We start from the raw sequence: 107574 nt of genomic DNA, 5'->3' as shown, positions 1-107574 counted from the left end.
CTACTAAATACAAAAATACATATATAATCACCATTTAGCTATTGAATGATGATAATTCTCTTACTGTAATAAAATAAATTTCGAGCACAACAGACCTTGTGATATAATTGGTAGAGGCCAGGAGAAAGTGTACTTTGTGAAAATTTCTGGTGGCACATTTTTCAATTTCAGATAAATATGACAATACGAAATACTCTCAACCTTTTTTTAAATATTTTTGTTTATCTTAATATTTTGATATAATTATAATGCTGAAATAGTTGGTTTGACCATGAAAATATAAAGTGTTTTAAAATAAATCTACATTCAAAGTTCATACAAAACAAAAATGGGACCACCCCCTTTTTCGTTTTTTTTTTCGCGTGCGTAATATTTATTTTACTAGGTATTAATAGTTGTAGGGTTTAGATATAAACTAAACGTATTTTTCAACTCAAGATACCTAGAGAAATATGTGAATAAGTAATTAAAAGATGTGTCCTCAGTTTGCATCATTTGTAAAATGTGCTTTATTTTATACTGGTAATACGTATATTGAGAAAAAAATCATAACGTTTTATAACACAAATTGCGTTACGTAATATTTGAACGCCCCCTTATAAAAATATATATTTCATAATAATAATACATACAAATTTTATGAATAATTAGTCAGTCCATATCCGAAATTCTTGCTTACTTATAATATAAAAATAGTCGTAATAAATATACTTAATAAGACACATAAAATATTCATAGATATTTATAATTTCATGTTCTGATTTTTTTAACCAGTTGTTTTAATTATTTAATTCTTACACCAAATATTTGTTCTGTTAAAAACTGATCTTTACAACTCTTCCAGTGGATTAAAAGTTGTCAGTGTGTAATGTGTTCACATGTGTTTTGGTACACTTTTTGCCAGCCTCACCCAGTTGTAATATTTAACATAATATTGATTAATTTAAAAATAATAAAAGTATAATACCTACAGATAAAAAACACAAAGAAGTTCAATGCCATATTTAATTAGTACCTATTTTAATGTTGTAAATGTAATAATAAATATTTTTATTTTTTGAATCTGATTTATTTCATTTCTAAGATAGAGGCTCTCTGCCTCTCTCTCTCTGTCTTAGCCACGCCCCTGTTTAATCTATTTTAAAAATAATTACCTATTCGTAATAAAGAAGATCGTTAATAGTCCAAAACAACAAATCGAAGATATACCTATAGTGTGAAACACATGGTTAGTGAAGAAAAAATATGAGATTCTTAAAGGACGATTAAGATCTCGCGCAACAGATTATTTTTTAATATATAAAGGAGCCATACATTAATTATGTATTTTTGAAAATATTATCGTTAGAAGGCATTAATTACTTATGGAATATTTTGCCAGTTTTTGACAAAATTACCACAAATAGTTTTCGACCAATTATTGGAACTAAGTTCCTTACGGCAGGCTTGACATTTGGCTGGGCGACCGAACTGAAAAAAATGTGATCCTATAACCGTAAGAAAAATATATAACGGAAGTGACGTAATATCAGTCAAACGACTGTATAATATGACGTTTGTAAAACTAAAACATTACCAGTAAACTTTTTTTAAATTATTTATGTAATTTTATACTGTCGACAAAAATAAATAAAGCAATGTGTTTTTTTATTTTACTTAATAGTTTGAATTATTATTATTATTATTATTTTGTTTGATTTTTTTTTTTTATTTCACGGTATTTGTTATTTTCTAAAATACTAAATTTCCTAAATAATTTTATGTACATAATTAAAAACCAATCAACAAAATTAAAAAAAATCAAGAACTAGAAAATATATATAAAATCCATTTTTTTTTTCAAATTGTGTTGCTTCTATACTATCCGAAGGAACTTCGTTCCTACCTGGTGTCCCATGACACTACATAATTTTTTTTAATTATTTGAGTTTGGCATTGTGCGGCACTAATATGTTCTGTAATTAGAAAACTACCTATGTTAAGGGTTAATAATGGTTATTATTAATTACCATAAATATCTCCATAACCTGTAGCAAGCGTTCGTGCAGAAGCCTGTTACAGTGGTTACTTAGCAGTAAGCTTTACGCGTCGTCACATAAAAAAGTACGCGGACAAGATACTGAGTCTTTTCGATATCTTTTAGGCTGATCTTTAAAAATACCATCTTTTATTATTTCTTACACCATATACGTCAAATAAAACCAACTTCTCAGAATAAAGAAAATCAAACTGTTATAATGAAGTTCATTTTGTTTTTATTATACAAGTTTTTATAATAATATTAATAATAATGCATTCTTTATTTGAAACAAATACTATACAATTTCTTAGCCCGCCAAACTGCGTGACAGTTAATCGACCTAAGTTTACAGGACGTTGCTTTCTTAGAGTGAACTAAAATGATGCGTTTTTCAGTTTTTATATTTACAATATGTTTGCTAACCACGATTAAAATTACATAAAAATAACAGAGAAGCTTTTAGAACGATAACGTTTCAGCCTGTAATATCCCACTACTGGGCAAAGGCGTCTTTCCCCATATAGGAGAAGGATCAGAGCTTAATTCACCACGCTGCTCTAATGCGGGTTGGCGGATATATTCCCTACTACGAGTAATGATCGCTATCGGGTGTGCATGATAACATCTTTATGCGGCGTACACGGACGGCATCCCCACCCTCCGTAACCACTTGCGTGAGGGGGAAGAGGACGTACTGTTGGCCCTGTATGTAGATGACAGCGCGTTCTTTGTATCGTCGTATCACCAGATTGTCGCCATCAATAGAATACAGCGTCTGCTAGTCTTGCTCCCGGAGTGGCTGGACAAGTGGATGATGGCCGTCAACGTTGGGATGACACTACCCTACTGACCAGCGGCTCCAGGCCGTTGCGTCAGCGTCGGCAGTGAGGTATCTGGAGAGCCACTTTGACCGGAGGCTGCACATGGTTTCCGCCACGCAGTGGCGGCTCGGTCGAAGCTCCACTTCACTCCGCGCGGAATAGTTATTCTTTTTACCACGCTTTTATTAGCTTGTGTTGTATGTATGTATGTATGTATGTATTTATATATGTAATGGAATCTTCGAGCATAATTTTCACTAAAAAATAAAAAATAAATTATAGTTTAAAAAACTAAGAAAGCCACGCTTTTATAGCTAATAAGATGCATTTTACTATATTTTCATAACTTTTTACTATATTTTCATAACTTTTTACTATGTTTTTATAACTCTCCGCACATACATAGTTGCAAGTAGAATAATTTACATTTATATCAAGCAGCCCACGCTTTTTACTCTGAATTGAATTATTCTCTTAATAACTTAAATTTTATTATAATCTTATTTTGAAGTAATTAATTATGATTGGTTGTTCAATCTTCTACTACTTTGTAATATAAACTCTTTGTAGGTAATTAAATTCTACTTTTTAATTCGAAAGCGTGGCTTTTTTAGTTTTTTTAACTATAATTTATTTTTTTAGCTAACTGACACTTGAAAATAGTTGTTTAACGTAATTTATACTTAAAACATGAATTCCTAAGACGCCATTGGTTTTCTCTTTTCGCTTACGTCTTGGCCATGCGTGTACACCTGTTCATCTGGCCAAAATCAGAGTTCGTGACCACTCGTTGTGTGAATGTGGCCTTGACGAAGGCACGGTTTCCCACATCCTTTTTACCGTTCCCAAACTCCTCCGTCCTATATACGACATCCTTCCCTGTGACATTCCCCGCCCTATAAATTGACACCAGCAATTTATACTAAGCTAACTCATAAAAGTGAACTTTACAATTGAGGCTTATAAAAGGGAAAAACGTGATAACTTTTATATTCATTAAGGGGCTACACTACCTCAGCTCGAATTCAGATTTCAACCCGTACTAAATACACATGAGAATTGAGAGTGCTTGGTTGTTCATCGCGCGAATTATATGTATTTTCTCCCCACAAACATTATCAATAGTTATTTTCAAAAAAACGCAACATATAAAATGTTCTTCATACTTATTTCAATTACCATGCTTAATTTCAAGTTCATGCCTTCTATATTTATTTATTTATTTATTTATATATTTTATTTATATATTTTTTATATATTTACTGAGATATTAAGGTTTTAATACAAAAATAGAGGTAACTTTGCGATTTTTTTGTATCTAGAAAATTTTATGGAATCGTGTTTTCGAAACATATGAAAGATAGTTTATGTCCTGATCTTTACCATACATAAATTTCAAACCTAAATATTCAGTAGTTTGGAAGATATGGACATCCTGCCGAGTGGAAAATAAGCAATTTGAGGTAGCATACACTCTTAAGAAACTTATTTAAAATTTGGTATCTTTAATAGTTAATTTATTCAATGCAATTTCACAATTTTTATTATTACCAAAAAAAAAAAAACGCATTTATTCAAGTTGTATTAAGAAAACCAACTTATCGAAAATTCGAGTTGGTTTAGTATCAATTGTTATAAATAAATCATGTGTCTGTCCTAGTGTAATTAGTTTGTAATAGTTTAGTTACTAACAGCGGTAGTCTTAGTTTAACATTAATACGCACCAAAAAAAATCAGGTTAGGTGGGCGGGGGCCGTTTCGGATGAGTATACCCTTACGTGTGTTGTGAGACAGGGTGGACTTAGTTCTCCCACCCTTTTTAATCTCTACATTAATCAGCTGATTGAGGGTCTCAGCAGCGTTCATGTAGGATGTTATATCGATGGACAATGCGTCAATAATTTAAGCTACGCTGACGACATGGTGCTGCTGAGTCCATCAATCGGAGGGTTAAGAAAATTATTAGAGATTTGCGAGTCGTATGCGAGGGCTCACGGCTTAGTTTACAATGCTAAGAAAAGTAAGATCCTCGTGTTTAAGGCTGGTAACCGGTTACCAGGTCATGTACCGACAATTACCTTAAACGGGGCAGCATTCAGCAGAGTCAACAAATTTAAATATTTAGGCACTATAATCACTGCTGATTTGAACGATGATGACGATATTGAGAGAGAGCGTAGGGCGCTGGCGGTGAGAAGCAATATGCTCGCACGCAGGTTCGCACGTGGTACTACGGGTGTCAAGATTACCCTATTCCGGGCTTTTTGTCAGTCCTTTTACTCGGGTGGTCTGTGGGTGAGCTACACGCGTCGAGCCTACAACGCACTACGTGTTCAGTATAATAATGCCTTCAGAGTGCTGTTGCGGCTACCGCGGTTTTGCAGCGCCTCAGGAATGTTCGTGGATGCACGGGTCGATGGATTTCACGCGATTATGCGTAAAAAAGCATCGTCCCTGCTGCGGCGCATGAGGGCCAGCACAACAGCATCCTGAGGACAATCACGGCTCGCCCTGATTGTTCTATTCAAAAATACTGGATAGAAACAATGACGGGTCAACTAAAATGATTATTTTATTTTATTATCATCTTACTAACAATAACTAACATAGACTATAAGTAAATATTGTTAATAACACATTAATACACTATGGATGTACACGTCTGAAATAAACGCATATTATTATTATCATTAAATGTTTGTGTTGTTTTAGGCTAAGGTGTAACAATGAAAGTCTGACTATTTTGCCTGTTTTCAAAATTAAATTGAGACTGTTAACTCAATTGTACCGATCAATCAATCTTCTACGCGTGTTCTCCCCGAGATCAGTTGCAGCGTAACCAGATTTAGAAGATTTCTACTTTTTCGGTAGATTTCGAGGTACTGGTAACAGTATCTAGTAGGTAAAAAATATTTGGTATATTTTGGTAGAATTCACGCTTTTCCACTATTCTGGTAGTTTTTCTTCCTTCATAGGCAAACCTATCGAAAAAATGCGGGTTATTCCCCTTTTCATCGAATGGGAAATCTTATTTCTAATATTAATTATTTGAGAGGGAAAGGTGTTGGGGGAATACCACATGTATTGAAAAAAATTGATTAGGTAGGTATATCTTTAATTTTTATTCTTTTCGTAACCATTCGTGCTGTGAGTTAGTGATGTTAAAGTTATCGAATTATCAGTGCAACTCGCGATTTTTGGTGAATAAAAACCCATAAAATGATTTTAGGGTATATTTTCCCGATTTACTCTATTTTGGCACATGAAACTTAAATTATACGAGTTTTGAGGTTTGTTACACTGTTCGTACTTAAATTTCACTTTACATAAATGGTACTTTAATTTTGGGCTTAATCGGACGTTGTTAGGTGCGCACTCTTTGTACAATTCTAAAAATGTACTAGTACACCTTATTAGTACTATTAGTGACAAAATGATAATAAATAGTACGTGGCTACAAAACAGTGTACAGGTCAAAATACTTTTTTTTTATCATTTTCATTTTTTTGTCTTCTAGCACTAAAATATATATGAAATAACAAACCTCATTATACTCATTATTTGATTTCCATAAATATAACGTAAAAAAATTCTTTTTACGTAAAAGTGTATTTAAAAGGTTTTTTCAATCACTAAAGCTCTCAATTTTTACTTAACCACGCTAAACAAAAACTATGACAAAAAAATTACTTTTACGTAAAAGGAATTAGTTTACGTTATGTTGATAAAACTTTGATTAAAAAGGGGACATTAAAACGCGAAATGAATAGAATGTGCAACGCGATGTAACTCGTTCGTTCGTACCGTTCTGCTGTATAGCTCAGTTTCAGTTTAGAGCTAACGGTGCTAATTATTTTTTAAATGAGATAACACCTCGCGTTATTGCCTCCACTGGTGACAAGAGGGCTGGTGCATTTTTTGCCTAGAGAATCGGCATAGCGATTCAACGGGGAAATGCTGCCAGCATTCTTGGCACAATTTCACGCGGACATGATTTATACCAAAACTATTTGTAAATATTTAGTTCTTAAGTTGTGAATCGTAAATATGTATAATATTTTGTATAAATAAAATTTTAAATATTTTAGTAACATAGATTATACAGTTGATAGTACTGTTACGGTGTACGATTAGTCAGATTAAGTCTGAATAACGATTGACGTTTGGTACTATTACATTTCGTACCTTACTAAGTAACGCTACTTTTTAGTACATCGTACATGTGCTACCCAAGACTATGGTATTTCCTAGAGGTATTTATATGAGCCTCTTATTAAACAATCCAATTTAAGCTAATTTAATAGGTACAAAAGAATTAAATATTATTGTTCTTGGAATGTAGGGGCTTCCCACAGTTATTAATTCCGAGTGAAACACAAAATTTCAATAAAAAGTAGAATAGGTTACAGATGCTAAGAAATAGGGCTCTCAAAGCAAATTAATGGACTCAAAACAGCTTTATGACAAAGTTACCCAACATAATGAACAGACTATAACTCGATCACAATTTAAAAATACCTATATTTCTGTAGATTTTAATTTTAAGTAATAAACATTGATTTATCTAATTTACGATGTTTTTTTGTTCATGTTATTGTTTTATCATTATAATTAAGAGAGCAATATTATACTTTTTCGTTGTAACACAACAGCGAAAACTTGTAATGGATTTTTAGTATTTTCTCGTTCTCTTTTGGTAGAATTTAGTAGTTTTTAACCTACACAAGCAGTAGATTCGTTAATTGAAATCTAGTCACACAGATCCGTTGTCTTTGTCACGTACTATTCTTTGGTACTATTGTCGAAGTTTTACAAAAAGACGTTATTCTGATAAATTAATAAAGCTATTTGGCATAACTAAAAGACTACACCAATTTAATTAAATCCAGTTTTAATTTCGGCAAAAGTGAAAAATCATTAATAACGACAAATTAAATTAGCTTATAGCTACTTATTTTTTTAAGTTTTTATATGGTATTTGTCTACATAAATTAATGTCTCGCGACAGTTAATTCCTTACTAAACCTAACAATAATTTATATTTAACAATATTTGTTTAAAATAGTAAAATTTTTAAAAGTTTTAAATATAAACAATAACATTTTCATATTAATAAAACACCTGGAATGTCATCTTCTAGCAATATATCACAATCTGGATACTCACCATCAGAACCGGAAACACCACAGGTTTGACTGTTGAAAATACCTCAATAACATCTCAACTCGTTTGTGGAAAAACTTTAGCAAACACACTATATTTTCAGAGTACACCACAGACTAGAATTCCGAATTTCGATCAGTCTTTAACTCATGGAGATCATGGACACAACTTTGAACAGTCATTAAAAAATGCTCACAAAGAACTGCATCAAAAAAGAATACAAGCTTTACGTAAGGAACTAGATTATTTAAAGTCTACAGAGTGGAAATTTGACTACGATAAAGGCTTTGTCCAGTAAATGTGTAGTATTCTATAAATTATAGCTGCTGTTTTATTTGCAAGATGTTTACCTATATTACAAACTTTTTCAATTACTTATTCAATAAAAATGGCACTGAAGAAAGTGATGATGAAAAGGAAAGGTTTTTAGCAGAGGAACTATTACAATTAGAAATACAATCTGAAAAGGAGTCTGTAGTATTAACAAGTGAAGTGGGAGATCAACCACGCAATGCAGTTTGTGTTAAAAAAACAGGTATAATAAAAACTAACATTATTTCTTATAAAACTTACTACGTAAATTTTACTAAGATGTAATCCCCGAAGATTTTGGTGTTTTATCATCGAACCCTGACATATTCCTTATTTCTAGGCACATTAAACGTATAATAAGAATATAGCTTACTGTACTGTGGGAAACCAACATTCCTAAAGACCACACAATAAAATTAAATAAATATATAATAATATGTAACAAATGAACTTAACAAAAATGGTTGTGGTTAATTTATATGCGGTAGAAGTAGGAGCGAGAGGTATACCATTAAAATTTCTCTATAATCTTCTGAAAGACCTTGGTCTGTCGAGAACTGCAGTAGGTTCTATTTTAGATCGAGTGTCTAAAGCTGCACTAACAGGTTCCTACTAAATTTCTCTAGGCAGGGCGGACAACTCGAGTAGTGAAGGTGAGCGTTGATGGGCATCTCAAAAGAGGCCTTCTTAAACTTATGCCTAGGTCGCAAGTCCTGGGAACTGCTCTGAGTTTCTCCCTCTGCCACACGATGGACCCGGCACTTGCACAGTGAATCCATGGACTGTTAAGAAGTTTGTCTCAGTAAAAAATTTATTAAATGTTCTGTATTTATTTTAAATGAAATTCTGTTTGTTTCAGGTTTAATAACATATTGTGGAGATAATTATGTGTTAATAGATGGTATAACCTATTATGATACTTCTGACTGTTACTTAAACTTAAACGTAAATGATAAAATAGTTTACTTAGGTTATAAAGACTGCAATGAAAGGTTTGTAATTGTTAGAATTTTAGAGAACCAAGGTATGTTTTGGGGTGATGAGGAGAATTTTGATGAACAGCATTTTAATGTTATTGATCACATTTTAATTGGCCAAGTTGCCAGAAGGCAGGATAGATTTGTTTATATTAGTGAAAGTGATATAAAATTTAACCTCGATGATGTTGAAGGAACTTTTGTTCCAATAGAAGGAGATTGGTTGGAAATCAAGTGTTCTGTACAAGAAGATTGTAACAAGTCAACTAATATATCTGCTACTCAGGTAATACAAATATATGCAAACCTTCCATAGCATAATTGCTTGTGTCTTATGTTATTTCTCCTTTGTGTTTGAAACATTTGTATATAATATACTTTACTGGATATGTTCTATAAATGTTTATATCATTTTTCTAAATTAAAATGTTAAAGTAGAAGCTACCTAAAGTTATAGCTGTTTTTTTTTAACCGACTTCAAAAAAAGGAAGAGGTTACTCAATTCGAACATATATATATTTATGTATATTCAGGGATAACTCCGTTGTTTATGAACCGATTTTGATAATTCTTTTTTTGTTGGAAAGGAGATATCCCTAGTTTGGTACCATGATAAGGAAACCAGGATCTGATGATGGGATCCCAGAGAAATCGAGGGAAACTCTCGAAAATCTACAAAACTTTTTACTGTGTGTACCAATTTTGATGATTTTTAATTAAATCGAAAGCCGATGTTTATCATGTGGCCACATTTAAATTTCATCGAGATCTCATTACAACATTTGGAGTAATCTTTGATAATGCGTATTTACTTGACTATTTTTTCGTCTACCTACTTTGTATTACTTGTCGATATAATTGAAGTCGGTTTTTCTTCGTTTGCCTGCAAACACATATATCTAATTGATGACTACAGAGCTGACCTTAGAACATTTTTTAGTTATAAAAAAACTAAAATTAATTTAAAAATTAACAATTAAAATTGTGTTCTTGAAATTTAAGGTTTTGAAAGTTACTGCTTTTAATCCAATTCGTACCAAAGTCATGCATGCTGTTATTACCGAATGGACAGGAATTTATGGAACTTGTGATAGAAAAATTTTTTTTGACAATACTGCATTATCAAATGGTTTGCAACCAGTTTGTGGTACAAAGGTGAGTTGTTTGTTTTAAAATTTTAACATGTTATAATAATATTAATATGCTTGTCATTAGTGATACAAACCGGCTTAATAAAAGCGACAGGCAAAAATCTAAGTTGTTCATCAACTGAATCTCATCATTGGTGTTGATACCTGTGCTTGGATTTATTTTTGCAACCATTTTTTCTCATTTGTAATTACTTCAAAGATATTGGTTTTAATTGTACATTGTAAAGAATTATCATTGCATGAAATACTTCAGGCAACAAAAGTACTTAAGTTGAAATGGATTAGTACTGTATCTTTCTAAGCAGCTTATCAAATAATGCATTGTCTGTGACATTTTTAGAAGTCAAAAGGGGTAATATAAGCAATACTTCAAAGACAAGAAAGATATATGTCATTGCCGACTTATGTAGAACTATAAGAGAGGAATAATTCCAACATACATTGTTTTGTCATATCTCACAGTGATTAAGTAGTGTTTTGGTTTTAAGGTTCCAGACAGCTTGATTTGTTCTGTGATGTTCAACAAAACTTGACATTTTTCAACCAAAATACTTAAATTTAGAAAACTCAATTTGGAAGTAGAATTTTATCTGTTATGTCTATTTGTTTGTTTCTAAAATTGTTTTGTATTATCTTTCAGTTATTGTCTTTGTAAGATTATTTGCAGGAAAATAATGACATTATTTAAAACTTATAAAGTACTTTTAATTTTTCTAGGTGTTGGTAGAAGCCATAGAAAGTACTCAGGGCTCATGCACATGGAGAGCTGTAAAATTAGTGTTCGTGTCTAGCGGATCCCCTAATAGATCTCAAAAGGAATTACCAAATGAAGAACAAGTTACTCTTAGCTTGGAACAGGAAAAAAATATTGAGATGACCTATCCCTTAAAATTTGACAAAGTTATTTTTGGAAAGACTGACAGGCTAATTTTGAGCATAAAAAATGGAAGTAACCAGGTATACGACATTAACAAATGGATAATATTGACTAAAAAGAGGAATTCACAAGTACATGTGACACCATTTATTAGTCAACCAATAAAGTTAGCTCCTGGACAATCATTAAATTTTACTGTGACATGTGTTCCAAAATTTTTGGGACTATCAAAAGAGTGTTTTGTGCTTTTATTTAAAGGGTTTCAATTGAAACGATTTATTGAAATAAATGTTATTGGAAGTGAAAAATATTCAAATGATATTACATACAATGTCAATGAAATGAAAGAATTACATAAAATCGAAGTCATGAAGAAAATAAGAAATAATAATGATCCATATATCCCTGGAGTTAGACCATATAAACAACCTGCATTTGTTGACGTAAGAATTGGGGGTTATCCTATACCTGAAAAAATATGGTCTGTACTCTTAGGAGATTCAAATAAAACAATATTTACATCAGATTTTGCAAAATTATTGATCAAAATTGAAACAAATTTTCCATTTCTGTTACACGATTTATCTATCACTAATTATATTGATAAATGGCATACACTTCTCTATATGGATGAAGTTCAAGCTAATTTGAATATGAGGATTCATGATAAAAGTAAAGTGTATTTACTACATTATGATCAATATCTTGGTCTTGAAGTGTCTGGCTTAGCTGAAACAAGGCCATCTTTAATGAAAGGGGATAAGGTTGTTGTAAAAGATGTTTGGAATGCTGATGCCTCTTGCTATGAAGGCTTTATTCACGATATAAGAGGCAATTTGGTTTTATTTAAATTTAACCCTCAGTTCCACGAAACTTATAGTGGTAGTGATGTTTCAATAGTTTTTCATATAAGCAGAACTAATTATAGAAGATCACATTATGCAATCAATTTAGCTTTATCTAAACTCGGTCCTGATATTTTGTTCCCTACTCGAATAAATACAAAGCCGCAAAAAATATCTGATGAACAACTAGATAACATAAAATGGTTTAATACAAAATTAAATACCGAACAAAAAAGCGCTATTATAAACATAGCTAAAGCCGAATGTCGGCCGATGCCTTACGTCATCTTTGGTCCACCTGGTACTGGGAAAACTGTTACTGTTATTGAAACTATTCTGCAAATATTGTCATTATTTCCTGAAAGTAGAATTTTGGTAGCCACCCCATCTAATAGTGCTGCAAATTTAATAACTGAAAGATTGATACAGTATAAAGATAGTTTTTCGGGTTCCATTGTTAGATTGATTGCTAACTATTTAGTTGATTCCGATAGTATACCTGATACAATCAAGCCTTTTTGTGCTACTCTTGATATAGCCACAGAGAGAACATCAAAATCAAAACATGAAGTTAAAAATAATATAAATCTTAATTGTCAGAAATCTGTCATAGGGAGACATCGTGTTACTATAGGCACGTGTTTCTGCCTAGGAACTTTGATACATTTGAATCTACCCCAAGGACATTTTACTCATATTATTGTAGATGAAGCAGGACAGGCGACAGAGCCCGAGATAATGCTACCTATGACTTTTGTTGACAAAGAACATGGACAAATAATTCTTGCAGGTGATCCGATGCAATTAGGGCCTCTAGTATTATCGAAATACTGTAAAGAATATGGATTGGATGAATCTTTTTTATGTAGGTTACTCGAAAGATTTCCTTATTTGAAAGATTACCAATCATTTGTAAATGGTTTTGATAATCGACTTGTTACAAAATTGAATGTAAACTATAGATCATTGAAGGAAGTTATTGAACTACCGAGTCAAATGTTTTATGACGGAACACTAAAAGCAACAATAGATGAAAGCATGCCATGGACATCAAAGTTTATAAATGCAACTCGTGAAATATTCGAATCAAATGATATATGTGGTGGACTATTTGTTTATGGTATTAAGGGTTGCAATGTAAGAGCAGAAGACAGCCCTTCGTGGTATAATCCACAAGAAGCTGCAATGATAGCTTTAACTACATGCAAATTGTTTAAAAAGAACATTACGGCAGATGAAATTGGTATTATAACACCTTACATTGCTCAGGTATTTAAACCAGTTTCTTAATTTGAGAAGAGCAGTTGACATTGTAGCTAATTTAGTAAAAAAAAGTACTTAATACAAACTGTCATATCATTTTTTATAAATCTTACCGTTAAAAACATTGTTTATATTGAAATCTATATCTATGTTCACGATAGTGCAAAACGTCAAACTACACTAATGATCAAACTCAATCATACATCAGTTGTTGCTAGTTAGAAATTTTAAATTTTAAGTATTTTTAAAGACAGGTAACATACTTGAATGCAAGTTCAGTTTCCGAGAAACTAAATTATGATTTATGGTTCTGCATTGACTGCTATAATTTGAGATATTTTTATGAAAATAGATTTATTACTCATAATAATTTTTTTACCTGTTTTTTCAGACGAAATATTTTCGTGTTCTTTTCGAATCTATGGGTCTACCTCAACCTAAAATAGGAACTGTAGAAGATTTTCAAGGACAAGAACGACCTATTATTCTCATATCGACAGTGCGGTCCAATGAGTCTCTATTGGAGGAAGATATGAGACATGCATTAGGATTTGTAAGCAATCCAAAAAGATTGAACGTGTCTTTGACGAGAGCACAAATTACAACAATAGTTTTCTGCAATCCACATCTACTGTCTACAGATCCTCAGTGGAAAAAAGTTATTGAAAATGCAGTTTCTATGGATAAATATATTGGCTGTGATCTACCATTTGATTGTCATAAAAGTATAAATGATGCAGATTATTGATTTCTTATTCTCAGATGTAAAGAAAAATATGTTTAGTTGAAATATGACATAAATGTGATTTAAAATTAAAATGTTTCGTTTTTTAAGAGCCCACTTACGAAAATACGACATAATTTAAAAAAAGAAAGTAGTTTCAATTATGTATTTACCTATTGTTTAATTAATGTTAGCTGTTATTATGATGAAAATGTTATTGAGATCCAATCACTACTTTTTGAGTAATCTTTGGTAACGCGTATTTACTTGACTAGTTTTTTCGGCTACTTAAGTTGTATTACTTGTCGACGTAATTGAAGTCGGTTTTTTATTTCGTTTGCGAGCAAACACAATTATTCTTGTTCATAATCGACAAAACATTTATTAATATTAAAAATATATATATTCCATACAAAATGTATGATTTATGTTTTCGCACCGTTTTAAGACGGAACCAGTTCTCGTAACGACCTTATTTTAATAAATATTATACCTATAATTATACGAAGCTTGAATTTTTTTTTGCTATAAGCTATGCCATAGTCGCTCCAATGGCTCCAGCTGTACGCTTTTGTTCGTTCATTCGGCTAATTTATCTACTTAACTATTATATCGTAATGAAAATTGTAATATAACCTAGGTGTTATGACCATTTCAGAATATCTCTCTCATCTTATTTGTATTTAATATTGTCGTCATTTTTAAAATAAATATGTTAGTGCAAAGTAAATCGGTTTGACTATATAACTTATCTCAGTGCGCCTGTCGACACAATATACTGAACGTCAAGGAAGCCATAGGTACACATAGCCATAGGTAGCACAAGGGCTTCCCTGACGGTAAGCGGAAGCCTTTGCCTGAAATACTAGCAGCATTTCAAGTCCGTTGCTGACTAACCCTTACCCTCTCCCGGAGCTCTGGCTACCTTACTCGCCGCAGGAACCATAGATAAGTTTAATATGCAGGAACACAATAGGTACACTTGGAAGCAAAATTATTTACCTGTTTGCCGGACTGCTCGAAATTTTGAGCAAGATATTTCCTGCTCTACCCGACCTTAATAGGCACAATAATGTAATATTCTAAACGTGACTATTATTATTAACATTATAAACTACGTAACTCAAGTACCAAAATAACCACCATCTTTTCAGATGTCTATTTAGCATAATTGTGCAGTATTATTGTGAATTGTGCAGTGCATGCGGTTTTTAGTTGTTTAATCGATTATAAAACCTATCTACTGAACTATTATATTATTTTTTGCAGAATCAAAATAAAGGTGTTCTTGGAATAATAATTACAGTATAGGGGAAGGTGGGGCTACTTCGTACATATTTTACTTATTGGGGCATAAAAACGAAACGAAATCTTATTTCAAGTTGAAACAGGTATCAACGGATAGTTAGTATATTTGGCTACAATACTAGGTACTAGGTAGCTATGTTTTACTTGTGATGTGTGTGTCACTTTAGACATATAAGTGATTTACGAAAACTTTGAAATTGTGCGAATGTACCCAACATGTGGGGTACAATCGTTCGTATAGTGGGGCACAATCATGCGCAATAGGGAACATTCATACATAGTAGGAAAATACATCATAATCACTAAAAATAATTCGTTATTTTCTATAAATGCACTCTCAGTACACAGCCATAGTAACAGAAAACAGTAATGTAAAACAGTTTTTTTTTGTCAAATTTAAAATCTACAAAAGATCCTTTCTCAATGTTGTGAGCGATAACAGGTGTTTCTGTTTCTGAATCTTCACAGATCGCATCAATTAGAGAAGCAGAACTTTCTCTCAAGCTTATATGATTTGTTTGAAGGGTTGATAGCTTTATACTCTATTCGTCTGCAGACTTCCTAATAGATAGGTTTTTATTTAGGACCTCATTAATTGCTTATGCCATCGCCTTTTCATCTACTATACCACTTTTATTATTCTTCCTTTTGTAGTTACGCACCATCTGAAATGATATGGGTTACATTCGTACAGCACGAATGTGCCCCACGTGTTCATGAACGAACGTACCCCAACTAATATACCTATGTCATATTTTAGAACCTAGAAAAAAAAAACCGTTATGAAGATGGTAAAACTGATGATAAACACTTAAATAACTATATTTTTAGTGATTATGATAAACAACTAAAATATCTTTGAAGTTATCACGACAGCTAAATGAGTTTAAGTTAACAAGATAAAAATTTCTTTCTGCGACAAAAATCACTTTCCGACAGTGCGACTTGTCACAGCTAGTGTCCGAATGTGTCAACACATGAGTTTACGACATTTTTGGTGCGAACTTGTGGAGGCCTATGTGCAGCAGTGGACTACAATAGGCTGAAGTAATGGTATAGGAAAAAATGCGACATGCGCCGTATCTATCTATATTCCATATAGTATCACTGAGCGTAACGCTAAAATAAGTCATCCTTTTCCGTGCATGCCGCATGCATGCGTTCATCGATTTATTAGACGTCACGTCAAAACTTTAAAATGTACCAAATTTCTTTGTTGGAGTCACCCATTTTGGCGGACAGTAAAAGAAATGAAAAGTGGCGGGAAACTGTTTTTTTACTTTTTAATTTCATTTTTTAAATGTCAACTTTTCATGGTATAAAAACCAGCCAATTAGAAACAATACACTTAAAAAAGATTTTATAGAAACTTTTTACGAGAAACTACGAAAACACTTTCCTTGTTCTATAATTACGGTATTATCCCATTGTTCAGCTTTGCAACTTATATGGCCAAAGGCCATGTCTTTGCAGCCTATTAAATTACCATAGACAAGAAAATGTCAACTAAAGAAAAAAGAAAAAGTCCAAATAGGTAAATAAGGAAACGTCACTTTACGGCTTACATTACACTATTTATTAATTTTATCTATTTATTTCTTTTTATTTTCTATTTTACTATAGGTAATTATGCTTTTTAAAAAGTATAATTTATAAAATATTATAATTATAACATAAATAATAAGTTTCATGCGAAGTAAGTTCTATTAGAATGGAAGCAAATAGTGTTGTTTTATGTGACAATCTCATTAAGTGGTTGCAGACTTTGAATCTTACGGCTAAACATGGAGCTCCTTCAGGTACATATGATTAAATTGCTAATATAATGTACGTTTACACATTCAAACATGTAAATTTAGCATTTCACAGGCTTTATTATTTGTAATAATAAATATTATCATTACTTTGTTATCACTTAAATATATCTTAGATTAGAAATTTCTAGTTATAAAAGGTCTAAAAACCCAAAACAAGGCATACTTTTTCATAATTAATATTTTAATAGAATAAAACGACAGCCCATTGCTTAGGTTAAAGTGAAAGTATCTGCAGTTGTTTGATGTAATTCACAGAGCTATCAGACGGTGTAGCAATAGCAGAGGCTCTTACTCAAATTGCACCCGAATATTTCACAACAACTTGGAATTCAAAAATAAAAACGGACGTTGGTCATAACTGGCGACTGAAGGTCAGCAATTTGAAAAAAATTTTGGAAGGTGTTGTAGGTAAGTTATTTGTGGTCTCTACTAAATACAATGTAAATAATGAATAAAGATAGAACATAATATATGAAACTAAAACATAAATTTAACCTTATAATAACCTATAACTTATAAAAATAAAATACTTAAAAATAACTACAATCTACATCTTAATCGTAAAAAAGAAAAAAAAATTTAAAGGAAATTATTATTGGTTCTTGCACATATCGTCAAACTTTCACAAGTAACGTTTCTGTTTAAAATAATAAAGAGAAATATATCTAATACAGTGTTTAGCTAAAGATGTTATGAGGTTTTTATTGTGCTTAAATACCTAAAAACTGTGCACTTTTAATTGGTTGGTGTAATTACTGACCATCTTACTTAATATCCTATAGGTTTTCATATTCAGATAACCATTTTGTGTTTGAAATTAAAATTATGTGTTGCCAAAAGGCCCATCTATAGCTCATGGCTGTTACGCTGACAATCACGGGTCGGATCCCTGTACATCACCATCACTAGTATTGGTCATATAGATGTTTGCAGTGGCCTAGGCATTTAAGCTTGTGTGCTGTGTGTGTTTCCATATCATCAAAACGGGATCGAATCATCCTAAAAATAATAACATTCTATGAGCAAAACCAAATGTAAAATGTAGTTTAATGAATATGGAAACTGGTCATAAGTATTATTTGGTATCGACCTCATTAAAACGAATGAATGAAGTAACTAAGTAGCATCCAAATAGAGATTATATTTTTCCAGATTACCATCAAGACATTTTAAATTTAAGTTTGCAAGAGTTTTCTAGACCGGATGTTGTTAATATTGCTGAACATGCGGACCCATCAGATTTGGGCAGATTACTGCAATTGGTACTCAGTAAGTTAAATTATTACTTATACTAGGATATTTTTATTAAAAAAAAAAACGAGTGTTTTTTTTAGACCATACGGCTGAAGTAAAACTTCCTTAGCTCATTTATACGATAAGCACGAATCATGATATTTGTGTAGATGCAGTGTAAATGTGAATCAATGCGTTGTGTGATGTACAAGAGTAGTGTATGCGTATGTGTTTTAGAATGTATATATAATTTTGAGGTATAATGTGACGTGGTGTAAGGTGTGTGCCTACAGTGGAGGGATAAGACTAAACAACAATAAATAACACATAGTGAGTACGACTTCATTTTACATAAAACGACAATAGGGACCGGAATAAGCATCAATACTATATTATTTTCTGCAAATCCTTTTCTGTAGCTATGGTTATTATATATACAGGAGATTCTTCGTTTTTTCTCAGAAAAATGTTACAATTCCTTATCCAGGTGAATTTATACGACCTTTCCTTAGCACGGATTTTTACGGCGTTGAAAAGTTGTTTATTTTCGGGGGTTAGGTGTTCATTAACAAAGAATTTCCTGTCAGGACCGGCCAAGTTTAGATTTTTGGTACCAATCCCCCTCGCCCTACGCAGTCCCGCGATAATTTGGTCCTTCAACATCCTACTCTGAAGTGTTGCAACGATTGGTCTATATCTTCATCTCAACTTCCGTTAGCATCACCTGATCACACTTATCTTAACACTCATCACGCATTCACCAGCGTACTTCCCAAGTTAAGCTTGCGTAAAGAAGTTTTACTAAAAAATATGACGGTAATTTTATCTAATTTGAATTTTAAATTAAGCATTACATAAATTATCTATAATATATTTGAGGTATACATTACAATTAATAAAATTATTTTTATATGCATTACGGTTACATCGTTCAGATATTAATATACATAAATATACATAGTGTATATGATGTAAGAATTTGTTTTGCTTAGAAATATTTATTTGTAAAGAAGTTTAGTAGCCTTCAAACATTGTACTGCAATTTATAGAAGCTTAACAAACAAAATTGTTTTAAGTTTGTGTGTTAGTGTATATAAGGTATTTTTTTTTAAATTCCATTTTATTTTAAAATATGCAATATCAGCTTGCGAACTAACACTAATATTCTTTTATTTTGCACACATAAAGATGAAAAAATTACAATTTTATTTAAAGTTATTTTCGCCTTATAAGATAAAGATGTTACACTATAAATAAATAGTAAAAAAAAGATATAATCAAGTCAGTGGTACAAGTAAAAAAATTGTCCCTGCACATAGAGGGATATAATTTTGTTGCACAAATAATATAATTTTATTTAAATTTGATTTATTAAATTTACTGTAGTTATTTGCATGTGGATATAATTATATTAAAATTTTAGTTATCTTTGATTATTTTTGTTAGATTCTAGTTATGTTTGATTGTTTTTATTAATATTTTCTTGACTTTTGACTTTTTATATAAATTTGATTAATTTTATCACTAATTAGTAGGTAATCTACTTTTGAATTTCGATGTACTAATTTTAAATATACTTGTTTCATGACATTATGAATATTGTAGAATGTCGTGTACTCCGTGATGGGATACATATTAGATAATAATTTAATAATGATTTAATATAATGTTTAATATGTATACTGGGTATAAAATAAGTAATACACCAAAAAAATCTGCTCATATATCTTGATTAGCAGGAAATTTAAATTTAACACGAACACTTGTGTTCCGAGATAGAACAGATATTCTTCCTACGTGTACATTATTCAATTCTGGATTTAAATTGATGAAATTTTCCTTCTTTTTGTACATAGTTATAAGATATAAATTACTGTATATCAGGTTGTGCAGTCAACTGTATTAAAAAAGAGGAATATATCACGAGAATTATGGATTTGGAGTTATCGTGTCAGCGTTCGATAATGCAAGCGATACAGGTAAGAGTGAAATGTTATAATCAAACATTAATGTATATAAATATAATTTCGTCGAATTAATTGAATTTCAAAACAGGGCAGAAAATGATCGTAATATTTATTGCAAAAATAAATTAGCACATATTATTTCTCAACGGCACTTTCGATGATATATGCTCGTTAGTCGCCGCGAAAGAAATACGAACGTTTTAGTTACGCACACAAATATCCTTGGATCACGAATTGTTAGATTCAACATGTAATGCAGTTAGTTAACGTTTGAATTTTGTTATTGCTGCACGGTCTGCTACGGATTTTACTTTTTAGCGCGAAAATTCATTGTTTTTATTTCTCAAGTGTGTTAAAGACGTGGTGAGATAATCTTGTATTTATCTTCGTTGCGTCTTTTAATTGTGTGACATAATGTATAAGTATGAGATATTGAGGAAGTTTTTGTTCGATAGGAATTGGAGAACATAACACTAGGCACAAATCGTGGTAGCATACCATCGGAGACCACTGCAGCTGATCACACAGATGTTGATATGAAAGAGGTGCTAGCGCAGCGATGTCACGAGCTCGACACACAGGTATGTTGGTGATTTTTCTAACGTTCTAATTTATTTTTTGATTTTTTTCGTACAGGTTTTTATGTTGCATGATATGAAAACATCATGATTGATTTTACAAAATAAGAAGTACGCGCATTAGCTACTGCGTGTGGCAGTTTTGCTACTAGTTGCAGATTCGATTTGTACATGTATCACACACTTGTTTAGACCATGCGGATGTAGAGTTATCTAGGGTAGCTGTTACATGTTGATGAATGAATGAAGTTATCGCACACTAATTAATTTAAGGAAATGAAGAATGTACAACTTTTCGAGTCGATGTAATTCAGTGAATAGAACGAATGCATCGTTACCATAGTAAGCAAGTCTGAGTTCGTACTACTAATTTTTTTTAAGAATTTGTTTTTAAATTCACCTTGTGCTAGTAAGGAGAACATCGTGATGAAACCTGCATATTTTGAATGAAGTTATGAAATATGCAGAGTTATATAATTAATATTGAGCCATACACTGTTTGTTTATTAGTAAAAATAAAAAAATATTAATAATATAAATATTAAGGTTAGGGTAAATGAAAGAGCTGTTTGGTTTTTATAAAACGTTTAATATACCAAAAACAGAACGCGAGAGACGTACAAAATTAATTACACATTTTAATTGAGGTGAGGCACAGCAGGAAGTATCCTGCTAAAATCTAGAGCAGCCCGACTGGGTAGTACCTCGAACTTATAGAAGACCACAGCTCAATAACACTGCTTGTAAGCAGTGTTCTATTCCTGTGGTGAGTTAGGTGATCCCGAGAGGGCGGGGGGCGATTAAGGGTAGCGTCGGCAACGTGTTTGTGCTGCTTACGATGTTACAGGCATCTATAAGTTACGATTATCGCTTACGATAGTATCATTGTGTTTGCTCGCAAACGAAAAAAAAAACGACTTCAATTACATCGACGAGTAATACGACGAGTAGATCGACGAAAAAATAGTTAAGTAACTACGCGTTATCAAAGATTACTCAAAAAGTACTTATCAGATCTCGATAAAAAAATTTAAGTGACCCCATGATAAACGTCAGCTTTCGATTAAATTAAAAATTATCAAAATCGGTAGACCCAGTAAAAAGTTATTGCGAATTTTCGAGAGTTTCCCTCGATTTCTCTAGGATTCCATCATCAGATCCTGGTTTCCTTATCATGGTACCAAACTAGGGATATCCCCTTTCCAACAAAAAAAGATTTATCAAAATCGGTACATCCAGTAGAAAGTTATGCGGTATAATACAACGTAGGTCGACGAAAAAAGCGTCAAGTAAAAACGCATTATTAGATATAACTCGAAAAGTAGTTGTTAGATCTCAAATAAATTTAAATAGGACCAAATGACACACACCACCTTTTGATCAAAAGAAAATTTGTCGAAATCGCTCCACCCAGTCAAAAGTTCTGAAGTAACATACATAAAAAAAAATACAGTCGAATTGAGAACCTCCTCCTTTTTTGGGTGTCGGTTAAAAAGTAAGGTGAGCCGTACGCTTGTTTGCCGTCATAGTTGTATAAAAAAAAACAGAAGAAGATTTCTAGGCTGTGGACTTATATCATAGTTAAAAATATTGTATTTGTAAATGATTAATTAAAAAATATCAATGAATTTTCAAATGATATCGATTGTGTAACGTAAAACACATTTTATATGAAAAATCTATATAATTTCAAATATTTTAAATATAATCAGCTCCACACAATTCAGCTCAATTTCTCTCCAACACAGCTAATCGACAACTGTCCCACAAGTTCGGTGTAACCGTTTCCACTGCGCGAGACACCAGACACACGAGTATAATCATTATTTTGACTTCGTTCACAAACTTAACGTACGCGTGCAGGTGAAAATCCTCCAAGAGGAGAAGATGACGCTCCTGAGCGAGGTGAGCCGGCTGGCGGCGGCGCGCGAGGCGGAGGGCGGCGAGGCGCGCGAGCTGGACGAGCGCGGCGCGTCGCTGGGGCCGGCGCTGGCGGGCACGCTGCGCTACAGCACCATGCGCGCGCAGCTGGACGCGCTCAAGGACGAGCTGGACAAGCTGGAGCTGCAGCGCGACGACCAGCGCGCGCGCGCCGACGCGCTCGAGCGGGACCTCGCGCTCGCCAAGCTCCGCCACGAGGAGCTGCAGGTGCCTACTTTGAGCTTTTTATTATTATTATTATTTTTAATACAGTTGCTCAAAAAGTGGCGTATTGCAGGGACGTATAGCGTTCGGCATGTGGGCTATTACATACTCGTGCTTTTTTTACCTTTCCCGAACTCGTGCGTTCTCTTTCCCAACTGTCAAAATAATGTCTATTAAAAAGGAAAAACCACCCATGAAGTTTTTACTAAAAAAAATCATAGAAGTTTTTATGATTCATGCAAATACGTATATTTCTAAAAAGAAGCTACTTAGTAATTTGTTTCAATATCAGATTTAATGATTTGATTGAATGAGTTTGGTTAGGTTTCATTTCATTTCATCTCATTAAATTTCATTTTCATTTCATATCAATAAAAAACTTCTACTGAAGACTTGGCTTGTTCCGACTGTCAACCCTCGCCTTCGGCTGCGCCTCGGCTCGGGTAGACATTTGTCGGAACTCTTTGCAATGACAGCCTTTTCACACTTGTAATGAAATATACTATATTATATTCGTTATTGCACGACGTAATTTCACAATAGTCATTGTAATATAGGAAGTTGGTAAGGGTGAACTTATCTCTAATAGATCTCGACTAGCTCATTGGCGCAGTTTGTAGGGACCTGGGGATTGCTTTCTGCTCTGAGGGTTGTGGGTTCGATTCCCACCCCGAGTCTGGGTGTAATATAAATATTTATTTAATTATTTATATATGTTCATCGAAAAAAAAAAAATGTAGCTATACCAGTCGGTGTTACATATAAACACAAGCATTAAGTTGCTTACTTTAGGAACAGACGACCGTGTGTGTATTGTGTAGATATTTATTTATTTAATAGAGATCCAATAGAAAAGAATAGAAGAATAGTAAAACATATACCTTATATCTATGCTTATACCTTTTTATCTACGCTGAGCTAATCTCAGCCTAATTAAGTTGTCATGTGTTGCTTATTATGCATTAGCATATTAGTACAAGCACCAAATTAAATAATGACCTTTGCGTAATAATTTGCGTCAGGCCTAATTTATGTGACCCTAGTAAATGTTAAAACTTCGTTATCCACTTGCTTTTTCACTGACGATATTTGTATCTATTTTATTACCCGTGAAAAAAACTGCTTTCTAAGTTTGATATTTGGAATATAATTTTAAAATATCTTATTTATTTTTAATCTTCTCTATCTGTTCTAGATGGCAGCTTCTGAAAACGTAGCTCTCAAGGACGAAGTAGACGCGCTGCGGGAGACAGCAGCCAAAGCGGCGGCTTTGGAGGCTACGGTCGCGTCCTATAAGAAGAGGATGGAGGAGCATGTCGATTTGAGGAGACAGGTATCTATTTGGATAACTAGAAATAGATTTCTGTATCAAGAATTATAGTATAATTTGTGTTTTTCTAAATTTGTTTTTATAAAACGAATGATTTGATTGTAATGACTATAAATGTAGTATGAACTAATCATAACTTTTAAATGTACTGAACCAATTTTTCTTAGTTATACTGTCAAAAATCTACATTCTTCATACATATGATTCCTAATTTAACTCGTTTGAAAATTTAACACGAATAGAACTCGAAAAAAAAAAAAAAAAAAACAAACAGTAAGGTGAGTATTCGGTAATGTAGGATATTATAACCACCTACAAACAACAGATACAAACATTTTTTGTTTTCAATTTTATCGTGAAAATTTTCAATATATTTATTTCAAAATTTTAATGATTTTTTGATATATTATCGAAAAGCTACAAATGAATGTCCGCAGGTGAAGCTGCTGGAGCGCTCGAACACGGAGTACGTGCAGCGCGCCATCGAGCACGAGCAGGCGGCGGCGCGGGCGCAGGCGCTGCGCGCGCAGCTCGACATCTACAAGAAGCAGGTGCGGCCTGCGACGTGCGGCGTCGGCGAGCTATGGCGCTACGACCCGGTCGCCTAGCTAATCGTAGCGATGTCTATTCGAGAACCTTAGCAGTTCTCGATTTTAGTACAGTAAAGCTCAAACCGAATGCATATTTTACGATTTAAATAAGTTTTGATGTGAAGAAATTCAAATGTATAGCTGCATATAGTTCGTTTTACACAAATTAGTTAAGTAGTTTTTCGTCCAAGAACGTCTTATATCCCATGACCTACTTAGGGCCTGTAGTCATCGCAGCCCAGGTTCCTGTAGCTCAGTAACTTGTGACGCTCACCGGTGCCGTCGTTCAAAGGTTACAGATTTGAACGAGAAGCTGGACGCAGAGATCACGAAGGCGGATAAATTGGAGATCGAGAACAAGAAATTGAGCAGCCGCGCGGCGTCGCTGCAGCGCGAGCGCGACGCGGCGCTGGCCGAGCGCGACACGCTGCGGGAGACCGTGGACGAGCTGCGCTGCTCCACCATCACCGCCGGTACTTGCGCACACTAACCAGCCGCGCGGCGTCGCTGCAGCGCGAGCGCGACGCGGCGCTGGCCGAGCGCGACACGCTGCGGGAGACCGTGGACGAGCTGCGCTGCTCCACCATCACCGCCGGTACTTGCGCACACTAACCAGCCGCGCGGCGTCGCTGCAGCGCGAGCGCGACGCGGCGCTGGCCGAGCGCGACACGCTGCGGGAGACCGTGGACGAGCTGCGCTGCTCCACCATCACCGCCGGTACTTGCGCACACTAACCAGCCGCGCGGCGTCGCTGCAGCGCGAGCGCGACGCGGCGCTGGCCGAGCGCGACACGCTGCGGGAGACCGTGGACGAGCTGCGCTGCTCCACCATCACCGCCGGTACTTGCGCACACTAACCAGCCGCGCGGCGTCGCTGCAGCGCGAGCGCGACGCGGCGCTGGCCGAGCGCGACACGCTGCGGGAGACCGTGGACGAGCTGCGCTGCTCCACCATCACCGCCGGTACTTGCGCACACTAACCAGCCGCGCGGCGTCGCTGCAGCGCGAGCGCGACGCGGCGCTGGCCGAGCGCGACACGCTGCGGGAGACCGTGGACGAGCTGCGCTGCTCCACCATCACCGCCGGTACTTGCGCACACTAACCAGCCGCGCGGCGTCGCTGCAGCGCGAGCGCGACGCGGCGCTGGCCGAGCGCGACACGCTGCGGGAGACCGTGGACGAGCTGCGCTGCTCCACCATCACCGCCGGTACTTGCGCACACTAACCAGCCGCGCGGCGTCGCTGCAGCGCGAGCGCGACGCGGCGCTGGCCGAGCGCGACACGCTGCGGGAGACCGTGGACGAGCTGCGCTGCTCCACCATCACCGCCGGTACTTGCGCACACTAACCAGCCGCGCGGCGTCGCTGCAGCGCGAGCGCGACGCGGCGCTGGCCGAGCGCGACACGCTGCGGGAGACCGTGGACGAGCTGCGCTGCTCCACCATCACCGCCGGTACTTGCGCACACTAACCAGCCGCGCGGCGTCGCTGCAGCGCGAGCGCGACGCGGCGCTGGCCGAGCGCGACACGCTGCGGGAGACCGTGGACGAGCTGCGCTGCTCCACCATCACCGCCGGTACTTGCGCACACTAACCAGCCGCGCGGCGTCGCTGCAGCGCGAGCGCGACGCGGCGCTGGCCGAGCGCGACACGCTGCGGGAGACCGTGGACGAGCTGCGCTGCTCCACCATCACCGCCGGTACTTGCGCACACTAACCAGCCGCGCGGCGTCGCTGCAGCGCGAGCGCGACGCGGCGCTGGCCGAGCGCGACACGCTGCGGGAGACCGTGGACGAGCTGCGCTGCTCCACCATCACCGCCGGTACTTGCGCACACTAACCAGCCGCGCGGCCCGGCGGCGTCCGGGGCAGCCCGTCGGGGGCTACCTAAGGTCGACCTTACGGAAGATCACAGCTAAATAATGTCTCTTCCTTGGGTGGCCAGAGTTTATGGGGACGGTCGGGGTAAGGTCGGCAACGCGCTTGCGATGCTTCTGTTGCAAGCGTCTATAAGCTATGAGAATCGGCCATTAGGTGAGCTGTATACTTGTTTGTGGAACTAGTTGGCGTCGCTGCAGCTTCCTTAGCTGCTCTCTATATATCCTTCACCTACATATGACTAGAGTAGCATTTGGTATATTTTGTAGTGAGTCTGCTTTTTGCTCCGGCGGTTGTGGGTTCGATTTCCGACCCGAGTCTGCGTGTAATTTTTATATTGATTTGAACATTTATTTCAAGGAACTAATGTACATCAGACAACTGTTACTCTTTCTTCAAAATTTTGTCATAGTCTATTGATAAAAATTAAAGGAAAAATAAATTGTCTGTTCAATCTATGACTGGTGCCGTGACAGAATCAATGGCTGTGTAGCAATTAGTAAAAAAAGTAAAATATGCTAAATAAATGAAGGCATCAATAATCGAAATGATTAAACAGGTGCCAGTGAAGATAACGTGTCACGAGAGTTGATACCGAATGATTTGAAGGAGCGTCTTATTCGACTGGAGCATGAGAACAAATTGCTACGACAGAATCAAGGGGCACAAGCCGATCAGGTGTCTGTACAGGTACTTTAAACACATTCATTAATAATTGTTTTAAATTCGCCTATTCTTGCAATATAAGTAATAGTGTAGTAGTGAACATTGTGTTTAAATATATCATATTACTACTAATAAAAAACCACGGTAAAAGCTCCAAACTAGTCCAGCTAGACAACTTAGTTTTGCTTGTGAGTTATTTAAATCTACCTGTTAAGAAAGTAGATTTCATTGTGAGGCTCTCCGAAATGGTAGCCATCGCTAAAGGCGGATTTATTCCCTTCTACATACTACGATTTTGATCTTCATCAGTTTGTTTTAAGTAGCCTAAATGTTGCGATTGTGATTGATTTTATAATGGGACGGATATTTTCTGCCTTGCTGAAAAAAATACCTTGTGGTCACCAACCCGCCTATCCAGCGTGGCGACTATGGGCAAAACACATGAGTTGGAAGCCTACACAACTTGTGGAGGCCTATGTTCAGCAGTGGACTATAATAGGCTGAAATGATGATGAATGATGAAAAAAAATATCCTAAATTAAAATAGAAAAAAAAGTAGTATAAAGACGCCTTCTAGCGCGGCGCAAAGTGAGTTTAGGGAGAGTGATTCTAGTGTAGTCGGTCGCGTCTCGGCCAGTCTGTGGCGTGGCGTGTAGTGACGGGCGCGTGCTGTGCAGACGATGCTGGAGGAGTACGCGGCGCGGCTGGAGAAGCAGCGCGCGCTCAACCGCGAGGCCAACGCGCGCATCATGCAGCTGGAGGCGTCGCTGGAGGCGCCGCACCCGCCGCACCCGCGCCTGGCCTCCGCGCTCGAGGACAGCCAGCGCAAGTGTGAGTGAGCTGCCCGGCGGGCACAGATAATAATACTGCTTTCTAGCAGTCTCGTCTTCCTGTTGGTGAGGAAGGCGACCAGAGCTCCTGGGGGGAATTGGATGATTGAATTATAAGCTACGGTAATCGCTTACCATCAGGTGAGCCGTACGATAGATAGGTCGGCAGACCTAGTTATATAAAAAAAAATTACCTGACAATGACAGTGACGATAACGGGCTAATGGATATACACTCTTACTTGAATTAACTAATATATAGATTTTGTTAAAAAATCAGAAATCATTAGATTTTACAAGTCAAAATGTTTCAATTAATATTCTTCTTGAATAACTATTGTAATTAACATACCACTTCTATGAATATATTTTTTATCTGCGTTTGTTTAAATTAGTGCCTTTTTATATTTATAAATTAGTTCTTTATTGCCGATTGGTACCTCGCAAAGCTATTATTACTATTTTAATAGCATTCCATCTCTATCGATAATACTATACCTTATTGTTGTGATAAAAATTTTAGCGTTACAAGTAGAAGAATTGCAAGCGGCACTGGCGGAGGAGAGGCGGCGCGCGAGCAAGTTACAGGAGGCGCTGTCGGCGCGCGAGGCCGAGCTGCTGGCCACCGAGGACAAGTACAAGAAGTGCGTTGAAAAGGCGAAGGAAGTTATCAAGACTCTCGACCCTAGGACAACTGGTAAGATCGTGGTTAATTAACCATCACTAATTTTTCCTTGCATATCTTTATATATATGTACTACTGTACTATATATAATAGCCCTGTTTAAGATTCGCGCATTGCGGTTTCGATTCCTGTGTGTCTGTGTAATACTTGTATATGTATATATTTAAAAGCTTCATACTCAAATTTCTATATATAAATTAAGAAAAAAAAACTTATAACAGTCAGTTGTTAGCAAGAAATAACAAAAGCATTACAGTCCTGCCGCTCTAAAAATGCGCTTCTGACACCTGTCAATTCATCATGACTAATGATGTAAAAACTAGTGATGTAAAATAATTATTTATTAACATTATTTATATTTAGTAATATTATTCATTGCATTTGTTATGCATATTTATTCAATTTAATTTATGTTGTTATTTTTTATAGTAATTATATTTCAATATATTCAATAAATATTCACAATGTACGGCCGCCAATGGCCGGACTGTAAGTTGCTTACCATAAGAACAGATGACTGTGTGTGTATAATATAAGGTATGATCAAAAATCTAACCAAATATATAACAACAAATAATACAAATATTACTGAGCTGAAAAGTTTGTTTATTTGTTTGCTTAAACGCGGTATTCTTAGGAACTAATGCTTCAAATTGAAAAATTCTTTTTGTCTTAGATAGTCCAATTACCGAGGACCTAGTGTATAGCCTATAAACCTTATAAGGTATATATTATTTTAGTATATTTTTTCCACGAATTAACGCGGGTGAAACCAAGAGGCACATTTAGCATTTTATAATCCCTACTCATATTATAAATGTGAATGTAAGTTTGTTACGCTTTCACGCAAAACACTACTTAACCGATCATCATGAAACTTTGTACACATATTTTAGGAGGTATTAGAAGTAACATAGGACACTTTTTATAAAAAAAAATTCTATGCGAGCGAAGTCGCGGGTGAAAGATAGTTATTTAATAAGATATCATTTATGATGTTTTTTATTTAGTGTTTATTTATTTTTTATTTATTTTTTATATATTAAATGCAGGCCAACAGTCACTATCCGACGTCACACTAGGTTACTCACGCGGCACAGGGAATGCAAGTGCGAACGCATCACGAGAAGCTGCGACGACTAATAACAACCGACACGAGTGAGTCAACATACTTAATTTTATAAAAAATTACTTAAGTATCCGCTTTGAACATTTAAACTGTAAGCAACTCGATGAGTGATAAAGCGCTTTGCTTATGAATTTGTTACGCACTATATAATATAATATAGTGCGTAACAAATTCATACCTACCTACCGTCATAATCAACCAAGAGGACAAATGACAAGTTTGTACAACATTGTAAACTCTTAGGAGGGACTATCAAAAATTATGATTCTGCAATTAAGTTATCACTTAATTTACATTAAACCTCTGACGAGTGACGTTAAATATTATAATGGTTAATCAATTTAAGCTAAGGGGCAAGTGAACGTTAAATCAGTTTTACAGTAACTCATTGTTTTTGATTTGTACCTGTAAAATATTGTATGGGCTCTCACACTTCATACAAAAGTAGGAGGTTCTTAATCCAACTGTATCTTTTTTGTATTCAAATTTTCTCAACTCTCGCTGACTGTCTTAAGTCAACGTAATGTTGTGTTTTGTTATATATATTTATGTATATGTGTGTATGTATGTGTGTATGCGTGTATATGTGTCATCATTCATCATCATCATTCCAGCCTATTGCAGTCCACTACTGGACATAGGCCTCCACAAGTTCGCGCCAAAAATGCGTGAACTCATGTGTGTTGCCCATAGTCACCACGCTGGGCAGGCGGGTTGGTGACCGCAGAGCTGGCTTTGTCGCACCGAAGACGCTGCTGCCCGTCTTCGGCTTGCGTGTTTCAAAGCCAGTGGTTAGATGGTTATCCCGCCATCGGTCGGCTTCTTAAGTTCCAAGGTGGTAGTGGAACCTTGTTACCCCTTAGTCGCCTCTTACGACACCCACGGGAAGAGCGGGGTGGCTATATTCTTTACTGCCGTAGCCACACAGCACTGTATATGTGTATTATATATTATATACTAAAATATTTAAGTCTATCATATCGTAGTTTATATCTACGTAGGTCTGATAATACCTAATTTGTTTAATGTTATTTATTATTGATTTCTTTTCCTCCTTAATGTATCTTTCTTTGAGTCTGTATTTCGGTGTACATTAAGAATAAATAAATAAAATTAGATATTAGTGTTCATGAAGTTGTTCAAAAAATCCATTTAATATTCGATCAGTAAAATCAGCTCAAATCGCTGCAGTAGAAGATTGATAGGGTAATAGGTTCAATCGCCGTATATAGTCAAGATAAGAGACATCTTACGATAGACATATTGTTCCGGTCTGCAGGTGGAACGGCAGCAGTGCGGACGAGCAGCGTCTTCTGGCGTCTGCGTGGTACCAGCTGGGCGCGCGCTGTCATCGTGACGCGGTCGAGTCGCGGTTCGCGGTGTTGTCAGCTGGGCACTCGTTCCTGGCGCGGCAACGTCGCCAGCTGCCGCGCCCGCGCGCCTCGTCCGCCACGCCCGCGCACCCCGCGCAGTGACGTAACGTGTGACGTGACCGTGTCAAGTGTGACGTGCCGAGCGAGTGACGCGATGTATCGATATAGTGTTGTGAAGTACTCTCGTGTCTAATGGTTGATCATTTAATGTCGAATGTATGGCGCCGTGTGTGAATCTAACGTCGGGAACACCACGATTGAAGATAACTTACACATGAGTGTCGTAGTCAGTGCTACAAAAAATTATTTAGTAATTGATATATTAGATTTATTAGAGTTTTTAAGATGGTATGGAGAGTAGGGGTAAGGAGAACCGTCTATTCTTGTTAGTCTTTACTTTTTTTTTTTTAAAATGGCCTAAACTAAATTAACTACTAAAGTTGTATCAGAAAACATTCAATTATTTTTTTCGACTCAGTGCACTAACGTGCACGCAAAAGCTACACTATTCAGCAGTGACATAGGCTATATTTTATTGTGATTGAATACAAAATTCAGTGAAAAATCTTAGATATGAAATTCTCGTGTCACAATGTTAGTTACAATACTCCTCCAAAACGGCTGGACCGATTTTTATTAAATTTTGTGGTATAGGTCTGAGAATCAGCCAATATCTATGTTTTTTATACAGCTTAGTTATAAGGGAAGGGGGTTAATAACATATATGGCAAAACAATGTTATCGGGTCAGTTAGTCTCCTATCAAAGACTTTTCTCCTTATCTCTACTTTCCACATAAGGAAGTTAATATATATTTGTGTATGTTTGATGTGTCCAGTCATAATTTTTGACATTTCCTGATATTTTGACATGTAAAGAATCATACTCGTCAAATGCTAAATCGTTTTCTGTAGCCTCCTATGTCTGTCTATATTGTGTATATGACATTCGCAGTCGGAAGAACAATACAGTTTACAAAGTAAAATTTCCGATAAAGCTAGTACTTCTCTATGAGATCTAATAGGCCTTGATAAGTATAAAATTACATAACTACTCCAATGTAGTCTGTGATGTGTCTATAGATGACCCATATTACATTTTGAACTATTTATTCTTATTTTTTCTAATAATCTGTGTTCACAATATAACCTAATTAAAATATAGGTATATTCGTTGTTTCAATCTACCCATGTTATTAAAACTTAGTTCTATTAACAGGATGACATCTTTAATCTACAATACAATGTATATTTTTGACAAATTAGGTTGTCAGTTTATTAGACAATAACAGCATAAAAGCTTTTTTAAAGAATATATGGTAAAAAATATATGTATCTGAAGTCGTGATCGCTCATACTGAGCATGTATACAATATTATAATTAGTGTAATATGTAATGTGTTCACATCAATAGAGTATATTACGTAAATCACATCATTTAATTACAGGTAAAATGTGAATTATTTTGTTTCTCCTGTATGAAGCATATATATTTATAAGTGTAGTTATAAAAGATTGTTTTTTTTTTTTATATAAAAAGAAAAATACATGTTAAAGTATTGCTGTTTTTGTTTATAAAAATATATTGGTGTATATCTAAATATAAATAATATAAAATATATTTATTTAATAATAATAATGTTTACAAAACATATTTCCAAACTTAACCTATTATAAGAAAATAAAAAAAAAAATTAATACTAAAGAAATTATACTATGGTACCGTTATATATGTCGCAGTTAGAAATCGTTTAAAGTACAACTGGTTGAAAACAACATTTAATAGAGCAACTAGAATTCCACTCGGCGAACTGGTTAATTGTTAATTTTGTTGTAGGTTTTCAACTTTATATAAATTACAACAAGATAAACGTTTATCTGCTAGATCCTTTACGCCTTTTTAAAAGAAAACGTTCTAAGCGACGTTGTGGCCGATCTATTGATTAACTTTAATGTTACGGTCGATCACGGCATGACGGCTAACTTAAGTAATCATGAAACATTTTTAAATTACAAGGTCTCAACTAATTAACAACGTAGTTAAGTAGCGTTATGCAATTAAAGTGTTGTTACAATCAAATTGAACGATTATTTCAACCAGTTGACTGCAACATACTTACCGTTGTTATAGTTTGACCTATAAATATGTGTATAAAAATACAACTGTACAAATGCTCCAATTAATATCCTTTAATATATAATAATATAGCTTTTGTAATAGAGTACGGAGTTAAGTTTTTTTTTGTTTTAACGTTTATTGAAATTACTTTTGGATGTTCAATTGTTTTGGAATATAACATCGGATGATATGGCCGGCATATCCATCCAACTGCTGGCTTTGAAATTAACATCACGCCATTTTTAGCGAACTTGTGGAGAATCCTGCTGTCTGTTTGTGACTTTCTTAAAAAAAAAACAAAAAAAAAATAATGACAACCAGTGAAACAGGCGCTGAGTATTTTTGTTACATCCAGAAAAACATTTAATACTTTATGCAATATTAGGTTTTATATAATATAGTGTGTTTTGTTTGATAGCTTATAAAGACAGTCTATTTTTTTATTTCATTTCTAAAACATACTTTGTAAGAAAGTAAAATACCATTTTTTAAAATTATTTTTATGTTATAATATCTAAATAAAAATTATAACATTGTTAATTTTAAGGAAATAAACTGTACCTATGTGAATAATTTTGTATTCTTGTTAGTAAAAACGATACATAAAGATAATATTTATTATATTTCACTCAATATCAAAAAATAAATATATAAATTCAACAACCCACAGTGGAGGGAGCAGCGTTGTAGATTAAGCTCGATTCTTCTGCTACATGGGAAAAGAGACCTATGCTCAGCAGTGGGATGTTACAGGCTGAAGCTTATAATTTCTATAATTGCCATAGATAATATGCAATAATTTGTTGAGAACTTAACCTCACCACTATAAGTCTAATTAATTTTTTTTAAATATATTTTACTGTATAACTATAGGTTCATCGTTACAATAATTACTATTGATATATCAATAATATTTATTCTTAACTGTACACCACAAATACATTTATATTATAAACAAAGTATGGAGATAGTTACAGATTATGCAGTTTCAATGGACGATCTTATGGACGAATTAGTCAAAATGATAATAATTCTTGTTTTATCTGTAGGATTTAATTTTCGAAATAATTCCATAGTTTATATTTTCAAGACAATTTATGCTATAAGTATCTTTTAAAGACATTTTAGTCTATATTTTCACATTAAGGGATAATATATAATTTTATAATAATAAGAAAGAGAGGGTTAATATGCTATTTCATAGCTGGTAGGTACCTTTATTGTAGGTATAATCAATACATATAATAAAAATGTAACAGGTCGCTGTCTGCACATTTAAGATATATGAGAAAAAACGCTATTGGGACTTTTATCTACGCAAATAGCGCCCAAAACAATGATCGTCAGAATTTTTGTCTGTTTGTCTGTGCGTTTGTAAACGCTAATCTCAGAAACAGCTTACCCGATTTAGATGTGATTTTTACTAATAAATTGTGGCAAGCTTAGCTTAACATTTATTGTTTGTTTCATGTCAATCGGTTCATAAATAAAAAAGTTATGGCAATTTAAAGAATCACGTTGAACATGTAAAGACACTATTCTACGCAGACGAAGTCGCGAGCACAGCTAGTTAGTAATATAAAAGAAAGGCTGGCAACGCAAACGCAACTATGTAGGTACTTTTGTTGCACAAGCTCAACGAATGACATGGCCGCAAAAAAATTCGTTATCAGTTTTAAACTCGTGGGCAGTTTAGCTTACGTTACATGTTATTTCAGACAAAAATCAATAAAAAAAAAACTAAGGTATACCCCGTCTGCTATCAGGTTTATATGATAACAACAGGAACCGTTATGTTAACGTGCTCTCCCAGGTACGATGGGGGTCTCCCCACCATAAGGTCAGACATCCAAACCGGAAAGAAATATTTGTACAAACACAAATATCCATCCCGAGTGGGAATCGACTCCGCAATCAAACAATGTTTAGGTGCGTACATGGGACACATACCAAGCTTATAAAATGCATCAAAATATTTCGGCACAGTTGCGCTTCTTTACATATTAATAGTAGTGTAAGTTCCTTTTACATTACATAATTATGTAATGTTTAAAGACGTATAACAAGGATTAGTGTTTTTACATATTTTATGTGTTTTGAATGTTGTTGTATATTAATAATACAGAAATATTTCACAATTTATTTATTACTGAGATCACAAGACAAGAGACATTAACAATCAAAACCAAAATTCACGAATATACAATTGATTTTGTTTGAAAATACAATATGTCTACCCTGCTGAAAGTTCCAAATAAAAAATGATGATTTGTATGGGAAGTCATTGAAAACCATTGTGTTTGAAACAGGGACTACGAAATTTTCATACAGTTTTCATACGATTTTTATGTGTTTTTGTCTGGGCTATCTGATCCAGATAGATCTATCGGAAATCCAGATAGCCCCAATAGTTTACAATGACTTCCCATACAAATCATCGTTTTTATTTGTTATTTTCAGCAGGGTAGGTAGATATTTTTATAAATAAAAATTAACACATATTTAAATCTATCATTGCTGATCTTATTCTTTATCATATTATTTGAGTACAAAAATATTGGAATTATAACGTAAATCTCGAAATACTAAAATAATTTATTGCTCTTTTTAGGTTACACTAAAAAAGTTCAAATCATTTATACTTCAAAAATATTAACATTTGTAAGAATAAATTAATAGAAAATGGCTTCGTACTAGAGATTTTTTCGTAAATATGGCTAGTATAATAGGTTAATTGCAGTTTTTAGAGGACGCAAACTCGCAGTTAATCAAAATCTTCATCGGAATCAGTTTTCAGCACGCTGTCAGATCCCGAACCTGGCTCACTGTCTACTGTTCTTTCACTGCTAAAAAAAGTATAGGTACTTGATAATAATAATAAAAAACGGTTCTGAACGAACTTTATTTTTGTGACTTAAGCAACATTTTTCAGAGTTTATATTTGAAGACTTATAAATCGGAATATAGCTTTCTAGCCATTATTTAACTGAGCAGGAATTTCCTGCTCAAAATATGGTACACACCTGTAATTGTGTGTTTTCTCTTTTTACCTGAAAATTACTAACTTTAAGTTAGTCTTGTTACAAAAACAACAATGTTTGAGGACTTTTCTTTGTACTTACAAATGATCTTACCACTCGGGCTTCATTTATCGTAATATGTTATTAAATTATTCAGGTGCACTGAGTGTATATTTAAAGTAATCTTGTACTTAAAGATATAATTGTTTACCTACTTAATATTTAAATGAGTATTATTCACGTTTCATTGCCTAAAGCTACAACATTTATGTGTAATTACGATACGATCGTATCTCAACAAATAAATTGTACTATTTTAATACTTTGCTCACTATCTTACCTACATGCAATACACGCGATACCTAATCCAAACCTGTACCTGTTAAGATCTTTTGTCAACTGGATGTCCACGTTGGTGGCGTTATCGCCGAGGCCGTTGAGGGCCTCGCAAAAATCGCTGCCCACACCTTGCAGATGCTGAGTATTCAGATGAAATCCCTGGACACGATAAATTATGTAGTTGACGTAAACCGTGGGCGGCGGTCGGTCGTCTTGAGGGAAGTGTATTAATGAGATATAACGAGATTATTCGGTGCAGGATTACATAAATGATAAAGATGTTTGGACTTAGTTACGCTGTATTTCATGCAAGATATTACCAAATTTGCATAAAAACGATTAATATATATATATATATATTTTAAAGAGTAATGCGGAGTTTTTTGCCGGTTCTTCTCAGTAGAATCTGCATTCCGAACCACATCATCATAGCTTCACTTTTAGTAATAATTAAAGTTTAATTTGTAAAATGACGATTCGGAGGTGCTTTTGAACCTATGTATTTGAATAAAGCTATATATTTTGATTTTGGTATACGTACATAATATGTATGAATATTTTACTGTTATTAAAAAACATTTTAAAGAGCTGTTTAGTTTAGGCCCATTGTATTTTTATTTTTCGATAAACACTAAAGTTAACAACTAATTAACTTTAAGTCACATTTCATATTAATAAATAAAGCCTCAAAAGAGTATTAATTAAACTATTTTTTATAAAAATTTTTTTATAAAATATTATATATAACATGTAGGTACATTTTTCGCGTGTAGACACTTATACCAACTATAAAATAAATAAATTACTTAACTTCCTTTAATTGTAAACATATTACTCATCTTATCTGTAGATCTAGGCGTATAGACATCCCCAGATGTATGATTGTACGTGCCAGGTACTTAGTATCCTTATCATTAATATCAGATGTGCCATCTTTTGTAATTGGAAAATAAATGCTCTGAATGAGATACACTTTGCAGATAATTAGATCCTTTATAATTTGCTGTATAATTTAATTAATGTTCTCCTACGTCTCTCGGCTTGCCACACTAGTTTGATTTATTAATAAATTTTAATAAAGCACAGATTATTATTATTTCATTTTAAGTTGCGGGTTTCTAACCAATTTAATGAGGAGGCCACCAGAACTAAAAAGTGTGTGACATAATTTATAAGCTATTGTATGATTTTGACTTTTTTCAAAAACATTGAAACACAAATTAAAAATGGCTTACTTCATAAGATGCAAAATATTCGTAATTATTTTGGAAGCTAAAAGTGTAAATTGTTTATTGATTTAAACATAACAAACACGTCTTGTCAACTTATCACATTTTTATAAATTTCTTTGCGTGTGTGTGTGTGTGTGTTTAGTTTCATCAACTAGATATTACCTTGAACGGGCCTCGGTCGAACCCGCAGAAGGAGGCTTCCATGGTGTAGGACCTGGTGACGCCGAGGTGCCGCCAGACCGTCACGCGCGCCGTGCTCTCCCGCTCACGCTCCACGCGGAACGAGCACGAACCCAATGCGAATGCGGGTGAAATTCGATGCATTAGCGCTGGTAGCATCTTCAATTAATAGATAAAACACTTTTAACTTTGTATTACGGCTAAACTAAACATTGTGTAACTTGTAAAATGGGTTTAGGCATTAACATTAGTTTTACGAATCTTTTTATTACGTTTACCAATGAATTAACGGAAATAAACCAGAAAAGAAATGTTAATTAAGTTACCAACTTAGAATTAACGGCTGTTAATCTTGTTGTATATAACTTACAAGGTATTTAATAGGCTCGTCGGGCACGAGCCGGTCGTTGCTACACCAGCTCTCAGCGCCGGCGCATCCATAAAAGAACACGTTCTTCTTGCGCGAGTGGCCGTGGTAGTCGCAGTACACTAACGGTGGTTTCTTCCAAACACGTACTAAGTACTCTATTAAGCCCTGGACATCAATGTTTATTCTAAAACTTCTTTATATATATGTAAGTAGATATGATCGTGAAATTCAGGAAAATCAAATTGCTCGGTGAAAATGTCGCGAGTACAGAGTGTATGTCTAACGAATGTATGTGTTAATTGATATACAAACATATGTGAATGCATCATTACAAGACTTGGAGTTTGGCTCTGCCATAGTAAAAATGTACAAATCACGTTAATAGAGTTGTTATTAATAACTCAAAACCGTTTATAAATTTACTAGCTATGCCCGTGACTTCGTCCGCGTGGAATTTAACAAAAAGTTATTGTTCAGTTCGCAGAGTTATAAAATAAATAAATTTCTAAAATAGAAGTAGCTCATGTTACTCATTATTATATCAACTATCTGCCAGTGAAAGTCCCGTCAAAATCGGTCCAGTCATTTCAGAGATTAGCCGGAACAAACAGACAGACAGACAGATAGACAGACAACAATTGTAAAAAAAATGTTATTTTGGTATATGTTCCGTGTATAAATCTATATGCATTTAGTAAAAAGCGGTTATTTTAATATTACAAACAGACTGTCCAATTTTATTTATTTGTATAGCTGTATAGATTATGTCCTTAGCGGCAACGTTAAAAAGTAGAGACGCCCCGCCCGCCACTCTAAACGCACGCGTACAAGTGTTCCTCTGATCGAAACCGCAGAAAAATAAGTTTGTAAACTATCGAAAAATAGGTTTTTTGTGACCAACTGTGCCGTGCTGTGTATCAAAATTTGCGGAAAAACGAGTTCTACGTGAATCTGAAAACAAAATTGTGAAATGTGAAAAACTGAAATTTTTATAAGTGAAAAACCGTGATTTAGTTGCAACTGTAAATTTGTAAGTGAAACGCTGCTCAAACAAGATCGACGACCTACAGTTTTTAAAACGTCATCGGATAGGTCTTATTAAGACCTTTCTTTGGAGACCTTTTTTGGATTTTTTCCGCCCAAGCGCGCGGAGAAAACTTAAAAAAACCAAAAAACACGTGGCACGTGTTTTCCGTTCCCGGGGAGCTACGGCAACGTGCAGCACATCGAACGACGCGTCTCGGCGAGCCCTTTAAAACGACGCATCATACGTGTAAATCCGGTTAGTGGTTCCGAAGATATCGGGTTTACAAAAATTAATCAAAATTCAAAATTAAATATCAAAAAAAGTAAAGCGACGACCCCCACTTATTTTTTGTTTATTTTGTAGTATTTATATAGTTTTATTTTAGTTCTAAATTTCAAAATTTTTGGCTGAAAACTTTCGGAGATATAAATTTTTGAAAATTAGGGGTGTGCATGTGGGGGTGCTTCCCGTGGCCCGATCTCTTCGGAAACCTATTGTAAAAATTGTACATAGTTAATTTAGTTAGTTTAATTTTTTGTAGTTTTTTAAATTCATTTTTTGTGCTATTTTTCTGTATTTTACGATTAATAATAAGGTTTTTTCAACCCCAAAAATCGGGGGTTGATCCTAAAAATTCTCTGTATATATAATTAAACAGCTCTAGCCGAGACGAATCGAACGAGCCCAAGAACGGGTGGTTTGGAGTGACCAGGGCCGATTTTAGAAATTGAAGACCTCGTGGCGGCCATATTGGCGGCCATTTGTAAAAATTTTAACAAGCCATATCTCGGCCATTTTTCGTCGGAGAGAGCTGGGGCTTCTTTTGTATAGTTTGTATTTTAGAGAACTGTGCCTTTAAGCACATAACGACTCTACGTAGAGTTGACCCCCCGATCCCATTTTTTGGACCGGGAGAGGGTAGAGAAGACTGAGCCCATTACGGGGAACCCACGCACGGGATCCTGCGATCAGCGGTTCCCGAGATATTAATTTTTGAATATCAGTCTAGATTTAGACAAACTACGCGGACGCCATCTTGAAAAACTTTGAAGCGCAATATCTCGGCAACCGCTGGTCGTAGCGAGACGCGGTTTTGGATACCGACCTTCCCTCATTGAGGGCTATTAATCTAAGTGCAACTGACGACTCTACGTAGAGTCACTGACCAAAAAGTAGAGTTTTCTCGCTTTTTGTTAGTTTTTAAGTTAGATTTAAGTTGTTTATGTACCGGGGCATATTTGCCTGTCTACCTGATCGGGGAACGGTCGTTTACAGCCGTTCTTCTAGAAAAATTTAAAGGTTTTCAAAATATTTTTTTTTACACATTTTTATATTAAGACTCTTTTTGACTTTTATATCAAAATTCAAAAATTTTATTCACTGACGCACCCTCACGATGTTCGGCATACGCACCCCCCCCCAAAGACAGGATCGGAGGGGCCCGGTCCGCAGGAACAAAAAGGAAATCGACGGACGGGGTACAGACGAGACCTCCATGGCGGACGAGCCCCCCGAAAGTACCTTCCCCCAGTTCAAGCAAGGACAAGGCTCTGGCGGTGGGGAGTCCAGGGTCGCCACAAACGGCCGAGACCTGTAGTCCTCACCGTCTGTCCCGCCAATCCATCGAGGAAACGCGGAAAACTACGAGACTCGAGGCCGCTGACGAGTTGGTTCACCGCTGCTCGATAGCGACCACGAGCTCGAAAAATCTCAAGCGCGAGTATAAAAAAATGATTGGCGAAGCCATAGACGGGCTGTATGAGATGCTCGAGGCGAGTGAGGCGGAGCTCGAGGCCATGAGGAGGGTGACGAAAGAAAAGCCGCTGAGCCCTAGCGGAGAGCACTCACCGCGCGGGCCTTTGCTGACGACCTCGGTTGCTGGCGCTGAGCCTGTGGTGGTCCTCGACTCCCTCCTGACCGAAAAACTAGACGAGCAAACCCGCCTCCTCATCGAAAACGGGCAGCGTCTTAAAGACCTGCAAGACAGGCTCGCGAGACAGGAAGGAGCGGCGGTCGATCGGGGGACATATGCGAGTGTTGTGGCGGCTGGATCTCCGCTGAAGAGACCGGTCGCTTCGCACTCGCTTGTAGTCTCGTCGACCGATGAGCAAATGACAGGTGAGGAGGTCCTCACCCAGCTGCGTGAGACGATGGAGGCCAAAGAAGGGTGGATCAGGGTGGAGAAAGTGCGCAAGGCCAAGGACCGAAAGGTAGTAATGGCCTTTAGCAGCAAGGAAGAAAGAATGAAAGCGCGAATGAGAGTGGAAGAGAAAGGTAAGGGTCTTCTGGTCGAGGAGGTAAGTAACAGGGACCCGCTTCTGGTTCTGAGGGGCGTCTCGTCAGTTAACACTGACGAGGACGTATTGAAGGCCCTGAGGAACCAGAATCTGGAACTGTTTGACGGCCTCGACCAGGAGACCAGTAGGGTTAGGGTTCGCTACAGACGACGGGCTCGGAATCCGCACGCGGCCCACGTGGTTCTGGAGACCTCGCCCGCCCTCTGGGATAGGATTACCCGTAAAGGGTATGTCCATATCGACCTCCAGAGGGTGAGGGCTGAGGACCAGTCCCCGTTGGTGCAGTGCTCCCGATGCCTGGGTTACGGCCATAGCAGAAAATTCTGTGTGGAGTCGGTCGACGTGTGCAGCCACTGCGGCGGCCCGCACCTGAAGACGGAGTGCACGGACTGGGCGCAGGCCGTCCCGCCCTCCTGCAGGAACTGCCGAAGGGCGAAGCTCGATAAGCTGGACCACAACGCCTTCAGCAGTGACTGCCCAGTTAGGAGTAAGTGGGACGAGTTAGCGCGGTCAACAGTCGCGTACTCCTGAGGGTGCGATGGTCGGCGCGGTGGCGTGTTAGCAAGAAGTCTCCATTCCCTGGCGACACACGCGCGAGACACTCTGCGGGGGTCTTGGCTTCGGAAGAAACTTGTATGTTTGTTGCAAGACAAGACTCCAGTGGAGCAAGAGGGGAGCGCGCGACCACCGACTCCTGCAGGAAACTTCTGCTTTTGGGACACAGGGCAGCTGTAGACTATGAAGGGTCTTAGGATGATCAACGGTATCCTTGTATTCCTAGATGAGGCGGCAAGTAAGCGAACGGTCTTCAATCAGAGAGGCAGGCAAATATGTTATTTTTATATCATATGTATATAAAATAATAGCATAGGATAAGTATAGGATAAGGATAGGCTAAGGATATACAGTTAAGATCAGATGCAAAATAGTTAACATGAGATAAAAATTGAATAAACTCTAAGTTAATCATTAGAAAACAATGTTAGTAAGTAGAATAAGACCAATGTAACAAAATAGTAATTAAATAATATTGTAGTATTAGAAACCTAATTATATTAGTTAAACCATAATTACATTGTACTAGTAGAAACCTAATTATAGCAGTAAGTAAGAACAATATCATGTCAAAATAGAATAAGACCCTTATAGTAGTAAGCATAAAATAAGATTTGTTTTAAAATAGAAAATTGTAATAATGATAGTGAATATCATTATCAATAATTAGCAGCATGTACTAGAAACTAAGAACTTTTTGTAAAACAAAACAGCTACAATCCCAATGTGCAAATTTATTTACCCACACATATAATACAGGCTAAGCTAAGGTAGCCAAAGTAAGAAATTAGGATCTAAATAGAGGGAACCCACCCTGTGTGAGAAAGGTGATGGATGTAAGAAAGATCAAGTATGAGGCATGAAAGTACGAGAGGCATAAAAGCGAGAACTGGTATGAAAGAGTAGATAGCAAACAAAGTCTCCGACCCCTATATCGGAGGGTAAGAATTAAAAAAAAAAAAAAAAAAAAAAAAAAAAAAAAAAAAAAAAAAAAAAAAAAAAAAAAAAAAACGTTAAAAAGTTAACATTTACTTTAGTTGTAATCACTCAACAATGTACCTACACGATTAACGTAGCTTTTATAAAATAAAAGACAACCCAGTACGATGACGCTTTTATTTTTTATCTGGATGTTTATTCTAGTGGAAAATAAGTCTCGTAAATAGAATTGTCTTATTTTAAACACTAATGAGCGAAAATTCTTTCTATAATTACCTTGGTATGGTAAATAGAAGGATGCAAAACGGGGCTCGGCTTGCACCAGCGTCGATTTAAATCTTCATTAGTTAAGCCGCAGCGATGGCTGGAACAACACAGACGTTATCCGTATAATATAAATATTACCAGGAAGCTCTCTATAATGATAAGTAGCGTGGACATGTTCAACGAAGTGACGAGTCCCACCCTGGGGCAAGTTGCCTATCGCTTTTAATATCAGACGTATTAGGAGGCAAAAGAGCTTCGTGCATCACACATACGTAACCTGTGCCGTATTAAGTTACAAGTAGAAGTCATAAAAAAATTGTATTTAATTCTTGTAATCTTAGTTTAAGTTTTATTACATTTTCATCGGTTGTTTAGTTAGAAGGCGAGATAAATTTTGTATTAAACAGCTTAGCAAATTGAGAGTTTTTCTTGCTGCTTTAGATATTATTGTGGCATCCAGAGATCTTAATATTCAGCAAAAACTTAGCTAATGCTGTACTACATACTGTAGAGTAGGTACCTACGGTACTCAATTAGAAATATAGCATAGAACTAATTTAAAGGAAGTGAATACTTTTCTTCTTTACGCTTGTTAAAAATCACTAAGCAGCAAAGATAATTACGTCAAGTGCATGAGTGGCACGATTTACATTTACAATGTTTATACAAAATAATAATTAATGGATTAAAGACAAAGTAAGGCATCCCTTGTTAAGTTGAAAGACTAGTAATTATGTAATATTACTTATTAGTCTACTTAGATAAATGGCCATTCGAGAGTTCTTTGGTTTTTTGTTATGATAACCACATTTTAAAATAAGTGGGTATTAAGGTACGTTTATACTGGTTTAAATCGAAATGAATATACAAAATGAATATATATAAAATTCTCGTGTCACAATGTTAGTTAAAATACTCCTCCGAAACGCCTGAACATATCTTTATGAAATTTTGTGTGCGTATCGGGTAGGTCTGAGAATCGGTCAACGTCTATTTTTCATACCCCTAAGCTGTAAGACGGGGGGAGGGGGAGGATTACATATTATATATAACATATTATATATAATGTATATAGCAAAACAACGTTTGCGGGGTCAGCCAGTATATATAATTATATATTAAAGAAATTGTGTACTGCTCACTATACCGTAGAGATGATTTCATTATATGAGTGACAAGATCGCATGGCTATGAAGTTAATATAATGTAAAATAATAATTGATTCTATGGTCGTATAAAGCTAAGTGTCCGTTGTAGAAAGCTTTGAGTGCTATTTATAATGACAAGCTATTAAAAGAAAATGAGCAGCTAACCGCGATATATAAAGTGACATGGTTTTTTTTTAAATTTAAAATTAACATCCACGGGCTCTAAATTCCCATCTCTTTTTAACCGACTTCCAAAAAAGGAGCAGGTTCTCAATTCGTCTGTATTTTTTTTTAATGCATGTTACCTCAGAACTTGTTAGTGGGTGGACCGATTTCGATAATTCTTTTTTTAATCGAAATTAGGTGGTGCATGTCATATGAACCCATTTAAAATTAATTGAGATTTAAAAAGTACTTTTCAAGTTATATCTAGATATGCGCATTTTGCAATTTTTTTGTCGATTTACGTTTGTATTATACCGCATAACTTCACTGGGTGTACTGATTTTGATGATTCTTGTTTTAATCGAAAGCTAATGCTTGTCTTGTAGTTTCTTTTAAATTTGACCGACGTCTGATAACTACTTTTGTAATGGAAGTCGGTTTTTTTTCGTTTACGAGTAAAAACAATTATGTTAAACATGCATTATAATACCACAGGCGATTTATCATTAGAATTACAAATCGACAGTCCTGTTACTGCCTAGTAAAGCTTAGGACGTGGTGCGCAGAGTGACATGGTATTAAGGTTGTTAGTATGGTTTCCAGAACCGGTCCGTTTTTGAAAACTGGGACGGTACTTTGTTTTAACGGAACCGGGATTTCCCGGTCTTTCGGTACGTTAGGTTCTTTTTAGTTCTTATTAGGTATATATAATAAATGTTATTCTAAAAAGTGTACTGCAATAAAACATTCAAATAGTGTTCGTTGAATTTTAAGTAATATTGCAAAAAAATAATTAATAATATTATAATAAAGTCGTCTCATCGATTTTTTCTTATATTTCTGTTCTCTTGTCTAGTAGTAAAAAATTAGTCAAAAAACTGTAAAGATCGTCTCCACGGCTACCGACACGAATTGTTCATGTCCATTTTTAAGGCATTGGCATTAGTTACAAGGGATCTATTACCCTGAAAAAGATATTCTAAAAAGAGAAGTAATTTTAACTCTAAATTATGCAAGAAGTTAACTGCAGATAAATTTTTAATACATATACATCGTGTTTTAAAACAGGTGTCCCTCCGCTTAGTGGTATATAGACATACATGTAGGCATACCATAGCCGAAATAATAAGTAAAAAAAAAATGAAAAAGTAGGAAGCTTGTTGACAAAGAAACATACGATCTCTCCGAAGTATCATACACTCTAGTAACCAGTTTTCTTAACAAACGTAGAATAGTTATTTTCGAAAGAGTATGCTTGGAAACCCCATTAATGATGGAGTTTTATTATTCGTTACAGTATATATGATGCTTTTTATACTGGCAGGTCTATTACCTCTAAAAGTTTAAGCGCTTATCGCTTACAAACTTCCTTTCGTCGTAGCACCGAATTTCTTGAATATCTACTTGAATACCTGAACCGAATAAGGTCATATTCCGAGGGCATTTGGAGAGTATTACCAAACTAATTGCTAAATAGGATCAGATGATGTTTCGCATTGGTGCACTGGCATCTTCTTCGCAGATGTGTAATATTGTTTAAGCCCTTTGCAGAAGTCCTCCAATATATACTCTGACTCTTAGACTCTATCAACGACGGTTAGTTCGTAATGTCGTTTATGACTTTAAGGTGTCCTTTCATCTCTCAATAGAAACGTTGATTCTACATGAGTTTTTTCCGTCTATGCAGTGGGGAAATTTCTAAAGAGCTCGTTGACATAAGTATGTCTGTCTCTACTTAATTCAAATGTCAGGTGTTACCATAGCTGCCTACTCTTCAGTACATGCTTTTAATCTCATTACGTGGATACCCAGTTTGTATCTCTAGTTCGCTTTAGTATAAATTGCCTAATTAAAATAAAATTGCTGAAAGTACTGAAAGAACCGGGACTGAAATTTGATTCCTCGGTTCTTTTCAAACGAAAAAAGAACCGGACATTCACGGTTTTTTTCGGTACCAGGATTTCCCAGTTCTGAACTATAGTTATTAGGTATTTATAAAACCTAACTATATTATGAACTATAGTTATTAGGTATTTTAAAATTTAAAATAATTGAAATTTTGAGTAGAATAACATAAATGATATAGATTTTCTAGTTTATTAAATTATATCAGAAGAAAAAAAGCTTCGCTTTCTTACGAGGGATGCGATTCGATAAAATATACTCGTGTTCAAAACATAAGGAAAAGAAAATACGAGTAAGGCAATCGAAATAATCCAAATAGAGTGCATGGCATTAAATAGACTACGAAGATAAACCTGCATGTAAGTCAGCAAGTCTTTTGCTTTGCATTTCTCAGCATGGGTCTTTTACTTTTAAACAGGAATGTGTTTTTAAACTTACGGTTATTTTTAAGTCTGAATCACCTATGTTGAATTATGCACATATCGTATTAAGTGTTAAGTTTGACAAGTTCTTTGTATAAATATAAGCTTGTTAATTTGTATCTGCAACACATATAACATTTATTGCATAAATCTCACTAATAACTCGTAATTAGATTAACGTTACTATTTTCATTCTTCAATACTTAGTAGTTTAATATTACAATATATAAAAAAAGGTCGTGGTCTGGGTGTTTGTGCAGTCCTAGTGGGTCTCCCCACCGTGCCTTGGAGAGCACGTTAAGCCATCGGTCCCGCTTGTTATCATGTACACCTGATAGCGATCGTTACTCATAGTAGGGAATATATCCGCCAACCCGCATTGGAGCAGCGTGGTGGATTAAGCTCTGATCCTTCTCCTACATGGGGAAAGAGGCCTTTGCCCAGTAGTGGGATATTACAGGCTGAAGCGAGGGAGCGATATAAAAACAACTGTAAATATTTCAAACTGTTTGTTTAGAATTTTACTTTTCATTGCACTGAGACCAAATTAATTGAAAGCAACTATATCAAAAAGTCTAGACGAACAATAAATAATTTTAACTTGATTTTAAACTACCGTCCATATACAAACAAATTAAATAAAGAAGAAACTGTCTTATTATACAAACTGTTTAAAGTTTCACTATCTACTCTTGGATTTATTAAGAGGGTAACGTTTCCAATTGTGTCATTATTTACAGCTACACGCTGTGCGTCGGTAATCTACGACAATCCACTACGTTCTTTTCCGTTATTACAGGCCAATTTTTCTCGTGTACGTGTTTCTGACGTAATTGTATTTAAGAGTCTAACGTGAACATACATTTATTACACTCGTAAGTTTATATATATATATATATATATATATATATATATATGTGTATTTATGTTCGGGGACAACTTCGTCGCTTATGGACCGATTTTTATGTCTTTTTTTGTTGATAGAGTTGGTAATAAAGAAACCAGGATCTGATGATGGGATCCCAGAGAAATCGAGGGAAACTCGAAAATCCGCATAACTTTTTACTGGGTGTACCGCTTTTGATGATTTTTAATTTAATCGAAAGCCGGTGTTTATCATGTGGTCACATTTAAATTTCATCGGGATCTGATTACAACTTCTGGGGTAATCTTTGAAAATGCGTATTTACTTGACTATTTTTTCGTTTACCTACGGTGTATTAGTTGTCGATATAATTGAAGTCGGTTTTTTTCGTTTGCCTGCAAACACAATTATTATTACAATTAAAAAGAGACAATATATTTCGACTAGCCTGTTGGCGCAGTTTGTGCCTTGCTTTCTGCTCCGGGGGTCGTGGGTTCTACTCCCGCCTGAATCTGGGTGTAATATTTGTATTTATTAATATGTGTTTTATTTTTGTGTATATTAATTAAAAAAAATTAAGCTATAACAGTCGGCTATTACTTATTACGCAAACATTAATTTACATACCATAGGAACAGACAACCTTTTGTAAATTATATATATATATATATATATATATATATATATATATATATATATATATATACATTTTTTAGATATATAAAAATATGTAATTTTTAAAATAAAATTGATTTATATCAAGTTTTGGCGTCGTAATAATAAAGTAACAATAGGAGGATTTTACTTATCACAATTTTCAATGCATCATTAAACAATATTACGTACTGTACTATTTAGCACTTTTTAATGATGATGGAATAGTCGGTCTTTGTCCAATTAGGTGTGGTTCAGCGAAAATACATCATTAACGGACGGCGATGCGGCGCGGGCACAGTCCGTAGGTCCTCGACTTTGCTCATGAGGCGCGCCGGCGCGCGTCCTTCGCTAGTAGTGGCCTTCGCCTGCGAACCGGTTGCGCATCTTTTACTCTAATCAGGAAAAAATAAGCTTTGTCGCATGCGCGATCAAAAGCGTTTAAGCGAGAAACTGCGCCCAGTCCTTCGTGTTTTACAGTAGATCGTAGCAGTACAACAGTGCCCAACACAATTATTTAAGACTCAGACTACTCTGTAGAGTACAGACACACTTATTTTGTCTTTATTTTTTCAACAAAAATTTTATCTGTAGTGTTGTAGTTAAACGATTACAATTACAGAATATAATTTTATCATACTTTTCTCTCTTAACTCAATATTCTATAAAATAAACAAGGGATAAACAAATAAAAACGTGATAAGCAAAAGTATGTTAAATATACAGTTGTGGCCCTAAGAGACGTGCTGTGATGACCGAGGCTGGTTCAAGGGTCCGCCTGCCATCTATTTATAGACTACGCCTTAGCGATGCTATCTGCTCTCAGCCATACCTCGGTCCCGCACGATCCCAACCCGCCCCTATGCACCCTTTGCATAACGTTTGCCTAATAAAAGAGATCGAAGAAAAACTTCCACATTATATTCGTACTCAGCATTTATATCACATTTTGTCCATTGTTTCTACTTTGCTATTAAAAGCCTCAGGTGAAACTTCTATAGCGCTGGAGATGATTATTAAATTGAATTGAATGGTAATTAATCTTTCCTTTTTGCATTGAAGTGAAATCACGAGTAAATATTATAAGAATTATTATTAAGTGATTAAATATTACTAGCGTCGATGATTTAATGTTATGTTGAGGCCCAACGCACGGTTTCGCTCATCCGTATTCTCAATGCGGAGGCTGCTTCCTGCGAGCAATAAGGGAGGGATTGTCCAACCAAGACCGGTAGTCGATACACGTTTATACATTATTCTTAAATTTGTCTGACAATTGACTAGATGGGCTTAGACATGAGCGTCGGCGGTTAGGGATCTTATTCGAGCGTTAGGATATCAACTCTAAGTAGCAACGTTAACTCTGTATTCCTGGGAGACACCGGACACAACGCGAGTTATTTACGATAGCCGCAAGACAATCGGCCGGTTGCAACGTTTATCCGGTGTTACCGACGTGGTGCCAATAAAATGACGTGGCCGACTTCATTTAATATCCATCCTTTCGAATTAATACACGTGCTTCGTCTTTATTTATAGAAACGCTGAATCACACATTAGTTACGACAGTAAACGCTAAATCGGATGACTAAATTAATTGTCCTCACACACTTAACATTATAATATTTATCATCCTTTCACAGTATTGTTATCTTTTGTGTTTCAGTTAGTGACTCGACTTCGATTATCAACTTATTTTCCCATAGAGTCCACGGTGATAGGTCGAGATAACGGAGTTGCTTCCACTAATTGATTTTATTTGCCGTCTGTTGCGGAAGCGGAGCAATTCGCCACAGGTCGGTTCAATAACACGATACTTCTCGAAGAACTATTCCAACACCATTGGAATGCAGTTTATTTATGTAGCCGACTACATCGGTGTAAAAACTGTCTAATGTTACTGAATGTTCTTGTTTCTTCAAGATACGTGCTCACATGCATTGTTGTGTAAATTTTTATTAATTGTTATATGTGATAAATTTTAATTTGTACATTAGAGTATGTTTGGTGTAAAATTTATGTTATTCGCGGCTTCTTAATAGATTTCGAAAAACCTAAATCCTCTAATAATTTTTACTAAGATGATGTAAGAACGCCTTCTCATCTTGAACAAGCGCGCTTTTAAATCTAGATATAATGGTCACATAATTAAGGATTAGAAAAACATAATAGTCTATACCTTCGTAAATAGTTTATCCACCAAGTAATTTTTAAGTTATTCTACACACTGCGTTAAAAATAACGCACACTAAGAATTTTATATAGGGTTATGAATTTTCAAAAGGCATAAGTAATAATAATGGCATATAGTGATTCATAATACCGAAGGCCTCGAGTCTCGTGGATGAACAGATAATAGGCGGTTGGTGGGTGCAAGAGGGCAGGGCGCAGAATATTATTTATACAACCGCCTCAACCAGACGACCTTGTTACAACTTTTTGACCTTTCTTTTCCTTTTCACAAAGTTGTTTTTGTGCACTAAACAAAAATAACTACTGTCTTTATAATGTTAGTTGATACTTGCTTTAGTATAAAACCTAAAATCCTAGCTGAAGATATTTTTATAGTTACGGCTATGACTTGCAGATGAATGTCGTTGACTCCACTGCCATCTTTACAATGATGCAATGTAAGGCGTCGGTCGTGTGAAGGTATTTGCACGGCGAAATATTATTAACAATAGTTATAGTGAGATTATTATGGCTGGATTAAACGATATGAAAAATAGTAAATTACACTAAGTGTAAAAAGAAAAATAACAAATGTTTATTACATAGCCTTTTGGCTTTTTATTTGAGTACAAGAAGGCTTTTCATGGTCTTTTAAGTGATTTTACAAAAATATATCTCCACTTCTAAACTATCGCTGGCATGATAAAATCTCTCTAAAAATAAGAATAGCGAATAAGAAAATAATTACAAAAACAAATAAAAAACTAAAATAGAGCGAGTGTAGTTCCTCTTAAAAAGATGAACTACATGCATTACGTCAATTCTTTTTTAATAATAAAAGGTATCCAGAATCCACGCTTGTTTATTATAAAATAACTTTTGATTAATGATTGGATTTATTACAAATGAAAAAAAACTTTGAATGAACGTATTTATTAGCAAATAAATAATATCTGTTATTATTACAAAGAAGAGTTTGCACTAGGAAAGTAGCATTTACTTTCGGTAGTTAAAAATTTGAAGTCATACGTAGAAGCTCACGCTTGTATAAAGACGGTGTACGCGCTAGTGTTGCTCCGAACACGGCGCTCGGCGAGTTGTCGGTCATGGCAACTGCAGGTCGTATAGTCGCCTCTATTATAAAGGACTTGCACTCTCTGCCATCGTAATTCATTAGCCGACTCCGTTCGCCTCTTATTATTTATGGCCGCTTAGGTTTTGTCCTGGGATATTTTCAACGTTGCAGCACTCACTTAATGGATATACGAGGAACTCAAGAAAGGAATAATAAGGACATTTGAATAGAGACAGAGCGTCTTAGGTCAAGGTTTTCTTTAATACTTCGTTTCTTTACCAGTATCCTTTATGATTTATTATATGACAGGTTATTTTCTAAGATCAGTACTCATAAAACATTATATTTTATTGTTAAAGTCATATTTTGTATTGTGGAGTGAAATACAAGATACCTATTGGATGTCCGTGGTGATTATGGAAAAAACACATGAATACGCGCCAAATATTTCGACCGTTAGTTTCCGGAAGCCCAACGTTTCGGCTACGGCAGTGGTCGCGGTAACGATGGGGCAAAGTGTGATAGGAATCACCGGGTTACGGAAAGCTGCCAACCAACACTACACCTGGCGACGCTTTAATGGACGGTGAAGGTGGTACGGCTGGACTATCACCTCACCGAACTTGAAGTAAAACAAAGCTACATTATGTGGAGCATATTGGGGTTATCTGAAGCCCGAATTGAGGTGAGGATAGGATGATCCTGAACTCCACACACTTGTTCTACATTCGTGACGGTGATGGACTTTCCTAAATGGTGTCGGTTTTCTGGTCCACAAGACTCCCACTAGCAACGCTGTAGAAGATAACAGCGTATCGACCCGGGTATCTTACCTTGTACTTAAACTGAAAGTGATACAGATATATACACTGATCTAGGCACATTCCGACGATGAATTCGAAGTATTATATGACGATATTACGAGGGTCATACATGGCACTACAACTCAATCTTCTACAACGTTGTTATGAGAGACCAGCTAAAGCGGAATACAAGGCCGCAACAAATCGATAATCAGACAACACGGATTAGGACGTGGGAATCACAGGGAATAGATACTTGTCAACTTCCTTGAAGCGGAGGGGCTCTTGTTAATGAATTCATTTTTCGAGAAAAAGCCCCAAAGACGAACGAGATAGATTTTATCATAGCGGATGAAAGGCATAAATTCAGAGATTTCTTAGTATATATATGGTATAGTACCTATATGGATTCTCTGAATTGCCTTTGAAAAGAGTGGGCCGGCTGATGAACTCTACTCTCCGACTTACGATGCCTCAAATATTATGTGGCTCTGAGCAGTTCCAACTAGAACTCCAAAACCGATTTGATTCGCTGGTAACCTTTGCGAAGTAGACGATAACGTGTTGAAGACGGTGTCTATATTGGGTCTCAGACATTTTCCGCCGACGAAGTCAACAAAGCAGTCCAAACTTTCTTCCGAAGCCAAGTAATGCGTCCTGCCAGTGTTAAAAAACAATACCAAGACGTGGACACTGCCGAAGGGACTAGTCCACAATCATGGTACCTGAAAAACACTGATATTTGTGGAAAAATGTGATAGCGTCCTTAAAGTCGCTCAACGTGCAATGGAACGGGCTATGCTTGGGGTTTCTTTTAAAGATTGGATTAGAAATGAGACTATCCGAGAGAACGAAAGTAACTGAAATAGCTCACAGAACTAGCAAGTTATTGTGGCAGTAGGCTGGTCACCTGTGTTGCAGGGCCGATGGCTGCTGAAGCAGACGTATCTTGAAGTGGATACAGCGTGTTGGCAAACGCAGTGTGGGGGCTCCGGTCCGTTGGACCGACGACTTACGTAAGTATCGTATTTTTAAAAGAGTCTTCTTAATTACTTTTCTTAGTAAAGACAGGTGATAGCGTCACCCTCAATTACTTAAATACTATTTAAAAAGTGTTTAAGAAAAATACTCGTTGTATAAAAAATATTCTTAAAAGATTAACAAAAAAAAAAAGGACAGGTAAAATACATATTTAAAATTTTATTGAAACGAAATCATAATAAATGGACATACCATTTATTTTATAATCAAATATTTCAACTACAAATATTGCTAGCACAATTTGTTTTAATAACTGCCATCATATCGTAACGACGTGTCTTGACTTTAATAACTGGGTACTCGGTAGGATTTATAATTACACATTATGTCATTAAACTCGCACAGCTAATTACTCTTATTTCCGGGTATAGTTATTTATTTTGTTATAAAAGATTTAATTTTTCTTGTACAGGATTTGTAAAATAATTCAACTCAAGGATGTAGTAGGTAAAACAGTTGTTCAGACAGGCTAAGGAGCTTGCTACGAAATAAAAAACGAAGCAGCAGTAAATTAATTGAAACAATTTTAAGGCATAATCACTTTATAAATGTGATGCAAACGTTCACGCTTAATTTACTGAATTGATCACCGTGTCTAGGAGCACCCTCTGACGGAGGTTGGTAACTTCTAGTTTTACTGGATAATGAACTTAATTCATAATGAGCTTACGATAATACAGATAATTTATTGTTCTTATTATAATTTGCGTTCCAATAATACTGAATATAGTGTATCAGAAAACTTAAACTATCCTCTCGTCGACGCAGTTGTAATAACACTGATATTTGTCCTTTATACAATAGACGAAAATACCAATATTAAGAGCTCCTATACATAAATCGAAGAAAGCCTTGTCTTTTTAACCGACTTCAAAAAAGGAGGAGGTTACTCAATTCCACCGTATAATCGTATATATATATATATATTTTTTTTATTTTTTTTTATTTATGTTCGGGGATAATTTCGTCGTTTATGAACCGATTTTGATAATTCTTTTTTTGTTGGAAAGCAGATATCCCAAGGGAAGTACCCTGATAAGGAAAGCAGGATGTGATTATAGGATCCCAGAGAAATCGAAGGAAACCCTCGAAAATCGTAGTGATGACTAGTGCGTTTGTTAATTTTTTTCGTCTACTTACGTTGTATTACTTGTCGATGTAATTGAATTCGGTTTTTTTTCGTTTCAGAGCAAACACAATTATATTATATAAAATATACAAATAAATGGTGGTACAATAACGTTCACTTTCATAAAATAAATAATAATGAATAATGCAACATGACAGCATGCATGTGTCCTTTAATAATGAAAAGGATATTAGTAGATTAACGATAAAATACTTAGGAATCGATTATCATGACGTTTTAAATAATACAGAAATGGCAAAAAGAGGATTTATTAATAAATAAAATATGACTACAAACAGACTTCTTGATTTCTATAAACACATAAAACGGGGCGCGAGAATTTACGTTAAAATTTCTGAGAAGGTCCCGACTCAGTTTTTAATTACTGGCCGTTGATGGGCCTATCCTTGGAGCATTAGTCAAGGTGAATTGTTGTAAACGTCTGCTTCTCAAACGCCATGCACGCTTAAATACGCTTCAATTCTTGAAACGACTCTTTATTTATAATAGCTACAATATACTAAAAATAAACTATATTTGATCTAAATTTATCCCGTGTAATAAGTACTGCCATCGCGTGAATGTCCCTCCGTCATTTACTCGTGTTCGTTTTAAGCATGAGCTGTGTTGGTATTTTCGCTCGATATCATGATTTAACAAGTGCTATTGATATCTATTTATAAAATCTCGTCATGGACATCCGTGGTATAAATAAACTTAAACCAAATTTAATTTTTTAAATAAGTCTGTCTATTCATAACGTTCATTTCTTTTCTTACGTAAAACATAGTTCGCTTTGCAAATAAAAAAAGTTAATTACAGATGTGGCCAGGAGCAATAAACTGGTAAAAAGACGGAGGCTTTGATGCAGAACTAAGTGAACGCAATCCCGAGAGAATCCGGAACCGAGAAGAAATCTAGCAACAATAGTAACATTTTGTTCAATCGTAAACAACGGCGGGAGCTATAAAATAATACAAGGTAAAAACTTGTTCTTTTACATAATTCATTTTCATTTACTTTCTTTGCGATATTGAAAAGATTCAATTTCATTTAAACGTATCGTGAGAGTTACAATTATAATAAAAACATTGAAAGAATTCGCTTACCCGTGGAAGATCAGCGTAGCGGATAACCCTCCAACTCTTCTTTTTCATTAGAGGAAAAATCATAGCATTTACAATTACATGTAGAGTAGAAAAAAAAAACATTGAAATAAAACATTGAATAAATGGAGTAAAAACAAAACGATGAGAAATTACTATTGATATTTAAAGCTATTTGTGAATGGAAAGCAGTAAAGAGTTTATATGCATAGCAATCAGGGTGTTCGAAAACACTGAAGCGAGTTGTGTCAATATTGACTGATTGTGTGTAAATATTGATAACGCAGAACTAGAGAATGGATGCTAAACACTCAACCAAAAAAGGAAAACATTCTTGACATAGGTATTTTTGATTTAAAGTTTGATATTAAGGCGAATACGGTCTTTAGTATATTTAACGTAAGGATTGTTTTAATGTTCATTGTATTCGTGAGAAAGTATCGATTTGCGGCGCAGATGGGCTATTTAGATTAGATTTACGATATTTCAAAATCACGTTCATAACCTTGAACCCACGAGAAACAGAATTCACACTTGGTTATTATACTCGTTTTATCATCGTTTCTTTTTTTTTTAAATAATATTCCTTTTGAACTAATGTTGTTAAAATGTTAACAAACTGTATTAAATTATGCAACTCAATAGAGTTGCGTTTTTTTAAAATTTTCTCAAAAGTTTGCCCGCTACCGTTAATAACGGTTACGAAACTTGTAACTATTTGCTTACAATGTAAATATCAGTATAAATATTAGTATAAAAATTATAATAAATGTATTGTAGTATAATTTTAATATATATAAATCTCGTGTCACAATGTTTGTCCTCAATGGACTCCTAAACCACTTAACCGATTATAATAAAATTCGCACACCATGTGCAGTTCGATCCAACTTAAAAGATAGGCTATATTTTATTTTGATATATTATGTTATTATTATATTTCAGAAAAAAATAAGGTGATACGAAGTTCGCCAGGTCAGCTAGTAATAATATAAAATTAACAGAGGCCAGTAGTAGCAATAATAGAGCCTAGATTAAGAAAACATAGGAATTCTTCATTTTTAATCGACTTCCAACAAAAGAGGAAGTTCTCAATTCGACTGTATTTTTAACCGACTTCCAGAAAAGGAGGAGGTTCTCAATTCGACTGTATTTTTAACCGACTTCCAGAAAAGAAGGAGATTCTCAATTCGACTGTATTTTTAACTGATTTCCAGAAAAGGAGGAGGTTCTTAATTCGACTGTATTTTTAACCGACTTCCAGAAAAGGAGGAGGTTCTTAATTCGACTGTATTTTTAACCGACTTCAAGAAAAGGAGGAGGTTCTCAATTCGACTGGATTTTTAACCGACTTCCAGAAAAGGAGGAGGTTCTCAATTCGACTGTATTTTTAACCGACTTCCAGAAAAGGAGGAGGTTCTCGATTCGACTGTATTTTTAACCGACTTCCAGAAAAGGAGGAGGTTCTCAATTCGACTGTATTTTTAACCGACTTCCAGAAGAGGAAGAGGTTCTCAATTCGACTTTATTTTTAGCCGACTTCCAGAAAGGGAGAAGGTTCTCAATTCGATTGTATTTTTTTAATGTATGTTACCTCAGAACTTTTGACTGGGTGGATCAATATTATGATTATTTTTTTTAATCTAAAGATGGTGCATGTTTTGTGGCCCTATTTAAATTTAATTAAGATATGACAAGTACTTTTCGAGTTAAATCCATTAACGTGTTTTATTTGACTATTTTTTTTGTCAACCTACGTTGTATTTATACCGCATAACTCTTCACTAGGTGTACCGATTTTAATGATTCTTATTTTTATCAAAATCTGATGCTTGTAATGTAGCTCCATTTAAATTTGATACAGATCTGGTGACTATTTTTTGAGTAATCCTTGATAACGCGTATTTAGTCGATTATTTTTTTGTGTACGTACGTTGTATTAGTTCTTGATGTACGTTATGTATGACCGGTTACGATGATTCTTTTTTCAGTTGAAAAGTATTGCGTGTAATGTGGTCCTATTTAAATTAAATTTAGATCTGACAAGCACTTTTTGACTTATATCTAATAATGCGTATTTACTTGACTATTTTACGTCTACCTGCGTTGTATTATTTGTCGATGTAATTGAAGTCGTATTTTTTTTGTTTGCGAGCAAACATAATTATTTCTCTTTACTCTTATTAACTTTTTTAAAATTTTGAATCATTTCTAATTGGTGACAAAAAAATCCATTAGGTTAGGTTATTGTCATGATTTTTTAAATGCGTGACGTTTCTTAGATGTGGTGCCATACTAGTTAAAAAAATTCGATAGATATGAATATTACGAATCAATAGAGTTCTTAATAATATTGTGAAATGAATATACGACATTTTGCTCTGTTATTTCACAATATATATATGTATATAAAAGCTTATTACCGTAGCGCCAATGACCTCTCTTAATTATTACCGCGCGAATCAACGTAATGATGCAATTTGATGATGTAAAAGACAGGTCTTTATCTGTTGAATTATGATGGTATAACGGAAAAAGTGCGATAAGGTAAATTTACACGACTCATGCATTAAGTAAAAAATAATAAACCTAAGAAATAAATATAGTATAGAAAATTCTAATTTTGTTAAAGATGTTTAAAATAAGAGGCTGTCGAAATAGGTTCTGAAGAAAATTATAGGTAGGAGAGCGAAGTGGTCCCTCCGTGACGCACACCACCGCTCACTTCTGACACCTCTCCCAGACGATCCCGCGAGCCTCTGCCAATTATAACGGGAACCTATCCTACCTCGATCACTATAGCGGCTCCGGGGAGTAATTGCTTAAACACATAATCACCTATGTCACGACAGCGCGGGGCGAATCAATATCACAGCGTCTTATCCGCGACGATCAAAACTAATAGCGGGTTGCGCTTCCGAAATCCCAATGTATGTTTTCCATAGGTAGCCCGTGGTAATATCTGCGTTAAAATTAATGAATATACCAAATAAAAATTTCAATCATTTATGATTGCAATCGGTAAGTCAAATCTTGATTGAAAAGCTGCAACCTGAACGTTTAATTTTTTTGAGAAATGGTAGAGATGCTCTATAAATTTATCTATGTACTTTGTTTAGTATGTTTTTATTACAATATAATTTTAAAGAGACTTTTTAAAGTAAGCGTTGATCTGAAAGAGAAAAAGAAACAAACGCAGAGCTGAAAATAGAAGAGTTTCAGCAATCACTCGTTTATATTTATACTTGAGTTATATAAATATTAGAATGGAACAATGTTAACAAACGACCATACCAATCATAAAATATATTTTATTACGCTTTACGCGTGAGTCCTCTGTCATGTAGTTATTATTAGCAAAGTGTCAAGACTAAAGAAAGACGCACAATATTTAGGAATGTCTGATCTAAGTTTACCTACTTTGACTTTATTAAATATTTAATCTTATAAAAGAAGAAAATAAAATATTTAAAATAAAAGATTCTCATTTCCGTACTGTAGTCATGCAACAAAAAAATATAAAAACAAAAGATAAACTAAAACTCACCACGAATAAAAATCTGATGGTCTTATCTTTTATGCTTGATTGACTTTTGTATTCTTGTATCGTTTTTTGGCGTAATGCACGGCGTAATTTAGATTTTTGTAGGAAGTCAAGATACTCAAAATCTTGTAAAGCGATTGTGGTTCCAATATTTGTTTAACTAATGATAATGATTTACTGTTTCATTTAAAAAATAACGATTCATATGAATATCAATTGGCATATAAAAAGTAAGTAGATTCTGTAAAAGTAATCACAATTTACTGACAGCGATAAATACAAATGACATATTAATCGAATAGGATACTGCGCCTCCAAGAATTTACTTTTTTACTTGTTGAATTTGCATATAATTTTAAGTATAGTTAATTTTCGAGGCTATAAGAATATTTACCAGCAACTCTAAACGAAATATACGGTAATCCGTCACTGCCAAGCAAGAGATGAATTTTTAAAAACCAGTTTATAACGTGATATCTGAGACGTGCCAGCAAAGATTTAAACCCATGGCTGTTTGGTAGCGCTGCACGTGTTCTATCTACTGAACCATTAACAAACAAACGGTGTAAACGATTGTTATCGAAGTACCCTCTGATAAAAACAATTTCAAATATGGATCATAATTCAAAGGAAGATCCGCCAAGATCCTTCGATTTATAGGAAGAAGGCCAAGGTGTATTATGAGAGCATAGTGTATGGTGTAGGTGTATTATAGAAACTTCAGAACCACAAATTTAAAAACAATTAATATCATCTAAATCATCATCATAAAATTAAATAATAATGAACACTCATTTTTTCTACGCTTTTACACTTGAAATATTCCTGTCAATTGCCTAATTTTTAGACCGGGAAAATGCAAACATTCAGCTATTTGAGTATTTTTGTACAAGAGAATACTTTACTTTAACCCAAAAGAAACATATATTTTACGAAAACGAAAATATGGATATATGTGATCTATGTAAAGTTTATTTATTATTAAACTGTAAATCTTGTACTGAGATGCATATAGAGAAAGTGTCAGATGATTATTACATACACGTAATCTTGCTGTAATTGTATGATAATGAATATGAAATATTTAAGGTTATTAATGAAGATAACGACAAACGTAATAGAGATAAGTAAAACAATGTAGGTAATTGTTTCAGTGCTTGCGCGAACCGGTTTGGAGTGAGTCTTTGGAATGAGTCGCAAGCAAAAACCATAGAATCTCGGCATACCGGTAACGTTCAGAATAAAACATTACTAAGAACGCCAGCTCAATTAGGAGTTTAATTTAGACACTATAGAATATTAGCCGGTTCTGTATTCCACGTCTCTGAACACTTTGTGAACTTCTTGTCGTCTCTGTCAACTTTGCTGAATATTATCAAGTTTTTGATTATTAAAAATAATTTTACAATTTTTTTTGCTGTTCATTATATTCGCATAAAGGTAATGTTATTATTTATACGTATCAAAATTCTTTGTTATCTCATTTTAATGTCACAAGATGTATTCTCAAGTAAAACAAAGTAACAGGTCCTTGTTAATAAAAGGATTGCTTGTCTTCCCACGTCGTTGGAGATACGATGTATAAAATATGTGCATCTAAGCAACACAATACATTTTAATTTTAATTGAAAGAAATTCAATGGCACAACGAAAGCGTGAATGTTAAAAATAGATTTGAATGGTGGTTTGTTTTGAAATTGCAATTTAGAGTAAAAATGTTTTTTTCACGAAAATTGAGACTGTGGTCGTTCAGATCGAAACTTTCAATGTCATATAAAATTCTCGTGTCAGAATGTTAGTTACGATACTCCTCCGAAATGGCTGGACCGATTTTGGTGAAATTTTGTTTGCATATCGGGTAGGTCTGAGAATTAGCCAAAATCTTTTTTTCATATCCCTAAGTTATAAGAGGGGGAGGGGAGGAGTTTAATAACATAAATGGCAATATAACGTTTGTGGGATCAGCTAGTATTATATAAACATTTAAAGTAAATATATCATCAGCCGATGTTTATGAGTAGAAGATTTTAACTGATAAGTTAATAACATTTTTTAAAAGTATTTATCATCAACTGATTGTAACAATGCTCTTGTACAGTGGTGCATTTTACAAATAAACAAATGCCTCACATTTGACGACCCACTAGGATTTGCTTCTGTGTTGAGGATCCAGAGCACACACACAAACCCTCAGACAATGGCAAAGGTCTGTATAGCCAATAGAAATGTTTGCTATGTACGCTTCAGCTTGTAATATCGTCTTTCTTTCTTTCTTTCTTTCTATTAATATCCCACTGCTGAGCATAGGCCTCTTTCCTCATGTAGGAGAAGGATCAGAGCTTAATCCACCACGCTACTCCAATGCGGGTTAGCGGATATATTCCCTACTGTGAGTAACGATCGCTATCAGGTGTACATGATAACAACCGGGACCGACGGCTTAACGTGTTCTCCAAGGCACGGTGGGGAGACCCACAAGGACTGCACAAGTACCCAGACCACGGCAAACACCTGCATGGCCAATGAAAATATTTATTATGTGTGGGGATCGAACCGGCAACCGCTAGCACAACACCCACAAACTTGTGCTGTGACCGTTGCGCCAACGCGTATAATCTGTGCTTGGATCGAATTCAGGATTACCAGCGCGACAGCCATAAGCTAGTGCTGCCACCTTTGAGCTAAAACGCCGTCCAATAAAGGTCATAGTATATTCAATACATCAATTAGTAGAGAAATTCATAAGATAATAGAGATGCTTACTACAAAGATAATATAATTAATATACAAAGACTTATGTTCCTTTTATTAATGTTGCTAAGTCTACACGTGAGGTTCTCTTGTGGCCAGTATTCAAACGTCGCAGTCATGCACTCGTTCAATTAAACGCTGTCCGAACTTCAGTAACATCTCACGAAAAATAAAACACATTGTTCGGAATTCACTTCTTTTGTTCCTTTTGTAGCTATTAAAGCAATATTGAGATGTTTTTTTATCAAAAATAAAACTGTGAATTTTATTTTATCGCGTTGTATCGTATCGCGGGCAGACGTAACTCATCCGTTGTAAAACAATACGATAGGCATCGGTTGAATGCGATTAAAAAGAGATTTAAAAACGTTCCCGGAGGCATTAAGGCAATTTAACTTTCTTCCAGTTCGTTTTAAGTGCAGTATCTTGTTTTCAATGGTTCAATAGTATCAAAGATACATTATGGCTTCAGATACTATTCAGGACTTATCAGTTATACGTAAGGTATATGCGATAGGCTTTTTTAGAATTTTTCGCTGCCAATAAATAAACTGATTCTTTTTCTTTTAAATAATTATGCTACAAATTTGAAATCTTCGTATGCTTATATAGAATGTTTATACAGTGCGGGGTATGCATGCGACGACCGGGCCGGTGGTCATGCTACGAACAAACAGAGTGGCACCAATTAACGTGGCTCTCAAAGGCACATGCTTAGAGTGAAGCAGTGGCGGCTCCTTTCAAGTCCACTGCAGAGTCTTTACCCTTTTGTTTTTGTATCTGAACTCTAATATTCATTTCTCCACTATATAAGCGGCATATACTATATGAATTAGCGGAAAATATTATTAAATTCACTTTCATGTACATAGTACTTTGTTTTGATGCTTTGAAGAAAAAAAAATTAGTCACTCCATAGATGTGTAATAATTGTGTTTGCTCGCAAACAAAAAAAAAAACCGACTTCAGTTACATGGACAAGTAATACAAAGTAGGTACACGAAAAAATAGTAAAGTATATATGCGTTATCAAAGATTAGTTTCAATTCAAGTCAATTAAATTTAAATACAACCCACACGACAAGTATCGGCTTTTAATGAAAATAAGAGTCATTAAAATCAGTACACCCAGTGAAAAGTTATGCGGTTTAATACAACGTAGGTCGACGAAAAGTACTCAAGTAAATACGCATTATTAGATATAACTCAAAAAGTACTTGTCAGATCTCAATTAAATTTAAATGGGAACATATGACATGCGCCACCTTTTGATTACGAAAAAAAAATCATCGAAATTGGTCCACCCAATCAAAAGCTCCTGAACAAAAAAATGCATAAAAAATACAATCGAATTGTGAATATCCTTTTTTGGGAAGTCGGTTAAAAATAATGTTTACTTTTTTTATTATAGTGATGTAATTATTTTATCAAATATCGTCTAACTACGTACAAAGTATTTTGTGGAGAAGAAAAGCAATGAATTTTATGATTAAAATAAGACTTTCGAAAATATTACAATTTTTTGTTTATTAAAATATTGATAAGTAAAATAAATGATTATGAACTTTTTGGAACATAGGCACTTACTATGTATGGTGCTTAGAACTTGTTGCAGAAAAGATTACATTGTTGTTTTTATGGCGCTTTGGGTACTTTAGACAAAAATTATTCTTGCTTATGTACGTAACCTTTATAATATTTAAATATTTTTAAGTCTTCGAGTAAACTTGCAGGAACCCAGTGTTATCAACGCGAAAGCCTTGTTTATAGTATAATATTTTTAGTTTTTTTTATTCTACATTCAAAAGCTCTCGTTTGCTTAAAATTACGTAGGCTTTTCTAGGTTTTCTTAGTATTTTTTCTTTTTTTCTCTATATATAAGCATGTTTTATGAGCTTTCATAAAAAAATTAAAACTCGTTATATTTTTACCGGACATATGTTGATGTTAATTGTGTAATGTATTATTAATGCAGACACATCTTAAATAAAGTCATAAATTTAAATATAAATCACTAAAGCATGAATCTCGTAAGGTGCGAGATCACCGCCACCTTGATAACTTTTTTTGATCATAAGCGCCGGTCTCCGATAGCTGATAGATCGCTCGCATACAAACTATTTTTATTAAACTGAGTTTAAAAAAGGAAAAGGTTGTCAATTCGACTGTATTTTTTGTTTGTTTCCCCCATATCCTTTACTGGGTGGACCGATTTTGATGATTCATTTTTTCATCGAAAGCTAAATCAAACTGAAAAATTAATTATAATGTTACTAAACATTGTAATAAAGATAAGACCAAAATCTACTTATTTACATTCGAATATTAAGTCTGTGTCGATATATTTGAAATGTCAAAACGATGATGGATTTTAATTTTTTACATAATTGTTTTACCTATTTTTTTTATCTCAAAAGCTTTTGAGATAAAAAAAATAGGTAAGGTCTTTCTTTAGAAAAAATATTTTAATATTTATAATACTTCCTTATCTTCTTTTTTGTTTTAACATATATACTATACATATGCAATATAAACAATTTAAAATTGACTCAAAATAATATTTAACCGATTTATGTAATGTATTTATAGTTTTTATAGGATATGAATTGTATATCCATGAATAGCATTACAGATTTATAACAGTTACAATATAGTTAATATCAATCATACTGGCATTACTAAATCATTCTTTTGTACGTACAGCATAACTTAGCTAATGAGAAAAAAATGTATATCTCTTCGGACAAGAGAATTTGCAATGACCGCAACAAGAACAAATTGAGTGAACGAAACTATAGTGCGGTACGATTTACCGAGATAACTCCCGTGTCGTAGCGAGCGGGTGCGCGGGCGCCGAGCGTCCGCCCGCCGCCGGACGTCCGCGCCCATACCCCACCGCGGCCAGGACGAGCCCGACACATGTTGCATTACCATTACTGACTCACCGCGAAATATTATCGATGGACATGATCTCAGAGACTCAATGTACACTATGTTTGAGGAACCGGCCGTGAGGGCATCGCGACTATTGTTTGTTAGACCCGAGCGCGGGACGCTTCGCTGTTATAAGGGGGGGTTCTGGAGAGCGCGCGTTCAGTGTGCCCGAGTGTCCCGTGTTGCGTGTGCGCACTCCAGCGAGTGATCCCGCTATATTAAGAAGAAATTCAACTGTCTCTATCAACATGCTCTTACTCGCCAGCATTTACCTGCTCTGCGTGACCGCGTTTGGGCCAGTTGCAGGTATGTCTAACTAAGGTGAATTACATAATTCTTTCATAATGAATTGTAATTATTACAATAGTATTTTATTATACGCATTTAACGCATTGATCGATTAATAGGTATTTACTAGTAAGTATAAAAGTACTTGAAATATATACCTTTTATTTACAAGTGGTGGCTACTCAAATGCTGCGACGTGACTCACTCCAAATTTTCTTATAAACTCAGCAACTACGTGTGATTAGGTGACAATTACTTAGTTACTCGGTTGACAAAACTGACTAGGAAAAAAATTGCATTTATTTAATAATTTTACATTGCTTTTTGACAAGCTAGTTAAAAAGAAATAAAAATCTAGTCGATTATATATATTTATACCGAACATAAAATAAATATTTTTAGCTTTAACTACAAATGAAAAACACTATTGTTTTTTTGTGTTTAATAAAATAAAATAAACTAATATTTTATGACTTGTGTATCAGATATATATCATATCTTAGTTAATTTTAAAATAGTTTTCAAAGTCTAGCAATCGTTTTATGTAGCGTAGAACAAGAATATGAAACGTTGTCAAATATCAACATATACCTTAAAAACATAATGGAATTGAAGTTAAAACTTCTACAATGTTTTCATCAATAAAGTACAAAAAAGAGTAACTATAATATAACATCAAATTTCCAATTAAAACTATTACCATATTTCTATGACAAGATATAATTAGTAGGTAGTCGTCGATTTCTAAGAAAATCTAAATACCTAGTTCTTATTAGGATATAATAGAAGAAGGAATGGTTAACGTTTCAAGTTTACGATTCCTTGAGGTTGCTGCTGTGACCCGCGGGTCCTCGACCTTCATTGTTCTGTTTCTATTACAGTACAATAGGCAGTAGGCAGCTTACAAACATCTTTATTTGAAATTGGAATAAAACACGTAGTAACGTTTAAAAATCATTTAAAGCCATATATGTAATTTTGTACCACAATAATGACTATTTTAGAATTCCTAACGAAAAAAGGAAAAAACAAACTAACTTTTACTTAATATTTTGACGTATCTATTTATACTAATAAATGGAGAGCCGGTTTTTTTTGTTCGGTTATACTGCGAAAACTACTGAATCGATCGGATTAATACTTATACCATATGATGCAGCGTATTTCGGAGGAGGTGTTAGTATATGATATGTTGGTGATTACTTTTCGTGTCAAAAAATATGGAGATATAGAGATCGCTAGTATAATATAATTATAAAAAGTAAATTTGAGTGACGAGATTTAATACAATTTTCGTTAGTAGATAGAGTAGATAAGTAAGTTGAGTTAAAGAAATCCACGAATATTTAAACTAAAAAATAGGCGTGTCCGATATTCTGCAAAAAGCGTAAATATGTGAAAATAAATAGTCTTCGCAGTAATTATGATAGAGTCTTGATTATAAGAAATGCTTGAAATGAGCGTCGTAAAACAAGTTATACAAAGCAATTTAGATACTGTTACACTATTAGTGCAGAAATTTTTTTAGTTTTTTTTTGTTGGCGAAAAAAGTTGCTTATCACAGATAATATAAAAATATTTTAATGTAATATCTTTAAAAAAAGTTATAAAAAATTACGCTGGGTAAAAACTATATTTGAATTTTCAAATACAGAGTGCTAATGATCAATAGTAGCAAAGTTATATCTATTAATCAGTAAGATTCAATAAGAAAAAATCTGTTATTATGCGTGCAGCTTCGTGTTGATTCAAGTGCGTCCACTAATATTCACAGGAATGTCATGATACTAGGCGTACTTTACGTTAAACAGGCTTTTTTATTTTTATTCAAAATTAATTTCTAATCTAGTTAGAGATTTCTTATTTTTTTGTGAGAGTTTCTTATTTTCTTATGTTTTAAAAAATTATAAATTTATTTGTTAATATTTTGTATAGCAAAAACACAATAAACAAAAGAAAATTCTGTCTATCAATTATTTAATAATTGTGTTTGCTCGCAAACGAAAAAAAAAACCGACTTCAATTACATCGACAAGTAATACAACGTAGGTAGACGAAAAAATAGTCAAGTAAATAGGCATCAAAGATTACTCCAAAAGTTGTAATCAGATCTCGATGAAATTTAAACGCGATCACATAATAAACACCCGCTTTCGATTAAATTAAAAATCATCAAAATCGGTACGGTACACCCAGATAAAAGTTATACGGATTTTCAAGATTTTCTCTCGATTTCTCTGGGATCCCATAATCAGATCCCAGTTTCTTAGAAAATCCTTTAAAAAAAAGAATTATAAAATCGGTTCATAAACGACGAAGCTATACCCGAACATACATAAAAAAGTATATATATATATAAATACGGTCGAATTGAGTAACCTCCTCCTTTTTTGAAGTCGGTTAAAAAGTAGCTTCTATTTTGTTTAACGTTAGTATATCGACGATTTTTGTTTATCAAGTAATGTTTTATTAGAGTGAAGCGAATCACCTCATCAAGATTACTTTGTAAATAAGTTACTACGATGGTTCTCAAGGCTCGAACAATTTATACAAATCAACATCGTTGTGAGCGATTTTGCTAATGAGGCGTATCCGCGGTATCGGGCAGGTTATCGACATAGAAGCAAAAACCGTGGAACGGAAGTTTTATTGAGAAAAAATAGCGAGGGGTGATGAGGAGTGACGACAGGTGCGGGTTCAACGGCCATCGGATAGTCACCGAGAACAGACACGTACCTTTGCAGTTTCTAAGGAATAAAATAATGTTTTATCTGTGTACGTCTCTGACCAGCTATCGATACCCAGCGAGGCAACTAGCGGTCTTATAAATAATGCGGTAGTGATATTTTTATGACGGCTGGCGACTGTTTTTTACCGCTGTAAGCTGTACCGCGCACTCACTCTGTGTCAATGACATAAAGCTCGTCAGATCTCGTACGATTAGCATTCCATTTCTTGGTATAATTGCAGTCCTCATTATGCAAAAATGCTGTAATGTTAGCTAACATTTAATGTAAGAAAATAGCTTTTATATACAAGCTATTATGGAATACTTCCGGCGCATTAACATATTCTTCAGTTTCTTGTACAATAACTGAAATTTAATTTTGTTAATTTGTAGTTGTATGAAAGGATACCACGAATAGACACATGTTTTTTATTGAGTAGTACTATTCTGCATAATATCTTGTATAAACTATTTAACTATTTCCATAATAAGCTGCTGATGTGAGCGAGTAATGACAATATTGTGACTTATAAATACTAATGTTAACTTATTGTTAATATACTCCAAACTGTGAAAGGTTTACTTTAACAAGAACATCAAATCAATGACAAATATAAAAGTTTAATTACTAAGAAACAATACAATTTTTAATTCCAAAAAAAAAAAATTGTGTTAACAACAATTTTACCATAAGAAAAACGTGTTTTCGTTTTTCTTATGGTAAAATTGAATCATGTTAATTATGCAAGCAATAAATTTAAGAGTATTACGTTCTTGATTCGAACATTTTTTGTTAAGAACATAAAAATCGGATCAACTTTTTATTGGTTTGATGCCGAAAGATTTTAAATTTAATTTATGTTATCCTTAATACTTTTTTGTCCCTAAAATTGTTACTTCGCCGGCAAGAGTCAGTGATTATATTAAATTACGGGATACTAAATTTTTTGTATGAGTTGTATCTATGGTTTCTTAACTAAACATCTCTAAGACTGGTTTTAAGTTTTCAACTACTATTCATCTTTATTTGGATTTAGGATTTAGTGTAGTGTTCGATTTAAGAGGTTTGTCTGGTTGAACAAGTTCAAGCCGGTATCGTGTTTTGACGATTAAAAATAGTCTGGTTGGTGCATTCCAGCACGGGGACGTGCGAGCGGGAGCGCATGGCGTCCTTGGGTTCGTATTCTGCTGGTTTGTTTTCCATTATTTCGGTCCCTTTTTGTGTTTCGATCGTTATCCGACCGCGAACAATTCGATTGATGTTCCCACGAAAGAGATTAATCGAGAAGATTTGATAGAATTTAAATTGCAATTTTTTTTTACAGCGAGCAAAAACTTGCGGTCGCTTGAATCATTACATCGCTTCAAGTGTGTTCGTCAAAGTTCACTAACTGGCATTTTCTCGAAAGCCCGAGAATCATAAGTAATTTAAGAAGAGATTAGTTTGCCTGTAATCAATAAATATCTATATATTTTCCACGGTCTTTTACATTCCACGTTTCCATAAAAATTCACGTTTTAGCCCAAGAGGATGTAAAAAGAAATCGCAACAGTACAGAAGCGTGGTTCTGGCCGTGAAATGGCGACTACCTTGCCCTTGTACAAGGCGGTAACGTAATTTTCTCGGCGAGGGCAAGTTGCTGCGACCGATACGAGAGACTGGTTTGCGTTATGTAATTGTGTAATGCAGTGCACAATCGCGCACATGCGCAGGCGCCGCGAGCGACGGTGCATTATATTCTGCTTACATCCCGGCGCTAACTTATTATCTACACATGTAGTATTTAATTTTGTTAGGAGAATCGTAATGGTGTAACTAAGTATTTTAAATACAACTTTTGAACTAATCATATACGAATACATTTGAAGTTGTAATAGAAGGTTCATAGGAAGTTTTTAGTTTTTGCTTCATCTCTTTCGTTACGCTCTTATCAGACCGGTACTGGTCATCATTTTCCAGTCACACGCTTAACGGTCCGTCTCCATTCTTCCCGGACAGCTGATTTTCGGGAGCACACATGCAATGAAACGTCCACTGCAGCTTTTACTCGGTCCGTCCATCTCATAGGCGATTTACCGCGAGGTCTGGTTCCTTCTACTTTTCCTTGGATGACTTGACGTTCGATACAAACATTGTCACGTCTAGTCACATGACCAAAGAAAGTGAGAATTCGAACCTGTACGATGAAAGATAGACACTGCTTAATGCTGAGTTCTTCTAGAATGGACTTGTTGGTCCGGAATTGATTCAAGGATAATCTCAACAGTCTTCTCCAGCACCAGTCTCGAGAACGTTTATTTTCTTCTTCTCACTTTCTCGCTGGGCCCACGTCTCCGAAGCGTAGAGGAATATGGAGAATACCAGCGCTCTAACTAGCTGAGTCTTAATTTACTTTTAAACTTAGTTTTTTGAATTTTATTTTCCCAGATATACCTATGAAGAATACGTACGTACTCTGTTTTTAATTATTACTTTTAGACGATAACACAAAATATCCAAAAACATAATATATACCTCTTGCATTACACGAATTGAAAATCGTGCAGTAGCGAAGAATAAAATTGCTTTTAAAGCCTATTCAGAATGCTAATATTTTCCATATGTGGAAGGCGTGCTGCGTAACAGTCTATTATTTACACTTATCAATAAACGTGTAAAGCTACGGTTTTGTTTCGCTACAATCATGCATAATATCATGTAAATTCAATACCATACCCGGTGTTACTTTGTTACTTATATAGTGTCCTAAAAAAAAACTTACATCTATAAATTTTTGCAATCTACTGTAAGAAAATATGTTTATATGGTTATGTAGTTTTCTATACGTATAAAATAATTTAATTGACTGACTCATCATCGCCAAGTTAGTTCGCAGAGTTATAGAATAAATTAATTTCAAAAATAAAAGTAGCCCAATTTACTCCTTACTATATCCGCTATCTGCCAGTGAAAGTCCCGTCAAATTCGGCCCAGCCGTTTCAAAGATTAGGCGAAACAAACAGACAGACAGACAGACAAAAAAATGTTTTGTTATATGTACCGTGTATTCCGTGTGTATCCATATACATTTAGTAAAAAGCAGTTATTTTAATATTATAAACAGACACTCCAATTTTATTTATTTGCATAGCTGTACAGACTTAAAATAATGTCATGAAATATTTTTAAAACAAGCGTTAGATTTCAGCGCACTATAAAGAAGGAAAATTGGTAGTAGTCAAACTTTGTAGTATAAAAGCTTGTCGCTAGTGTTGTTTAGATCTAGGTGTATGATTTCAAGATTTTTTCTCCATCTTTTGAAGTTGTGTGGTAAATAATAGTTCTGCGTGTCAGTGTATTTTTAAACTTTACTACTTTTGAGGATATTTTTATAATTAAAGTTATTCTAACTATTGTAATACTAGCAAGTGTATGAATTTTTAGTAGTGACATTTATTTATTTTATTTATTATACTTTATTGCACACACAAAAAAGAAGAAACAGATTTAGAACGATTAGATACAAAAACAAATAATGTATGCAAAGGCGACCTTATTGCTTATAGCGATCTCTTCCAGGCAACCTTTAATAAAAGTAGTATAAGAAAAATATGTCGGTAGTAGTGCGCAATCAACAACGCAAGTTTAGCACATATAATTGAATTAATTTACAATACATTTAAACGGTATATACCTACATAAACATATAAACAGTGGTCAAACGCAAGCCTATCATTGTATAATAAAAAAAAAAACACAACCCGACATTCTCATTTAGCGCAAATTATCTTTTATTTTCTTTGATAATTTTGTTTCTTTTAATTATATTATTTTTTACCATAGAAATTGAAATGTTTTGCATATTACATTGATAAATTATAAGTGTTGTTGAAATTGATCGTTCAATCAATATTTTTTATTGACAAAATAATAAAAAAGGTACATCAACATGAAACTAGTTGCTTATTCGTAAACAATGCTAAAATGTGTTTTTTCCAAAAACTAGAGCTACGGAATAGGATTATCACAAAATATATACCCAGATAAGTATTTAATATTTTTAGATATTTTCGCGAGGAATCGAGACAGTCGTTTTGCTAGGGTTTGTTGATTCATTTTTTACTATGAATTTAATTTATATCAAGTTATTGTCAAGTGCGTTATTATATAAATCTGAATTTATTCTATGCACCTGTTTAATGACCATAAAATTCAAATTGTTACTAATTTAGTTAAAAATATATATTGTACACCATCTCTACCATTTCTTAAATATCACCCTTGGCCACTTTTTTTGTACCTACTTCGGTAAAATTATCCAATGTGTATGTATATATCGGATGTTAATCGATAAATTAATAATTGATTCATTCAAATAATGTCCGGAAAGATCTTGTGTTAAATTAAACACAGCCGGTACAGCCTTATTAGTATTCGTTTACAAACCGTCTCGTGACGGATTCTTGAGTGCTATATAATAATAATTACAACTTCCTTCCATTCATTCAGGAGTATAACACGAATTTTGAGCATAATAAAATGTATGGGCTGTGATTTTGGCCGGAACTTAGGAATCTCGTGTGTATCTAGTGACACCTATTGTTAGTATGTTTTCTTCCTATTATCGCGTTTTAGCAAATTAAAACAAAGTTAAGTAGGTATGCAGTTTCGTATGAAACATATGTCATGTCATGGGTAGTGTATATAAATTTTACGATTTTGCCCTCAAAAACAAATATTTCATACTACGGATTCAGCCTGTAATATCCCACTGCTGGGCATAGATCTCTTTCTCCATGTAGAAGAAGGAGTAGAGCTAATCACCACACTGCTTCACTGCGGGTTGGCGAATATATTCCATACTACGAGTAACGATTGCTATCAGGTATTTCTGATAACAACCGGGACCGATAGCTTAATGTGCTCTCCGAGGCACGGTAGGGAGACCGACAAGGACAGAAATCCAAACCGGAAAGAAATATTTGTGAATTAAAATTTCATTCCGAGCGGGAATCAAAACCAAAAACCGACAGTGTGTAGGCGCCGACACGGCACTCGCACCACTACACCAGAGCGGTTGTTCTATTCATACTATTGTTATTTGTTTCCTTAAAATATCTATCGACAAGAGGGACAATAAAAATTGAGGAGTCATATCCAATTATTATAGTTATGTATAGTTATTGTCGTTTAAGTAAACATATTTGGTAAATCATTCTAAGGGCATCAAATCAAGACTAGCGCATAAAGATACTGGCTGAATCAATTATTTAAAGTAGGGTACTTCTGTGCCTAGTACCTAATACAAAATTTGGTTGGAGTGAGTAGGCTACTGATATAAGTCTGCCACACGATATTGCGATGCGTCATTCGCGAAGTGTTCCTTACATTTGGACATGGGGCCGTTAGAAGCACATCCGGTGTGCACCGGTGGATGAGCAGGCGGATATCTACTACTTGGGTCACTACTCAATCTATATCGATAATATAAAGAAAAAAACTTGATAACAATAATCAGTAAACTATAAAACTACAGAACTGATATAATAGGTAATTATTTTAACATTAGAATTTTACATTATCTAGAAGAAACAAAACCTTTAAAATATCATGTTTTACTAGTTCAAGTGCAACAATAACTATGTCAATTCCTTTCATGAGTATTAAAACTCAACACAGGAGAAAACTTAGTATATTGAAACAACTTTCCATGACTCCCGTGACCATGGTTGCTGTATGTGAATCTGAAACATCGGGCATATAAAAAACTTAATAAATCGCGATAAAATCCGAAAAACTTATTCATTATAATGAATGAAATTCACGTAAACATTTACACAATCACACATACATTTATCTACATCAAAAGAAATATTTAAATAAGAATATGTGTATCTTTTTTTAGGACAATCTCAAATGTTTTGGTAACAAGAATTAAAATTATTAGGCATTTATGGCGTATTAAAAAATGTTCATATAGTATCAAATGACGCATCCTGGTTGTTGGCGAGCGTACGTGTAGGGGATGTCGTGTCGCATCAGTATGCGGCAGACGTCTTCTACAACGTGACCCGACTTTTTATCTCATGTTCTCTTCATATGTCAAAAACTAGTACCAGTATCAATAAAGTAAAATAGCAACATTCGAAGCGTCGTTTGTAATCCGAAGAGATCTAATAAATGGTAAATTGAGGACTATTTTTTAATTTAAAAGTAAATATGAAACAATTTAGATATTTAGTTTAAATAAAAAAGAGATCGAATCTATATCAAGATAAGAATAACAAATTTTAATCACTTGTTATCCAAGGACACTAATCCTATTTGACATTAAATCATGTTTTTGTGTTAAAATTTAACGGAAATTAAACCACGAAACGATTACTTTTTGAAAAAAAAATATTTAATTTTTGATATCAAAAGAGGAAAATACACGAATTATTTATAAACAGTTTTTTGATTTTGTTATTCAAATGTGTATCTCAGCATTCGATGTTGACTTAAGCAACAGTCGGCTTAAAAATATTTAAGTGCAGTATAAGGAACACATTACATCAGAGAACTTGTTGTAAAAAGACAAAAAAATAGCTCGAGAAATGCGCAACATTGCTTATGTATGAGGTTGCATTATGCATGGATTCCGAGGAGACCGAGAAGACGAGACGAGTAAAACCTGGCTGATGCGATAAGCGATTCCATTAACTCTATAATTGACATTTTAAGTAGTCTGTTCTACGAAATGTCAATTAAAAAAAGTTATTTTTATACAATTAAATGAACATTCCTGTTTATATTTCACATTAAATGTGAGTTATTTATTAAAACTTACTCATTTACGGCTTTATCGATACAAAATGGTTTTATTAACCTTATTTTAAGCTATTTAAAAGAAACGGAAGGACCATTAGATATCAATCTTACATCGCTATATAAGCGTCTATTCGTTAGTATTAAGGATAGATTGCTGTTGCCGATGTGCAAATGAGACGGATGCAGATTATCGTCTATGGTTGTCGTTCCATCGACCGGCACAGGAAGCCTTCCATCAACTTTATTTATATCTTCGTGGAAGCCTCTAATCATAATAAACTTGAATGTATTATGCATTAAAAATTAGAAATAGATTTTAATTTTAAGTGACTAATTGCTCAAAATAAAATTTAAGTACATATTTGTTGCACTTTCTCGGTACAAAAATTGTTAATCAAAATATCTCAAATGACAGTTTTGCTGTAGCTTTTTATACTCACTATAAGCTATTTACCGCTACGGTGAGATTTTAAGAAGAACTATTAGGTACAGGAGGAATGGCGTTGTTCTGCTAAATTAAGGGACAATGACTTTGCAATGGTGTAATGACCCCATGAGCTTTCTCGATACCGTCATTCTAATACTTAACACAATAGATATTCTTTATCTGACACAAATAAAATATTGAACAAAAAAGAAGAGGAGAAAAACAAAAGTAAATGCAGTGGTAAAATTTATTCTATTGTAATCTAAGAAATATTGCGTAGGTGCAACAGTCATAGCTCTGGTTTGTAGCTGTTGCGCTGGCGGTTGCGTGTTCGATCCCCGCACATGACAAACATTTGTATTTGCCATACAGATGTTTGCCATGGTCTGAGTGTTTGTGCAGTCCTTATGGGTCCCCGTAGCGTGCCTCGAAGAGCACGTTAAGCCGTCGGTCCCGGTTGTTATCATGTACACCTGATAGCGATCGTTACTTATAGTAGAGAATATATCCACCAACCCGCATTGGAGCAGCGTGGTTCATTAAGCTTCTTCTTGCATTGGGAAAGAGGCCTATGCCCAGCAGTGCGATATTACAGGCTAAAGCGAAAACGTAAAATGTCACTAGATAGGTAATGTTGGAATACTTGTTCGACGAAGAGAAACGTTTACTCGTATGTAGTAGAGTATATTTATTTTAATTCTTTTGGTTTATAAAGAGTTTTAATTTTATTGGGTTATAAAAGCTGCTAAATACATTTCACGCTATGATATTAGGGAAACATTTCGTCATACATACATCATAATATTGTGTACACATATTTATGTTATAACGACAATCATATTGTGGATATTTTATAAACAATTGATATGAGGGAACAGATGCTCAAAATATTTCATACAAAGGCTTTTAAAATGTTGAATATTATTCTTCTGTATATGCATAAATAAATGCAAACATCGACAAAGTTGCTGAATAGTATTTCATCTCTATAATAAATATCAGTTCAAAACATTATATACTGTCTAAGTATAATATTTCTGTAGCAGAAATCGTAATCCCTATTAAATATTGTTCCAGCTCAAAGGATAACCACGATACAACTCGATGGCGTCCAGTACTTTATATCGAGGATGAACCCGTACAGCCCCGAGCTCAACTATTTTCTCGCTTATCAATATTGCAGGTAAGACCACTTTTCATTGCTAACGCCAATACGTATTGTGTATCAAATCGACCATCGAGGTACTTAACAATGACACACCTCCATAGTTTAACTGTAGCCGTATCATATTTCTCTCGCCGCGTTCGTTGGACGTAATAGTTACATCGTGACTCTGAATGCTTATCCGGCTTATCTTTACTCTTCTCCTGCCGTAACGACAGTCGCTTGAGCGTTAACAAGCAGTTCTAGATGCGCCTCGAAGGCTCACGAGTACGACCAGGAAGTGTAGGGACATTTGCATTACTGTTAGTGATTCTGGGAAACTTCGAGAACAATATCAGCGTCGCCACAAACTACTTCCGCGAGCTATTCTCACTATTAAACGTGGACAAAAGGATTGGGGTTTCACTGTGGTACTGTTCAAACAATTATACGAATACTATAATATATATTGCAAGATGATATTAAATGTATTTTATTAAGTAATGCCTTTTGACCTTTATTGTGTATTCCATTACTTTTATTTAGCAGCACTTCATCATTCAATAATTACATGGCAACGTTACACCGACTGGTTCTATCGTCTAATCGAGGTAGCTTTAGAAGTAGATAGACTAGATTGAATAAGTATGTTGGTTTTGACTTCACCAAGAGCACTACCACGTTTAAACGACTAAAAGGTCAGTAACCTTAATGCTCGGTCACGATGTCCTGCTATTGCGACTTTGTCACGACCTATATATTTACGTGAAGTACTAAGTTACTAATTGTCAGAAAATAAATAAACTATGAGTCTTAAACGTCAAAAAAGATTATCTAAAATAGTTGACTTACAACCATCTGTCGAAATTTTTTTTTTACATAACGTAACCGTCTTTGTATGATATAATATATATTTACTATATATATATATATATATATATATATATATATATATATATATATATATATATGTGTGTGTGTGTGTGTGTGTGTATTTTATATATGTAAGTGTTATGTATGTTTATTATTATTATATATTGTCTATTAGAACTTTGTTCGAGTATTCTAATTCGCACCAATCGTTGGTTTACTTTATAACTAGTTTTCTAGTTTTCTAAGTTTCTATTTCGTGTCCTATACCCAAAGGCTGGAAGAGATCGCTCTTTCAGCGTAGTTTAAGTTACTCCTTATTACATCAGTTAAAGTCCCGTCAAAATCGGTCCAGCTGTTTCAGAAATTATCTGGAACAAACAGACAGACAGACTCTTCTTCCGCGTAGAATTTAAGAAAATAAAAAGTTCAGTTCGCAGAGTTACAAAACAGATAAATTTCTAAAATAAAAGTAGCCTAAGTTACTCCCTATTACATCAGCTATTTGTCCAGTTGTTTCAGAGATTAGCTAGAACAAACAGACAGACAGACACAGACCGACAAAAATTGTAAAAAATGTTATTGTGGTATATTTACCGCGTATACATCTATATGCAATTAGTAGATATCATTTATTTTAGTATTACAAACAGATACTCCAGTTTTATTTATTGGTATAGATTAAAAATAAATAAAATAATTCTTAAAACAAATAAATGTTAACTTTCATAAGTTTATATATTATTGTATTTTTAAGAATATAGTTCTAAGTCTAGATATGAATTATTTCTATCGTATAAAAAACAAAGAGATATTTCTAACGTGATAAATCGATTAAGGGCATGAGTACGAGGAGTATGTATTACGTTTAGAAAATTGTGGGATAAATTGGCTTCTAGTTATGATAAGCGCAACGAGAGATGGCGTGACAAAGTGTTATGTGACGTGATCGTCCCTGCACCGTGCCTAATGCACGTTGTATGACATGATGCCATGTATAATTTTGTCCAAAGAAAAATGAGATGATGATAACGGTAAGAAATATTCATACCCGACTTTATTAACGTCATAAAAAATATGACTTTGCCTGCTGTTCTAAAATGGTGTTCCCTTACGAAAATATTTTTGGTGACACAGTAGTTACTTTGCAAATTTTTAACAAGTTTAATAAAAACTGATAAATTACTCCTCGAGCATACAAATGCGGCAGAAGACAATTTCAAGAAATGTTTTAAGGGGACCGGTTCATATTTGAATGTTTATGAGTCTGATACAAAAACTACAATACAGTTATGGTGCTAAAATATGTCGATGTGTCGAAGATACCCCAATGGGAAAAACAATTGCTTCACAATGCTGTATAATTAATTCGAGTCGAGTACAATTTATGACTTTTTAATTCGGCGCGAGCAGTTTTAGCGTGCGTTGAATTTAAGGTATACATTCATTCCCTTGAAATGAAAGCGGCATATTTTATGTAAAGGTAACCTGAATTAATCAATGAAATTATTGTTACAATCATAGTTGAAAAAAAGATTGGTTATAGTCTAGAGATTAGGTAAAATTTTCTCTAACGTAATGTAAATTAAGATACATTTTTTATATTAGGTTTTGCAACATTTACTACTACTGCGAGAAAAAAAAAACACTAAACGTCAGCTACACACATATGTATAAAATAGAGGAAGTGCTAATCAGCATATCGAATCTTTTAAAACGTGATCGTTATAAAAAAAGTTGTAACTAAATACGGGCCGATAAGTGCGGGACTTCGCTGAGGTTTTTATTTTCCTAAGAGTCCTGGGGTGCGTATGGAATGTAGACTGGTCTTGGTGAGACCAAAACGAGTGCTTAGCGGATAAACCGTGGCTCGATAAACTGGCTTCATGATGTAGTTCTATGTAAGCTTATAGCCCTTATAGGATACTATTAGCTGACCGGGCTAAAATAGTATTTACTGATCCGGCAAAGCGAGTTTATGAATGTTTTAGAATCAAGTACTAGACAATTAAGTGCTAGAAGCAATCAGGATCTGGTTTCTCACGGTCAAAGACTTTTTGCTATTTAAGGATATGATAAATTATAAAGTCAACTCAATTAGATTTTCGTATTGACATTCTTTTAATTAAACAATCCAGTCAATAGCTAATAATGATTGAAAAAAAAAATTAAAATATTAATTTTACTTTAAAGATTTTTTGGTGAAATTATTTAATATTATAGTTAAAACTCATTGATAAAAAATTAAAATATTATTGTTTCATTAATACTATTTTTTTACAGGTCGTTAGGATTACAACTAGCGTCATTTGAAACAAAAGAAAAGGCAGATTCAATAACAACTTATCTTACAAATGCAGGTAAGAAAAATTAATTTGTTAATTTTTTTGGAGGGCTCTTTATAATCGATATTAACAATAATAAACAAACGAATAATAAATAAATGATTTTAAATAAAACTGAATTCAATTTTGATTCATAAGAAAAGCTATCACTTTGGATTATTTTTATTCGGAAATTCAGTACGTTCCTATTGAGTTAAGGGATGAGATCCAAATATGAACTTAGTCATTTATTTGTGGTTAGCTCATTGAAATTAGTCAGATTTCTTTCATTCTTTTTTAGAAGAAAGAAGATATCTTTAAGATATCCTATAAATATATCACGGTCAAATGGTTGCTGATCAAAAATTCCAAAGTAAACAAACCTCTGTATTGCAGAGGTTGTAAGTAGTCGATAACTTGAAACCCAGAATATATTATGTACGATTTTATTTTTGTGTTACCCACACATTAGGAATTCTAAACATTTTTGAATATCATATCAAAAATTGACCGCTCCAGCGGGGTTCGAACCCGCGTCTCCGACTGACCGTGTCGGCGCTCTAGCCAATTAAGCTATGGAACGATGTACCCGCTAGAGCGAAATTTTTGATATGATATTCAAAAATGTTCAGAATATATTACTTTTGAATGTAGGGTTCATCTCTAGAGCGATAAATGTTATGTTATAGGTTTAATGAAAGCGATGACCATCACGAACTAAGTCGCGGGTAGTGCTAATAAAATAACATTTTGATTTTAGTGTTATAAGTTTTTGTCTTGAAATTTTTATATTATAATCAAAAATATGTTATAGGATATAACAAGTACGATTTCTGGACATCTGGCAACAACCTCGGTACTGACATGTACTTGTGGATGAGCACGGGGCTACCTTTCAATGCAACATTCAACTACATGAGACGCATGGCAGTGGATGCACCTAGTCAACACGCTGATGATAGCATGGATCCTCTGGACATGCCGCAGGGAAGTACAGCTCCCCAACGCACAGCGAGGCATGGGTACGTAGATAATACAATACATGATGATATTGCAATATAGCTTAAACAATAGCTCATACGCTTTGACAAACCTAGCTTCAGATACTTTTCGTAATCAATACATATAATAAAAATGTAAAGTGTCGCTGTCTGTACATTTAAGATATATGTGAAATATATTATTGGGACCCTTGGGCAAATAGAACCCAAAACAATGATTGTCAGAATTTTTGTCTGTTGGTCTGTGCATGCTAATCTCAGAAACGGCTTATCCGATTTAGATATGATGTGGTTTTTACTAATATATTGTGGCAAGCTTAGCTTACAATTAGTGTTTGTTTCATTTAGTGTTCTTAAAAACAAAATTCGGATAGTATAACATAAGAAATAGTCTGTTTTCCAGAACCGAACACGTGATGACCAACGGCTGTGTATCCCTAAAAGCACCATCGTTCCATTGGGAGCCTCAACACTGTGGAGAGATCAAGGACTTCATTTGCGAACAAACACGCTGTTATTACTACAACTACGGCTCAATTCCCGTCTCCTCGGCGCAGGGGTAATGACAGGTGAGATGCCAACTGTCTCCAGAGGCCCGCTCCCCGATTAGCCGCGCGCTATCTAATTTTTATTATCATCTATGGCACTGCTTTAAATATTTCACCTTTTAAAAACATGTCCATACAACGGCATATAATCTTAAGAGTGTGTAGTAGTGGGTCTGTAGGTTTTAACAACAGCTAAGTGTTAGCTAACATTGTAATTATACGTTTTATTTTTTTAAATAACAATCCAAGCGCGCTGGCCCGCGGGATAAGGCCTCTGCGCCAACCCAACCACCAAACAAGAGCCCTACACCCAGCGGAATCGGCAGTTTTCTTACTATACTAATATAATTGCGTGGTATGTTTATGTTAACATTCTTAAAACTTTTCAAAATTAACAAAATTATTTGGTGGGTGGGTGAAGGGGGCTTTGCTTGGTATCTCTTGTGTATGTAAACATTGTTTAATATTTTTTTTTTTATAAAGTTTGCGAAACTCTAATAGTCGCCTATGACTATGAGGCAATTACTTAGAGTGACTCTCTAATACGAGGGTCGGTTTTTGTTTGGTCTGAACAGAAAACCGCTATCGATGACGACTACGACGACGGCGCACCCGCTCACTTCGTCGTCGCCGCCGCCGCCGCGCTCTGAGCACCTCCCGACCCATTTTACTCTCAATGACCTCATCGGCAAGCTACGACCATCTTCTCTCGACGGTCTCGCGTCTCCTCACCTCAAGACCGGCGCACTGCTAAAATCTCCGCCACAAATTGACTCCCACTACTCGCGAGCGGCCGACGCTCACCCGAAAGAACCCGAGCACGAGCAGAAGGAAGAAACGACCCAGGGACCTTACGAGGCTGACGAGGGTATGGTGGGCGATGATCCTGCAGCATACCTTACACACGAGGCCCGCGATGCTCACGCCGCCGACGACGCGCCCTCCACTGCCGAGCCGGACGCCACCGAGCACTCCGTCCACGCCAGCGGCATGCTGGCCCCCCCCGCCTACTAGCGTCTGACTCGACAGTCAAGATAATATTACGAATCGTGAATGTAAACGTATAGATTTACGCACTACCAAAAGTATTATTTGATATTTCATAGCATTTTGTACGTAAAGATAATGCTTGCTTATGAGGGTGATATCGCTTCGAAAATGTTTATTACTTTAATGTAAATGAGATTTATGTACTGTAGTCTTTTTAGAATATGTTTAAGGACGAGTGGTGGGATTCTTAGGGTATCTTTTGGGCAATAATCTATAGTACTGAAGGTGCTGGCGACTCGTTTTCTACGACTTGCCTACGTCTTCGAATGTTACAACGAGTATTCTTCGAAATGTAGGTACCTAAACTTCGCTCAGGTAGTTATAATTGATTTGTCCGATCTCTGATATGACACATAAATCAACATGAAAATAAGTTATCTTGAGTAAATTTTTGATTTAAACAATCTGGACAAATCATTCGGTATAGTTGTTTAAGATAGTGTTTATATTATGTGACGTACCTAGTTAAGTATTGTAAGTTGAAACTCGAGAATTTAAAGGATAGTGATGTAGTGAAGTTAATAAATTTGATAATAACAAATTAGTCGTATTTATTTTGTCTACCTAAGAAACTAAACATATTTAGTAATTCATGTACAACTTGTAAACTAAATTAAAGAAATTTAAGTATTTTGAATAGACAAATAAATAATTAGATTCGACTTACCTTATACCACCTAGCATTAATAAGAGGATTTCAGCGATAAGCTCTTATCTTAACCTTGTCAAGCCTTTAAACTTGTTTAGGCTTTTTTGCAAAAATAGCACTAGTATTTCAGAAATCTCATCATTTTCCTTTCAATAACCTAGTTTTTTGGCTTTGTTAGGTTTGGTTATACGATGACATTACAATAATACTAAAGATACCAACAACCAACTCAAGGACATTAATTTTATAATTACTAAATATCCTTTATTAAACACAATAAAGAAACGTAAGAAAATATGACACATATACAGAAAGAACTTGGTCGGCAAACAAGCATACGGCTCACCTGATGGTAAGCGATTTTATCGTAGCTTATAGACGCCTGCACCACCAGAAGCATCGCAAGCGCGTTGCCGACCCCATCCCTAATTCCCTCCCATGAGCTCTGGTTACCTTACTCACCAAAAGAAACAACACAAAACTGCTTGAAAGCAGTATTATTTAGCTGTGATTATCTGAGCGTCTTCCGTGCGACAAAGCCAGCCCTGCGGTCACCAACCCGCCTGCCCAGCGTGGTGACTATGGGTAAAACACACGAGTTGTGGAGGCCTGTGTCCAGCAGTGGACTGTATAGGCTGTAATGATGATGATGATGATGATCTGTAAGGTCGAAATACTACTCCAGTCGTGCTACTCCATCTTATGAGCAGGATATTTTTTTGCTGTGCCCTACCTCAGTTTAAACCTTTATCGCTACAGATTATTATCAAGTAAAGCCCTTAAATACTTACCAGCCATTGATGACTCCCTCTACGTTGAGCATGGGCACGATCTTGAAGACGTACTTGGCGCGCAGCGCGGCGGCGGGCGGCGCGGCGGCCAGCAGCGCGGCCAGCGAGCCGTCCATCACCCACGACGCGTTGCTCTCGCCGGGGTGCACGCGCGCCGTCAGGAAGACTATCTCCCTATCCTGTTGTAGTACTCTTTATACGCTTCAGCCTGTAATATCCCACTGCTGGGCACAGGACTCTTTCTCCATGTAGTAGCAGGATCAGAGCTTAATCCATCACGTAGCTCCAATGTGGGTTGGCGGATATATTCCCTACTAGAGTAGAGTAGAGTAACGATCGCTATCAGGTGTACATGATAATATGGATCGACGGCTTAACGTGCTCTCCGAGGCACGGTGGGGAGACCCACAAGGACGAACAACCAGACCGGAAATAAATATTTGTATCAACACAAATATCCACTCCGAGCGGGAATCAACCCGCGACCGTTATCACTTGTTTAGATGCCGCCGACATGGCATATGCATCATTATACCAGAGCGTTTGATATTTTTAAGATTACTCATTATTGTGTCAAAATACATCCCGAGACAGACAAGGAAGTCTTATGAATATCGGCGGATTTATTCGCTACTATGAGTAACGATCACTATCAGGTGTAAATGACAAAATCTTTGGCATCGTTTTAGTACAGAGCACTTAAAAGAATAAATAAAAACGACAAATATGATATATTCCAATCATTTAACCAAAGTAATAGAACCCTTTATTTTCATATAATACACTGAGTATAAAGAACCCTCTAAGTCGCTATGGTGTTCATTACCAGAAAAATCTTTGTAATTATAAAAGGAAGTATCAATTATTATTACTCAATCAAAGAGAATCGAGTTGGTATTTTACTAAAATACATACCACCATAGGGTTAGATGGAGTATCCTCCGCTGAAATTGTTAATAAAGGAACTTCGTTATTATTCAGAGAATAACAGAGCGGTTCAGTCCGAAGATATGTTCCTGGTGGTAGTTGAGTACTCCATTGCCAAATTCTTGTCTGAAACGTAAATAGAAATTATCTTAATTAAGTTTTCTATTCTATAGATACAAGAGTTTGAGTTGATAGAATCAGTTATGTATATTAAAAAAAAGTTCTTGATTGATTTGAAGAAAACCAGTCCCGGGTAGTATAGTAATGTACTAAAATTAAAAAGTTTGTTTGTTGCTATGGCCGCTGTTTAAACATGTTTTAATATCTATAAACGCCGCGCATTGATCGGAACTAGGAATTACTTCTGTATCGAGGGTCCGGAATATACAATACACAAATACAAACGCCCAAACAACTGCAAACATCTGTACGATCTATACAAACGTTTGCCATGAGCGGGGATCGAGCCCTCGACCGCCAGCGCAATAGCCAGCTCTGTTATCGTTGCGCCATTAGTCATTCGTATACTCTGGGCAATATCATTGTAGCTTTTATAAAAGTAACCAGTAATATTTTTTACTAACCATCATCATTGAATATGTAAATGGGAAGTGATATGCGAGGTAGCAGACGTCGTTAGTGTGAGGAAATTCGATGTTAAAAGTGACCGTCAGGTAGCACTTGTTATTCTTCTGGCTGGCGTAGTGGTAGCTGTTGCGATAGTAGCAGATGTCCGAACCCACTCTCACCCATCCTGAAGAATCACAATAGTAGTTGTAAAAGTTAATATGTACGAGATATAGTAGTACATTTCAATTGACGATTATTTTCTTCATGTTTAAATATTAGTAGCATATTTATTTTAATTTTTGCGCTCAAACGCCATCTTTTGGAGATTGTAAACAGGCATAGCGCACTGTGTGGTTCCCGGTTTCGTTAAAGACAGAAGTTATCGAAAGGTCTTCTAAAAATATATTTATATTCGAATTAACAAGCATTATTAGTTCAGATACAGCTCCAAATAATTGAAAAACGGTGGCTCTCCCATTAAAGATAATTTCGATATCAAAATAAATCTAAATTGAAAAAAGTTTCAGAGGATTGTAAATTTTAATCGCTTCAGCCTGTAATATCCCACTACTGGGCATAGGCTTCTTTCCCCATGTAGGAGAAGGATCAGAGCTTAAATCTACCACGCTGCTCCAATGCGGGTTGGCGGATATATTCCCTACTATGAGTAACGATCGCTATCAGGTGTACATGATAACAACCGGGAGCGACGGCTTAACGTGCTCTCCGACCCACAAGGACTGCACAAACACCCAGACCACGACAAACATCTGTATAGCCAATACAAATGTTTGCATGTGCGGGGATCGAACCCGCAACCGCCAACGTAACAGGTACAATCCATGGCTGTGACCGCTGCGCCAACGCGGCGTCAAAATTATCGCGTGTAAATTTTAATAATTGTCTATAATCCAAATGTTACCCGGTCTTCCAAGAACAGCCTCCTTTACAGAATACATAACTGGTTTCATTCCAAAATTAAACTGACTATCCGATTTCTCGCAATTGACTATATTGAAGATGTACGGACGACCCTGTTGCATGTTCCGCACTTCGAAGTAGAACCATTGGTGACGTTTTGTTGAATTCACGTCTGGCATTAGAATCAGCTCGTACTCTCTTGGACCCACCTTATGTACAAAAGTATATTTATTTTATTAAAAATATTTAATGATTTTACTACTATAATTAACGAAACATAATTAATGAATTGTTATTATTTCTAACGGAGTCATATCCACATTCACCTGAATTGCTTTCCTGAGGTTACCAGATTCAAATCTTGATTCAAAGCTTAATCGAGATGAGAAATTGTTAGCCTTTGTTATCTCTTGTTCGTCAGTATTGCTTAGAAACAAATTCTCACTACTCGCATTGGTTGATATCCACCTGAATTTATTTTTAACATGTAATCTCTATAAACCATAACACAGTGTAAAAGAATATAACGAAAACAGGACAAGAATTACCTTTTCTGTGACGAAGCATCAGTAGTTAATCCAGAAGCACACAAAGAGTCCAAATCATACACAACTTCATTCATATAGGACTCTGGATTTATAGCTTTTTCGACACAAGCTAGCAGTTTATTCCTTTAAAAATAAATTAATACAGAAAAAGGTTATAATAAAAAAATCTATGTATTTTTATTCAATTCAGTATCTCTACTGTAGGTTTTATACTTCATCCATACACTGTTCTCCTTTTTTTGAAGTTGGTTGAAAAAGCAAAGAAGTAGTTTATTTTAATAATAATCTAACCTGCAAGCAGTTCGTTCCATTTTATTTAAAGGTTCAAGTTGGTTAGTTCCTTGACCACCTGTCATATCTGGATAAGCCACTTTGATGAAAGGTATTATACTTTTAACTCTTGACGATATTGTCGAATAAACTGATGCAAATGAACTATATTTAGATAAATCTTTGTGAATCTTTAGAGAAGAACAGGAAGTTGATGCTGTTATGAAACAATGATGAATAATTTAAATTATTTATGTATAAAATTGTAATTAAAAATTTGTTACTAAGACTATATAGCATACTTACAAGAAATTTCATGTATTTTATGAAATCCATGTAGGAATGGAAACGTGTTAGAACCTAAAGTGCTGTCATAATCAGTATTCGATAAAACTGTCGTAAGGGAAAACGTGGAAAGTGAAGGTTGATTTCGATTGCTGCTATGTTGAGTTACATATATGTCATCCAGTATAGATCCTCGGGAATTAGAACGACTTTTGACCGCTCTAATTTGCTTATTATAAGAGCCAAATTCTTTAAAATAAATACAATATCTGTAAAAATTAAAGGTTATTTCATCAAATATAAATTATTATTTTTATGTGAAAAAATATACAAACTTTTTTAAGTCTTCTGTGTCTCTCTCATTGGGGTTAAACCATAAAGTACTTTTTATACTTTCTCCATTTTTTATACGAGTCTTATCGGTTTCTTCACTAGATTTAATTTCATTTTCCTCTGTCTCAGTATCAAGATAATCGTCAGCGCCATCTTTATCACTGTCCAGGTCCTCATCATCTAAATCTGAATTTATCGATTTTGAATCAGAATTAGCACCGTCATCTTCATCTTCATGACACGGCCACGTTGTGTTTGTACCTGAAATTTCCATGATTTTCCATTCATATCTCGCACATTAGGGTTTTAAATAAATAACAAACTAATACACTACTTTGTATTATATTCACCTTTTAAAATAGGATTTAAATTAAATGACGCGGGACTGTTAATAGGAACTGGTAGAGCCTGATGCTTGAGGCACAGGGTGATAACGGAGCAGACTCGTGCCAAGAGCCCATCAAATTCTACTTCATCGGGACATTGCGAGCAAAACCTATGCAGTGTTTGTACATGCTTCTTCGTACATAGAGCTCGACGCCCGGCTTCTAGACGATCATCAAGTTTGATTATTTTTTCATTTTAATATCAAAATAAAAAGTCTCTTGATAGTACAATTAGCTTTGATCGAACAATAAAATTAAGTATTATATGTATTTAAATCTTACGTTTAAGTATCAATCTCAATCTTACATATAAGTTTTCATTTTATATATTGATAAAGACACTTAAACTTAAATTGCTTTATATATTTGTACGTACTTATATTGCATAGATGTTGTAATGTTTGTAGAATGTGTGCACATATCTTCAGTCTCATGCGACCCTCGTATCGGTCCCAACGGTCGAACACCCTGAGAAGGACGCTACAAAGGCCTGTCTTCACTATCTGCATGCAGCATACCTCTGTATGAGTTACGAACATGTGAATTTACGACATTACTAGTCACAATCGCAAGCAATTTTTAAAGCTATGCATATAGTGTGTGCCATTAAATCTATCATCGTCATTCAAGTATTCTCATATTCCTAAGTTTTGTTGTAAAGAGGATAACTTAACTGTTTTTACTGAAGTAATCGATTGCGTCCAGACAGAGTCGGAGTCTGGCGGTAGGGATGAAGCCAAGACTGACTAAGACCCTCTCATACGTCGCGACAGCACCGTCGCGTATTAAAATCGAAGTTGTTATAGCTACAAAATATAAGTAAAGTAAATGAAATGCAAATATATAATAATAATAAAAAAAAATACAGTCGAATTGAGAACCTCCTCCTTTTTTGGAAGTCAGTTAAAAAGATATGGAATAGACTAATATTTACCGTTTTTAGCGAGTTGCTTCATAATAACGAGAAGGGGGAAGATTAACTTATTATCGTTGTAATGACCCTTTAAGATAAGATGCATTGTTCTAACGCACCCCAACATCCTTACTTTCATTGCGAATTTTGGATCTGAAATGAAAATTTTAGATTTTAATAATAATACAATTTTAACGTAAACATTTAACAATATTTTATTATATACAATAACAAGACGACCCGCTGAACTTCGTATACCCTACATATACATATTTGTGAAAAATATGGACAAAAGACTTTCTGAATTTTGTAATTTATTTTCTATTATGACAATTTTTTTGACAAAAAATATCAAATGTTTTACAGCTAGGAACATTTTGTATTGGAAATTAAATTTTGGTTTTAGTATTTTCCGTTACTTATTATTTATGTTTCTCACCGTTTAAACCTTCTCTGAACTTCCACTAATATTTGAAGATTAAAATTAGCCAAATCCGTTCAGCAGTTCTCTAGTTTTAGCGAAACTAACGAACAGCAATTGATTTTCATATATATAGAAGATAGATATTGAAATGTATCTACATTTGTTTCACTACTTTATTTGAATAAGTGTAGTGTACCTTCATGTTAATTAGGGAGCAATAAAATACATATTTCTTAGTGGGTAAAATTTATATCTCTGTATCTAATAAAAAATACTTGTATATTAGTTATTATTCGCTTCATTAGGCACAAGATTAATAATACGATATAAATACACTATATAAATGTAAGCATACATTATTCGTTATTGGAATTTCTCACTAAAGTAATCGATCCGGTCTATAAATAGTTTGAGTATTTGATAACTACATGTGATATTTTACTAAATACCGTACAGCCACAGAGATATTTACAAGGTTGTAATTAATACGAGTTTTGTTGATTGTATTTCATGCGTGTAGACAGTTTCATATTTCCTTAAATCGTTTTCGTTCGTGGTTATTTAATAATCTTACCAAATGATTGTTATAATCATTATTGTTTAAAAGGATATAAAAAAAGGTTTTTAAATTGCCCAATTAAGTATTGATGGGCTCATACTATATGCCATAAACACTGTTTAGTATTTAACATTTAAATTTTACGAGGAAATTTATACTGTGATTTAGATAAGTTAAATCGATTTTGTATGCTAATTTGATTTATTTTTTTTCAATTATCAATTATTTTCATATTGTCATCATATCTGTTATTTTGTTCTTGTTTACTCTATGGTACCTATATACAGAAAATGCAAGCAATGCAATATTTATTACTACAGCATTTAATAATAATGTGCGATGGAATGTATACAAGTAACAATGTAAAAAAGAAAGACTAACTTACCTTTAATTTGTCATCGGTAAACTATACATTTATGTCAAAATTGTTGCTAATAACAAATGCTATAAAAATCATCTCATGCCTACGACTTATACCAGAGGCTGTAGCTATAATATTAAAGTAAGAAAGATATTGAGTAATTTTTAATTCTCTTGTATTTTATATACCTTTAGGAGCAAGCGCTGCAATGATCCAGACTAGGTCTTGTAACATCAGTTCTGTGCTCACGTTGCTGTCACGTTTGCTGTGAGTTGCAAGCAGAGCGCGAATTACGACTTGGGTCCCATTCATTGAAATGAAATGTTGCGAACATTGCTGCCTCGCTACGTTATTTGCTGAAAATGAAATATTTACCATTTATTTCCTATGTTCACGTCGTTCTATGAAATAATTTCTTCTTCATCATTGTCGTATTTCTACACGAATATTAAATACACTTAACATGCGGGTTTAAAACGTATTGAATTGAATAACGTATTTAAGGGCTAGAATAGAAATGTTACAGGTAAATCAAGAATCTTTTTTATAAATATAACTGTTTTAATTATAAATAGAGCAAATAATTGTGTTTCTATTTTATTAAAACAGAAATGCATTTTTTTTTATCTTTAAACCATTAATTTTTAGTAATTATTAGCTAGCATTATAAAAATATGTAGAGTGCAGTTTAAAAGGTGATTGTTAGTTTGTTTGTACGAAGCACGAGTGTTAGTCAGCCATATTTGCATAAGCGCCACACCTTGACGTACCCTTTTTAAAAACTGGATCTTTATTCTCTTTGCCTGATTTTTTGTTTTCTTTTTTCTTAGTCCCTTGTGTTTCATTCACTACTAATTATAGTAAAATTTAATCATAAATAAAATGTTATAAAATTGTAATTATTATTTATTAAAAACTTAATAAAATTTTAAAATTGTTTATAATTGTTCTACCTGAACACTTTTTTCCTTTTCCTTGTTTTAAGCATAGTGCCTCTCTTAATATTGATGTTATGTAAGTCGACGTAGCTGTATCCCTAGAGTTCTGTGAAACACATAAATTTCTCTTTATTATATTACTAAACATTGTATGTCTATTTATTACGTGTATAAAAGCTATGCATTTTTAAGGTTTGGATCGTCAACACTGAATTGATAAAAAAATTCATACCTCCAATATTGTAAGTAACATTTGCATAGCTCCTGATTGCTTATTCCAGAGTTTGTCGAGTGTACTTTGACGAATGTGTTTATCTGGAACAATTATTTTTCATCATAAGAACAGTAAAGTATATATAATAGAAGTAACCATGTTAATCTAAAAAATTATATGTAAATTATATCTTCGAAATGCAAAAAGTAATAACTTTGTATAGAAGTGACCTCGGGCGTGTGGAAATAATATGGCTTCCGTAAGAATACTGTTGTGTCAACAACACCCGCCTTCCACTGAAGGCCTACAAGTGGTATTTTAAAGAATTTTATAGTCTGGTTACACGTAAAAACATCCTGTCGTAATTACTACTGTTCTATCTCTATAAATCAAAAATATGGCACACGAATACTTGCGGCGTCCTAATAAATTGCTTCAGCCAAATTGCTATTGTAAACGACGTACTATAACGAAGAGTACTTTCTAAAATATTGTTGTAGGTTACTATAACATTGATGGAGTGGATTTATATTGTTAATATGAAAACTGATTATTAGAATAGAAGTAGTAGAATAAAACTAGATTTACGTACATTTATTTCTTTTTTTTTCGAGCTATAGTATGATGTTTATATTATCTTTTTTCCTTGATAAACGGCTCTAATGCATGAATTTTTTAAAACTAAATGTATTGTTTAAGATTAGAGAAATCATTAAGACGAGCAAAATCTTCCATTTTACAATTTTGCTATAGATGTAAATACTATAATGATATTTCTTCCTTTAACACATAACTTCGATAATTTATGTGATTCTGTTACACTCATTTTCGTGTGTCTGTGATTTCAAAATAACTGTGTTTTTTCAAGTGCACACAGTTATTTACACGATAGTAAAACACATAAAAACGATTTTAAAACGATTGTCTGTCTATCTGTTTTTCTATTAGATTAAACCGGACGGTTTGTTGACGGATTTGACGGGACTTTCACTAGAAGGTAGAGGATACTGTGTTGCGACATTAATATTTAATTGAGAATTATCTGAATTTAACTGAGGTAGGGCACAGCAGGAAATTTCTTGCTCAAAATATGGAGCAGACCGACTGGGGTAGTACCTCGACCTTACAGAAGATCACAGTAAAATAATATTTATTTATCATAGAGTAATTTAATACAGAATTGTAAAGTAAAAATTATAATGCACAATGCAAAGGGCCTTATCGCTCGGTAGCGATTACTTCCAGGCAACCTGAGGGTTACGATTAAGAGAAAAAAGTAATAACTAGGTGGTGTATAGTATTGGTTTCAACCAGTCTTATGTTTCTCTTTGGTGAATAAAAGGCGCGCTTGCGATGATTCTGGCGTTGCAGACGTCCTTAAGCTACAGTAATCGTTTACAATCAGGTTACGGCTTACGCATGTTTGTCGATCAAGTTATATATAAAAAACATATAGGCTACTTTTAATCTTGTAATTCCCATAATATCGGGATTTACACGGAAAATCTACCGGGCGTGAGTACCTACCGCCTAGATATAAATGATCAACCTTTTTTCTATTTAAATAAGAGTACTGTTTTGTTTCTGTGGTGAGAAAGGTAGCTAAAGCTCCCGTAGATAGTTGAGTGTAGAGTCAGCAAAGCGCTTGAAGTGCTGCAAACGTTGCACGTGTCCTTAGCCTACTGGAACCGCTTGCCATTAAATAATTCTACAATGATATACAACTTATTCTCGTAAATATAACACTTATACATTTGTGTCGTATTACGACTACTGAACATGCATTGTATTGCAGTTTTAAATTATTGTCAGAACAAGAGACACAACTATTTATGCAATGTTTGACAGGACTCTGGCAAAGTTGATAATAAACATTTCTCTTAAATATGAATGGGTACCATCTTCGGATACAAATGATACTTATAATTATTTCAAATTTAATCCCTCTGCTTCTTAATCTATCTTTTTTTATCAATAAAAATGAATCACTACAAAATTTGCTAAGCGCAAAAATCGCGTACGATTTGACTAATTTAGCTAAGTTTTTTTTTCTAAGATTATTCTAAGAGTAATAACGTTGAAGGTTCATACGGAATGAAAAATTAAAGAAATTTAAAAATTTCTAAAAATATATCAATTATTCAAAACTCACGCGCTTGATTGTTCGCTAGAATGTACAATGTATATTAGGTTAACTAGTAATAAAAATATGATACCACAATTAGGTAATAATAAATGTTTTAAATTATTAACTAAAAAAGACAATGAGGTATCGGGTCAGAAATGACAACAACAAGAGTCTTAAAATGGCTGGCTCCAATCCAACTCGGCACGCGTCTACCGACGTCACTGCAGTATGGACTGAACCCTGACGTTTAAGAATCGCACAAACGGTTTAAAATTCTTTATAGCTTTGCAGATTTAGTATTTTTAAACCATTTTGAAAGAGAATCAAAAAATTAAAGTTATATACACTTACAATTTCTATGGCCTCGTTGACTTTGATTAAATATTAAAATGAAGACAAAAAAGAAAAAAAGTTAGTTATAACTTGGGCTTCAAAATATATTTTTTGTAACCCAATAATTTTGGAAAAGTTAAGTATATCTTTAACATATCATACTAAAGTTTTATGGTGTAGCCTAAACTGAATTGGAAGTTGATTCGTTAGAGAACGTAATTGATTCCATATAATACCTACAATTACTAGACTTCTGATCAATAAGTACAACAATATTTAATAACTTATAATAAGAGGAGAAAATCATAAAATATATAAAGCTAAAAGCTATATCGTGTGTTTGTGTTTTATTTATTATTTGTTTTACAGAAAATATTAGGTCCCGCCATAGTAACAGTCGTGAAATGACGTCGTACGTACATCCGTTCTAGGCGTGTTATACTCGCCTTTGGTCTATAATTAACGGGTGCTCAAATTAATTTTACAAAATATACAGCACGATTTTCCTTCGATGTGGTTTTATAACAGATGGGAGAGAGAGAAAAACTTTCGTTAAACATACGCAGAGAACGATAAAAACGCGGAAAGAATTTATTTGATATATTATTGATATAAACAGCGATAAATTATTTACGCTTGACGAATTGCTGCCATCGTCCATTTGAGATGATCTCTCAAAACAACTATATCAATTTTACTTGGCGTGTATTGCCAAAGATAATATCATAAACAAATTCTCTCTTTACCATATGGTATTATTTTTATAGTTATTTTAAATAGGATTTAGAATGCATAATTATGTCTGATAGTTTAGGGGTTTAGTCTGTAACATAAACCGAAGACTTTTCAATGGTTTCACTGGCGTTTTGATCCGTATTTGGTTGCTTTGACACATAGCGTAGTATTTTATTGGATAAAATCATAATATACAACATATTATTAAACTGGCAAGCTTCCGTTTAGGCCCATATGTTCAGTTATATGCCCAGTGACACATGGAGTTATACCATAGTCGAAATTATAAGCGAAAAAAATGAAGCTCATTACTGCGTAACTTTAAAATCGACATATTTGAAAAAAAAAGTTGCAAATACATGGGTAAAAAGTCTATAAATAACCGACTTAACTATAAAACTCTAGTGACTGTTTCATTGACACAACACTAACGTACACAAACGTACATTTATAAATAGTAATTATTATCAAGCGCATTGGTGTAGTGGTGCGAGTAGTCGCCTAAAACATCGACAGTTTGCGGGTTCGATTCCCGCTCGGGATGAATATTTGTATTTGTACAAATATTTCTTTCCGGTTTGGATGTCCGTCCTTGTGGGTCTCCCAATCGTGTCCGGAGAGCACGTTAAACCGTCGGTCCCGCTTGTTGTCATAAACATCTGATAGCGATCGTTACTCATTGTAGGGAACATATCCGCCAACCCGCAATGGAGCAGCGTGGTGGACTTCTCCCACATGGAGAAAGAGGTCTATGTCCAACAGTGGGATGTTACAGTCTGATTGCTTATTAATTTTATTATTTTTCTAAAAGCGCTAAGGCAAGGAGGTTATATATTTAGGTCGATTCTGATATCGCAGTTAAGTGCAAGGACACCAGTTTAATAACTAAATATGGATAGCTCCTTTCTGGTCATAACCTTATATTAAATTAGTATATCAAATTATTCCTTAACATAAAATTAAGTACATTTGATTCAGGCTTAATCCTAAAATTTAGCATTCGAACGAAAAAACAATAATAATATATTTGGTAGGTATCACTCACAGGCACTGCTCGGACCACTGTACAAGACCTTGGCTATCACAACGGAGAGAAATGCCAGAGTCTCCCCTGCAATATTATAAAGCTGGACTTTTCTTTAAGCGTGATGGAACACTGATATGTCTGCCAAACAGCTGTGATGTTGTTAAATTACGATGGTCTAGGCAAAAATATTATTTATAAATATCATATATATTTCAGCAGCTATATTGTTTGTAAATAAGTAATTACTGCACTAATTGCATGTCAACGAAAATTTCATGTAAATATTCGACATTTGTGTTAATTTAAATCGATTGAATTGAATAAAATGTACTAGCTGACTCGATAGACGTAGTTTTGTCTTACGAACCGTCAAATACATGCAGTTAAAATTATGGTTACGTTTTCTGTTTTTCTAATTTTTCCAAAATTATCTTAATTTTTTAATCTGTTCTCAAAATGTTCTATTAGAAACAGTTAAAAATAGTCTTAGCTAAATTTTTTATTTATATTGAAGAAGAACATTATGACTAGTTGTCAAATGATTGAAATAATGACTTTTATTTGTTTCTTTCCTATTGTGATAATTATTAAGAGTCATGCAAGCTTCGGATCGTCATGTTCGCCTAAACTAATGTCAAGGCACCTCTTAATCTATGTTGGTGTCATATAAATAGAACGTTGAAGCGAAACCAGACTGAGCTTACGACGCGTATCGTAAATAAAGCGACGACGATTAAGCGAAAGAATTAATTACAACAAAATTCTTAGTTTTACTTTTTCCTTCATTTCTAATGATATTTCATTTTTAAGTTTTTTTTTTGTATAATTACTAATTGTAAATTAAATGAGTATTATATACATAAGTGTTACGAAAGACATTATTTGTAAGAAATCGCTTTCAGTTCTGTGGCAGTCATTGAACATGTATTTTGATTATTGTAAAATGTTGTATTTCTGTTAAAATACTTAACGCAATTAAAGCACTTAAAATTTAAATTTTCTCGAAGATGTAATTAAATTTAATTAAAAAGAACAACTTTATTTCATAGTATTAAAATGTGAATTTGTTTCGAGCTTAAGCTTTACCTGTTTCACCTTAAAAATAGTGATTGACAGCGTGAAAGAGAGCCAAGATTGTGAGTTATTGGCGTTGGAGTATTTAAAATTCAATTTCACTTGTACTATAATGAGTATCGAGATAAATTACGTGTGTATTAAGAATTACATACTCTCTTCTGTTTTCAATAAGACAAGCTCCAACGCGAGCTTGCTTTAAGCAATGTCTTAAAGAGCGTTATACGTCGCTCAATAAGTTAAAACTATTGTGATTTGTAATTTACTTTAATATAAGTGCGTGTGTATGTGTGTGTGTATATGTGTGTGTGTATATGTGTATCATATATTAAATACTAAAATATTTATTTATTTATATATAAAAGTATTTTAAGTTTATGTAAGTCTATCATCGTAGTTTGATATGCCACTTATTGTTATTTTTAATTTCAATTTCGTTCAACGTTATTTATTGTTGATTTTTTTCTTAACTTCTTAATGCAGACCTCTAACCGCTGCTACTGTATCGCTTACTATGCCCAAAGGTTATCTTGAAGAAATCACTTTTTACCGATCGCCTTTGTACATCTTGTATTGTACCTTTTTTATATGTGTCTGTATTTCGATGTACATTAAGAATCTAAATGAATGTTTGCCTGTATATATGCATTTGATTATGTCATGATCTTCAGCAGCGTTGTGCATGAGCCTACACAGGTTTCTGAGTTGGTATGACCAAAAAAAAAAGCGTAGGAATGCGCGCAGCTAATAAATAAATAATATATATATTAATTACAAGACCACTAGTCAACCTATTACATTACATTACAGTTACAAAACCATTAGTCAAAGGATTTTTAATGACATTGTAAAATTGCATGTAAAGGTAAACGGTAATAAAATGATACTTGACATTAGCCTCGATTAAATTGTATTAGGCTTGGAGGTTGGCAACACCTGGCACACTCAGAACTTATTGTAATGTGGGTGTAATGAGGGATTTCCGATAAGGCATATTAATGGTAACACTTGGCGAGGGCGCGGACGGTAGTGCCCGTAGTATCGCTGTTGGACACGCGATACCGCTGCAGTGACACTTCCTTGGATACTGTTGTGGATAGTAATCGCTTTCAAATTTATACAACGCGATTATACTAACTGCAAACGTCTGGAAATATATAAATGCGCTTTAAAAAAATCACTTGCTTTAGGATCTTTATTTCAATCTTGGCGTTATGTAGACGATTAAATTGTTTGAATTATATAATAAAAATTATAAAATATAACATCAAGGTAATATGTAGAACATTTAAGCGTTTAATAAAAAATGTTTACATAAAAAATAAACGTAGTTCATTGGTACTCGCTTTATTTGAGAAGAATTGGATATATATGTTGTATCTTCTTTTAAATATACATTATTCTAAGCGGATTAGGTAGTTACGAATATAAAATTGGATAAACCTTCATAAAATTTTTAATATTTGCAAATATATAATTAGTATTGCAAATTACTTTGTTTAAATGGAATTCATTACGAATTTGTAAACGGCCATTTACCGTTTCTCTCCTCTTTAAAATCTCTCTTGAATTTAATAAAATCATAGTTAGTCCTCGTTCATTGCGCTTACAATTTTCTCAGTTGAGAGGGACTGGCATATCCGGGCTACCTTTCGTGCCACCCTCACCAGGTGTTACCGTTCCATACAAAATCGGAAATTCCTTATTATTATTTGTTTTATGAAGCAGTTCTTGGGTGTTCAAAAACGTAATCGGAAATATATAGACGTTTTAATTTAAATAAACTTTTTTAGGACTTTTATTCTACAAAACATTTTTCGATAAATATTCATCTACATATATCTCACCTCTGGTGCAATGGTACGTGTGCCGTATTGGGGGCGTCTAAACGCTGACGGTCTCGGGTTCGATTCCCGCTCGTAGTGGATATTTGGGTTTATACAAATATTTATTTCCGATCTGGTTGTTAGTTCTTGTGGGTCTCCCCATGGTGCCTTGGAAAACACGTTAAGCTGTCGGTCCCAGTTCTTATCATGTACACCAGATACCGATCGTTAGTCATAGTAGGGAATGTATCCGCCAACTCGCTTTGGAGCAGCATGGTGGATTAAGCTTTGATCCTTGTCCTACATGGGGAAAGAAGCCTAGCAGCGAGATATTACAAGCCGAAGCGTAATATTACTACCTAACAATACATTCCAATAAAATGAGAATAATTAAATAATGTATTTCTATGTTTTTTGTTATAAATTATGAAAAATTATTGCAGTGTAAGCATTCCTTAGAATTTCGATTATAAAATCCCTATTAGTTATTTCAGCTGCGCTGTGCCAGTTACCAAGTAACACTATAATTATGCTATAGTAATAATACCGTAATCGAGTCAAACAATAGTTAAGAACTGTAGATAGAGATATTCGGTTAAACAAAAAATAATTCAGAGTGTTTTTCAACTCATTCAAACTTATAAACTGTTGTTCATCACGCGAAAACCTGTACTGAGTTAGGTAGACCAACTTTATTATTCGTTTTGATAACGACTATGAGGATTGTTATGCTTTACGTGGAAAAGATATTACAAATATTGGTTGACTGATGAGTCATAGCTATTACACTTAAAATGTAGATAATAATCACATTTATCTATTTCAATATAATTTGAGATTATAAAGAAAATCAAGTATTCCGTAAACAAGTTATTGTAGCTATTGTGTTTATTAGAATAATTAGGTAATAATGTGTAATTTGCAAATAGAAAAAAATATTATAATGTCGTATTGTCTTTTTGTCCTCGTCTATAGTAAAGGTCATTCTTTATTTCATCTTGATTGGTCCTGATTGATTATTATTATTATTAGCTTATAGTCTATTTACTTGTGGATAATATATATAAAAATGTTTACTCACCCTTTATACCACACAGAAGTAAACTGACTGTAATAATTTATTTTAATGAATGAATATATACTATTAATATTTTGTTTCCATGAATATCGCTCATTTAAACTATCACCAGCATTTTGTTTCTCAGTGAAAGAAAAAGGCAAACGGCATGTCGAACTGCGTGCCAAGAAGAAACAATAATTATATAGTCAGTCATACGTCGCGTTTTAGGTGGTAAATATTAGGTAATAATTATGTCACTACACTAAAATACAATTTTTTTTCTTTCGTCTAGAGTTAGACTATTAGTTCTTTATATGGCATTTTCTTACGTCCTTTTAAAGGCCATGGACTCTGAAGGTCCATAAAAGGTAGCCTATGTTAGACATTAGACGAACATAGACGGTTGAAGCATTAAAAAAAATAAAGCACAGGCCTAAACACAATTATTAGTGAATTGACGATTATTAGCGTTCTTTATCTTTCATAATTTTTCACATTAAATTGGAGAGTAGAGTACTAACTCTAGTCGTGAAAGATCAGAAAATGTAAATTAATATTAGCACAAGATATCATTAGGAATTGTAATAATGTTTACATTTTAATGTTTTTTTTTTTCTTTAATAATTATGTAAGCCTATCATATCGTAGTTTTTATCTATTTATTATTGATTTTTCCTCCTTAATTTGTACGCACTTCTAACCGCTGCTACTGTATCGTGTCCAGTACCCAAAGGTTATCTGGAAGAAATCGCTATTTAGCGATACGATCGCCTTTGTACATCTTGTATTCTATCTTTCTTTATATGTGTCTGTATTTTGGTGTACATTAAGAATAAATAAATAAATAAATAAATGTTAACTATTTCAAATAGTCGTGCGTGTTTGAAGAATATACTCATTTAAGTAATAATGAAAATACGTATTTATGGGGATGTTTCAGTTTCTAAATTTAACAGGTACACGTCCGTTCTCTAAAATTATGCAAAAGATAAAATGTAAAACGTCCCTAGCCATGGCACCCGGATAATGTTTTGAAACTATCTAGTATATTTAATGTTTAATGTTTTTGCTGCCATCTTGTGAGTTGTAGACAATTGAGGTGGGGTACAGCAGGAAATATTTATATAAGTTCGACTCGAGAAGTATATTAAACTTACCGAAGAACACAGCCAAATATTACTAATCACAAACAGTGTCGTATCTAGTGTTTAGTATAATAGCTCTCGATATATCTCGGGGAAGATCTAGTGCAGTATCAGGAATAAGTTATTGAAGTATCTGGTGTTACTGGCGCTCTAAGGCTACTGTAACCGCTAGCCATTAAGCGAAGCGAGCGCTTACTTGCTGCCCTAGTGGTATAAAAAAATCTCATGCTTAGATTAATAAAAAAATATTTATGCTCAATGTAATATATAAAATTCTCGTGTCGCGGTGTTTGTAGTTAAACTCCTCCGAAACGGCTTGACCGATTCTCATGAAATTTTGTGTGCATATTGGGTAGGTCTGAGAACCGAACAACATCTATTTTTCATACCCCGAAGTTATAAGGGGGGGGGGGGATTAAGGGGGGCTAATAACATATATTGCAAAACAACGTTTGCAGGGTCAGCTAGTTATATTATTAAATAAGTCGTTTAACGATGAAGTAGATGTATTAAGTGCTTTTTTTGATACAAATTTCAGTTATTATTTGCACATTATTCATATTATGGTCTTATGTGTAGCCAATGACGACAGTCGTATAAATAACGCGTTATTGTAGTTACGTATCGCAGCTTTCGATTGGGCTTTACGAGATAATTATTGCATTGAAGGTAGTGAGTAGTAGTTTTATGTTTAAATCGAAACAACTGAACAAACAACATTTTATTGTCTCTCTGTTTGTCTTTTATAACTTCTCTTAAATACAAATATTATCTACTATCTTATACATCTAATATAGGTAGGTGATAATTTTAATATCCAAGTTTATAGCCGAGAATCAACAATTGAACTATGTTAACACATATTAAATCTATTTCTTATCTATAGTAAAAATGTTTATATATTAATATTAATAGTTCTGTATCAGTATCGCTGTCTGATCATTAAAGTATTTGAGTCAAAAATTTTGGCTGATTATTATTTTAATAAGTCACCTGTACTAAAAAGTATTTTAACGGTTTTTTTTAATAATCAATATGTACGAATGAATAACGTCGGATATTTGTCGATTGTAAAGTCAAGAGTCTAGACTTTGTATTTTTGTCTCTGATGCTACAACAAGGTCATGAAATTTTGATTACTCTCATTAATGTTGTTCTAGACGCAACCACATAAACTATATACATAGAAAAATATATAAATGGTCGATTTACTACACACACACACACACACACACACACACACACACACACACACACACACACACACACACACACACACACACACACACACACACACACACACACACACATATATATATATATATATATATATAAAATACAGCAGTAAATTTTTATAGTTTCTAAATATACATATGTAAAACAATGCATTTTATAATGTCTACGTAACACAAAGCAATTTCTTATTGTTTGCGGTGTTGTTATTAAAATACTTTATAAGGTGTTTGATATTTATACGGTTGAGGTACAACAAAGAACACCGAAACCCTTTTGGTATACATTATTCGAGTAATGGCATGTTTTATTTAGACTTTATTGTTTTACATTCAGTTTGTTTACAAAAGTTTACGAATATAAATTTAATTTATTTCTCAACGCTTTTATTTAAAAATGCAAGATTTTTATATCACAATAGCTGTTACCGTGACTTCGTTTCACTGTCGAATATCAATTAGCTTCCTTGTTGTAACAATGTTGAACTCAATTGGTAAATAATATAATCAATGCGAGAGATATTCCTTATTTTAATATTGATATTCAAACGGTTAATTTCTTACATGCTATTTAAATTTTAGCATCCATCTTTCGCTTTAAAACGTAACTTTGTCATTTAGATAGCATGACATTCAATGGCAACCTACCAGCTACCACTGAGCAGCATAGTAATTATTTCTTTTTTTGTATTCGATGCAAAATCTTAAAGGATTTTTCTTTAAAACGTAAATCTAGTTTGCTTTGCTGTCCGCAATGACTAGCTTATGATTATAGCCAATATGGAAAAGTAATGCTCAGTTATAACATACAAAAAGTAGATGTGCCTGTAACTTCGTTCGCGCAGAATATTATAAATATCTCAGGTTCTAAGCAGCGTATTAAGATGAAATATTCATTAGTTTTTAAGTTAGACCTCCAGCATTACAACTGCGAAAGCTGCATTATACAGACAGACTGACAGAAAAATATAATGATATTTTCAAAACATAATATTCTTGGTTTCTAGTAAGTAGGTCTACGCAGATTCTTCATACATTTTAATTTCAAATATCTTCTATGTACAGACATATATCACTTACAGTTTTTTCTACGTAATACCATTGATAAATATGTTATAATGTGTAATCAATTAATATAGTTTTTTACTTTTTTAAGTCACTTATCATAAACGAGAAGTTATAACTGCATAAACTATAGGTAAGAGGACATTGATGTATAAAAAACCCTAAGAGGAGCAAAAAATCGATATGACTTCGTATAATTAAAAAACAAGTTAGTAAAGTAATGAAGTGTTTCTAAAACAAAGACATGCCACTTGGCCGCGATTTCGATACTCTTTGGAAACAGATGTTATAAAAATCAGTTTTTAATAATTGTTGATTGTATTGTGTAATAAAATTACACATTTTCATACATAGGTGAATTGAGAACTTAGAGATTTTTGAAGAGAACCTTTTGAAGTCGGTCGAATTAGTGAGTGCTGATAATAAATATTTTATATTAATTTAAAAAGCATTGTGTGAGAGCTTTTTTACGAGGTTGCGTGCTCACCATGAGAGGACAGGCGAGAGTTGATTCGTGCGGTGATGGCGCGCGCCACCTCGGCGGAGTCGGGCGCGCGCTGCTGGTACAGCCGGAGCCGCTCGAACAGGCACTCGGCCGCCGCATCATCAGCCATGCGGTACGCTGCACAGCAGTTCACGTGTTAAGCCTTACTTTACTTATTACTTCTAATAGTAAAAGATTCATTTTACACATTATGCAAGGCTTTTAAATATTTTTAAGCCCAAATGAAACGAATATTTAAACAATAAACTATTTTTTTTTTGGTTTTATTACTGTATCTCTACATATTTTAGGATTATTTTATTTAAAATCAAATAAGCAACTAACTCTAATTGAAATGTTTTAAGCTGAATTGTTTTGAAACTTATGACTGTAAGTTATATTATTCGTAAAAGGTAGTTATGTCAATAATGTGCGGCGGGTAGCTAATGACAAGTATTTGTAGTGTACATTTATATGTAATTGAAACAGCCGAATGAAATATACTAAAGTCGTTAAACAAGAAATTAACATTGTCATGAATGTAGGCCAAAACACACAAACAGTTAGTGTGGACGCTAGTTCTATGTGCGAATATCATGATTTTTTTTGTCTAAATTGATTCACGAAACGACCGTGGACGTACGTGCGTGTGTGCGTTGCTTTGTGTTGTCCTTCTCGATGATTGATTGTGACTGATTGTAAATAAATATAGTGCAGTATAATAGTCGTATACACTCGAGCTCAGCGCCCCGCGGCGGCCGTCGGCCGACTACTTGCAACGAGCTGAAAAGCGCTCGGTGCGGGGGCGGGCACTACGTCAGATAAAATCTATTCTCCCGCCTCGGTTATGCTCGGGGTTGTTAATTGCTCATTTTTGTTAAAAAAGGGCTCATATTTGAACACTTACGTGACCTCTATTGTTGCATATTAGTATGCATTATGTTCAAATAGTTTTAAGTATATGTGTATTAAAAAAAAATATGTTATATGTATAAGTTATATTTTAAGGTCACAAAGACAAGTTAAAATAATTGTAACTTGTAATAGGCTACTGAGCTTATATGCCATACGAATAAAAATAAAATAATTTTATTGGTATGGTTTTAAAAGCATTAAACATCATGCATCTAACGTTTTGTATTTCTAGAGTAATCCTATAGAAAAGAGTAACTATTTTGTTCAAAAATATTTTTGGAGTTTACTCCTTAAGAATCGATTTTCTTATAAGGAGATGTATGAAAAATATGAGGAGTAAAATCTACTGAATGAATGACCTCGTTACGTTTCTCGTAACGCCACGACGTTTTCTAATAATGCCATCTTAGATGATAGATGATACCAGATAGATGGCGTTATTTGATTCGTTTATTTACTTTTTGATATGGTATTAATCGATTTTGAAACTAGCCTTTGAGTTAGCCTTTTTTGTGCCTATTTAGACAGTCGATCTGAAGGAGTAAACTCCAGTCATGCGTCGGAGCTGACACACGCACTTTATTTTACGAACTTTTTGTTTTTAAATAATAAACTATATCCGGATATAATAATATAATAAACTATATAAAACTATACAAGGAAAAAAGTAAAATTAAAATGTTTGTGGATTTTTTAAAAATTATATAATATTAAATAAATGAGATCTCGTGGTCCGATACCGCCGATTTCTAGTGAATCTTTCTGTGTCCGGCAGCTAAAAGACACCGTTGAGTAATTAAAGCAATTAAAATAAATAGTCTACATCATAATAAAGACTTCAATAAATAAAAGTTGTTTATATATGTAGTAATCTTTAATGTATGTTTTACAGCGCATAAGTATTTATATTTAAGAAATATTACAAAAACTTACGTTTTTTCTTTGTTTTTTTGATTTCTTGTGCCTGCACTGATGAATCCACTGTTGTCACTAAATCCTTAACATATTGAAAACAATTACTATATTTTACAATGAGCTTTATACCCCCTACAATTTAAATATTATATGAAACTATGAAGTGATATATATCACCGACAATATTGTATTCACAAATTTTCTCATTACTTAACTTTGTTGCTTTACTTTGATTTATGAAAGCTATTTATTGTGTATTCGGTATTTTTATAATATCAACAACTGTACCTACCTGACATTTCTCATTCATTATAGAAAAATATAGTTTGTTATGTTATTAATCATAATATGCATTTGATTGTATTCCAGGTAATTTTATCAAATATGTAGTTGATATTTGTAATCTGTATTTTAAATGTCATTGCAAATTACTGAAGTCCAGTTTTTTTAATTATAATTGTATAAGGCCAGTGTTACTTAATTTAGTTTGAATATACATGCTATTTGATATTTATAACTTTCTATTTATTTATTTTTAGATATTATGATGTCGTAAAATATATAAATTATTTTTTAACAGAACCCCTCACTTCATAAAAATACGAAATATTCGAATCTATCGAAAATATTCATCGGTGTAATTAACGCTTTAAGTTAAATCTTATGGTTTTGTTTAAGCTATAAATATTTTAAGTTACAAATAACTTTTCGTTAAATTTTAATTAAAGTTTATGGTATATTATGATCATTATACTTTTTAATTAAAATGTAAAAAATAACACTACAGTATTACACTCGTTAATTTTTAAGATTTTTTATTTATTTAATAGTGTCTTGTTCTACATTTACGTCCAGACTGTGGTAACAATTTAAATGGACTTATAATTGAACTGTTCCTGAACTGGTTTAATGTAGTGGAAATGTCATGAGTAAGGCTCGTCGGCGTGGACTGGTAGCAAATGTCAGTCGGTGATCTCTATCTAACGAGATCTAGAGCAGCCTTGCGAGCAATAGGATGACAAGGAATTTGCTTTATTGCGGATACATCGTAGACTTATTAAGTAACAACTGCATACTATTAAACCTAATAATTATATTAACATAAATGAATATATTTTTTATTATATTTAAATATACTTATATATAATTATATTTAGCTTTTATGTCGTTATGGAAGTCTTAGTTCTCTACTCTGATACATTCTATACAAAGATCATGTGAGTGAAGCATTGTTTTGATAACATGGTGTATCACTATAATTTATTATCATATGATTGTAATAAATAACATAGAAGAATTTTGTTTTTGTTTACCAGATGTATTTTGAAAACAATACTATTGCACATCTGAGAATATAGTTAAGTTTATATTAGGTAGTTAAGTAGGTGTCGGTAGTACAGTTTGTTTGTCAAAATGTATTACTATAAAGAAATTTTTATTTTTACTCTGTGGTTCAGTGGAGTGATATCAATACCGATACCGTTTACTTCTGCAATGGACCTTACAAATTATAAAAAGGTTTCTTTTTTTGTTTGTCATTTAATACTACTAAAACTATATGCCAATTCTTTATCAACTGTTTGTACACTTCTCTACCGGTTTTCCTTTTCTACGCTATGTCCTACAGACATGATGATACAGATGTT

The 107574-nt window shown here is 34.3% G+C and overlaps 5 protein-coding genes and 1 long non-coding RNA gene across 6 annotated transcripts; 5 read left to right on the top strand and 1 right to left on the bottom strand.

The window, feature by feature from the left end:
• The first annotated feature begins 4761 nt into the window (after window positions 1-4761).
• Window positions 4762-5334, top strand: LOC123654026. Its single transcript, XM_045589991.1, has one exon. The coding sequence runs from the start codon at window positions 4762-4764 to the stop codon at window positions 5332-5334; it is 573 nt and encodes a 190-aa protein (XP_045445947.1).
• A 2962-nt stretch (window positions 5335-8296) lies between these two features.
• Window positions 8297-14248, top strand: LOC123669910 (probable RNA helicase armi). The gene is made up of 5 exons (XM_045603429.1): window positions 8297-8539; window positions 9176-9579; window positions 10296-10448; window positions 11162-13435; window positions 13821-14248. Exons 1-5 carry the CDS (start codon window positions 8347-8349, stop codon window positions 14175-14177), a joined length of 3381 nt encoding a protein of 1126 aa, XP_045459385.1. The 5' UTR covers window positions 8297-8346; the 3' UTR covers window positions 14178-14248.
• A 2751-nt stretch (window positions 14249-16999) lies between these two features.
• LOC123654017 (protein hook) lies at window positions 17000-31775 on the top strand. The gene is made up of 14 exons (XM_045589981.1): window positions 17000-17260; window positions 17534-17686; window positions 18431-18547; window positions 20396-20490; window positions 20934-21059; window positions 22920-23204; window positions 24397-24534; window positions 24969-25082; window positions 25414-25594; window positions 27551-27681; window positions 28335-28488; window positions 29010-29183; window positions 30224-30329; window positions 31580-31775. Exons 1-14 carry the CDS (start codon window positions 17173-17175, stop codon window positions 31773-31775), a joined length of 2058 nt encoding a protein of 685 aa, XP_045445937.1. The 5' UTR covers window positions 17000-17172.
• Window positions 31776-35918: 4143 nt separating this feature from the next.
• On the bottom strand, window positions 35919-106238 carry LOC123657334 (cytosolic carboxypeptidase 1-like). Its single transcript, XM_045592904.1, is given in 25 exon segments — window positions 35919-36633; window positions 37190-37308; window positions 38544-38720; window positions 38932-39096; window positions 44026-44113; window positions 84341-84519; window positions 85256-85393; window positions 85852-86021; window positions 86760-86967; window positions 87085-87205; window positions 87307-87429; window positions 87598-87793; window positions 87883-88130; window positions 88197-88455; window positions 88545-88742; window positions 88957-89100; window positions 89255-89386; window positions 89515-89814; window positions 91026-91193; window positions 91608-91688; window positions 91791-91881; window positions 92008-92090; window positions 104102-104236; window positions 105947-106010; window positions 106221-106238. Coding segments are annotated over 25 exon segments (3684 nt in total). The 3' UTR covers window positions 35919-36554.
• On the top strand, window positions 55983-61457 carry LOC123657357. Its single transcript, XR_006743698.1, has 3 exons — window positions 55983-56100; window positions 56218-56376; window positions 61200-61457. It is a non-coding gene; the product is annotated as an uncharacterized LOC123657357 (long non-coding RNA).
• Window positions 77025-82506, top strand: LOC123657345 (the record flags this gene model as incomplete). The annotated part of the gene is made up of 5 exons (XM_045592914.1): window positions 77025-77146; window positions 80261-80337; window positions 81116-81323; window positions 81706-81871; window positions 82426-82506. Coding segments are annotated over 4 exons (567 nt in total), but the record flags the coding sequence as incomplete, so codon positions are not given.
• Window positions 106239-107574: the final 1336 nt, after the last annotated feature.

Source organism: Melitaea cinxia, chromosome 1 (assembly GCF_905220565.1).
Source record: "Melitaea cinxia chromosome 1, ilMelCinx1.1, whole genome shotgun sequence".
Classification (NCBI taxonomy): Eukaryota; Metazoa; Arthropoda; class Insecta; order Lepidoptera; family Nymphalidae; genus Melitaea; species Melitaea cinxia.
This window is presented reverse-complemented; position numbering and strand designations above follow the sequence as displayed.

What these genes read in the sequence shown, in the direction of transcription:
- LOC123654026 (XM_045589991.1), top strand. Translation starts at nt 4,762, where the DNA reads ATGGTGCTGCTGAGTCCATCAATCGGAGGGTTAAGAAAATTATTAGAG.
- LOC123669910 (XM_045603429.1), top strand. Translation starts at nt 8,347, where the DNA reads ATGTTTACCTATATTACAAACTTTTTCAATTACTTATTCAATAAAAAT. An exon ending in AGTTTGTGTTAAAAAAACAG is followed by an intron (nt 8,540 to 9,175) that starts GTATAATAAAAA and finishes TGTTTGTTTCAG; the next exon opens with GTTTAATAACATATTGTGGA. An exon ending in TAACACCTTACATTGCTCAG is followed by an intron (nt 13,436 to 13,820) that starts GTATTTAAACCA and finishes CTGTTTTTTCAG; the next exon opens with ACGAAATATTTTCGTGTTCT.
- LOC123654017 (XM_045589981.1), top strand. Translation starts at nt 17,173, where the DNA reads ATGGAAGCAAATAGTGTTGTTTTATGTGACAATCTCATTAAGTGGTTG. An exon ending in CGATAATGCAAGCGATACAG is followed by an intron (nt 20,491 to 20,933) that starts GTAAGAGTGAAA and finishes TTTGTTCGATAG; the next exon opens with GAATTGGAGAACATAACACT. An exon ending in GTCACGAGCTCGACACACAG is followed by an intron (nt 21,060 to 22,919) that starts GTATGTTGGTGA and finishes GTACGCGTGCAG; the next exon opens with GTGAAAATCCTCCAAGAGGA.